Below are 114,576 nucleotides of genomic sequence, written 5' to 3'. Positions count from 1 at the left end.
TTACTGTCATGCTGTCTGCTCGTCTGCATTCAAGGGTCCTCCGCTACACAAACTGTGACACAAAGCATAATAATGTGGTAGGATGTCCTAGTCAAAGTGCAGACCTAGATTTAAATGAGGATCTTAGGCAAGACTTAAAAAAACCTGGTTGTTCAGAGACATCCTCCATCCAATCTGAGAATGCTTCAGCAATTTTGCAAAGAACAATGGGCAAACTTTCCATTCTCTGTTAAATATTATAGAAAACAAGTATCCTTTTTTTTTTTACAACATCACAATTATGTGCTACCTTGAGTTGGCCTATCACATACAATAAAATACATTGAAGTGTGTGGTTGTAACAAGAAAATCTGGAAGATTTTTACAGAATATGAGTCACTGTAATTCAGTTGGATAAGTGGCAGATTGCATTAATCATAGGACTGTCTTTCAGGAGTTAAAACCAGTGGCATTTCTTCACTGAAAGACTCAATGGACTATTGAGACCAAAAGTTTAAAATATGGTTCTCAAAATAAAATTCCTTAGTTTCTGAATTGTATCACCTAGAGTACAGAAAAAGCTATAATAAGAGAAATCTGGAAGAATGTCTATATATGAAGAACAGGACAGAAATGATGCAGAGACAGGCTGTGATTTTGTTTTATTTTAGCCCATAGGCAACATTGAAATAAGATCAGACATTATTCTGAAATGGAAATCACAGTCGATGCTCTGGGACACCCTCATAAAAAGTGACCTGTGAGCACAAACTTTCGCTTCATCCTCCAATGCAAGGTCCAAGTCTAACATGCAAAAGTAATCGAGTCATCATCTGTTTAGACATGTACCCATTCCCACTGGATGAAGCTTCCCCTCCCTGTGGTCAGTATTCGCCAACATCACCTACTAAGGTGAGTGTAAAGCTGAATTTTTAATTTTTTGGAGAACTTCTCCAGGAGCTAAATTAGAAATGAACATCTTGACTTTCAAAGTGACCACATCTCGTTTTAAAAACTCAATCTGCATTTATAACTACACTACTTTAATGCTTACTGTGTTAAAGGAGAGTCAAACATGTCCCTGTCCAAAAGGGTTCAGAGTGTGCAGATTACATAAAATGTAATTTAGCTCAGTCCACACAGTTTCAAAAAAATTAAACCAGTTTGAAACATCCAATGTTAAATATTTTACTGCTTTTAATCAAGCAGAAGTCAAAATCCTTTTTAATTAGTATCATTTGTGAGACATATCTGCATCAGTTGCTTATACAACTGTCTGCCTTCAAACAGTATTTGGGTTTTTATATTTTTCCATTCTTTGCCTTTATGGAGCTAAAAGCAGTGTTTAAAACAAGTGAATGATGCTTAATATCTTCAGAATAGCTTTTATTCCATATCTGCAAAAGCATTGAGAACTCTGCACAGTCTATGTTAAATCAAAACATGAATAAAAATCTAATTTGTTCTCACACCACAAAAACTGAGGGAAAAAAGTACTATTACGCTGTGTGAAAAAAAACAAAAAACTAGTAGTGTGAAGGTTTTTCTTTCCAAAGTCTAAACTAAAAATGCCTGAAGATTTAGCTTTCCTGTGAACTTCTGAACTAAAGTTTGGTTGTAACTTTCAAAACTGCTTCACTTCTGTGTTACATGGAGTCAACTAACTTCAGGAACCTGTAAACAGGTTTTCCAGTCCAGGACAATTAGTCTGCATTCCACACTTCCTCAGTATTTCTTGGTTTTACCTGAGAAACTGTGTTTGGTGTTTTCTGTTAGAGTAATGTCAAGGGACTGAGCCAGCTGCTCCGTAATGATGATCCCGTTAGTCTGGAACCAAGATGCAACTGACTTAATGGTGTGTCTGGGATCATTGTCTTATTAAAACCTATTTTCTTTACAGCATTAGTCAACCAAACCGCCTCAAGTGTTATTTTTATATTCAAACTGAGCCGCGATCATTGGCATGTGATAAATAGGAATAACACTATAGTATGATGATGTCTCAGCCACCGTGCTTCACTGTGAACATTTGGCTTGAATTCAGTGTTTAGGGTTTCATCTGACAAACTATGGCCCTAGACTGAAAAACGAACAATCTTGGTTTCATTCGCCAACTTAATGCTGCACTGTTTCTCTTTAGTCGAGTCAGTGTGTTCTTTGGCAAATTGTAACCTCTTCAGCCCATGTAATTTTTTTCCAACAAAAGTACTCCTGGCAACTAAGCATTTTTTACACTAATTTATGCTTTCCTCTGTCAAAGTAACTTTTTAATTAAAGTGCGCTTTCATTAATTGGAATGACCCATTTTAGAGAGAGGCAAGCACTATGACCATCATGTAAAATATCTGCTACCTTTGTCCTTAAACATGGTCCACCTGTTTGACATCTGCTAGTTCCTGAAATGAATGACTGAACTCCACACTGCTATTGTTTTGAACACACCCTTTTTGATTAATGATCCGATTACACAGAATCAGTACCATAAATATCATGACTGTTGGATCTGTTGATTTTCTATTACTCTGCTACGTCTTGAACTGCTGTTATTTGGATCACAGCTGTATATTTTTGTAGATTTGCACTTAAACACTAAATGGAAACTGAAGATAACTGAAATTAAAATCTACATCAGACAGGAACTGAGTGTGGCCGGTAATTGTGGGTTGGCTTTCTGAGCTATTTCAGAGTATTGTAGCAGATTTGCTGGGAGTCAAAAGCTTCTCCTTTGGTCATTTAAGGCAAAGAGGGTTAGAGGGAGTTGCAGAAAATAATCTGAGATATGTAAGTCAGCATTCAAGCTTTTGTTTTGCATTGATGCAGGAAGGGTTCTCAGGACAACAAGGCAGAGAAGTTGAGGAAAAAGGTTCACAAGTATTTTTTTACCATGCAGTTGGATATGAGTATCACTGCTTTATGATCCTGTTTTTTGGCCCATGCTGTCCTTTTTGTATGCATGCTTAACTACGTTTTAGTTAACGAGATAACATTTTCTGGAATGGCCATGAATAGTCAGAGGAAGAATAAAATAAGTATAGAAAATCCAGTTAATATTATGCTAAAACCTTCCAGATATATAACAAATAAACAGATCTATAAATTGATGCTTTTGGGTTGATGTACACAGAAGAATCCGGTCTTTAATTATTATCCAACACATTCTTGTGCTTCACTTTTGCATTGTTCTTATTTCATCCGCTCTTTGTGAGTCTTTCTGCAAAAGCATGCTTTGTTTAAAGAGCAGCATGCTGTCACTGCTGCTACTAAATATTACTTCTTTGATAAATATTTACACACATAAACATCAGTAATATAATGTGGATCATCGTATAGGTTATGTAGAAAACAAAGTCTGTTTTTTCTTCTGGTTCCACTCTTGGTTTGTCTCCTCCTCAGAGGGGAACAGTGTGAACGTGGAGCAGTCCCCTCTGCTTCTGCCTGTCTGAACTGTTCAGCAGCAGTAGACGGACCGGCAGCTGTCGGGATTAGCTACTGCATTTATACATTCGTCTCCAGGCCATTCATGTCAACAGAACAGTGGTCCTTGTCTCTGTGCTCTCTCTTATGATGAGGGCCGTGGCCGTGCTTCTTTTTCTCCACCGGCCGAATGCCTTCCTCCAGCTGGATCAGGCGAGCCACGTCTGGAGAGAGGTGATCCTGCCTGCTGCCCGGTGGGGGCTGGTAGCAGCCGTTTTTCTGGTTCTGGTACGTCATCATCTGCTGGATGCTTATCATGGGTTTGGTTTCACATATCAGGGGCACCTAAAGGAGACGAACAGGAAGAGAAAATGCCTCAGTGGATCATTTCTATAAAAGTCACTACTGTCTACAATAATTACTACAGTAACTGGAATAAATAAAATGTAATGGAAAATTCTTTTAAAGTGCTCTGATATTCCCTTCACCTCTCTCCTCTGACCTCTGTGTTTTATTAGTGTTCTGTTATTTAGAGCAGATGGACTCTAAATTCAAATGCTGGAGAGTTTTATGGTTAACACTTCCTGAAGTGTATATTTCAAGGGAAGGTAGATGGGTGCCCTCATAAATAACTTTGTTAACTCTGACCCGGGGAGGGTCTAGGGGCCATATTTCTAAAACTCTTTGCAGTTGAGATAACACTGTCATGTTCTGGTATAAATACTGTGTGTAAATATTGATCGGGGCTCTGTTTCACTGACTAACCTCAGTGTCAGGGTCTTCAAACGCTGAATGCCTTTGAATAAAACTTATAAAAGACAAAGTCCGGATTTTCTCTTGTTATGAGTCAACTTCTACCCACTTTGATAAGAAAATTCCACAACAATTTTAGCGTCACGAACAGGATCTAACGTGCCAGAGGAGACCGCAGGATGGGACACGGACGCCTGGCCAGCCTGGAGACGTTGTCCTCAGTCCACTTCCATTTTACGGAGGGGAGTCCTCATGTCCGCCTGCGGCTTCTGGCTGATTAGATCCGAACAATTTGTCTTCAAATATATCTGGGTGAGAAGTTGCTCTGTATGATATAATGTATATTATTATTTTTATTACACATTAACCATCATCTCCTAACTAATTAATTAGGTTCCAGAGTTGCGAGAGGGAGGACATCAGCTGAGGGCCCGGTTACCCTGCAAAAGGAATTGCAGGGAGGTTCTCATTGGTAACAATGGGATAAAGCAAAACACAGGGTTTTGCGGGTGGTTTTTAGCAATTTTCTACACCTCATAAAGGAGAAAAGCCAGTGGGCAGACGTGCCGCTGAACAGGTAAAAAAAAATGGTTCCGGAACCTTGAGGCATCAGGGGTGTCTCCTTCTTCATACTCTGATTTATAAAATAATGAAAGGAAAAAGTGGGGATGCTTGTGTTAAATGTGCTTTAATTTGGAAGATAAGTTTGGTTTTTCACAGCGTGGAAGTTTGAGTGTAAATAAGTTAAATAGTTTAAATAGTTTCAAGTAAAACAGTTGATGGAAAAATAAATAAAAAAAACATAAGAAGAATATTAAAAAGCACAGAGTGCATCAATTAAGGGGTTAAAGAGTTAAAACTTTCCTGAAGGAAGTTTTGTTTGTCTTAAATATTGCGATCAGTCGGAAAAGAAGGTAAAATTGAAAAGGGACATTAGAGATGCGAAAAGAAAGTTGTTTTAGAAAGGAGTATAGTTCATGTTGTGGAAGGAAGTGACAGGCAGGGGGACAACTGACTGACTGACTGATAATATGTATTTGTACAAAATCTGAACCTATACTAAACTTTTCTTTTGCCTCTCTCACACACAAATACACACATATATGGGATTTAAGTTCAACATCTGCGTTTTTGAGTCTGGACCTTAGGAACCTGCCCTTCTCCATGGCTACTCCACCAGAGACGCTTCTCCAGCAAGGCCTGAAAGAGAGAGATCTGCTTTCCTGCATGTTGAAAATCGCAATGTGACTTTCTACAAGGAAAAAAAAAAAAACGAAACTCAGAAGAAATCTGGACCCACTGAGATGGACAACGATCCATGCTGTTTGCAAGAGCCAGAAGAGTGATACACTGGATTTATATTGAAAGCACATCTTATGCGGGCAGAAGAGAAACCGGAGCAAAGTTTCTTCTTTCTCCCTCCTGGAGAAGTTAAAGTGGACAAAGAATGATTCAATGTCTCACCAACAGACCGGGGAAGGGCCTGGTTGTTTTTTGGACTGATAGAGGACTGTGTGCCATGACAGTCTGACTCTGGAGCGATTTAGAAACTGATGGGGGTAACGTACAAACACACACATTTGCATAAATCTTTTCCTATTTTCTGCAATGAAGAACGCTTATTAACCGCTGCTCATGTGATGCTTGCTTGACGTTGACAGATATAGCGGGTTAAAATATTATTTTAGGGTTAGAAAAGTATCTTTAAAAGGGTGATAACTTAACTCATTTGATACTTTCCAGTTAATTCTTTTAGAGAAACAAGTTATCTTTCATCGTGGAATATTCAGGGTCAATTATTCTAGTTATTAAAAGTTATGAAAATGCAGAGGAAGTTACAACATCTCCAAAACTCAGCAGTAACCAAGTGTTTCTATGTTATTCTCAGGACAGATCTCATGAAGGAGCATTTTTTAAAACCCAGCGCATGCGTAAAACCTGATGGGTTTCTCCATATGATCTGAGGTAAATTAGGAGCTGTGAACTAATAATTTTAAATCTGATTATTGTCCAAGCAGAAATAATATATTTAGCCAATCCTTCAATCTCTGCAGAAAGTTAACACCATTGTTCAATGCAGTAGTACTCAACTTGTGGTTCCTGGACTCCTGAAGCCTGTAAGCCATAGATTTTGGGTCCATGAAATTATAATACTTAATTAAAGGTAGACCGATTACCTATTAGAATAGATCTAAGTCAATGATGAGTTCCAGTCATTTGGTGGCTTTGAAATGCAATAATACTCAAAAATTCTACTCTGGGGAACACAGATTGGGGTTGAAGAGTTTAGTTTTGGAACCAAGGTTAGGATTTTTATAACAGAATCAAGACAAGTAAAATCCTTTATTTTAGGAAAAGAAAAGAAATAAATGCTCTCTTAACAGTAAGAGGATGGTCGGCTCAAACTCAAGTCTCCTTGTTTGATTTCTTAAGGTTTAAAGATTAAAAGAATACATATGAGTACAAAGATACACAAGGTAATTTCAGATTATTAAGAGATAAAATATTGAAACATTTATCAGCATTTGGATTATTAAAGAGGGGTTCTAGTAATAAGTTTTCCCCAACTCTCAAAATTTAAATAGGCCAAATTAAAGAAAATGATGTTTGTTCTTTTTTAAACACTATGTGGGAAAAAGTCCAGTTTGGAGACAAGCTTCTTATCTTAATTTCTGATTAAGTCAAACACTGCAGTTTTGTTTAGTTTGGGTATACCATAAAAATGTCAATGCCGACTTTTCTAATTTTCCCTCGGGGATCAATAAAGTATCTTTGAATTTGAATTGAATTAAATAAAAAATACTTCTTTGCATTTAACTTGAAATTCTGCAATGCAGCTGCGATCAAATTGAGTCAAACAAAAAGAGAACTATAACAATAACTCTCAGGATTGTAGTTATTATTACAGAGTTACAGTACAAAGAATTAGCAAAAGGTTTCAGCATCAGTAAATTTGGATTCATATAAGAGAAAACTGTTGCTGTGCTTCTAAATACTTTGAGATCTCTTTGGATTATGTGCACTCATTTTAAAAAAGGATCCTGACGATTGTCATAACAAAATTGATCAATTATAGCATTAAAAGATATGGCTGAGAAAACATATTCTGAAAAGCGATTGTTAAAAATTTCTTTGAATTCTTGAAGCTTCAAATTTGGCCATTTGTCTGTCTTTGATGTTTTGTCTTTGTTTTGTTGGAATGAATGTTTGTTTATATGTTGCATGACACAATAATCCATGTTTAGAATAATGTTTCTAAATCCCAGATTGATTAAAACTTTGAGTTTTCAGGAGAGTTAAGAAGCAGCTTGTTTCTCAGGTAGGTGCATGTTAATAGCTTTGCAGTTTAAGTTACACTAATATGGGATGGGATGAAGAAACTGTGGGTCCGCCCATAGGCTGTCAATCAGAGGTTAGTTCTGCTTGACTCCGCCCACCTACTAGGTTGGTTCATGCCTTTGTTGTCATGGTAACGCTCAGCACCTCCCTTCCTGAGTTTTAACACTGTTTAAGAGACAATAGAATCAAAATGCTTGTAGTGATTGTTGCCTTAAAAACATGTTTTTTTTGTATAATAATTAAGGATGTAGCATGACTTTTAGATTTATGTGTTTTATTACTAAAAGGTTAATGAAATAGTTTAAACTAGTTTGAAGAATTAGTTTTGCATGCAGAATCATTGGTGATTTATTAGATTGAAAGTTTCCCTGGTGCCATTAAGCTAGCTGACAGTTCAAGATATGCAAAAGTAAGGAATATATTTTTGATAAAGAATCAGAGTCATGCCTTTATACTTGGTGGGAATTATTTATTTGATTCAATTTGTAGGGTTTATTCATCCAAATTACATTGGATGTCCATTAATCTAATACTCATCTTTGTACAAGACAAATTAGGATGATGTGTGACTAATTTCTAAGTGAGACATTGATGACGTGAATAACTAAAGTTTGTGTTTAGTTGTTGATGGAACTGAATTGCAGTTAAAAACATCTGGATTTTCTTTATGTTGCTTTTCTTAAATTCATAGTGGCACATAGTTATGTCAGAATTCATTTCTTTGGTTCTAGGTTATGTGATCTTGGTTACTAGAACATTTTTGTACAAACTTTTTGCTGGATTGTCGCATGGGTTGGACCCTGCGCCAGAAGAGGGGAATGTCAGAATAAAGTAACATGGGGTTCCAAAAGTTTTAGCACTCATGGGAAAAAGGGTAGCTCAGACCACCAGTGAGGACTTAGTGACAATGCGAGAGAGACGTTGTACTTTGTTATATAAATGGTGCATAGCTCCCTAAGACCACATTATGAAAACCTCTCTGAAATTATGGTGTTGATTTTTTGTGAAATTTTATATCTCCACAGATTAGACCATTTTTGAAATTCTTTGTGGGTTTTCTGAAACTATGAAATGTTGACCTGTAATCAGACCTTCCTCAAACATCATGTCACATTTTTGATATTCAGAATATTTAGCTAATGGTCATTGCTAGTATATCAGGTGAAGTCAGAAGATCAATTCTTTTGATTTTGTTGGATGTTTTGATGAAGTTCATGTAGTTAAGCACTTAGGTTTGAGAATGGGACTTTGAATTGAAAATTAGCCAACCGTTGTGAAGGCCCTGTTCTCACTTATATGAGATTGAGACCAAGGACAGAGGCAAATCTCAGTCCTTTTGAAGTGCTGTGTGGCAGGTCTCCTATTTTGGACATGGGGATATTGCCAAGATAATTTTCTTCCACATCTTTGTGTGAAGATAGGAGGTTGTTTTACTGTCAAAACCTGTCCACTGTGTTTTCTCAAGTTTCACAGACGGTGAAGGCTGCATTACCAGAAACAGCCACTTCCACCCTCCAGTCCGTTATTCCTGGCGACTGGATTCTGGTCAGAGAATCTAGGAGAAAACACAGGAAGTCCAGGCGCTGGAATGGCCCATATCAGATCCTACTAGACACCCAGGAAAGCTGCAGGAAAGCTGCAGGAAAGCTCCAGCTCCTCCAGCTTCATCTGGCTTCCAGGACACAAGTCATCTTCCAACTGGATCATCCACGGCCTGAAAGGTGTGAGGACAGCGGACCACCACAAGACAAAGAACTGTAAGCTGATCACTGGCGAGTGATTGAAGAGGTGGTTGAAGAACACTGTTCTTACAAGGGCACAATAATCCCTTGGGCAGTGCAACGTTATTTCAGAATCTACTTAAGGCCATCGCATTGCCTGAAAGTTAGAAATCATAAGGTCATTTGCCTCACTGCACACACACCACAGTGAGAGATTCTTTCCTCCCACTTTGACAGCGAGACTGACTCTGAGGAGGAAATCTCGGATGCTTTTATCTAACTTTTATGTTTATTGCTTGATATTTATCATTATGGTATTATTACAAATTTGAATGTGTTCATTTCCACCGTTGTTTAGTTGGACTATGGAAGCCTAACTTCCAGCAGGTTAGAGTTCCTGTTTCTAAATATATTTCTAGAGGAGCTTCCTACGACCGCCCACCTGTACCAGACTGGTAACAGGGCAGCTTGAAGCCACTCAGGAGAGACAGCAGGATTCTTTGTTTTTTAAGTTGTGTTTATAATTTGTTTTCTTTAAAAAAAGAAACTGTTTGCTTTCAGTACCAGAAGAAAGGACATTCCACTTCAAGGTCACGATGCAGTTAAATGGAAGATAGTCTGTTCTGATGCTAATAATTGGTATTGCAAATATTTTTTATAACTCTTGTGTTCATTTTGGGAAAGGTACAGCAAAGACAATGACTTAATCTGACTAATAATATTCATCAGCAGATTCGAAGAGAGATTCATCACTTTTCTGACTACTATGAACATGCTGATAATGTCTGGTGGCAACTGATGCATCAAACCGTGAGGAAGATAAGAAATGATTGTTGTTATGTTTGTTGTTTGATTTCACGTGCTATTAATGATCAACCATTTTTGGTACCAGTTCCTATTGATACTACTTATGCTCTAGCTACTTTCTTTCCAGATAACAGGTTGGTGGAGGTCGTTTTTCCTTGGGTGATGGTTTTGTAGAATTTTCTTTTAGTTATGTGATTATCTTGTAATCAGAAGAAAGGAGTGTAATGGAAAATTCTTTTAAAGTGCTCTGATATTCCCTTCACCTCTCTCCTCTGACCTCTGTGTTTTATTAGTGTTCTGTTATTTAGAGCAGATGGACTCTAAATTCAAATGCTGGAGAGTTTTATGGTTAACACTTCCTGAAGTGTATATTTCAAGGGAAGGTAGATGGGTGCCCTCATAAATAACTTTGTTAACTCTGACCCGGGGAGGGTCTAGGGGCCATATTTCTAAAACTCTTTGCAGTTGAGATAACACTGTCATGTTCTGGTATAAATACTGTGTGTAAATGTTGATCGGGGCTCTGTTTCACTGACTAACCTCAGTGTCAGGGTCTTCAAACGCTGAATGCCTTTGAATAAAACTTATAAGACAAAGTCCGGATTTTCTCTTGTCATGAGTCAACTTCTACCCACTTTGATAAGAAAATTCCACAACAAAAACAATGTTATAAATGTTTTTAATGATTAAATATATTGTAGTTTCAAGATTTAGATTTCTGTTTCCAGTCTCTAATTGTTGTAAAGCTTTGACCGGCTAATACTACGTTTTAGATTTCTCTTGATGAATAAAAACTTTATTTTTTACACATTTGTTAAAACTGGCACAATTGTGTCATAATTGGTGTGGGTTTTGCTGGACCAAAATGGTTAATGGTCTGTATTTCTATAGCACTTTATCTAGTACAAGGACTCCAAAGCGCTTTACACTACAATCAGTCATCCACACATTCACACACTGACAGTGGTAGACTACATTGTAGCCACAGCTGCACCGAGCCCTCTTTCCACCATCGGCAGGAAAGGCAGGTGAAGTGTCTTGTCTAAGGACACAACGACTGAGACTGACGGAGTGGGGGTTCAAACTGGCAACCCATCGTTTACAGGACATACTCCTACCACCTAAGCCACAGTTGCACCAAAGTGCAGACAAGAGTTTGGGAACCGCATGGAGAGTTGAATATTTATTGATTAAGAAGATTAAGAGTAACTTACAGGTGCGGTCAAAGAACACAGGTAGGACATTAGACATGGAGCAGGTATAAGCCAGGTAGCAAACAGGGTAGTTAACACGAGGAATCAATAGCACACAATGAAAACCAGAGAATATAAGTACTGAAGAAGAGTGGAAAATAGACCAATGAACCAAGGGAGCTGATCAGAAGGAAATCAGAAGCAGCTGGTGGAAGGCAGACTGAAGGCAACAGAGGGAGAGTGACTAATTGTATTGGTTTATTTGTCATATGCAGGTTAACACACAGTCAACAATGCTATAAAATGCTTGGGATAATAAGAACCGTTCAACTCACTATGAAAACAAAATTACTAATGGCAGCAATAGCTAATAAAAATGTCAATTTATTAGCAATTTATACAGAAATCTTTAGAAATCTAAAACGTAGTATTAGCCGGTCAAAGCTTTACAACAATTAGAGACTGGAAACAGAAATCTAAATCTTGAAACTACAATATATTTAATCATTAAAAACATTTATAACATTGTTTTTGTTGTGGAATTTTCTTATCAAAGTGGGTAGAAGTTGACTCATGACAAGAGAAAATCCGGACATTGTCTTATAAGTTTTATTCAAAGGCATTCAGCGTTTGAAGACCCTGACACTGAGGTTAGTCAGTGAAACAGAGCCCCGATCAACATTTACACACAGCAATTTATTAGCAATAGCTAATAAAATGTCACAAACGTGGTTTGGTGCAGTATTATTGTCCAAAGTTTAGAAGTCTGACAGCTTGTGGATAATAACTGTCTGTAAGTCTTTTTGCGTGTGCTGGCAGGCACCTGTACTGATTGCCAGAAGGCAGCAGACGGAAAAGTCCTTTTGCTGGGTGAGTGTGATCCTTGATGATGCTGTGTGCTTTACGCAGACACTGGCTGTGCTAAATGTCCTGGATGGGGGGAAGACTGCCAGTGATAACCGCTGCCGTTTGCAACACCCTCTGTAGGGCTTTCCATTTCTGACGGGTGCAGTTCCCGCACCATACCAAACTTCCTCAGGCTTCTCAGGAAGTAGAGTCTCTGTCGGGCTTTCTTGACCACAGAGTCTGCATGCACTGTCCTGGATAAGTCCTCAGTGATGTGAATGCCGAGGTACTTGAAGCTGCTAACCTGCTCCACCTCAGGGTTATTAATAAAGATGGGGCCTCCACGCTGTCTCCTAAAGTCAACTATCATCTCCTTAGTTTTGCTGACGTTAAGAGAGAGGTTATTTTCCTGACACCAACTGGTCAGTGATTTTACCTCATTCTTGTAGGCACTCTCGTTGCTGTCTGTAATGAGTCCCAAAATGGTGGTGTCATCAGCAAACTTGAGGATAACATACTGCGTCTGAGAGTACAGTCATACGTGAAGAGTGAGAAGAGGAGAGGACTGAGAATACAGCCCTGAGGTGCATCGGTGCTGAGGACTAGTGTGGACGGGAGGTGTCTGCTGATTCTCACCGCTTGTGTTCTGTTGGTAAGAAAGTCCAATATCCAGCAGCAGATGGACTTTTCCAGTCCCAGGGCGGTGAGCTTGGTGACCAGCTTGGAGGGGATCATGGTACTGAATGCTGAGCTGTGGTCAATAAAGAGCATTCTCACATAGGTGTTTACCCTCTCCAGGTGGTTGAGGGAGGTGTGGACTGCTACAGCAATGGCGTTGTCTGTGGACCTGTTTGCTCTATATGCGAACTGTAGAGGGTCCAGAGTGTCAAAAAGGGAGGCACAGATGTGGTTCCTGATGATTCGTTCAAAGCACTTCATAATGACAGGTGTAAGCGCTGTGGGCCGAAACTCATCAGGTTGGGTAGCTGCAGGGATCTTAGGAATGGGGACAACATTGGAGGTCTTGAGGGTGGTGGACACAATAGACAGGCTCAAGACAGGTTAAAGATGTTATTAAACACTTCTCCGAGTTGGTCAGCTCACACTCTAAGCACCCGTTCTGGGATACCGTCAGGCCCTGGTGCCTCACGAGGGTAACCTTGAATGCCCGTCTCACTGTAGCCATGTCTATGTAGAGTTTAATTAACACAGATGAGCAAGGAGGTAAGAGAAAACATCTAAGTGAGCAGAAACAAGTAAACAATGACACTACCAGGATCCAGCAAGAAACAAACACCTAAACAAACCTGAATGAACTAAAATAAAGCAAATGAAGAAAATGGCAGTGTAGAGAAAGTAAGCAGAACTCAAACTCAAAACCTAACAGAGGCACATCCTGACACTATGTCCTGACAGTAGAATATGAGACTGATAATCTGTGAAAAAAATCAAGCTCTTCTGGCTCTTCCCAGTGGTCCTACTGCCATGTATAAATAAACACCACTCCCGGTCAGAAACAACCAATCAGAGCCAGAAGGAATGTCTTAGCAGTATCAATCACGCTCGTGTACGCACTGCTCACACCCCTCCTCCGCATGGCGCATACCGCCGTTCAAGCTAAAGATTGCTGGTGTGCTGCAGCTGTGATAATGATGGAGGAAAAACTTAACGTTACAGGAAAACTGCCAATTTCTCAAGTGACACCTGCTCAAAAAACAAAGACACATAAACAGAAGACTGGTTCACGCCAGGCTCCGCTGTGTGGGAGGAGCGGTAGAGGTAGGACTGTAGTAGGGGTAGGGACCTGAAAGGTGTCCTTAAGTCTACGGTTTTCTCAGAACTCCCTACTGCAACTTAACAGCGTTCAAAATGTCATTCATTTTCTACCACTTATTCCATAGCGGGTCACGGGGGAAGTTGGTGCCTATATCCAGCAGTCTACGGGCGAGAGGCGGGGTACACCCTGGACAAGTCGCCAGCATTCAAAATGTATATATATGTTTTTAAATGGGATAATTACATAATAATATATAATTTATTAATACAGAAAATAAATTTTAGGAACAGAGGTGACATCTCACTGTCCATCGCAGTCTTTTTAAAACAGGCTTTTGCTATTATTTTAAAACAGAAAAAAAATTATTGCCATTTGAAACAAACTGTAGCATCTTATAAAAGCAAACAGGATGGTCAGCATTACTAACTGTAAATGGTTAACGGCAAAAGCTGATAACTGAAAAGCTTAAAACAAAGCATCTTTGCTGGAAAGCCTTCAGCCTACCTGTTCTCTGCTGAAGTCTTGATCTTTCTTTTAGTAGCCCGAGGATTAGCAGGCATGTCTTTATAGAAGATACAATTTCCTTTTTAAAAAACTTATTTTACCTTTTGTGCTTTCTGTGATTTTATTTTTAGTTTGTGCCTTAAATTGAACAGAATTATCAATTTATTTGTATAAGCACGAGTGTTAAAAATTAACAAATACCATTCGCTTTAACATTAATAGCCTAAGCTAATTTGCAATGTCTGTCCCTTGCTGGGCTTTTGATTACATAAATTTTATTAATCCATACCCCCAATGTGTGCCTATGAGTTCATATATTATACTTGTAAACAATTATTTTCCAACCCTTGTACCTAAACCAATGCATATATTTGTATTTTTCCTTGTAGACAAGTATTGTCAAAATATTGAAGTTAAATAGTCATAAAAGTGCTCAAATCTAGTTTAATTTAATTGTATGTAATTTCCTTGGTTTTCATGCCTGCCAGTAGAGTCCTCTGAAATATAGCAGATCCAAACCCCTGATCAAACCAAAATCATATTAAACGACCTTCTGCTGCAGATATCAATTACTGGAGTCCCATTACACCAGTACCTTACAGAAAGAAAATTACTCAAAATCATCGGTTGTCAAAGCGGGTATGGACTGTCTTGTGGGAGATTGCTCCAACGACCAACACTACAAAGGTTCCCCTGAAGAGTGTTCAGTTCAATTCAACAAAAAAAAAACTTTATTCATCCAAAGGAAAATTAAATGTTGTAGCTGATATAATGCAGGTTTCTTCAAAGAGCCGTTGTAGATGCTGATGGCTCTGGGCAGGAAGGATCTATTGTAGTGGTCTGTCTTACAACAGATCTGAAGAAGCCTCTGAATGAAGACACTCTGTTGTTGTACAACAACAGAATGAAGACACTCTGTTGTTGTACAACAGTCTCATGAAGAGGATGCTCAGGGTTCTCCATAATGTTCTTCGTTTTGTGAAGAATCATTCTCTGCACAATGTTCAAGTCCCTGGCTCTGATGCTGCTACCCCAGCAGATGATGGCAGAAGAGATCACACTTTCCACAGCAGACTTATAGAAGATATGCTGCATCTTGCTGCAAACACCGAAAGACCTAAGCTTCCTCAAGAAGTACTGTCTACTCTGTCCCTTCTTGTAGACAGCTTCACAGTAGCATCTCCACTCCAGTCTGGTGTCCAGGTGAACACAGAGGTATTTATATTCCTCCACCACCTCCACCTTTTTCCCGTGATGGAAATGGTTTGACACATTTCTGTTTCTCTTAAAATCTACAATCATCTCCTTTGTTTTAGTCACGTTCGAGATGAGATGATTGTTTCTACACCATGCCACAAAGCGGTCCACCACCTTCCTGTACTCATCTTCTTGTCCATCTCTGATCCACCCCACAACGGCAGAATCATCAGAGTATTTCTGCAGATGACAGGAGTCTGTCTTATACTGGAAGTCCGAGGTGTACAGAGTGAAGCGAAGTGGTTCGAGTTCAGTCCCCTGTGGTGCTCCTGTGTTGCTGACTACCTGGTTAGATACACAACCCTTCAGTCTGACAAACTGTGGTCTGTTTGTCAGGTAGTCTTTGATCCAGGAGATTGTTGAGGCCTACACCTGAGTCTTCTGGAGTTTCTGACAAAGCAAATCAGGTTGGACTGTATTAAATGCACTGGAGAAATCAAAGAACATGATCCTCACAGTGCTGCTGGCTTTGTCCAGATTACAGTGGGTTTGTTGAAGCAGGTCTATGATGGCATCTTCAACTCCAACTCCACAGCGATAAGCAAACTGAAGGGGGTCCTGATGGTTTACTGTTTGCTTACGCAGTTGGGCCAACAGGAGTCTCTCTTGGACCTTCATGATGTGGGATGTCAGGGCAACAGGTCTTTATTCATTGAAGACTGATGGGTGAGTTTTCATTGGTACCGGAACAAGACAGGAGGTCTTCCACAACACTGGAACCTTCTTCTGGGCCAGGCTAAGATTGAAGAATCCCACAGAGCTGCAGAATCCCACATAGCTGCTTTGCACAGGCATTCAGGAATCTAGAACTGACACAATCTGGACCCGCAGCCTTATTTTGGTTTCAGTCTTTGCAGTTGTCAATTCACCTGACTTCTTGAGACACACAGGTGGAAGGGGGAGGCAAAGGGAGCATCAGCATCTTCTGATTTGGTTGAAGGCAAACATGTACAGTACAGACCAAACGTTTGGACACACCTTCTCATTCAAAGAGTTTTCTTTATTTTCATGACTATGAATATTGTAGCTTCACACTGAAGGCATCAAAACTATGAATTAACACGTGTGGAATTATATACTGAACAAAAAAGTGTCAAACAACTGAAAATATGTCTTATATTCTAGGTTCTTCAAAGTAGCCACCTTTTGCTTTGATTACTGCTCCACACACTCTTGGCATTCTGTTGATGAGCTTCAAGAGGTAGTCACCTGAAATGGTTTTCCAACAGTCTTGAAGGAGTTCCCAGAGATGCTTAGCACTTGTTGGCCATTTTGCCTTCACTCTGCGGTCCAGCTCACCCCAAACCATCTCGATTGGGTTCATGTCCGGTGACTGTGGAGGCCAGGTCATCTGGCGCAGCACCCCATCACTCTCCTTCTTGGTCAAATAGCCCTTACACAGCCTGGAGGTGTGTTTGGGGTCATTGTCCTGTTGAAAAATAAATGATGGTCCAACTAAACGCAAACCGGATGGAAAAGCATGCCGCTGCAAGATGTTGTGGTAGCCATGCTGGTTCAGTATGCCTTCAATTTGAATAAATCCCCAACAGTGTCACCAGCAAAGCACCCCCACACCATCACACCTCCTCCTCCATGCTTCACGGTGGGAACCAGGCATGTAGAGTCCATCCGTTCACCTCTTCTGCGCCGCACAAAGACACGGTGGTTGGAACCAAAGATTTCAAACTTGGACTCATCAGACCAAAGCACAGATTTCCACTGGTCTAATGTCCATTCCTTGTGTTCTTTAGCCCAAACAAGTCTCTTCTGCTTGTTACCTGTCCTCAGCAGTGGTTTCTTGCAGCTATTTTTCCATGAAGGCCTGATTCACACAGTCTCCTCTTAACAGTTGTTCTAGAGATGTGTCTGCTGCTAGAACTCTGTGTGGCATTGACCTGTTCTCTAATCTGAGCTGCTGTTAACCTGCGATTTCTGAGGCTGGTGACTCGGATGAACTTATCGTCCGCAGCAGAGGTGACTCTTGGTCTTCTGGGGCGGTCCTCATGTGAGCCAGTTTCTTTGTAGCGCTTGATGGTTTTTGCGACTGCACTTGAGGACACTTTCAAAGTTTTCCCAATTGTTCGGACTGACTGACAATCATTTCTTAAAGTAATGATGGCCACTCGTTTTTCTTTACTTAGCTGCATTTTTCTTGCCATAATACAAATTCTAACAGTCTATTCAATAGGACTATCAGCTGTGTACTGTATCCACCTCCTGCACAACACAACTGATGGTCCCAACCCCATTTATAAGGCTTGAAATCACACTTATTAAACCTGACAGGGCACACCTGTGAAGTGAAAACCATTTCAGGTGACTACCTCTTGAAGCTCATCAACAGAATGCCAAGAGTGTGTGGAGCAGTAATCAAAGCAAAAGATGGCTACTTTGAAGAACCTAGAATATAAGACATATTTTCAGCTGTTTGACACTTTTTTGTTCAGTATATAATTCCACATGTGTTAATTCATAGTTTTGATGCCTTCAGTGTGAAGCTACAATATTCATAGTCATGAAAATAAAGAAAACTCTTTGAATGAGGTGTGTCCAAACATTTGGTCTGTACTGTAGAAGCAGCAGGGCCCACGACGGAAGTGGAAGTAAACACTTTTGAAGTGTGACAGGAAGGCTGTGTGTCAAAGGGAGTGGGATGTCTGTTTGGCTGTGAGCAGGAGAGGAGGATGCTGAGCTTGTTTCTGAACTGAACCTATTAAAGAATGTGTTTAGTTCAATGACTCTGTCCAGACATCCATCGGTCTGATCATCCTTCTGCTTGAAGCCTGTGATTGTCTTCCTCTACCCTGACCACACATCTCTGATATTATTTATTTACCTATATTAATTGCTGTTACTCACCCCGCTAGAATGTTTTGGTATGTTCATTGATAAGCAAAATGTTTTTCTTTTTTTTTAGTTCACAGCCAACTGCTCACAGGTGAAGGCTGGTCAAGCTAAAAATCAGTCATTGTCTCTGTGCATCTCTATTAAGTACTATCAATAAGTGTAAATGTACAGTACACATCTACACCAAGATGACAGTTTGTACAAAGTAGTTTATGGTCATCATCCACAGGTAAGAGTGTTGCTTAACATTTAGTAAAACTATGTTCCAGTTTGAGTAAAAAACTAACTGTAAGCTCAGTAACAGGTTTTAAGAATCAGATTTTTTACTCATTTAGAAAATTTTATGGAACTAATGTTTTTCACATTAAAAATACCAAGAGACAAATTTCAGATTTTCCTGACTTTTCTACACTGACATAATTCATTGAAGAAAAACAGCCATTTTCTGGAACACACTTTCTTTTTCTGCTAATAGATGTGAAGTCTTCCACAGGGTTGTTCATGCAGAGCTACACAGATTCTTTTAGCCTTTTCTCAAGGCTGTATAGAGGCACTAACAGAAGAGCCAAAAGTAATTAAAGGGATGTTTCTCGCTCTTTATGGCCTCCCACTGCTTCTGCTCTTTCCATCAGCGAAACATACCTTCTGCATGACTGAACATTACTTTTTTCCATCCATGTACCACATTTCTCTCATCTTAGATAAAAAAAAAATAATAATGTGCATGGATTGTATCATCTGAGGCATACCTGCTCCGCCTCTTTGATGAAATCCTTCCTGCAGATATGAGCCATGATGCCTGTGGCCAGAGCGTCGCCCATCACATTGACCATTGTCCTGAATCGATCCCTGGATAACATAGTTAGAAACCATTGTTATAGCTAAGAAGGTATTGCTTATGAGTAATTGCAGCCATAATAGGAAAACATAAATGATTACACAATGCAGTATGTAAGATCTTATTAAGAAGCTGGTTGAAAATATACTAGGTGTTAATAAGTTGCAGTAATCATTCACATTCTCTCACAATGTGGTTGACGTTTGCTACAACGTTGCTCCGGTTTGTTGAACTTCATGACCATTCATTCATACAAAGTTCTTATATGGTTGATCTATGAAACTGTAATACTCTCCCGCTCTTTGATTAGGCCAAGGCAACACGTTGATTCACTTCATGTTCAGACATTCTATTACGATAGATGTGCTGCTTGTTAGCAGCTATTTTTCTACGGGATGACCCAATTTTGACCCAAACCTCTCAAACAGATTTGAAACCGGGTAAAAAGAAGTTAATGGTTGACTGTAAGATGCTATGATCCTGTGGCTGCGACAAAAGCCCAAAGCCCTCCTGCACCTCTATACTTACACCTGCCATGAGGTGTTTGTTTTTAATTATGTGATCCTAAAGGAAACTGTTAATTAAATCCAGTGATTTGCTCAGATGCAACTATATAGACCATGCTGCCATGTTTGTATAAGACACGGGTGTTTCCCCAACAGCACATACAAAGCAGCCATAATTGTTCCATAATTTCTGAAATTTGTAAAGATATACAAAGTGAATTCAAGCATGGATACCTCTTGAAAACATAGACTAATTCTGCAAATTATCTCAAGGTCAAAGAAACATCCAGATGTGATAGCAACACTGGTACAAGTTGTAGGATGTTTGGTAAAAGCAGCAGGAGGAAAAGAATGTATTTGACAAATGCTAAAAGCACAGCAGCATTGTGATTGCCATCACACAGGAGGTTTTCCATATTTGCCTCTATCAAGCCACGTTCGAATAATTGTGGAGGTTCTTAACTCTGTCGGCCGATCGCAATTCATTGTGAAGGTGGCCTAAAACCTTGTTGTAATTCGTTTTTACCAAGACTTGAGGTTCAAGAATATTTATGCTGTGACCTTATCAACTCATCAAGTTGGGTACATGGCCTACAGTAGCGTCTAAAAGTCAGAACTGTTTCTAACAGATTGCCTGAATCCTGACACCCATAATGCTTTTCTAAATTGAAAAGAAGAGCTTTACTTACAGGGCCCAATCAACAGCAATGATGAGGGTGATGTCATCGGTTGGTAAACCCACAGAGGTCAACACGATCACCATGGTAACAAGTCCAGCCTGTGGGATTCCAGCCGCACCGATGCTGGCGGCTGTGGCAGTGATGCTGATAAAGCAAAGAGAGCAACAGGTTGTAAAAAAAACAGTCATTATGAAAGGCGTGTGAGAGTTTGGTGCAAGTTTGTTGGTGAGAATAAGAAGTTGAATAGCAGGGGCAGCTCTGTCTAACACCTGAGATGTTCTTTTTATTGAAGGGTGCCTTTCCCTAATTTATTTTCTAGTGGGATAGTTTTTTCATTTAGATTTGTTTTCTATGACAGAAATACAGTTTAACATTAGTGCAAACCTAATGAAGTTCTAACTCATTCTGGCATTTCCCCCTGTTTTCTTCACCTTTAAATAGAGAATTACCATTCACTTCTGTGAGCATCACAAACCTTTGATCATCACAAAATGCCTCATGATTAAAGGTTCAATTTACAAATTGTGGGGGAGAAAACTCAGTATGTCTACTTTTCAATAATCTAATTATTAGATTTTTAACCTTTCAGTGAGAAGACAGAGGTTCTGAAGCCCTTTGAAGATTGCTCAGTACTACTTCAATAATCTGTTCTTTAATGATATTGTTAATAATTTAATAATAATCATTAAGTCATACAATGAATTAGAAATTTGTAGTGTGGATCGGGGCTTTGACTAGACCCTTCCAGGAGTTTTGAAAATGAATGTATGTTCTGAATTTATAACATCTTTTTTTTTCCAGTTGAAGCCCTGTATTTACATTCAGTGTATAAAAAGAGACATGACCATCGTTCCTTACAGTCTGACATTAAATCAGATCAAACTTTTCCTGTTTAAGGTTCAGTTAGGATTACCAAATGTATTTCAATTTGCTAAATGACAAATAAGAAGAGAGTTTTGTTTTTACTGAATTTTTTTTTACTTTCCAGGAATGTTGAAATGTACATAGAATTTCTTGGTATTTGGTAGAATTTTAAACTTTATGACTTGGTTCAAATATTTTGGGTATCCTCACAATGTTCTCACATTATTGTCTGGCATGTTGGCCCATTCTTCCACATAAAACAGGATTAATTATGTCAGGTTTGTAGTCTGGTTTGCTCGCAGACCCCTTTCTTGCCCTGATGTCCTTTCACATAGTAAGGATATCAGGGCCTTGTGGTAGCCATTTAAAACATTGACTTTGTGGTGCTTAAGCTACAACTAAGTTAGCTGTATGCTTAGGGTTAGTTAGGACAGTCCTTCAAGCATTAAGGTTTTTGTCCCTGATTTGTTAAGTGTAATCTGTTTTATGCTGTTTTTGGAATGGTTTGTGGTTTACCAGCACATGTTGGTACATGACTCATTCCATTGTGAATAATGAAACTCTTTTAGTCAATTCAGACAACATTTTTACAAGTCTAACTGGTTGTTTTTGTGGTTGAATCCCATATTTAGTAGAAAAACATGTTCATCTCTGGGACACAACAGTTATCTCCTTCCTTCCTGATGAACAGTATGATGGCTGGACATTTCCATGCATCTTCAGGCAATAAACCAGAGTTGTGGAGGTCCACAGTCATTTTCCTGATACCTTAACTGATTTCTTCTAATCTTCCTGCGATGTCACACAAGGAAGCAGTGAGTTTTATGTGTGACCTAAAATACCTCCACTGGTGTACCTCCAAATAACTACATTTTTTGAGTTAACATATGGGCTTTTACCAAATACTTTAAAGGCATAGTTCCTCTAAACCTCTGGCTTTGAAACACACAATAAAAAAATTCTCTCATTATTTTGGCATTTAGCAAACAGAATAATATTGGTAATCATGAAAACAGGATTACCAAAAACTGAAAATGTCTAGTCTGAGTTAATCTCATACAGTAAGAAAAAAACGGTCATGGATCTTTTTTTTTTCCAGATTACATAAACGTCTGGTTTTCAACTGCAGTTGCTGTTGTTGGTTGCAAAGCGGCTCTCTGCAAACTGAACTTGGGGTTGGGTTAGCATACAGATGGAGGAGCTTCATGGTCAGAAGCCAAATGGCACAGGGGCAGAGAGGAAAATGATTATAATTCTGTCGTGACATGTGAGATGAGTAATACAGGTCATGTGGGTTTTACTGGCGAGGGATTATATTATAAGGGACTGTGCACAGACTGCAGCACAAGAGGACAGGTTTGCTCTTAATGATATTACAGTCAAACATGTCACCAAATCAGGTGAGCATTAGGACGTTTTTCTTGACATGATGGCCTCTTTTACCTGTGGCCGATGGAGTATGAGTTGTTGATTTTCTGCGTTTGCACCAAGCTTTGAGTCTGATTCAGCTGAAATCAGATCAGACTAAGAGGCTCATATGAGCTATAATCTGTGTGAAATTTACATATACGAGAATCTAGTCGATCCCATAATAGTATTAATAATTCAGATTTTAATGTGTGACGTTAAAATGTTGCACTCAAAACAACCTCTTAATAAATTCTGATAAATTTTAAGAATGTTTAGATTTTTTTCAGATGTTATTTAAATTTCTCCTAGTCTCTCTTAGTCAGGAAATACTTTAGCACACATAACCTTATTCAACCTTAAGCAGTGAACAATTGTTCCGTTACCATTTAACAGGATAACCTTGAGCAAATATCTCCAGGCTTTTACCACGAATGAGAACAAAAAGTGTCCCCAGGCATTTCTGTTCAGGGACTTAGTACCCTACATCCATTAAGCCCCAGAGTTGTAGTTTAATGAAGCAATGCAACAGCCGGTGCAGCGGAAACATCCTAACCTTTAGTCTCTGTTGAAAGGAACACGCGGGATTCCACCTGGAGGTAAATATCAAGCACTTTTAAACTCCCTGTTCTCATTTACAAGCAGACGTTGAAGTAAAAGTACGAGCCTTTAAAGATCAAAGTCTTTAGAAAACGTTTTTAGATCCACAAAATCACGTAGCTTCATTAACATGCTGAATAAGAAATCCTGCATCCATTAACCTGAACTTGTGTAAAAGCCTACAGCAATTTCATTATGTTTTTCTGCCTATTTAAATTGAAAGAATTTGCTGCAACGAAACTTTCAAATATTTGTTAAAGAAGGGCAAAGGGATTCCACCCAACATTTTCAAACCTTACCTGCAAGCTAAAATTCTTCGCACAATATTTATTGAAAAGTCAGTCAGTTGTTTCATCAGCTTGCACTTTACCTGATGGTGATGATCTGCCCGAAGTCAAGCTCATAATTATTCACTTGGGCAATGAAGATGGCTGCCACCGCCTCGTAGAGAGCAGTGCCGTCCATGTTGATGGTGGCTCCCACCGGCAGCACGAAACGGATGATGCGCCTGTCGATGTGGTTGTTCTCTAGGAGGCACTTGAAGGTGATAGGCAGCGTGGCAGAGCTGCGGCATGAAAACAGAGAATGAAAAAGGTCACAAGTTTCCTAAACAATAGTTAGTGTGTTACTGTTAGTTTCTTTGGCCTGATAGCACGAATTTAGCATTTAAAACAGATTGTTTGATGTGTTTGATGCAGTCCTTTTTAAATATTGTACATTTAAATGTGATTACAAGGACCTGTATTTTAAAGTCTATATTAAACATAGGAGTAAGACTCCAACCTCCAGTCTCTGAGGAGCTAAACAGGAGAAATGGTGGATGTTGGCCAGCAACACAAAAAAAAAAATATGTGAGGGAAGAAGTTTAGAATGTGAAATCCTGTACAAATTAAACGGACGAGCTTGACGTGCTGAAAAAGATGCAACAGAACTTGACTGCTGGTTATTAATCAAACAGAGCAGCAGGTCTATACCGTTTTTTTCACTCCTGTTTAGTAACATATTTTTTTCTTGTGAACTCCCATTTTCTTCACACATTTAACTTGACTTGTTTTTGTATTTTTGTCAATAGTTTATCGGTTTTATGTTATTAACAGTATTATTCACCTTCTATATTCATTACCCTCCCCCAACTCAGATTCAATTCAATACTAAAACATCTACAGTTCCTTGCACAGCTGTTCATACTCCTTAAACCTTTTCACCTTTTGTTCCTTTACAACCTCAAACTTCAAGCTATTTTCCGCGAGAATAAAGTAAGATAAGAAGATAAGAAGTTAGATTGTCACATGAGATTTTATGTGACAATCTAACACAAAGTGGAAGGACGCACAAAGTTTTTAAAGATAAACCAAAAAGTGGGACGTATATTTGTATTCAGCACCTGCCCCGGAGAAAAATTTTCTGTAACTAAAATAAGTTTGATTGATGATTTTATTTATTTTTTTTTTTTCGATTTTTATTTTATTCTTGGCTAAAATAGCACAATAACATAAAAAAAGATATCCATAGATGTTCATTGTTTGGAGGACATATACAATATTAGGTAGATTTAAAAAGACAAAATCCTTCCAAAATTATAAATAAGTGCAAATCAAGCATATATATGACAAACATAAATCAAGTACAATATCTAGTCCTGCTAAAAAGCATATTTTCCTTATTACCTGGAGGAGGTGGCTAGGGAGATAAGCAGAGCCTGCAGAATGCCTCGGATGTACACTATGGGACTCTTCTTCGTGATGAAAAAGTACATGGCAGGGAGGATGAATAGGCCATGCAGCACTAAGCCCATTACCACGGTGATAGCGTAAAAGCCCAATTTCTTCCCCATGGCTGAAGGGTCATCCATTTCTAAGATCTTACCGGCAACGAGGAAGACAATACCAAAGGGAAAATACCTGTGGTTGAAGATGGGAAGAGACAAGGAAGGTGGGACACTTGTTAAGAACTTTGCATTTGAAAAGATTACTTTTCCAGAGCTGTATTTTTGTCTGCACATTGCCAGTAACTTGGAAAGATAAAGGAGAGCTGAAAACAACATGTTATCATGCTAAAAAAAACACAAACACATTAACCATGCTGAGTTAGCATTTAAGTACGCTAACATTTACCTAAATCTGTCAGAACAACCTGTGCTTTTTAAACAATTAAAGCCACTACTTGCAAACCTGCTACCGATTCAGACAGGTAGTTTTACTGGTAGTATCTGTGGCACTACTTGGGCAAAAAGGGCGCCATCTAGATAAGTAAAATGGAAAAGAGTACAGTATGTTTCCGCTGGCAACAAGATGTTTCACCTTTTACTTTCAGTTCCCCTCGTGTGATTATTGTTCAATGGCCAGATAACAATGACCAATTTCCTAAGGACTACACTGTCGAACAGTGGTTCAGGGAGCAGGAGACAATATTTTACTAAGACTAAACCTTAGTAAAAATCTTTAGGAAGCGCTGGTGCAGATTCATACAGTGGCTAAACTCTCCTATCATCAACATAAGATCACAGTGTAAAATATGGGCTTGGGTCTTTGCAAAAATAAATAATGCAACACTGCACAATGTAACCCAGCCCAGATGGAAAAGCTTTGAAATAAAATAATCTTTTACTGTGGTAGTTATATCTCTCACTGAAATCATTGGAGCAGTGGTAACCAAACTTTTTTGCCTCGAGGGCCAAAACAGCCAAGTTAGTACTCAGGGGCCATCATTTTCTTTTTCCATTTAAAAACACAACATAATTTTATTGTGAATTGCTTTTTTTTTAACTTGCTGAGCAATAAATTAAACATGCAATATTTTAATATAACAAAGTCGAACGGAATAAATTATTGTAGGTGTGTAAAAGGGTCCCAGTCGTTTGCCTTCATAAAAAAAAGGTGTACAGTTTCTTAACCTTTCAGGTCAGATGTTAACGGTTGTCTTGGTCGAGGAATGTTGCTAGTCAATTGCCAGGAACAAAAATGAGAATTTTCTTAATAAATCTGTGATGAATGGGTGAGCTCAAGTCTGTTTTTGAGTAAAACGTTTCTGGATATTTGTGGCCAAACTTACTACGATATGAATGAAAGCAAAAAATAGGCTAGTAAAAGAACAATACTTTGTGTTGTACCTAACAACCTAAGAAGGTGTACATTTGTCATTAAAAATCTCTTTCTAAAGATTTCAAAACATATCCGTGTGCTCCATTTGCTGGAGGGACAATTTCTTCCATTCTTGAACCATGGTCAGAGGCCACACAAAATTATTTACATGGCCGTACTTTAGAAGACTCTGACCTTTAATTTAAGAAAACGTACTCTTTGAGTAAAAATTCCCAGATTGAGAAATAATTCCCTGAAAATACAAAATCCCCAGTAATACCTGACAATACCTCTGAAAAACATGTGATTGAAGCATTTTCTAAATATACTGTATATGTTACTCATTTTAGGTTGATCAGATTCTTGGAAATGTAACCAAACAGTAATTCAGAACTTTCTATTTTCCGAGGCTATAAAATAAATATGATGCAACACCAACCTGGATGAGCAACCTCTGAATACAAATATAATTCATTCCAATAGGCAGTTTGTATCTTGAAAATTTCCCCAATGAAAACAACAGAAATTGAAATAATTGTTTTCAACACCCACAACCCTGCCAAAACATGTTTAGCATTACATATCACCAACATTTTAAGAATAATGGAGTAATTTATCCTATGTTGTAATATTGCAAGAAGTAATATAAAATTCATATTCTGATGTTTTCATTTCTAGAGGTTCCGTATATGTCTTGCCACCGAACACAAAGTGAGGGAATTAAAGCATTCTTGAAAGCCTGCTGTTAAAGAACTGCAGCAAAGAGTGGCGTCTTGGGGTCACCAAGTCTTGCCAACCGGTGATCTAAGGACATTTATTTTCTTTTTCTCACACATGAATATGCAGAGATTTAAAAATGTGCTTTGAATTCTACCTGGAACCATGTGCTTTGGTGAGATCAAACTAAAGGTACTTTCACTTGCTCTTTTTGGTTTGCTGGATACTCAGTTTGCTTTCCTTTTATAAGCTAAACACAGCACAGGTCACTTGCAAGCAACCCAAGACGCACGTCTTCAGTTTATCTGTTTAGTCCGCATCAGAGTCCCGGATTGGGTTTTATACCTGCTCAACTTAGATGGACTATCAGAGGAAATAACTCCGGTTTGTTAAAGTGGACAAAACTGCTCTGGCGTGTAAGCACCCTAAGACTTAGCTTTCCATCAACACTTCAGATGGATTTGGTGCAAAACAAAGATGAATTTGCAGAAATGCAACTCATGACCACTGTTAATTAGGGTGGAAGATCTGCAAAGATGTGCCCCTGTTTCTTCTCCAAAGGTCAGAGTAGCCTTTTCATGTGCATAGCATCATAAGCTCATTGAAATATCAGGAAATTTGAATAAAAATCTGTTGGATTCTACCAGTAAAGTGAAACTGGGTCATCATTAGGACTTTTAGCAGGATAATAATCTAAAACATATAATGAAATCAAGACAGAAATAGTTCACCAGACCCAGAACCAGCCTTCTTCTTCTCCAGAGGCCTATAGGAAACATGTGTGAACTGAAGAGGGGAGGGAATAGGAAGAATGAAGAATGCTGGATGGTCTAGAGAGACTGTGCAAAAATCCCGATCTCTGTATGATCCAACCTTCTGAAATGTTATAGGAGACCAAGAGTGATCCTACTTGCAACCAGAGGTTGTACAACGTATTGTCAGCAGGGGTACCAATATTTGTGCAAGTGATGATTTTGTTGAAAACAATTATTTCTTCCCGCCCATAGACTGCTGGAGATAGGCACCAGCTTCCCCATGACCCACTATGGAAGAAGCGATATAGAAAATGACTGACTGACAATTATTTCTTCACAAGGGAATTTTCCCTTGTGGAGGGAGGACAATCATTCTCCCGCAGTAAAGGGGGGTTTTATTTTTGATGCTGTAGAAAATTCAGAATTCCCAAAAATATTAGTGTGACTGTTGCATTGGGCTGACTATTGTTACTTTATGTGGAGTTTCTTTGTGGATGCGCTGTGATGCTTACCAAATGACGATGGCAACAATCTTCAAAACTGCCTCATTCAAACTCTGGCAAAAGTTGACCAAAGCACTTCCATTGGGTCCCATTCTTCCCAGCATTATTCCTGAAATCAGGGGTAAAAAGGGAACATAACTATGTTGCCTGTGGACAGGGATAAATATTATAATTGCCTAGGCACACCTAAAGGGATGCCTTCAAACTCTGAGAATTGCTCTCGTGGGAGAACCATATGTTTCCAACTGAATGACTCTGAGATGTGAGTATGCTAAGACCAGAATATGAACTGTTGCTTGGGTGCTGTGTATTTGGATGTTTGAAGGATGCGTGCAAAGCACTCACCCATAGTTGCAGAAAAAATAACAATCCCCAGCACGTTCATGCCTTCGCTGGTACCAGGCGATGTTTTCACAATGACGTCAGGAGGGGGCGTGAGATCCAAGGAGAAGTTCTGAATGTCTGTGCCGTTGTCGTCCTGGACGCCATAGATGTAGACCCGCCGTGTGGTGGTCTCATCCAGGAGCTGGGCCACTGTTGGTTTGGGAATCAGTTCTGCAACTCTCTGTGTTCGATACTTGAACCCAAAAATAGAGCAGAGGCCTCTACATCAGCCCCATGACCACAACAAACTCAGAGTGGAAACAGTAAAAGCATGGTAGGCAATATGTCCTCTTATCTCTGTAATGTTTCTAATTTATGGTAATCTACACAAAAACAATAACTGCCTGGTCAAATAGAAGTGTCTCTGTCTCAGCCGTAAATCTGGGATGTAGCCAGCTAAGTTTTTTTTTTTAACATCACCATTAACTTAAATCACATGGTTTATTACCTTATGGTTTTGAAGATAACTAGTTCTGACAAGATAATGTCTTTGTTTCTACATAACTAAACATTTAAATGATTTGCAATAAAAATAATCATGGGAAACAAGAATAGTTTCACAAATGAGCAAGATTTTTTAGATATAGGAGCAATAAAAACTGATCAACCAAACCTTGAGGTAGAAGTTGATTTTCTTTTCTGAATCTGCAGGATATGACAGACATAAGACCACGTCTCTGCAAACTGATGCTGTATTTTATTTGAACCTCTGACATAAAACCGGATTTGAGAACGACAAGTCAAAAACCAGATAGATTTGCTAATTGCTTTGTTCAGTGGCAAAGGCTAATTGCTGTGGGAAATACAAGCTGATAACAAAATACTGTGCTTTGCCAAAGTGTTCCTAGCACTTAAACGTTTTGCTACTTTGTGACCTCACAACCACAAATTTTGCTGTGTTTTACTGGGATTTTATGTGATAGACCGCCATCTAATAATATAAGGTTTTCAAAATATTTTAACAAACATGTATATGCAAGGTATGGTGTGTATTTGTATTCAGCTGCCCTGAGAAAATGCCTAGTTATACCCCGTTTTGTTGCAATTATTGCTGTAAGTCCTAACCCTAAAACCTACTGGTATTGCACATCTAGAGCCTGGAGGTTTTCCCTATTCTCCTTTGTAAAGTAACTCAGGCTCCTTCAGACGGGATGGAGAGCATTTGTGAATATAGATTCTGAACTTTTGCCAAAGAGTCTCAATAGGATTTATGATTGGGCTTTGACTGAGCCATTCTAACACTTGAAAAAGCTTTTATCTAAACCCTTCTACTGTAGTTCTGGCTGCATGTTTAGAGTTGCAGCCATGCAGGACCTCCCCTCTAACAGGTTTTATTCCAGTATTGCCCTGAATACCATCTTTCCATTAAGTCTGACCAGCTTCCCTGTCCCTGGTGACACAACAATTTACTGTGGGGATAGTGTGTTCAGGGTAATGTGTAGTATTGGTATTCCCCCACACATAGCATTGTGCATGTAGGCGAACAAGTAACATTTAGGTTTCATCCAACCAGAACACCTTCTACATTTGCTGTGTGTTAGTGCCACTCTCTAAAGCAGGAGTGCCAAAGTCCAGTCCTGGAGAGATATATCTTGCAACTTTTACATCCCTTCTCCAACAGACCCGAATCAAATGGCTGAATTCTCTTATCAGCGTGTCATTCAGCTCTGCAGAGGCCTGGTAACTAATCATTCCTTTGATTCAGGTGTGTTGGAGAAGGCATTTATTTAAATGTTGCAGGATAGTAGCTCTCCAGGACTGGACTGGGGCACCCCTGCTCTAAAGGCTTTATTTCTGGAGTGCAGTATTAATTGTCTTGTTGACATGTTCTCAGAGCAAGCTGTGGAGCTCTGCTGCTCTGCCAGAGTTACCATGGACCTGTTGGCTGCTTCTTTGATTAAGGTTCTCTTTGCTCGTCCTATCAGTTTAGGTGGATGGCCTTGTGTTGGGAGGTTTACAGTTGCACTATAGTCTCTCCATCTTCAGATGACTAAGGGAACAGTACTGTTAGATCTTTATAACTTGCATTTCACACAAAATCCCAATAAAATACATAGAAGTTTGTGATTGTAATGTGACAAATTGTGAAAAGGTCCAAGCAGCATGATTACGTTTGCAAGGCACTATACTTCTCTGTACTTTATAACAGTGGGACATTTTTAGACGAATATATGGTTCAGGATCATAGGGTGTACTTTAGTGAGAAACAAATCATCAAAAGTAGGTAACAATTTACCAGATTTTGAACTATGAGTTGACAGGGGATCTGCAACTTTCAAATTGGATTCTGGACTTCAGGAGGTGTTTCTACAGAATTAAGTACTTATTTATCTCTTCTGAAATGGAAGAGACCATGTTAAGCAACAGCCACCAGCAAAAAAAGAGTCTGTGATGGATGTATAACAACTCACAAGAAGGAAAACATAATAATCATGTTTCTCTGGCTGTTTGTTTGAAGTCCAAATCACAGCTGACTGGTGGGCTCTGTGTCTCAATCAGTCCCGACAAAGTTGTAGCATTTTACATTTCTCCTTGAAGGAATTCTCCATTTGACAAATAATGGCGGAAATATGTGATAGAAAGCTAATCTACTAGCTCATCTAAGAGGTCATACATGGCTAAAAAGCCTTAGTTGAGTTTATTTCAGGATAAAAAAAATAAGTCAAACTTGCCTTATTCTTTAAATGTTTAGACTTTAATGTAGCTTGTAAGGTATGACATGTTATCAGGGAGCTTTAGGGGTTGCATTTTTGTTTCATATTGTCAATTTAAGGCAGTTTCTCTTTTCTGGATATAAACTGCCTGCTCGCTTATTCCAGACATTGTAACATCTTATCTTCTGAAATTTGAACTAAGGTTATGCATATTCTCAATTCTAACATATTTTATTACCATGTCCTGTAGATATTTTCAGAGGCTCTTCAGAACTTTAGCTTACCTGTTGAAATGTTGCTTGAACCAAGTTGGCTGGAAACATGTTGCTGGGGAAAACATGGGAAAAATGAATCAGTGAGTGTCAGATGTCAAACAATTTAAATTCAATAATGCTGAATATGAATAACGATTCGATAATGTCACTAAGTATAGCCAGGGCCAAGGGGCGTAACAATGGCGACATGTATAGGAAAAAGCAGTAACTGAGTGAAGATGGGAAGGTTTATTAAAAAAAGCATCAAATGCACCAAAGGTCCAGAACAAAACCAGATGCCAAAGAGAGAATGTGAGAGTTTCTGCCACCAAACATTTCAAACCCCAAAGCGGAGAGCTATTTATTGCTGTCAGAGAAACACACATTCAGTTTACATCCACAGTTAAGCCCAAAATTATTCATAAAGTAACTGTGCAATTTTACCTCTATGTTTGTTCTCACTAGAGGCATTATTAACGTTTGAAAGTGGCCCATCCAGAGTCCAGACATGAGTCTTTTAGAGAAGACATTAATCTTTTAGGGATCTAGAAATTAGGGTGATGGCAAGGAGGCCTTCCAACCTCAAAAAATCAGAGCTACCCATGAAATATAAATCATGAAAATACCAGTGGAAACAGGCTAAAAGCTGCTCAGCAGTTGTAAGAAAGCTTTGGTTGCTGTGATGCCAATAAAGAGATTTCTAATGGTTATTAGGAAGGGTATAAATAATCAAATGTCAAAGTTTAAATAACACAGATAGCCTATTATTTTCATTTCTGACACTTTTCTTAACTGTTTTATCTTTTAAGAGATGCATGTCTCCTTTCCTATCACACACAAACCTTTTGGTGGGTTGAAATTGATTTCAAATCTAGTTGGGTAATAAACGTTTCAGTGGGCTACCTAAATGAGCTAATGAGTTAATACATTTTCAATGTTTTATTTACCTGTGAAGAGTTTTATTAAATTTAACTATCCAGAACCTCTCTTTAACAAACACCACATTGAACCCTAATTCAGAATGTTGCCAAACTCCCTAACAATTTGTTGCATGCCTTCATTTATCCGTAAATTTATGTGCTGAAACATTACTATCAACACCATTTAGATTTTGCAAAAAGACACCCACATCATGTCCAGAAAAGAGTTATTGGTAGGGTTAGACCTGTGGCTACCTCAGGCAGGGGTCCAAAAACATCATAATTGTTCCTCTGTAGGAACAATAATAGAAACAGAGAGTAAGCTGGTATTAAGGATGGATACCCATAGATATGGATATGCTATTTTGCACAACCGTAAACATCATCTCTATGTATATAGTGTATTTATTTAGTATAAAGTGATCTAATCCCTTTGTCACAGATTTTCACCGTTTAGAATAGCTCAGAAACTTAACTGTGGGTAAAAAAACACACGCTCTGTAGAGCGGCAGTCGTTCTGTTCTATACGTCCTGCAGAGTGGCGCAAAGGAAGTTGGCTGACATGCAATTGAAAACCCCTTGTAGCATGTCAGCCCAACGTTCTGTTGCCCAATTTGGAGGGTGTAGAGAGTTCAGTTGTAACCTGAAACTGGTGTTGGAGCAATGCCACACAAGTTGACACATAGGTTTCTGTAAACTGTGAAAAGCAGGAAGAAAGAAATTAGAAGAGTTTTTCTTTTTTTCCCCAAACATTTTCACAAAATAGACAAATTATCAGAAGGAACTTTATGTTAATGGCTTTTAGGCGATTTAGCCACATCTCTACCATGTCTCCTCAGATCAGTCCATATCAGGATTGTCTCTGTTACTGTTATTGTTACATACAATAACTGTTAATGTTATATTTCCTAGAGGAACAGCAATTTATTGTAATCAAGCAAAACCAGAGCAGTGCCTGGGCTAGACCCCAGTCCAAGTCTAACATATAAGTCTTCCATTCACAACTCCGGATGTGAGGAAGGTGTCTCTGGGTTTGGCGGAAAATGTCCTTGATGCCAAACTACTACTCCAGCCAACTTCTGCATATACATTTACAAAAGCTAAAATACTTCAAAATCTTATCAATCCTGTCTTGCCTCATGCACAGGAACTTGCAAGGAAATTAGGACTTTAACTTACAGATGTGATGTTTCAGGGACAGGTACATGTTAAAAATAACCTTACTGCAGTGCTGGCTGCAGACAAGCTGTAGATTTTCAACATTTTCACACCTTGTGACAGGTGGTACCTACCAATGGTTGAACAACACCAAAGTTTTTTTTTAACCTTGCCTATAATAAACCCCGGCCTTCCATGGGTAGGCCACTGTCACATTTCTACCTCAGTCAAAAAGAAACTAGTTGTGGGCTTAAAAACTGGCATTAGCTCATCTTCTTGAGCTTAGATTCACTGACAGCAACAAGTACTTCATCATATTCATATATTCAGTTGCCTAAGGATTTATAATACTTCATTATACTAAATGTGCCCTTTGGCATCTGGATCAAATCCATCCATAAATTTCAGTTTTTAAAAAAATCAAACACCCCATCTTCACCTTGTAACTGCTTTAAATAGTTATGCTTTTGTGTTCCACTATGTGTCCCAGATGGGCTGAGGTTACGTTCAGTGTCACAGAAACAGCACAGCATACTGTAGCTACTGTTAAATAAAAAGCTCTGATGAATATATAAGAAAAGCAGTTTTAGACCATAAAACATCTTTTAAAACATGAATCTAGAACATATTTCACTAAAACACACTCAGGAGCTATCCTTAGAAATACTGATTGTCCTTCTTGTGCAAAGACTTATTTCACCAATAAAATAGACAAAAGGGATTGTAGCTTTTATTTCACACTTTTATTAATTTCACTACTCACTGTGAAAAGAGCACCTACTAAAGAATAATCAATCATGATATTTTTTTGTATGATAAAAGAAAATCTTTGTCACATCTATTATGTGCAATAAAAAAATATTGAATATTACACTTCACTGCCAACTTTAACAAGCTCCTTCATGTCTCAGCTTATCAAAGACTTATTGAGTTCTCTGCCGGCTATATCTAAATGAAACTGAAGAGGCCCTGCTGGTTGGTGATGGATGACCAAAAAAGAATGATAGAGATTAGATTTGATTGTTCTATTTAAACTATTAACTGAAACATCATTCATTTCAGACTGTAGTCCAACTTTTCTTTACTTTCATTTATTAAGCTACTGCAATGTCTTTTCTTTTCTTATTTTTTTCTCAAAAGCAAAGCACTTTTAATTATCTTGCTGCTGACATGTGCTTACAAAGAAACTTGCCTTGCCTTGCCATTAACTTAAATTGTCCAAATATTATAAAACTTAAAGCCTGGAATGAAATTTCAAAATCTTACAATTACAAAGTTATCAATAATAAGTCATTTTCCTTAAGAGATTTTAATCTCTTGATGTTCTATTGTGACATATGTTTTTCTCTATAAAAATATACTGTTCAGTGTAATGTAAATAACACAAGAAGCCTCACATGTATAATGCAAAGCTCCACCTAAGGGGCGGTCTCTGAGTACAATAGTATATCACAGAAATTATTACTGTTAGAATAAAAGGTTTGCTGTGATTAAAAACTATACGCTGCACTATATAAATAAACAGCATACTGTGCATTTCAGATCCAATTGTCTTGGGAATACAAACTCGTGAGAATGTATTTCTACGTATTCAGAAAAAGAATTAGTGCAGTGCTTAGTATATTCATAGGAAGGTTATTTAACAACAGAGCTGACCTAGGGTTGTAAGAAGCCCCAGGCAGAATTTCATTTCTAGGTCCATTTACAGTGAAAAATAAATCTAAATTTATTCATTTGAAGGATTCATAACACACACAATGTTCTACATATACTGAACAGATTGTTTTCTGTCAGCTATGCTCTTGAGAACCAAAAAATGCAGAAAATAGTAATATTACATGAAAACAATTTAAAAACAGGATTTATAATTAAGAAATATTTCTCTTATGGCGTAAACGATCACGGGGAGTCTAGCAGAAAGTCACTGACACCTGACACAAGAAAGAATAATTAATAGTTGTATTGTCTAAGAAACTGAATTTTAGTATTTTCATTAGCTGTAAGTTGTGATCATTAAATTACCAACACATAAATATGTAAAATATATCTATATATATAATTATTCGATCTAAAAAAAGAATATATAATATATGGGCTTGACGTTTTTAACTGAATTACTAAAACAAAGTAACTATTTAGTAATTATATTTTTACATGAAACTTTCTGCATCTGTATTTAGGTACAACTGATCCATTTGTCAACATGTCCTTCAGACATTTATTCACTCTTGAAGCCCTCCAGACGAGCAGCGAGCCTGAAGCAGCTGCAAAGTTTGCTTACTCCTCACACTGGCCCCCAATGAAAATGGTCAGCTGTGATCAGCGGCAGATGACCGCTCACACTGAGCCAGGTCCTCCTGGAGGTTTCTTGCTGCTGAAAAGGAGTTCTCCTCTTCACTGTTGCTGCATGCATGCTCAGAATGAAAGATTGCAGCAAAATCATTGATTCGGTGCAATCAGCTGGGTTTCCTTAGCTAGAAAATATTTAACTACTTTGTAAGTTCAACTAAACTTGACTGAACTGAATTCAAAAGTATGTACGTGACATTGAATCTGTTGGTATAATTGACATAAATTACTTTACATGTTTGTACATTAATTTGATTTTTTTTTTTTTTTTTTTTGCAAAGTGAATCAGCGCTTTATAAATAAACACAATTAAATAGAATTATTACAACTGTTGCAAATCCCACACCAATAGAGAGGGCTTAGTAAACAGAGTAGGTGGAGACAACTAAATGGAACTGAGAGAGTCATCATAAAGTCCTCTGAACTGATTTAATCACTGAGCAAAACAGTCGCCTCTCCTGTGTTTGAGACAGAGTGACAGGGTAATAAGCCACTCTGAGCTCACGGCTTGGAATGAAGGCTGCATATTTTTATTCATTCTCATTTATAAAATGTTGCAGCTCACATTCATATGTACAAACGCTGCAGAGGGTCAGGCACTTTTGTGAGCATACACACATAGCAGACCATGCATGTTAGATGAAGGAAGTAAAGAAGCTTTGCACAATAAATCCAAAGCACAGCTGTGCTCTGTAAACACACACTCACATACACACACACACACACACACACAGCGCTTGCTGCCTGTTATGGACCATGCTTCACCACTGCACATGATCAGTACATAGGTGGATTTATGAGCTTGACCAGTTTATAACCTTCATTTTTTTGATTCCTGCTGAATGCCAGTCCAAATACAAACATAATTTATTTTGTTTTTTGTTGCCAAACATAATAAAACTAAATTCCTCAATAACCATTACTTTCTTTAAATTACGTAAACTTGTATTTGTGTTTAATTTTAAGATTTTCAACAGCTTTTATGAATCCCATTAATTCAAATCTTCAGATGATGAATGCAGTAGTTGTGTTTTGCAGGTTGTTGGCTTTGGTCCACTGTCTGACTGACACGGCTCATGTGTTTTGCAGCAGGCCTGACACAGGTTTACCTCCAACACAACCACCAGGCTTCAACAACACTAATTAGCTTAGCACAGTAACCCAGTAGCACATAAGGTTTCAAGCCCATGTCAGTCTTAACGGAGCAGGATGCTTCTCCTGAAAGCAAAACAATGTTTTCTTTTGTTTACATTTTTTTCTAATTACACAAGCTAACGTTTAAATTGATTTATTCTTAAATATGTATTTAGCATTTAAAATCTTTGCTTTTGAAAACAAGAAAATGTTTAAGACTTTGTAGAAGATCCGGTTTGGCGATTTACACTTTTTAAAGAATTGTATGTTTCTGTACAAAGGTTGTAAATCTGACATATTTCACACCGGTAATTAAAAATGAAAAAAAACATACACAGGTAATTTCCTCTTTTGTAGCTGAAAATGAACAAGATTGTGTGTCTGCATGAGGAAATGCAGTGCTGGCCACCCCGCTAATATGTGGGCTACAGTGCCTTGCAAAAGTATTCATACTCTATGTATTTGTATGTCTGCCCTTTATTAGTACTTTATAGAAGCACCTTTTTCAGCTACAGCTGCAAGCCTACATCTCTACCAGATTTGGTAATCTTAAGAGTGAAGTTTGGCCTATTTTTCTTTGCAAAATAGCTCAAGCTCAGTCTGGCTGGATGAAGAGCATCTGTGAACATCAATTTTCAGGCCTTGCCATAAATTGTCAATTGGATTTAGGTGTGGACTTTGGCTGGGTCATTGTAACACATTATTAAGCTTTCATCTCAGCCATATTGTACTTCTTGTATGTTCAGGGTTGTTGTCCTCCTGGAAATGTCATCTTCCACCTCAGTCTTTTGCTGCCTCCAACAGGTTTTCCTGTATTTAGTGCCATCTGTCTTTCCATCAACTATAACCAACTTCACTGTCCCTCTTGAAGAAAAGCACACCCACAGCATGGCACTGCCACCACCTTGTTTTACAATAGGGATAGTGTGTTCCTAGTATGGTGAACTGTTAGTTTTCCTCTTCCAGAAAGGCCAGATTTGCACAACTATCAGTAATAGGATCTCTGCAGCTCCAGAGTTTCCACTGGCCTCTTGGCTGATTTTTTTGATTAATGCTGTCCTTGCTAGGCCTGTCACTTTAAGCAATGGTTACATCAAGTATGAAACAAGTGAAAAAGTTCAGTCAGTACCGATACTTTTGCAAGGTGCGGTTTCATCTCCTGCCGAGATGATAAAGTTTCATTTCAACCAAATGACCAGACCACTTCACTTTAGAATGTGTGATAGCCTTTTACCGTATGAGGTCGAGCAGAGCATCAGCAGAACTGGTCATTGGTTTCTTGCTGTCCTCAGAGTCCTCCTTTTGGGCAGCGCCACCTGGGTGTATGATGTAAACCATGAGGATGCCCACTACAACGGCAACAAAGGTGGTCCACAAATAGTAGGAAATAGTCATGATGCCCAAGCGACTTGAGCACTTGGCGTCCAGGGCAGCTAGACCTGACATCAAACTGAAGTGCAGAGAGAAAGTGGGGGCACAAAAGGAAAGAAGTCAGGAAAGACAAAAGAAAGGAGAAAGTCAGTGCATTTGGCAAACTTTGAGAAACTGCTTCCCTAAGAGCTACTTTTTCTCCAATGTCTAAGAGAATAATTTCTTCCTGCAGAGAGAGATAAGCAAAAGCATAAATGCTCAGTTTTGTCAGAAATGTTCAACTAAATTATGTCCTGTTAGGAAATTATTCACACAGCAGTATTATCAATACCACATTTCCACCCAAATTATACTACGTACTACATGTGTTAGTCAAAGCAGGCCTTTTAAAACAGCTTTCAATGTCTGAATGTGCAGCTTAGAAATGATTGCAGCACTTAAAAAACTGAATGAATCTGTTGAAACCACAGAGAGCCTCCGTGTAGCCCACTGTCTCTGCTTTCTGAAGTATGGTAATCTAAATACATTTACTATTAAGCCTTTCACAGCTTTACAGCTTTTAATTTTAGCTCAAAGATTGGTAGGAAAGGAGAAAACAACTGGTTTTACATTATAAACAAAAGACAAATTTGCATGCAAATAGGCTTTAAATACTGTTCCTGCTTAAACCTTCTTCTACTGCAGCATTATGGTTATTTTAGAGGTGATTTCAGGAATACAAAAAAGCAAGAAAGAAGCATTTATGCTGAAAAACATCAGTTTTGAGAAGTGAAGGGAAATTAAGATATGAGTAGGAAGGATGGAGATTTGGAGACAGAAAAATGTGCATGTATCCGTACAGCTCATTGAAACAATGCCTAATTAATCCTAATAAGTAAATCAATTAAACGTTAAACGTGTGACATAGAAATAAAATAGTGAAACCAAATGCTTTTTTATGATTTCACAGAGATATACTAATATAGTAGAGACAGTTTTGATGTATCTTTAAAAATATTATCAATCCTTGCATTACAGTCATGACACAAAGTGTTTAACCTCAAAAGTACAGGTGCCTTTAAGCACTTATTCAGCCATTCAGCCAAATTTCAAAGAAAAGAAACACTCTACTGACATTGTTGTGTGTAAAACACTAAACATGAAACAGAGACACTCCAGATAAGAGCTCTAGAAGGAGCTCAAAAAGATGATAATGGGTATTCATGTTAAATGTAAAAGCAGCAGGAGCATCTTCCATGGAACTTTCTGTTCCTGTGATCAAAAATATGAATTATGAAAAAGTATAACGTCTATGAGACTAGTCAGCCTCCCAGTCAGGGACACAAGAGGAAATGCAACCATGGTTGATCAGCCTGATTTTGTGGATGCTATTAAAAGATCCAAGAAAATCATTCAACTGGAACACCACGGACACCACGGACATCACTTTCTGATTGCACCATCCGATACATTTTGAACTATAATAGGCTCCATGAAAGAAGACAAAGGAGGGCTCCTTTATTTACACAAAGACACAAAACCACGTTCGCAGAAAGACCGAAGTAGATCTGTAAACTGCAGTGTGGAGAGACCACCAATAATAGCTCACAGTTTGAGCAATTGCTCAGAGAGCATGGGCCAAACCACCTGATGGCAAATGCAGCCATCTCATTGAAAAGTACAGAGATCTCGTGTCAGATAGTGATTTCTGCTAAGGTTACTGCCACAAAATATTTAATTAAAGGTATCACCTTTATGTCCATGCCTTTTGTTTTAATTGCTTTAATTCTATGAAATATTCATATCAAAAGCAAAGTTCATTATTCATTATCAAAAGCAAAGTCTGATTTGTGTTAAATATGGAATTAACAGTAAAGTTTACCATAAAATGTATGTTAGTTTCAAGTTATTCCAGAGATACTTTGTTTGTTGTGGAAGGGTACCTACATATCTATCCACAGCTCTATCTGTGCTCAGTCTGTTGAGCTGGTATGACAAGATTATCTGTTCGTCAGAACTTAATCTGCTCGCACTTGGCAAGTGTTCCCATGGATGTGTTCACTGGGTCAGGACTTCATGGATTTTCACAGAGGAAGGAGGTTACACATGAATCAAAAGGCAAATATACAACCTGATTACAGGGTAACTAGCTGCTGAACTGAAGTCTTTCAAAGATCAAACATCATTATTGTTCCACTGGATGAAAACAATGTGAATCAGTTCTTAAATGCTTTGCAGAGTTTATTTATTCTGACATTCAAAGTCTACAGTAATCGTTTAACTTTCAAAAATCCTTCCATAATTTTAAAACTGCTTCTAAATTGTTTCAAGACTTGATGGGTATTGTTTACAAATCTAGGAACATAGATTTTAAAAGTATAGGTATCCTTTTAGTTGAGAGGATGTCAGATAGGTTCTATGTAAGTGATTTCTTGATACTACAGGTCAGGCAGTAATTATGCCTGGGTGTGGTTAGTGAAATCACAGTTAATCTATGACTTAAAAATGGTGGGAACCATCTTTTCACACAAAGCCAGATTGGTTTGGATAGCTTTCTTCCCTCACCAAGTCAAATCAGCGTTAGTTGCCTAATTACTGAGTAATTAAATACTTTTTGTTGTCTGACCTTACGCGTTTGATGATCTAAAACATTTAAGTGTTAAAAACAAAAGCAGAGGAAATTTGTTAGGGGGCAAATACGTTTTCACAGATAATATGCATTTTAGAAGTTTAAAAAACATATATTTTTCATTATTTGTTACATTTTACAATGTGGAGTAAAATAATTCATATTCTAAATTGAAACAATTCATTTAAAAAAATTTCAGACCTCTTGGTTTGGTTGTCATTTTGAATGCACTCAGCAGCAAAAACACTGTCATGCTGCTCGTAAATTGCTTGGACAGAATTGAACTTGATCAGAATCAGAATCAGAATCAGAATCAGAATCAGAATCAGAATCAGCTTCATTGCCAAGCTTGTACAGACAAACAAGTGATTTCACTCCAGTACCCTTTGCTATCAGTAAAGATTTCTTGTTTAGTATATATAACAGTGGAAATAAAGAATACCTTTTTAAATGTACATATATACACAATTGACTTTACAATAGAATATAATGTGAGATCAGTCCAAATATGCATGGTGGTGTTCTGGAACTCTGACGGACCAGTGTTCATCAGAGAAACAGCCTGGGGGAAGAGTCTCTGTGGCGGCTGGTTTTAGCAGACAGCGTTCTGTAGCGCCAACCTGAAGGTAGAAGTCTAAACAGTTTGTGTGCAGGGTGTGTGACATGTCCGACATGTCTGACATGTCCACGGTAATAAAATCATCTACTGTGTTTTTTCCCCTTATGTAAAAAAAAAAGAAATGCTCTATAAGTTGTTGTAATGTAAGGATCAGACAGGATTTACGTACAAATTGTGAGCATAACCTTTTCGCCCTCTGGTATTCTGGACAAGTGTGGCAACTGCAACAACCATAGCGCTCTCCCTTTAGCCTGGCAGAGTAAAATAAGCTCCAGCAGAAAAAAACTCAATCAACTGTGGTGACCCACACAGCAACACGGCAATGCATAAATGATCAGTATTGTAAGTCAAAATGTCTATGGAGCAGAGATATCTCCGGTGGTGGCAATATTATTAAACTGATAACTTTTTGAAGATTAACAACAGGGGACAAGAAAAGATAGAGCAACAGATCAACTAGTGAGAGGCAGGATAATCAATGGGTAGACTGAGTTAATAAACATTAAGAATTATAAACACTAATTAACTAAAGACTTGCAGCATAAATGTCCTTCTAATCATCGAACTAAGCCTAATACTGTTAGACAGGGTTAGATACTAACTATGTAGACTTTAAAGTCAAATATTTGTACATCCTTTCTCTGTTCTAAACTTTTATGTATGAGATCAAAATAAAAATGATCTGTTTTTCACTATGGCCTTATACTACTAAGCAGGTTCTACATATCTGGGTTTTCTTACAACATTTTGACTTAATTCAAGTCCCGCTGTTCCAAAGCACAACAAACATCATTACCTCAATACAAGAAACGTTAATCCAGTTAATTCACAGAAATGCTCAAACATCACAATCCAATCATAAAGACAGATTAATACAGACTTACATACATTCCAATCAAATCCTACTTATAACATTCTGCAGTCAAATGTAGATTTGAAAAGTCAGTCAGTCATTTTCTACCGCTTATTCCATAGTGGGTCGCGGGAGAGCTGGTGCCTATCTCCAGCAGTCTATGGGCGAGAGGCGGGGTACACCCCGGACAGGTCGCCAGTCCATCGCAGGGCAACACACAAACAACCATGCACACACTCATTCACACACACCTAAGGGCAATTTAGAGTGACCAATTAACCTAACTGGCATGTCTTTGGACTGTGGGAGGAAGCCGGAGTACCCGGTGAGAACCCACGCATGCACAGGGAGAACATGCAAACTCCATGCAGAAAAACCCCCAGCCAGGAATCGAACCCAGGACCTTCTTGCTGCAAGGCAACAGTGCTACCAACTGCGCCACCATGCAAATTTGAAAAGTCTGCTGTTAAAAATCGAATGTCCCTCTTTATGAGCTTTTTTTTTTTCCTCCACAGAGCTGTATGTTTTTCCCTTAAATTGGACGAGTGAAAAACAAAATATTGTGATTATGTCACATTATTTGTAGAAACAAGTTTTGAATGATTAATCAGAATCTTGTTTTTTCACAGAAACCTGCCATTTTACGAGGGGTGTGTTCACTTTTGAGAGCCACTGTTAAAGCCAAAGTTCATCTTCTGAACTCGATGATGTTACAGTTATGGTTGATTTGTGATTTTAAACAATGCTAACAATGTAAGCATTTATATATATATTTACACACAATATGAATCAGCCTGGAGAGTAGTGTGCTCTGTGCTCAGTAATTTGGTCTCTTTTCGGAGGGAGGCTTTCAATTAAGAAATTCACGATAGTTTCTCATTCTCAGCTTCTAAAAGAAACAAACTTTATATCAATGAGTCAAACTTTCTCCTAGAACTCCTGCCAGTTTGTAAGTCACTTTTCTTCTAAGAAGATCTTTGATATTTTTTTGCTTACCCTGTCTCCAGCTTACTCCTCATGTTTCTCGGTTCCTTCAGATTAAAGCTCAGTTTGGTTACTGCACCACTCCTGGATTCCTTAGACAAACCTCGTTCTCAACAGATCTTCCTGGAACCATTATCCATGATCAACCAGTCCAGCTCCCTGTCTCCAGCCACCACCTGTCTGCCCTATACAAAGCTCACCACCTGGATCCCAAATCACCTGTTAATGGAATCCTTAAGATCTCTGAAGTTTACTGCGGCAGCTCCCACTTGGACTCCCCAACATCTTCTGCCTCTCAACTTGCTCTTCAGACTCAGAACCAGTGAGCCTGTCCTTATTTCCCCACACACCTTTATTAATTCAGTCTGGATCCAGCTCTTCTCCTAACTGTTCGTCATTCCTTCCAGATGCCGCTGAACCTCAAGTACAGAAGCCTCCCTAGTTGTATAATGAACTCCCCAGTCCTTGTAAATAAATCCTTTATATCGGCATCCTCTGGACCCTGAGTGATTCAGCATGTGGGTCAGGAAACCTTTTAGGAACCTGACAAAAGGGTGAGAAGGATGTACTGTAACAACTTGGAGTCAATCCTACTACGGCGAACATTCACAATAAACAGAACATATTTGGAATGAACAGTAATACCATAATTTCTGTCTCTAGAGACCTCAATTAGCATCATGGTATGGTTCATCACAAAATTATAAAGAGGCTGGATAAATAAAGGTTGCATGAAAGGGCCAGAAAAAATTCTTTACCATAAAACACTATGGCAGCATGTTTTAAGTTAGAACAATGTCCTCTAGACAAAAGAGACCAAGATGGAGGTGTTTAGATATAATATATGTATATCATGGCAAATGTCTCATTTTAAATGCAGCATGGTGGTGGAGGGCTGATGATTTGGGATTGTCTTGTCGTCATAGGATCTGAGCACCCTGCAGTCATTGAGTAGACCAACATGTCCTCTGTAAACAGAAACATGTTCGGATGAAACCAACTATAAGGAGTTGATTTGATGTCTGAGCCCCGTTTCAGGTAGTGGGGTTAATGAAAACTCAGAATAAGTTCTGTGGTAAGTGTGTGCATTGCTGGCACAATGAAAGTGTCAGAAATGGCGTGATTTTTCTCTGGGGGAGCCTGGAGACCTTGGAGCACACATACTCCCGAGAAATCTCCTTCAGGAAAGGGTGATCTGACCACGATTAGATGTCGTATCATTTTCTGGATGAATATATTTTCGAGCGTTACTGTTTTTTACCATAGTCAATAATTTATCTCATTAATATTCTCAGTTCTTGTTTTTACGCCAACAGCAGCTTTTTGTATAACAAAGGTGTCACAGAAAATCCTTCAGAGGCAACTGTATGTCATGCTGTCGGGAATGTTACTGTTGCACTTAAACTGTTACTGTACAGCAGAGGTGGCCATGATATCGATCACAAACATTTGGTGATGTCAGATTGTTCTTAGTAGAGTGGTGTGTTGCGTGTGTCCCGTGCGTCTTCCTGTCATGCGGGACACCGGGGTTTGGTCCCCAACAGAGATTGCAGTGTAATTCCCTACCTTCTACCCCCACCTCACAGTCGATCGTTGTCCCTTAGACGTTTATAAATAACTTTGCACTGTGAAAAACTGGGGGGAAGGAATAAAAGATTTCCCAAAATTGCAGAAAAGCAATAATTGAGTCATTTTCACATTTTGGGACTTCAAGTATTATCTATTCATATATTTCTGGGTTTCCAGGCTTAAGTGGCTGCATACATGACAGTTACATTCACTGCTCTTTCATTAAAGGTGACATCCAGCTAATTAAAGTTTTGTACTGTGAAGATCTTAAGCATCTGTGTCTGTGCATGACTCATTTTTTATGAGTCCACACTAGGTGCTAGGCTTGCCTGTAATACTGTGTGTACTGTGTGTGTGTGTGTATATATATATATATATATATATATATATATATATATATACACACATATGTTGATACATATTGTATTGATATTTGTTGCAATAATTTCTGAATCACCAATCACTTCCCAAACTAAAGATACTAGCAGTTTCATTTATTTAAGAGTCCTTTATTGTCCGCAAGTGAAAATACAATAGTTCTTGATATTTTGTTTAAACAAATCCACCTCAATTTTATGTGGGCACCTCAACCACATACAACTGCTCCAGCAGTTGTATTTTACTTTGTGTTTTCTGCAGCTACATTTTTAGGTATTGATTTTTGATTATACATGTTTCTATGTTTTGCTGATGATTAACACAGCAACGCTTCTAAATAGGATGGGTCTGAAAAGGTTTGCTGGGGCTTCAGCAGAAAGGCTGAACATGAATGAATGATGTTTCACAACTAAAGTGTAGAATGCAACTGAAATGCTGTGTTTGGACCTTCACAAAGCTGGGCTTGAAATGTCTGCAAACTAACTGAAGCAAAGTAAAAAAAGGGGGAGAACGATTCCTCTGCAGTACTATGAGAAAATAAGGTCATAAAAGAAATAAATATTTCAAACAATTGCAACTAAAGTCTAGAGGCTATTTTATGATGGGTCAGGGATTAGTTTTTCCGTCTGCTTCTGCATTCTGGGTTAGTTTAAGGTAAGTAAATAATGATATGATGTAGTATGTGATGTAGTGTTATTCAGCTGAGGTCACACTATTGAATTCTGAAACCAGAAAATAACTATATTCTTTTTTTAACAATAGATAACACCTCATAATTGAAAGATATTAAACTTAGTTTCTTTCATATTTATTCGCGAAACAAAGTAACCGTAGCTGTTCATTACATTGTAAAGGAGATATCAACATACTTGAAAGTATAAAGAAAAACAAAAGATTTCAACGGAAGTTTACTGAGTGAGGGGGGGGAGGGGGTCGCATGGCCCTTGGTACATGTACATGTACATGCACCAAGGGCCAATGTCTTGAGAACGTTTAAGCTGACATGCATATTTTTAGACTCTGGGGGGGAAGCCTGTGTACCCATACAGAACCACGCATGCAGGGGGAAAACATGGAAACTTTATGCAGACGCCTGGGACCATTGTTGCAAGGCAACAGTGCTAACTTTTATACCGTGCAACTGGGTTCTTGACATTCTTTACAAACAAAACTCTGAAAAGTAGTGCTTTTGTATGTATTCTCCCTGAGTCAATACTTTGCTGAAGCACATTTTGCTGCAATTGCAGCTTCAGGTCTTAAAGTGTGTTAATACCAGTTTCACTCATCTAGAGACTGAAGGCACTTTTCCTTTTTTTGCCGAATAGCTCAGACTGTCAGATTGAATCGAGATCATTTATGCACAGTTTTTTTAAGTCTTGCCACATATTCCCAGTTAGATTGAGGTCTGGTCTTTGACTGCCCAGTTCTAGTCTTTTGTTGCCACTGAATGGTTTTCTTTGAGCATTACCCCGTATTTAGCTTTATTTATCCTCCCAACTCCGACCAGCTGCCTTGTTCTTGCTGAAAAAAAAAAGCATCTCCACAGCATAATTATCCCAACATCATGTATCAGGGTGAGGATGATGTGTTCAGGGTGATGAGATGTCACACATAGTGAAAATTTACCCAACCAGAGCACCTTCTTCCACGTGTTTCCTTTGTTTCAGCAGGGTTTGCCAGTTTCACACCGGCCAGTTTTACACATGGCCTGTGTGAAACTGCAAACATGATGGCTTTCTTTCAACAATGCTTTTCTTCTTGTCACTCTTCCATTAAGGCCAGATTTGTGGAGCAAACAACTAATAGTTTTCCTGTAGACATATTCTCCCACTTGAGCTGTGGATCTCTGCAGGTCTTCCAGAGTTACCTCTTGGCCTCATTAATGTTCTCTAACAAACCTTTGAGGCACTCACATAATAGCTGTATTTACATAGAGATCAAATTACCCACATTAGACTCTTTTAATAATTAGGTGACATCTGAAGGCAGTTGGTTGCCCTGCATTTTATTTAGGGGTGTCAAAGTAAAAGGGGCTGAAAACAAATGTTCACCACACTTATCAGATTTTTAATTGAACAACACTTGAAAACCATGTATAATTTCCATTTCACAATTATACACTGACTTGTGTTGCGCAGTCACATAAGATCCAAATAGCATAAGATGAAGTTTGTGGCTGACAAAAGGTGAAAAGGTTCAAAGGTTATAAATAACTTTGCAAGGCACTGTGACCAAGTTCTGAGACCAGACAGGATTACAATGTGTCACCTGCCATGTGCAGCCTCCTTGACCGTGGTGTTTGGGGCACATGCATGGCCGATCATGCCACAACAGTTCAGGGCCATATGGAGCTTACAGTCCTCCCTGCTCCACCTTTGCTGAGCAAGAGCATTAGAGTAATCTCACATCTAGATGAAAGAGAGACAGCAGCGGCTTCTTGGAACAGGGTTCTCCTTAACATCTAGGACTGACACCCTGGCCTTTGCTTTTGGAGCTCAGATAATTATAGGTCACATAAATGTTATACTTGGTGGCAGCTTCTAAATTTGATTCATGGTTTCTCGTTGGAACCACACAACATTTAACCAGATGGGAAATTTCCTACGACTGAAAGGGTCTCACAAACATACAACACATGTAAACATAAGCCTACGTCATAAAATTCTTATAAGATAATGAAAATTCTGAAAGTATTCAGAAGTTTTGGAGCCAGGTCTATGCCACACTGTGAGTCACAACAAACCTTGTACAAAGAAGTGTGATTGTGCACCAAATTATCCTGTTGAAACAGGCCATTATTTCAATACAGGATGTTTTCAGGTTGTGCTTGATATCAACATAAAAAGCCCCTTGACTTTATAGACTTCCATTTCCTTTGAATGAGCTGCTGTGATAGTGAGTAAAAGAACCACATTACACACTTCCCCTCTTGATGCAAAGCTGAGGTAAATTTCTGCTGCTGTTTTTCCTTGTTTTTCTGCCTTATTTGGGGTACCAGTAGGCTTATGAACAGAGGACTGAGTCAGAAAGAGAAATCCTCATGACACTGCTCGACGCTGCTGTTTTTATCTGGCTCTCTGTACGCTGAGATTAAGGAAACCAATTTTCCATAAACCTCTTGTTCATCCAACTCAGCTTCCTGACCTACCAAGCAAACCAATTGCAGTATGAATCATACAGCTAAGGTTTTAGCTGTAGATTTACTTTTCTCTGCTGATCAGGACCAAGGACTGGGGCTTGACTATGAAAAAAAACCATGCTGGTGACAAGTCTTTTGAACATAAAATGTGTATTCTTGAATGGGCTGCAGAAATAAGGTCTATTAAATGACCAACAGAACAAAAAATGTCATAAGAAATGGAATTTATCATTCAGTTTTCTATTAGGAAGCTGTGTTGAGATAGATTTTGTCTTTTGAAAGACAGAACATGTTATGATGGGGTTTTTTTCATTGTATGATTGTATAACCCTCAAAAAAAGGAATAATCCATAGCAGACTATCAACTGGTGAACAAAAAAATGGAGGATAAGCTTTAATCAAAGCCAATCTAGCAGATAGTAAGCAAAGCGGTGGAAGGTTTTCTAACTCTTGCAGGCCCCTGCATGCTGTTTGCCTGAATCAACTCCAATTTCTGTCCATTTACCATTTTACCATATTTAACTTCTTACCCAGTCATAAGAAAGCAACCCCACATGTTTCTTTCTAACCCTGAACCTAACCCTCAAAAGTGAAGATGGGTTTTGTTAGGAGGTTCTGAGATCTTACTTGAATTATATAGTAAGCTAAATACCTAAGTCTTACATAGGTCTTAGAACTTTGTAGAAAAAGTTTCGTTGGCAAACGCAGCATCAACATATTTCCGTTTGTAAAAACCTCAGTGAGATTATTGACACTCCTCTGCACAGAAACTCTCTGGATCCCTAAGGTTTCTTGTCTGATCGCATTACTTTCTCCCAAGCCTTCTCTCAACCTTTTAGCTGTTCACTGGCAAAATTAAGATGGACCTGTACGGTACATGTACATTAATTAGTAAAATACCTATTTCACTCAATAGTACATAAATGCATATATGACTTTTGTGATGAGTTTATTCAAGATTTCCGATTGTCTCTCTGCATTGAAATCAAACAGCATAATATCAATGACCAAATTCACAAAATCAGTAGGGATTCAACATATTTCGACCACTGTATAGCTTTCTTATCGTACGTTCAATTTGTCTCTGAATGGATTTTAATTGGACAACAGTGGTACTTGTTGTTTGTTTCGGTTTAAACTACTATTAGCAATAGAACAAGCTGAACGGTGGCTCAGCTGGTAGGGTTTGGCCTGTAACTGGTGGGTTGCCGGTTTAAACCCCTGCTTCCTCCAGCTCAGTCGTGTCCTTGGGCAAGACATTTCACTAGCTTGCCTGCTGATGGTGGTCAGCAGGCAAGCTGCCGTTTGTATGGCTGCCCCTCTAATAGCCTCTCACTGTCAGTGTGTTAATGGGTGGATAACTTATTGTATTGTGAAACGCTTCCGAGTCCTTTGACTTGATAAAGTGCTGCGCTTTTTCTCTTTTTTTAAGTGTTCAAACAGAAATGTTTTTTATACAAATTTATATTTTAGAGCACTGCTTGTGCCACTGTTTGGAAGAGATAAAAACCAATTGTAATCAGAAGCGTTAATAAACTGTTTTTATCGTAGCTTCAGACATGCATGGCAGCCATATTGGATATAAACTCTTTCCAGTCAGAATTCCAACTTCATGTCATTCATGTTGTATTTTTAACTCTACAAATCTGACTTCCCGAAACAGAGACTAGTTATATAACTAACAGCTTGTTAAAGCAGGGGTTAAAATAAAAGCATATACACCACATTGCCAAAGGTACTGGGTCACACCACCAAATCAGTGAATTCTGGGTGTTCCAATCACTTCCATGGCTGCAGGTGTATGAAGTTTGGTGTGGAGAAAGTTGACTGATCTGCACAGAGTCCTGACCTCAACCTTCTTGAACCCATTTGGAATGAATTAGAGCAGAAACGGCAATTCTGGTTTTCCCATCTAACTATGAACACACTCCCAAACCTTGAGGAAGATGTTTACAGAATAGCTAAAGTTGCTATTGCTGGTTATGGTGGCTCCATCAACAAACTAGACCTCATAGATTAAGAATAGGATGTCATTAAAGTTAATGTAAATGTAAAAGTAGACAGATAAATACTTTTGGCAATATAAGGTATCTGCTATGTTAAGACAACTCTAGTTTCAAAATGTCACAGAGGTTCATGTTAATCCTACCTTATTAACCCCTAATAAGGGGTCACGTTTGTCTTAGATGGTTATCAATATAAACATCTGTAGTTAAATACAAAGAAGACTTGCATGGTCCATAACAAGACCTACATGTGAAACTTGTATTGTTAAGCAAATATGGACGGAGTATCTGTTAAATTATTAAAGTCATTAACAAAATTAAGATATAGTAACTAACTTTGTCAACAAAGCCGGAAAACGATGCAAAGTAACCAGGCCGGTGTGCATCAGAGGCTGAGAAAACAACCTCTCTCTCACATCTTCTATCATTCCGTCAAATGCTCTCTTTGAAATAAGATGGGCGAGTTGCAAGCGAATGTGGTTTTCAGTCTACAGGTTCCCGGAAACAGTCTAGAGCCACCTTGGAGCAACTTTCTCCAACGTTTTGTCACATTTTCCGGCTTTCCTCACTCAGCAGAAAGTTCTTAGAATTTGGAAACAGTCTATAGTGGTTACAGTGTTCAAACACATCCACCCCAAGGTTCTAATGATTTTAGACCCACGCCTCTGACTTCTTTAGTTATGAAATATTTTGAGAAACTGCTAGAAAAAGTGCTTCTACAGAAAACTCTCGGCATCCTTTGCAGTTTGGTTACAGGCTAAACAAGGGGTAGAAGATGCCACTGCTACTCTGCGTAATCTGATATCTAAACATCTTGAGGGCAGCAAGGGTTTTATTTGATCTTTTTTAATATATATTTTGTTGCGGCACTAGAGGCCTTTATTTTTCATTTTTCAATAGCAAGTAGACAGGAAAGAGGGGCATAGAGAGGGCAAGACATTCGGCAAAGGTCGCTGAGTCCAGGACTCGGACCCGGGACAGTTGCACCAAGGACTATAGCCTTTGCACATGGTTGCATGCTTAACCCCTACACCACCAGCTCTTTTTTCTTGATATCTCATCTACTTTTAACACAGTCCAACCACATCATTGATGATAAATGTTTAGATCACTTAATCTGGATTTTATTCTGACAGGCTGGATTCTGGATTTTTTAACAACAGAACCCAGAGAATGATCTTAAATGGACAACTGTCTGAAGAGCTGTCATCTTCTACTGGCTCACCCCAGGGGTGTAACAACAGGTATATTTTAAAGTTTGCAGATGACTCAGCTATTGTCAGCCTCCTGCATGAAGATGAAAATGGTCCTTCAGTCGTTTTCACAACTCAATCTCTCCAAGACTAAGGAGACGATCTGGATTTTAGGCACAAGCCTCCTGCTCATTAGATATCAACCATCATGGGGCAGGGGCTTGAGATTATTCATACTTATAAATATCTGGACACTGTGATTGACAGTAGACTGAAGTTTGATTTATGTAATTTAATTTAATTTGCTGGTATGGGAACTTTAGTGTAAGAGACAAAACTGCATTGTCAATGTCAATGTTAGCAGGGACCCAGGACAGGGAAATAGTAGGTGCTAACATTATTAAGAATTGTCAATGTTTTGCAGGGAAATAGCAGGTACTCAGCAAAGCTGTCTGACTGACCTGTACAACCACCACACTTGGAACAAAGCTAGCTCCATTCATGTCCGTCAGTGCTCACCCCATCCAATCTGAGTTTCATACCCTTTGGATCCTGGTTCGGGTTCCCGTCGGTTTGGAGCAACAGCTTTTAACATTCTCAGTAATTCTCAGTGATGTTTGTTTTTACCTTAAGGCGATGAATTTAATATGCTAATTCCATCTAATCTGTTTATTAATTTATTTATTGTTTACTTTTTTAGTTCTATCAGCACTATATATGCTTTTTTAAAATTATTTTTCGTTTTTAACCCCCACTGGTTGCAGCTGCTGCATTGAGTGCCATGCCCTCTAGTTAAATGTTGCTTTGTTTTTATATATTTTTATTGTGACTTGCTGCGAAATTAATTGCCCACTGGGGCATGAACAAAGATCTGAATCTGAAATTGTAATTTTATCTGGATCTGCTGAACATGTCTGGTTTTGCTGCACATTTTCACATTGGAAGGTGATTGCCATGGATTGTGCCCTACCAAAAGCTTTATTATAAATAATAATAGAGCTTTTATTGTAAATATCAGGGCAAGTCAAAGGTTTAAACATTAACGTTACAATGAACTGCTATGGATTTGTTTAAAGTGGCAGAAATCTGCTTTAAACCTGGTTAAGGGATACCTATGGATTACATGGAAAACTAGTCTCATCAGGTTGAAGACTAAGAAAGAGCAGGTAAGATACTGACTCTTTAGAAGCTCTTTAAAGGAACTCAACTTCAAGCAATCTAAACTATATTTAAAAGTATAGTTGACTGACTCCAAAGGTTTGCCAAAGACTGCTATTCTCAGATTGCTTAGAAATCCTGTTGAAATAAAGGCTAAATAAAAGCACATAGTGAACCACAGATGAAAATTGATGGATGTTGGGCTTTAAAAATCCTGTGGAGTTTTTGTTGGTCAAAACTGCAGATTTTCATGGGACTGTTTACCCTTGCTAAGCTTTGAATTGCTATGCTGGTTCTCAAGAGAATGCGAGCTTGGTTTATTTGTCCACAGATCCAAACATGAAATAAATAAAAGCATACAAATAGTCAGGTGTCTAGGGGTTACCAGACCACAACTTGGAGATGAACCATCCTCATCAGACCTCAAGCAGCCTCAACACACATCTGCACAATTAATAATGATTTATTTACAATATGTTTTTACTTTAGATCTTAACACTGAAAATGAGCTGGGTGTAAATCAGAATGAACTTTATGCCAAAACTACAAAGAAATGGAAACTATCTGAAAATGAAACTGACCTCATTAGTATAAATAAATAATATAACAATAACTTACCTCCCTAACTAAAACAGAAAGGAGAAAACTATGATCAAAATAAAGGCCAGCCCACTCCTACAAACTCCTCAATGTAACATACAAATTCAAAGGTGTTTACAAAGGTGCTCCTTAAGCAAAGGTTAGCTGGTTGGGATGAGCAGAAGATGAATTGCGGGCTGTCCGCAGCAGTGTCATCTCCACCCAGATATACAATCCGTATTCATCCATCATCTGGGTCCACCAATCACAGTGAGGTGCCTGCACTTTTAGATTTACATTAACAGCACCTTACGACATTAGTTGTAACAGGCGGTAAGAATGTTTTTGCCACTTGTTTTTTTGAAAATGTGTTTCAAGCCACCTAAAACCACCCAATGATGCCTTTTTTAATAAATATATAAACCAAACTTTATGTTATATATTTTTTGTCCCTGGGTGAGAGGCAGGGTGCACCTCGGGTCATTGATCTATCACATGTAATTCTAACATTTTTAGTCACTTTTCTTTTGCTGTAGCCAGTTTTCATTTTCTAGGTATGCATGGAGGGGTTACAGCCTATCTCAGCAGTGAATAGAGATGACACTTTGAATATTTGCCCGGCAACATGGCCCATATGGAAACACATGAGATGCATTCTAATGAATGTAAACAGGTTAATTTACAAGCAGCTGAAATCAGTTATTTCTGAGACATGTTATATCCATTCTTTAAGTGTGGCTCTGTGGAGTCCCAAAGCCTTAGAAATGGTATCATAACCCTTTTCTGACTGATTAGTTTTTTATTCCATGAGCCACAGGTGTTCTTTACACCTCTCAATCAACTGAAAGGTCCCGCCACCCCTATGTTCTGTAAGGAGTGATAGGGGAATGCAGAAGCAGATGGAGTCAGAGTGTTCAATTTGATCTAACCTTGTTTCTAAATAAAATGGAGAAAAAAGGTCAGATACAACAAAAACGTGAAATACAGTCAAAACCAGCTTTTTCATCATGTATTGTTTAATCAAGTAAAGTGAAGTAAACTTAATTGAGGTCATCAGTAAGCTTCTGTTTTATTGGTCAGAAAGATTCAAAGATTCAGAAATTACACTATTAGAAAGTGCTTTGGAGTTTTAGACAATTTTTTGTGCCCTCCTCCCAGTAGTCTGTAGTTTAGGTTTATCCAGCTCAGCAGCAAAGATTTGACTATTGGCATGAAAGGATCCTTCTGAGACTTATGTACTTATCAGTCTTGTAGATATATGTACAAGTGGTGGTGGGGGCACATATTGCAACAATATAGCTGACCATGTGCATTTAGGACCCTCACTTAGACCTATGTGCAACATCCAGGTTTTGACCAAAGAAAACTGCCTGTTCTGAAGGGGTCTAAGTTTAAACTTAGACTAAAAAATTGACAAGGTACACAAATAGAACCTATATACTTAAACCTAAAGACCTGTATGAATGAATTTCATTCTTTTCAGTTGTGTTACTGCAGAAATGATAGCAATGTGTGGAAAAGTGGTGATTTCAGAGCAAAACAAATGGTGGTAAGCATGATGACATATTAACATATTTATACTGCACTGGCAGATGAAAAGAACACACATCTAAAATGCCAAGATGTAAAGGCTGACACGATTCTTTCCTGATGTCATTAGAAATCAAGTAAAGTTTGTTTTTATTAAAGACAAATGTCAGTTGTTCAGCATAAACCATAAATTGCACCCAGAACAACAGCCTTAAACAGTGGTTGCATCTCTGTGACTCAATTGCAGTGATGGCAGAATGTCTCCAAGGCAGATGAACAACGAGGTTTAACGTAAAGTTATAAAATAAATCTCATTATCATCTAGTGAAGAGGTATCTGTATGCTTGGGGTCCAGAGTTTCATCCTAGATTATTATAGACTTTTTATTTATAACTTGTCAATCTGGGCCAAAACAGTTTTACATGAAGACTTCAACTGAAATCTGAATTCAGATGCTGGAAAAAATTATTCAATTCTACACTATTGCCAGTACTGGGCCATTTCCCTTCACATGCATATGAACCTGAGGGACATTCCATTTCTAATCCAACGGTTTAATATGATGTTGGCTAACCCTTCGCAGCTTCGACAGCTTTAAATCGTATGAAAAGGATTTCCAAAAGGTTTAGCAATGTGCTTATGGGGAGTTACATTTTACCAAAGGCATACTCATAAGGCAAGACACTGATGTTGGATGAGAGGACGTGACTTGCAGTCTTCTTTCTAATTCAGATTAAATTTGTTGAGGTCAGGACTCTGTGTAGACCATTGAAGTTGTTGCACAGCAAATTCCCTAGACTACGTCTTTATGGACCTTGCTTTGCCTAATTGTGCCCAAATATGTTAAGACAGAAAGAGCCCATCCCCAAACATTTCCCACAGAACTTGGAGCATAAAATTGTCCAAACTGTCTTGGTTTGCTGGAGCATTAATAGTTTCTTATACTGCAGGTAACTTGATAACAAAGGTGCTTATGCTGTATGAGAGTGCAGTAGTTCTGGTTGGAAATTCTTGCTAAATAATTTTGCTTTCATTAAGACACACCGAACATTGTCTCAGGTGACACAGAGTCTGTGCATACCCTGTCAAGGTCCAGTATTCAATAACACTTTAGATAAAAATGCATGTTGTCCATTGACCAGTACAATACAAAAATGTAAATGTTTTTGTCAAATTAACTTTTGAAAAATATTCATACTAAAACAGATTAAGCTGTTTTCATGCTGCATGCTTTTTTTTCTTAATGATTTGCAGACTTTTTATGGATTTTGCGAATTTTAATTTTACGTCTAGGCCTAAATACTAGAGATCAGGCATTTTTGTTGGTCTAAATCTAAAGGAAATATGTATGTTGAAATCAGGCCAATATATGGATGATATAGGCACAATGTGTAACATGAACATTAAAACCAGGTCTATTAGTCAGTGGGCATTTTGGGACTCTTATATTGAAGAAGCCAAAGAAGTTATTGAGTACTATTGTATTGACAGAGTCAACACACGCAGGAAACACAGCATTCTGACTTACAAAAAAATTGAAGAAGCTTGCACCACTTTCATTGATTTTATTTCAGCGCTAAACATGCTGTTTCACACTTTATATAATCTGGACTGCATCTGAACCTCAAAGTCTTAAACAAGTCAAACCAGAAGTGAATAGTTCTACACTGAACAGATATCCATTAAAACACAGTTTTAGGTTTTTGAGTCTTTGAATATATTTGTGAAAACAAATATAAAAAAATAGCATTTTCAATGTTTTACTTTTTTTCTTGTTTTTTTTCATAAAATCCCCAATATGTTTACAATTTAAACCTAAACTGAAATATTCTTCATCACTACTGATTCTTTGAAACAAAGTTTGTGATTTATTTTATTCTCGTGAGCCCAATATGATGCACCATCTTGTCTCATGAGGACATGTGTTGCACTATTGCTGCTCAAGATGCACACATGGAAATTAAAGAAAAAAAATAGAACACAAATAATCCGAATGCCTTTACTTTGTTTAAATTGCTTGTCCTCCATGTTATATATAACATTTCAAGACCTTATCAGAACGACGCAAAAAAACATCATTATGGATTTCTTTTGTCAGTATTTGTCTCTGTTAAAACAAGATTTTTATATACAAGCATAAGGAGGCTCCAAATATGGTGGCCATTGATTTGGCCGACGCATTCATGGGATAATCTAGTTTCCGCTTTGGTTGGTGCACAGATGGCATTGGGAGTGAAAAAATGGGGACAGGCATGCCGTAGGGCAAGAGAGGATATTCACCCCTAGATAAGCCCTACTGTACTATGCATAATGTTAAGCAGCCGGTCTGTGGATCCCAGCAAGATGCTAGAAGAGAGAGCTGAAAGAAGGTGAATACCCTGCTGCTCTCTGGGACTGGCATCCATGTTGTCAGACAAAGCTAGATATCCACACATATTCTATAAATGATCTCAAAGTGGATAAGAGCGGGCTGGCGGTGATTAGTCGAAGCACACCAACTGTGACCTAACAGGAAACACCTTCCAGTCTGATTATGCCTCATTGACTTTATCAAGAAGCAGGCGGGCACAGGGAAGATTAGGAGCGCTGCAGACTCAAAGCATCAGCTTGCACTTGTTGAGTTAAATAAGCACTTTGATTGCTTTTACATTTTCATGTGCTGGACTGATTTGTAAAATTTGCTGCAGCTGCCTCCACCACTGTCTGCAGAGACAATTTTAATTGTAGTTAATGTCTCTTTCCATCACTTGATCCATGTTTATCAGGAAGTATGCACAATAGTAAAACCCAGATCTAAAATAATGATACTAGGCAGAATGGATAGTCATACATCCATGTGTAAAACACACATGCTCCAGCCAGGCTTTTCTAAGTGCTCAAAATAGTGAGAAAAAATATAAATATTTAAACAAAATGCTCATAAACATCAACAGACAGAGATAAGACAAAGAGGAATACGGACAGCGAGAGAGAGAGAGAGAGAAAGAGGGAGGGATTAACATCTCATTCAGTCTTTGCTGTTGCATAGATTGTAAGTAGCTTATTGCATAAAGCAGCCTGCATGTTACCCGTGCGTTTGGATGATTTGCTTTGAGTGTGTAGTATGTGATAGAAACCACTGATCTCATGCAGGCAACTAAGAGCTTTTGCCATCAAATAATCAGTCAGTAAAATCTCGCAGGCTGTGCTCTGCACGTAGTGCATCTGAAGCCCACACACGATATGCATTCAGAGAAACGTTACTCTTTAATCCTCAATTTATCAATAGTAATTGAGCAGAAAAACAATCTCATCAAGTTAGTGCTTCTCATCTACATTAACCATCATTCAGCCATGCAACAAGACCCTTGCATGTTCAACAAAACAAATAAATGAATCAGATTTAGAAAGAAAAATTAGATGCTGAATAATACATGGACTCACGTGTTGCCAACATGCCAACATGATTTTGCGAAGTTATTTGCTAACTTTACCTCTGACTGCTTTGGCTACTTTGAAGCCTGCTCCATCACAGGCTTAGAAAATGAGAGGACTGCTGTGCAAACGTAACATTACCTAAGTCATGTTAAAACCACAAACTTTAATGTGTTTTGTTGAGATTTAATGTGATAAATGGACACATCAGTGCATAATTGTGAAGTGGAAGGAAACAATGGTTTCCTAAAATTATTCTAAAACAATTTTATTTTTAGAATAAAATATGAAACGTGGGGCATGCATTTATATTCAGCCACCTTGAGCCAATAGATTACAGTAGATAAGGAGTGTCTGGGAGCACCAGTTTTCCCAATTTTGCCAAAGAATCCCAATTCGATTTAAGTGTGGACTTTGAGCCACACATGAACAAGCTTTGACCTAAAGCTTATTTATAGTAGCTCTGACTATAGGTTTAGTGTCGTTTTCTTGCTAGAATGTGAACCTTCAGCCCAGCCTCAAGTCTTTGGCAGCCTTTAATATTATTTTTATTTTCCAGGATTGCCTTGTACCTACTTACTGCTATTCACATTCCTATTAACTCTTACCAGTTTTCTCCTGCCGAAACGCCACAACAATGTGCTTCCACCCTTATGTGGATAGTGTGATCAGGGTGACATGCAGTCAAAGCTGTTTGCCACAAAGCATCTTGCAAATAGGCCAGAAAGTTACATTCTGTTCTCATCTGACCAGAGCACCTTCTCCACCTATTTGTTGTATGCCCAGGGTTGTGACAAATTACATCAGAAACTTCTTACAGTTTTCTTTCCACAATGGCTAACTTCCTGCCACTTTTCTATAAAGGTGAGATTTGTGGAGTACAGGACTAATAATGTCCTATAAACAGATTTTCTCATCTGTGGATCTCTGCATTTCCTCTAGAGCAGGAGTGCCAATGTCCAGTCCTTAAGGGACGGTGTCCTGCAACTTTTAGATGTGTCTTCTGCCTCATCACACCTGAATTAAATCATTAGTTCCTGGCAGAACTCAGAAGAATTTGACTGCATGCTAAGGAGATAATTTAGCCATTTTTCGGATCCAGAACAAATGTAAAAGTTGCACGATATTGGCCCTCGAGAACTGGACTTTGATACCCCTGCTCCAGAGCTACCATGGGTCTTTTAGACACTTCTTTCACTAATATGGTTTTCCCCAGTCTATAATTTTAGCTGGGTGGGCAGGTCCTGGTAGGTTTGCCGGACTCTTTGCCGGTGATGAATTCAATAGAGCTCTGTGAGATGTGTAAAGCTTGGGATATTGTTTTGGAACCTAACCCTGCTTTAAACTTCTCCACAACGTTCTCCTTGACCTGTCTGCTGTGTTCCTTGGTCTCATTATGCTCTTTGTTCACCAATTTTCTCTAGCAAACCTTCACAGAACAGCTGCATTTATAATGGAAATTAAGTCATCAGCTGAACTGTATTATATTTAGGGGTATCAGATCAAATGAGACTGAATACAAGGACACAACTGGTGCTGGCATTTCATATTAAGATCCTAATAAAATGCATTGAAATTTGTGGTTTTAAAGTGACGAAGTTCAAAGTTTGGGAATATGGGTGGATATTTGCACTGCAGTGTGGCTGCATTGTACCCTCTATAATCAAACTTGAGAAGCCAGCTCAAATTAAACACCTTTTCCTGATCCAGCACATGTGTTCGCATCAAAGTAGCCATATTTTTTTTTAGAATGCACAACTTTTAATATTTCATCAAGTTGGAGGAAGAAGGGAGACCTGCTGAGCTGATTTCTCCATTTGAACATATTTGAAGCAATAATGATCGCTGCTAGAGGCAATGAAGCAGAATCAGCATGATAAATAACTGAAACACTCTGTTTATCTGTGTGAGCGTAGATAACAATAAATGCAGCAGCCACAATGTTTGTCCGGAGATAGAAAGCATTGCTGATCAATTTACCATGTTTCCTTTTATTGATCTTTTACTACGTTAGGCAATTGTTTACACCTCTTTGATGTTCTGCATTTAATTTTCTACTGAATAGAAAGTCCTTTATTTTATAAGACCGATTCAATACTAAACAACTTAAACACATAAAGTTCCAGTCAAAAACTTACATCCGCTCATCAATGGTGTGAAAATCATTTAAAGCTGGGTTTTCAATTAAGCTTTTGAACTGTTCTTTTTATGATGTGGACTGATTAGAAAACACAGCTTTAATACGTTTTTTTAAAAGTCACAACTGGATACACAAGTCTGAATTTATTGTGGATTGTCTCTCTAATCCACACAGGGTCAAAATTATACAACTAGGCTCAAATATGTACTCATACATGGGAAGCAACTGCTCCTCCATTTTTAAAAGAGGGGGATCAAACTTGTTTTGTTACTCGTTTTTTTTATTTTTATAAAAAAGTCAGATCATTTGCTGCAATCTGACTAATTTATCAAGTCTTGGTTTACTAATATTATGCTTTTGTAAAGTAATTAACTAAAAATAGATGCTGAAAATGCTAAATGCTAAAGTCCCCTCCTCCTTCCTGTCTGAGTTTGTACGACCCAACTCAGCCCGCACTGCGTCGCAGTCTGGTTTGGAAACGAGAGTTGCTTCATCTCAACTTCATCTGTCCAGTCAGTCAGTTAGAAGGGTGCAAATTTATCAGAATCAGCTTATTAAGTTTTGCAACGGTGTTGCATTTCTGTCACTCACTGTAAATGCTAGTAAAATACATCAGAACTGTTTGTGTTGTAGTGGTCTATCCAAGTGGAGCTGAATGTTGTTGCTTGAGTCTGAAGCAGCGGTCAGAGGTCATACAGTCTGTCTGTGGCAGTGAAGCTCCCCACCATTCATACAAACAGCATTTTCAAACTAAACCGAACCCAAGGGGTTTTAGAGAAGTTTGTGCTCGAAATAACACGCCCAAATGTAATAGATTTTTTTCTCCAAAATTACAAACTGTATTTTAATAATAATCTATATATTAATAATTATGTTTCTCAAACAGGTGTGATAATTCTGTTGCTGCTGGTTGAGTAAATCCTGGGTGACTTGTGAATAAACTTAGATTTTTTGAATCTGAGAGATCTATGCTTTCAGCAGACCTGGTGGTTGTGTGTGTTGAAGCTGTGTGGTGAACAGACCGAGGTATACAGTGACACCATTTTGTGGAGTTTGTTTACTTTTTGATTCAACTGCTTGTAGTTTTAACTGGGTTTCATGTTCGAAATAGAAAAATAACCGTTAAATTCTTCCCTCAGTACCGAGGTTGGGGATTAAACCCAGTGCTTCTTAAACCACCATTTAACAGAGACAGCATAAACAGATGGTGGTTTCTTCCCCAAATCTGCTCTACCATTTTATAATATAATCAGATGTCCATATAAATACACCAGTAAAACTTTGTTAAATGTCATTTAGCAAAGCTTAAAGACACCACACAGTCCTGGCATAATTCTGGCTTCATATGTGACTCCTTTAATCAGAAAATGGGACCGTAGGACTGATTTTAATTGGTTGGTTTTCTGGCACTGATTTGACTTTTGTTTCAACCACAGCTCACAAATATTTGTCCGGTTAAGGTCAGGGCCACATAAGCAGCATAATGTTAGGTTGTTTTTCTAATACTAAACCAGTTTGGATGTGTGTTTGTGATAATGTTCTGTTAGAACACCAAACTGTCTAAACCCTTTACCTATTAATCTGAGGTAAAGTTGAAGTCTTTGGAGATGATCTTCATTATTCCATCTGCTTTGTTGAGTGAACTCAACAAAGCAGCACCAATTTCTTTCTTGTTTGGCACTCTGAGACCAAAGTATCGTCAGACTTGCTTCACTGTGAACAGTGACACTGGTGTTCCAGCAGTGTTAAGTTCTGATAGGTTTGAGACTTGGTTGCTATTGGTTGTGTCTGAACTTCGTAACCAATTTCCTTTTATCTGGACAGGGCTGGGTGGTCGGACAGGATAATATTCACAATAACACATCAAATGGGTTTTGAAAGGCTTAAATCCAGCTACCTGAATGCCTCCCTCAAAGCCCAGGGCCCTTGGGGGAAATCTATGTTTGAAAGCTTGGTCTGTGCAAGGAAACAAACCAATTTAGAATAACTCTAATATTTCTGACAAGTAAAGTAGTCAAATATCCAGCCAGAAATGTAGAAGAGACTGGTGATGGCTACAAGAAATGTGTAATTTCTCTGTAACTTGCACAGGGACCTGCATCTTCAATGATATGTAAAAAACTTAAATAATGAAATTTTCCAAAACATCTGCTGTCTCTTCAGGAATTATTTCCCCTCATAATTGTTTAACTGAATAGAATTGAATAATCTTTTCACCTTAATAAGAACATTTCAAATGCATCATTTATGGCCAAACACTAATATGACATTTATGTCCAGGAAAAGGTGAACCTCTGAACAAATCTGCAACTGAGTAGCTGTTCTTTCAGTTCAGTACCAGTCAATAAAGCATGGTGTGCATTTAAGTGCTACTGTCTCACAGAGCTGGTTCTCTTACCTTGAAACAACAAGAGGCAAGATTAACATTTTCAGCATCCTCATAAGCAGCTCTCCAGGAAACTGGAAGTACTTCACCTCCTGCAAAAGAGAGGATTTTTTTATTGTAGATATTCAATAACCAATCACAGGGCTGATGTTAAGATATGTAAAATATCACAGAATGTTTCTTCAGTGAATCTGACCCTGACAGGCACTTGTCTCACTGAATGGACTCAAAGGCAGCGCTGATATGTTCAATTCTTCTCTCAGAGCTCATTGTTCATGGCCTCTCAGTTTAAAATGGGATCTCTTTATTATTTGTTTGAGACTGAAAGACAACCAAACACATCCATCTTCTCTGAAAAGCTGCAACTACTCCTAATTTCAATGATCAGTACTCATGATTGTTTTTCAGTGAAACATTGTTTTACTGTTTGTTTTGAAATGGTTTGCTGTGTCCTGTTTTTAATCAGTGCCTTTTAATACGGTACCTGATGTGACCTTCTGTGGTGTTTTTATTTTCTCTATTCCTTTACCTTACTATTGAAAAGTTATGACCTTAACAAACCTTAAAATCCAACAAAACTATGTGGATGATACTTTTCTAAGTTTTGAGTACAATACTCTGCAAACTTTTTATTTAACCCTTACTTTCTGTTTTGCTTCCAATAAGCATACATTGTATTCTCATAATCCTGAGCAACAGTTTGTTTGAACAAAAGTGTAGTTCAGCTGCAGTAACATTTTCCAGAATCCAGGGTCTTTTTTCTGGAGTTGTTCCTCAACCCCATTAAACAGCACAGGTATAGGGAAACAGGAGTTTAAAAATCCCAGTAAAGTTTTGGGGTGGAACTTTGTGGAGGAGACCTGTAGGCATTTGTGATATTCCAGGTGTTCTTTATCAGTCAGTTGAGCTTATCCTCTGCAGCTTATATATCAACTAAAATTATCCAGATTGTACCATCTTGCTGAAATTACATATATATATATATATATATATATATATATATATATATATATATTAGACATTAATGTATTGAAATAATCCATCCATCCATCCATGCCTGCTTATCCATGCTGGGTTGCAGGGGGACTTGGCTCTTTCTGCGTGTTCTGCCTCTGCACGTGTGGTACTCCAGCTTCCTCCCACAGTCCAAAAACATGACTGTTAGGTTTATTGGTCTCTCTGAATTATCCTTAGCTATGTGTGTGAGAGGAATGTGTGTAGACCAGGGGTCTGCAACCTGCAGCTCAGGAGTCAGAACTGACTCTTTGGACATTCCGCAATGAGTACTTATAACTTTGGCTAATATTGATAGAGAACCAACTAATGTTGTTAAATATAGATATAATAATAAATCCAGGTTTTAGCAGTTCTTTTATGGAACAGTATTATTTGTCAACTATTTTCTTGTCATTAGATTGGAAATATAAAAATATCTCATGGCATAACATGTATCCATCACGTTTTGCAAACGTTTTATGTTTTTTTTATCCTAACAATAGAAAAAATATTGTGGTCCCTCTAAAAATGACAACAAATTACCTATAGTAGATATTAATCAAAAGTTGTCTTTTTTCAAAAGGTCAGGTAACATCTATGGCTCTAAATGATCTTTATTTAGCTGGACTGAGGGCAAAAAAGGCTCTTTGGATTGTAAAGGTTACAGAGACCTGGTGTAGACATTGGATGGATGGATGGAAGATGGGTGTGGAGCTTTTGATCTGTGGACAGAACTCTGTTAACTCATCCTTTCCTTGATCAGTGTATTTAGCCAAATTAAACTCCTTATTTTGTAATTGTGTAAAAGTTTTAGACACCCCTAATATCTTCACTCTTTGCTTTACAGGAGCCAAACCTCCTTGTTGTTGTGGTGCTCATTCTCGGTAAAGTCCTTGTACCTGAACATAACAGCGTGTGCATGAGCCAGGATATGACATCATCATGACATGATAACCTTCAATAAAAATAAGGTTTCTTTTAGAAATCTAACATTATCTGTTCATTTTGTTGGGCTCTCAGTTTGGCAAGAGCTGGAAAACTTCCAAACAGTCAACTTTGTGCAACTGAGAGAAAGTGTAGGAGTAACAAACTGTGTGCAGAAACAGGTGTGGGGAGGGGGAGCACTGCTTTTCTCTCTGCTATAAACAGTCAGCGAAAACTCCAGTCACTCTGGTGCTTTTCCTGACATCAGGGAACTTTGTTGGAGGGCATGATGACAGATTTTAGCAACTTTGAAACCATAACATTTTAAAACCTTGATACTGATAACCAATCCATGGTTGGAGCAGTGAATTTATCAACTCTGTGAAAGCACAAGTTTCTGAAAGTCATGTCTGTATGTAATATTAATCAGTACGTATTCCAACATGCCGTTGATACAGGATTTGCGAGACCTTACCCTTTGGTTTTTGGGGGTCCAGGCATGTCATCAATGGGTCATCAAAAAGATACAAAGGATTTGCAACTTTTGACAGCTGTTAAGAACCAGCACTTTCGGGCTATGGTGTGCTCTTCAGATGTAACATCTTATATCAAAGAGATTTCAGAGATCTCACTCTGTTATCACCAGTACAAGTGGCAGGATCCCACAAACCAGGCAGGGCAGTTCTGATATGTGATGCATCTACAGCCATTGCACTGAGTCTTATTTCACCAGAACGGCACATTTTCTGATGTGTGGCATCTAGTTGTTGTGTGCTCCAAATGAGAGCAGTGATGGAGGGCTTGGCAGGTGCAAATACAAGCAACCTGTAAAAGAATGTAGTCCTGACTTAGCTGTTGGACTTGCTGGTGCGCTTCTAAGGTCACAAACTGAAAACTGAGCATTTTCCCTCAGGATGTCCTGCTTGAGAGCTGAATTCTGTCATTATTCTCCTGTGTTAGGTGTTTGTGTTTTGAGGTTTGTGTCTGTTTCTCTGCACTTCTCTGTTCAGTTGCTGTTATTCCAGTTATTCTTATTAGATTAGGTTCATGGTTCTTTCTAGTGTTTCGATATTTCTCTCACTCCTCTGTGTTCGGTGAGGCCATGGAGAAGGACTACCGGTTGGCCTCGAAGCGATTCTGGCAAACCGTCCGGCGCCTTAGGAGGGGGAGCAGTGCTTCGCCAACACTGTTTATAGTGGGGGTGGGAGGCTGCTGACCTCGACTGAGGACATTATCGGGCGGTGGAAGGAGTACTTCAAGGATCTCCTCAATCCTGCCATCACGCATTCCCTGGTGGAAACAGAGGCTGGGGACTCGGGGCTGGACTCTTTCATCACCCAGGCTGAAGTCACCGAGGTGGTTAAAAAGTTCCGCGGTGGCAAGGCTTCGGGGGGTGGATGAGTTCCGCCCTGAGTACCTCAAGTCTCTGGATGTTGTTGGGCTGTCATGGTTGACACGCCTCTTCAACATTGCGTGGCGGTCGGGGACAGTGCCTCTGGACTGGCAGACTGGGATGGTGGCCCCCCTTCTTATGAAGGGGGACCAAAGGGTGTGTTCCAACTACAGGGGGATCACACTCCTCAGCCTCCCTGGTAAGGCCTACGCCAAGGTATTGGAGAGGAGAGTCCGGCCGATAGTCGAACCTCAGCTTCAGGAGGAGCAGTGTGGTTTTCGTCCCGGCCGTGGAACACTGGACCAGCTCTATACCCTCTACAGGGTGCTCGAGGGTTCATGGGAGTTTGCCCAACCGGTTCACATGTGTTTTGTGGACCTGGAGAAGGCATTCAACTGTGTCCCTCGTGATGCCCTATGGGGGGTGCTCCAGGAGTATGGAATCGGGGGCCCTTTATTAGGGGCCATCCGGTCCCTGTACGAGCAGAGCAGGAGTTTGGTCCGCATTGCTGGCACTAAGTCGGACCGGTTCCCGGTGCATGTTGGACTCCGGCAGGGCTGCCCTTTGTCATCGGTCCTGTTCATAACTTTTATGGACAGGATTTCTAGACGCAGCCAAGGGCCGGAGGGGGTCTGGTTTGGGGACCAGTGGATTTCGTCTCTACTTTTTGCAGATGACGTGGTCTTGCTGGCGCCCTCTAGCCAAGACCTACAGCATGCGCTGGGGCAGTTCGCAGCCGAGTGTGAAGCGGCTGGGATGAAGATCAGCTCCTCCAAGTCCGAGGCCATGGTACTTGACCGGAAAACGGTGGCTTGTCCTCTTCAGGTTGGAGTTCCTGCCTCAAGTGGAGGAGTTTTAAGTATCTCGGGGTCTTGTTCACGAGTGGGGGAAAAATGGAGCGGGAGATCGACAGACGGATCGGTGCGGCTGCCGCAGTAATGGGGGCACTGTGCCGGTCCGTTGTGGTGAAGAGAGAGCTGAGCCGAAAAGCAAAGCTCTCAATTTACCGGTCGGTCTATGTTCTTACCCTCACCTATGGCCATGAACTTTGGGTCATGACCGAAAGAACGAGATCCCGGATACAAGCGGCTGAAATGAGCTTCCTCCATAGGGTTGCCGGGCACTCCCTTAGAGATAGGGTGAGGAGCTCGGCCATCCGGGAGGGGCTCGGAATAGTGCCGCTGCTCCTCCACATCGAGAGGAGGTAGTTGAGGTGGCTCGGGCATCTATACCGGATGCCTCCTGGACGCCTTCCTCGGGAGGTGTTCCAGGCACGTCCCACCGGGAGGAGGCCCAGGGGACGGCCCAGGACACGCTGGAGGGACTATGTCTCTCGGCTGGCCTGGGAACGCCTTGGGCTCCCCCCGGAGGAGCTGGAGGAGGTGTCTGGGGAGAGGGATGTCTGGGCGTCTCTGCTGAGTCTGCTGCCCCCGCGACCCAGTCCCGGATAAGCGGAAGATGACGAGTACGAGTACGTGCATTTGTTAGAACCTTGGAGACTGGACAGCATGTGTCATCTCATCCAGGACTTTATCGGCCTACAAATGCGTCCTTCAACACAATGCAGTCCTGAATTTGGACACAGCAATAGTGAATGACATCCGTGAATCAGTAAATCTGTGTTTGATTAATCTGTGGCTTCAAGAACCCGGATGTCTTACACACAAAAAAAAAATTAATTTTGGAACTGAAATTGAAAGTAATCAAACTACGTTTCAATACAAAGCAAAGCAATTTTGAAAGCAAACCAATTCAGTTTTAAACCATTATATTCAGTTTCAGTTTAGTGAAACTCCTTTTCAAACCAATGCATTTAATTTCAAATTACACAAATACAGATTCAGTCTGAGAAATTCAAATGCAGTTTCTGATGGCACAAGTTTCTTCCCATATAAATGTCTTCTTGCATTCTGTTGCCAGGAGCTCCTTTTCATATAAAATAATAAAAGATATCTTTTTGAATTTTTCGAACGGTTTAAACATTGTGGCTCAGCAAAACAAATCTTTATTAATCTTTAATAGTTATAGTAAATAGTAGTATTAAAAATACACAATTTTATAAATGAATAAGTAGGTAATAATAACAGCCAACAGATAAACAACTTTAACTAGGACACTCTAACACATGAATATGTTTTGACCCAAATCATTCCATTCTGGTTCTGGCTGTACGTTGAGGGACATTGTTCAGCTCTAAGGCGAATATCCACCCTGATCTTAAATCTTTTGCAGCCCACGACAGATTTTCTTCCAAAATGACCCGGTATTTAGTTCCATTCACCATCCAATCAACTTCCCTGTCCCTTTTGAAAAAAAATCATCTCCACAGTATGATACTACCACCACCATGGATCACTTAGTTGAGAAAAAGCATTTTTTTTGTCTGCGCGGAATCCACAACATTTAATGATGATTTAATGTCCACAAAACAATTTCCCAAATGAGTTTTGCACAAATGCTTTTAGTTTTACAGAAACTTAAATAGGTTAAACAGGGTGCAATAGTTTATTTTTATTCTGACATAACTATAAAAGTTATCACATTTGTAGTGATTTTGTCTAAAAATAATTGTACAAATTTTATACAGTTTATATTTCAGTCAGTGCTTGTTTCGGCTCCGAATGTTCAGGTATTGAACTATGAATCTTACATTCATTTTAACCTAGACACAGTGCAGTTAGGCATACGTTTTACCACGAAAATCCAATTCATTTGTTTACCTTGAAAGTGATTCAAATGATGTGTGAGTCACTACATGCAACACTGCACTTTATGCCATTTCTATCTTTTAGATAATGGGTAACATAAACATTTTTGTTTAATGGATGTCAGGAAGACTAAAAGCATAAAGCTCGGGGCCACAACCAGAAATGTAAGTACATGACATCTGTGCAAAGAGATGATGGAGCAATGAAAGCTTTTCGCTTGTGTTTTTGAGTCACAGAGCTTTTAGGCCAAATGAGTGTGCTTATTTTAATTTGTATATGTGTGTATGTGTGTAGCAGGAAGGTGGTGTGTATGAGGACATACTAACAGCATATACTAGTGTGTAGGTTTGTGTGTGTGTGTGTGTGTGTGTTAAGGACAATCACAGCTGTCACTGTGTCCTGGCATCTGCTAAACAGTGGAACAAACATAGTCAGAGGTCCAGTACTGCCACACACTCACAAAACTGTACAGAGACAGACAGGAGGCCCATTAACTCAAATAGGAAAATGTCCTAGCAGACATAGAGATTGTTAAAGTCTCTCTTTGAAAATTTGCATTAAAGTTTTGGTGCAGACACTACCTGATGTTTACTGTGCGATGATTCTTTCATAAATTGCTTATTTCTCGACAAACACCTGTGCAGTAATTTACCAAAATAACGTTCTCTGATCTGATCTGACTCTTGTGTTGAAAGACCAGCAGGACGGCTGTTAAGCTACTAATCATTAAACTCTACTGCACTATCATGCCTGAGGTACGCAGCTGCTTGCGCAATTACTCTGTTGTTATTTTTTAAATTTCCATCAGCAGGGATAATTATAATAGTTTAAAAAGAATTGCTTTTTTGAACATTAAACCTGTACTTTTAACAGAAAGAGTTTCTTTTTTTAACTCGCATGCTTTTTTTCTGTTTTTTCCCTGCTGTGTACTCTGTTAATACTTCCTTTGAACTATGTGCACATAGTGTTGAAACTATTGTGCTACTAACTGATCTAACAAAACACTTGCATTCAGGGAATACGTGCTTACAAACAGGACATGTTTGCTTATTAAGGAATTTGGCAGGACTGCTAAAGCTTTAACACATTATAGCAAAATTTAAATAACTCTGGAAGAGCAACTGAACTTTGTTGTCATATCAGATTGTGATTTCAAGGACAGAATTGGCAGCAATTTAGCAAAACTGAATTTTATTGTTTAAAATAGATACCAATAAGTAGGGATACATGATATATTGACAATATTATCGGTATTGGCCGATGTTAGTCCTCTTTTCATTGATCCCAAAAGTAAAAATGGGTCAATTTTAAGTAGGTCATGTGGTATTTGTTTGGTCATGTGACAGGAATGCAGCGCAGGATTGTGGGGTTTTTAACTGAAACAGAGAAGTAATGTCAGCCATGGGGCTGTTTTTTTCAGGCTGTTGAAATGGTAGAAAATTATAATTATCGTGTTTTCAGCCATACTAATATTGCATACTGATATCAGCCCAGCGTTTCACATCAGCACATCCCTTCGAATAGGCATTGATTTTATTCTAACTGACTGAAATAAAGCAGTGGTTGCAAAAAGTATGGTATACTTGTGACCAGCAAGTTACACAGAGAATTAAATGCACAGCAGGGTCCTCGGGGTCAGCGTCTTTTCTGTTGACCAGATGCAAGCTGACGAGATTTTGTACAGTAGTCCCAAAAATGCTGTTTTCATTAACTGTTGGTTTAGAGTTGGGATTAAATGAGAACTAGGCAGAGAGATGATTGGATCAGACTGGTTCCACATCAGTTCTGTAGCATTTTATGATATATAAAAAACAAATGATGATCAAACTAGACCATAAACTAAGATTTTTTTGCTCATTCTAAACCTTTTCTAGACATTTACACAAAAAATAAGGACATTTGTGGTTAGTTGATTATTTCTTTGGTGTAAAATTGCTTTTTGGTAATAAATGTTATTCCTTTGGAAAGCCTTTTCATTTCTCTTTTAATTGTGCTACATTTATAAGGAATATGCATTTAAACAGTGGAGCAGCGGAGTTGAATGTGTCGGCTACAGCAACAAAAACTTCAATCACCTTGTTTTGCTATTGGTTCTTTTTTGTAGTTGTTTTATGGATTGGATGATAGCAGTCTGAAGAAACAAGACAGATTGCCTATTTACCAGAAACCACACACAACCGGAACCACCTGGAACCTCCTCCTCATGCCAGTCACAGGCTTGGTCACAAACTGCTGCGGGATGATGGTTCATTTAACCAAATTTGTCGCCAGACAGCCAATGTGGTTGTGTTGGTTACTCTGGAATGAGCAGCACAATCAAGCTCATCCAATTTGTGCTAAATGTAAATTGTTTTTAGGGGAACAATTATTAATCAACCCATTAGCTATGCTTGTGAAGAGACTGAAACCTTTACTGGTACTATTTAAACCACTGGTGTCCAAGGTCAGTCTGCAAGGTCAAGGGCTCCACATGTTTTAGATGTTTCCCCGCTTCAACACAGTTGAATCTGATGAAATGGTATTAATCAGGCTCCTGCAGATCTTGATGAGATGTTGTGGAGGTAATTTAGCCATTTAAATAAGCTATGTTGGACATATATAGAACAAGTCTTGTTTAACTCTTGCTAAGAATTGTAATTGCTTCATCATTTTGCTTTTCACCTTGTAAAGTGCAGTTACTCACAGTTAGACCAATACCTTCTCTCCATATTCTCTGTGCTTCAAAGCATAACCTCTTCAGCATCTTATTTTTTTTTCTAACATACTGTACTACTTTAAGCATTTTTTCTAACATACTGTACTACTTTAAGCATTCAGACTTTTCTTTAACTTTAAAATAATCTATGAGTAGTCGTTCTTCTGGATGCCTGAAGTCCCTTCAAAGGTTTTCTTTAAGTTTTATTTTTACTGTCATAATCCTATCTTTTCACTGACCGTTTGTTGTTAGTTAAAACATTTCACTCTGATCTATGAATCAATTATTGGTGTTTGCAGCCATCATTATTTGCAGTATTGATATGATTTTTTTTCTTTTGCATTTTGCCTGCATGTAGCGGCTGCTGAACCAAAACTGAAACATAAAGCATCATGACAGCTTATTGTGGTGACATCTGCAGAGGAACCCATGTGACCTAAGTTAATCAGCATTTAAAGAAATTACTTTTATGCACATATTCACTGCTGGAATTCCTCACCACTACACACTCCTGCAACAACATTAATAAAACATGGTGGGACGACTAAATGATTTTTGTTTACAACAGAGGCATTTTACAGGGCCATGCAAAAGTATTCACACCCTTCACCTTATATTCGGTGACATTACAACCACAAATTACACAGTATTTTATTTGGATTTTATGTGACAAACCAATGCTGAATACTGCATAATTATGAAATCTACAATACATTTATTTTCTGTCCCCTTTACTCTGATACTCCTAAATAAGTCGCATTGGAGCCTTTAAGTTCATCTCAATTGTACTGTAAATCCAGCTGTTCTTTGAACACCTAAGAAAGTTGTTGGAGGACACTGGTGAATAAACAGCAAGTACAAGAAACACAGCGGACAGGAATTAAGGTTGCGTTATACAACAATATCCCAAGTTTTGAACATTAATAGAAGACTGTTCAGTCTATTATACAAAACTGGAGGAGCAGCATTATGCTGTCAGAATAGTTTTTCATCAGAGGTATGGTAGTTGGCCAGACCTGCACTGGCTCCCCATTAATTTCAGAGCTCAGTTCACGATTCTGGTCCTGACTTATAGAGGTCTTCATGGTCAAGCCCCAACTTATATCAGTGAAGTCTTGTATCCGTACATTCCCCCCAGGTCTCTGAGGTCATGCGATAAAGTCCTACTGGCTATACATCACACAAGGCTGAAAACTAAGGGTGATTTTGCAACAGTAGCTCCCCGACTCTGGAACTCTATCCCATTGTGTATAAGGACTGCAGATTCGGTGGTGTCTTTTAAAAAACAGCTAAAAACTCATCTTTTTAGGCTTGCGTTTGGTTAGTTTATTTTTGATTTTATCTTATTTTATTTTATTTTACATATATAAATATATTATTCCAATTGTAATTTGTTTTAGTGTTGTGAAGCACTTTGTGATCTGTGTCTTGAGAGGTGCTATATAAATACAATTTTACTTACTTACTTACTTACTTACCTAATGGGAACACTGGAAAGATAAATGGAGCAAAATACAGGACAATCCCTGATCAAACAATAGTCATAGGGTAGATGGCCTAGTCAAAGTCCAGACCTGAATCCAACTGAGAATCAGAGGCAAGATAATTTATGCTGACAAAGCTTCTCCATCCAATTTTAGTGCAGTTGATTATGCGACAATGAGCAAAAGTTTCAGTCCCAGCAGAATTAAACAAAAAGCATGCCACACTTGTCAGAATTTTAAAAATCATTGATCACCTTCTGCTTTACAATTTGCATGATTTCCATGCTTGCAAGACACTGTCCGTCAGTGCATTTATGTCTGATTAGTAGTTGCAGCTCCCAGCATTCTGTGAACTCCTTTATTCTTTTTTTCAGTTGATGTTATGAGAATTTAATAAGAATAAAATGTTTAATGCTGACTCGTATCTGTTGGTATCATCTCCTTTTAAGCTACCCCTGTCCTCGGCAGGATTGGCAAGTTCACATTTCACAAAAACAAAAAACCTTCCTCTCACTGGTTACATTTGTTTTGTTGTTGCAAACCCCAGAATGGATTTTAAATTGGCCAGAATTTGAGTGATGTTCAAGGTGCCTGGTAATTACAATCATGGTACCACTATTCATAGAACCATTAAAACAAGCAACACCCTGGAACCTTTGGATAACGCACTGACTCAAAGTAATACATAAATGCATTCAAGTGCTTTTTTAATTACAAAAACACAGTGTCAGTCACTTAATCTAAACAGATCAACAATCACCTGAGCGCTGCCCTGATTTCTATCTTTCCAAAATAAACTCCGCAAATCATTGTATTGGACCTTTTGTTTTTTAATGTGTATCTGTCTGCACCGTGTTTCATCAATCTTGCTTAATGTGTGTGTGACACGACATGTTAGAGGGTAAATTTTGCTTTAAAGGTTAAATCTTTAGTTAACTTTGACTGGGGCAAAGATTAGGGTTAGGCTTGTAATCAGTGTGGTTAAGCCTCAGGGAACTTGTTGTGCACCTCAAACACACCCTCAGGGATTTTATGTTGTGTATTTGTGATTAGAAAAATTTGGAGCAGAAACAATGGGTTAAATTAGATGAGTGTGGAAGTTTAAATGTTTTGCTTGAATCCATAATTTTCTGGAGATGGGGGCATCACTGAATGACATCTGAAGGGGGAGATAAGCAGGACCGACTGGAAGAAAAATTGAGCCTGTGCATTGAGGAGGTGGGTGGTTGAGGGTCACAGTCGTCATTGAATGGGTATTGTCAACCAACTGACCTGCTCGGAGAGCTGCTTGCCTCTAAGGAAGAAGCCCAGCAGGCAGCCGATGACCACAGCCAGCACAGACAGGATGAGCAGTCCATTCTGCTTGCAGACATTCTTCACTCGGCCCCACACTTCTTCCAGAGCCATCGCCATCCTCCTCCACCACCTCCTCCCGCTATTCGTCTCGGTCCTGACTGCAACTTTGCAACCCCCAGAGAGAACCACCAAAGCAAGCCCCTGTCTTTGATCTGTTATTCAGCCAAATACATCCAGTCGACAACCAACAATTGTTTCTGCACTGGGGGATGCAACAGAGGGTGGATGTAGCGGGTGGAGAAAACTAGCACTCTGATTAAGGAGAAAGTGGCCTTAGGAGACAGGACAAAAAAATGAAAATCAATAATTAGAAAAAAATCTATAAAATCAGAAGAGATTTCAGCAATGCAAAAAAAAGGGTGAATAAATACGGTATAGATCCAAAAAAAAAAACAGTTCAGGAGTTTTTGTGCGTCCCCCTCCGGGCTTCGTCGTTTAATACTTTAAATCAAACTAGAAGCATCCCTCATACTCACTCCCTCTCTCAGCCCGAGTCTGCCTTCAACCTGTTCACCCTCTCCCCTCCCTCCCCCATAGGCCACATTTCTGCCAGCGACCAACAGAGGGCCCTGCGACAGCTGGCGGTATTGTCATTAGAGTTAATACTACGATCCTATTAGGCACCGTGCAATACAACTCAGATCTAAGGCTGGATTAGAGAGCTCTCTGAACAATTGGACAGCAGATTGGTCCAGGCCACCAAACATGAAGAGAAGGGCAGAGGGGATGCGGCGAGAATAGAAGGGAGGGGTGGAGGGCAAAGTCACAAAGGGTTTAAGGCAAAATTGTGATTTACAGAGTGAACATTTTTACGACACCTGAAGATACATGAACAAAATAAGAATCTTCTTAGATTTTATGGATTTCTGTCAGAACTGTGTAGGTAGCAGTCCATTAAGTCCACAGTCACACAGCTTGTACTGTGTGCAGTATACTTAGGTGATGTCAGCTATATAGCTATAGACCAATAATCACAGTCACCTTACATAGGGCAACAACAGCACATTCAGAATACTGATGTAGATTAATACACAAATATCAACAAAGGGGTAGTTTGTTTTTTACTTAATCTTCTTGTTTTTGTTTTTTAATAGTGTCAGAAGTAAGTAAATTGGTTAGATGGTTTAACCATGTCAGTAAAACCACATTAGTGAGTAATACCCTAAACAAAAATCCAGTACAGCCAACTGCCCTCAAGGGTCACCTAATTAATAAACCCATCAGGACCTGGCTGTCTTTCAAAACAAACTGACTGGGAAAGGAAGGCATTTATCAGAGAAGCAGCCAAGAGGCACATGATAACGCTGGAGAAACTGTAGAGATTCACAGATCAGGTGGGACAATCTGTTAACAGGACAATTATTGGTTGAGCACAATCTAATCCCAACAGCAGAGTGGCAAGAAATAAATCCATAAGAAGTTCATTTGGCACTTTGCCTGAAGCCATGTTGGAGACAACCAAAACATGTAGAAGGAAACGCTCTGATCAGATGAGACCAAAACTGATATTCGTTTGGATGGTAGGTAAATAAAAACAACAACAATGCACAACATCATGAATCACCCACTATCCTGAAGGGATGCTTTTGTTAAGCAGGGTCATAGAAACTGGTCAGAGTTGATGGGAAGATGGATGGAACAAAATACTGGGCAAGAGGCTGCAAAAGACTTGAGACTGATGTTCACCTTCCGGCATTACATTAACATACAACCAGATCTACAATAGAGATGTTTAGATCGAAGCACATTTATGTGTTAGACTGACCTAGTCCAAGTCCAAAACAAATCATATTGAGAATCTTTGGCAAGACTTAAAAATCATGGTTAAAAAGATGCTTTCCACTCAATTTTTTCTGAGCTTGAGCTATTTTTGCAAAGAAAAATAGAAAACAATTTCAGACTCCCAACATACCCTAAAATACTACACCTTTAATTGCAACACAAGGTGGTATATGAAGTACTACTCAAGAAAGGTGAATACCAATTGATGTCAGACTTTTGGATTTTTATTGTAAAAAATGTTAAACATCTTGTATTGTTTTCCTTCCACTTCACAATTTTGCACAACTTTGTGTAGGTCTAATGTGATATGTTTTAACCTGTTAAGCCCTAAGGTTTTTTAGAGCAATTTCTGCCTGAAATTACATACCTTAAAAAAAATCAAGTATAGCTTCACAATTATAAGGCCTACTTGCACACCTTTGGTACCTGTGTAAAGGTAAGACATAAAATAATATTTTTTCCAGTGGAACCACTATTGTAACTATGTCTGATTTATTTGTGATTAAACAAAGAAAAAAATTAAAATTTTTGAGACTCGCCAAAGGTTTTTTCTAAATGAGCATTGCAAAACATTATGGAAATCCTTTGGAATTCCTAGTAGAACCACCAGGTTGCATTCACACATCTTCATTATATCGGCAGCAAATTTGGACTGAATAAGTTGAAGCATATATGTTTTAGACAAACGTTTTAGAGGGCAGTGTGTCAGATGGAAATGACAGTTTGGCAAAGGGTGCCAAAACTTTCCCAAATGTGTTTTTTCACCTCATAAAAAGGAAATAAAAGGGAATCTGGTCAAATAAAAGTGCTGATTTCCATTGTCCTTCAGCATATTACATAGCCTTTGGCTATGACATTTACCCTGTGTGTCATCAAAATGAACAGTTGCAAACATAACTGGAAGCTAACAAAGTAGCGTGAAAGCTAGTAGACGACGGACACCAACCAGCAGACTGTAATGTGCAAGCAAATTACATCACCAGAGAAGGGGCCAGAAATACAAGTTATGCCTTGTTAGAAAGGGGAGAGTCTCTAGTTTGTTATGATATGAGACATGTGGATGTGCTGCAAAGAGAAAGGTGCTTTTTGTACCGTTTTGCTTACAGAGTCAGCAATGTCTGAGGGACCTTAAAATGTTATCGCCTGTGTTTAAGTTGCTGTAAAACTAAAAGGTATTTTTGCAAAACTCATTTGTGGAATTGTTTTGTGAAGATTAAAGCCTTCTGTTGCGATACGTTTAAGAAAAAAAAAATTGGTGGAATTTTACCTAGTTTTATAGACCGCCAAAAAGTGGCGTCGGGCTTAAGAGGTTGGGGTATGATTACTTTAGCAAGATACAGTATATAGTCCTTCCAAGCAGCCAGACTGACTTAAAATATTTTAAAGTGGCTTGAAGGAATATTTCTGTGGCTTCCTGAAGGTCTTACGTTTTTAAAAGTCTGTTTTAGCTGAGCAATAAATCATTTAGGAATATGAAAACCATTAAACTCTACAAATGAACTAATTAAGAGAGACATTTAAGCAAACTTTTAGTCACTTTGTTACCAACGGCTAGCCACAAATCCTATCTTTTTCTAAGCCTATGATAAATTCCAAATCCAACAAAGTTTAAATAGAAAATAGAATTTCTGTCTTTCATTCCAAATTTCCACATTTTACTGTGCATTGTTCAAGTGACTAACACCAAACCAGGAGTGCGTGTGAACTTGCTGCATGGCTAGTGTACCTGGTCCTTTGGAGGACAGAAGAGGGTTAAAGGAGGTCTGGTGAGATGAGAGGAAGTACAGCCAATAATTAAAGCAGCGAGGCTTTCTTCAAGGTTTGTGCTACTGTGCCTAGAGGAAGTCCAAGGGAGAGAGTGATCGGCAAAGGACAGTCAGACTTGTAATTAAAGGTGAGTAATTGTTTGGGGGGTGTTATAGTGCTACACCACAGGAATTCAAAATAACTGCAAAACCGAGTTGCTGCCTGAACCCTTAGAGAATAAGAAATTTATGATTGAATATTTCACTCTCTGAAGTAAATAATCTATAGGGATCATAAGAATTTTACCTGCATGTACCTGCATGTTGAAAAATGACATATTTGGACCTTATTTAATTAGAGATTCTGCAACTTTACTTTTATTCAAAAAGCCACAATATAAACAGAGAATCCCTTAATTATTTAGTCATGCAGCCACAGTTTAGGGAAAGGCAAAGATTATTTAATGCTGCAGACAAAGAGTGTAACCAATAAGAATATATAACCCTTTGCCTTCTATTACTATTGATAAGTCACATCAATCATAGCCATTATTTCTATAGTATTTTATTTAATTTCAGTTTCATTATTTAAGGCTTTTGTACCTTATTTCCATAGTACACGTCAATAATTGGTAAAAATAGCAGTGAGTTACCATCCCAGAATGTTTTCTTCCTAAGCAAAGTTTCTCTCATGAAACACAACTGGTTGTTCGCAAGGACAGAAAAGTTTATTTGTATAGCAAGATTTACACCAGGTATTCAGAGTGCTTTACAGAAAAAAAGCAAACAGAAATAAAGAGAATTATATACAAAACTGGAAATATACTAAAAACGATTCAAGCATTACATACAAAGAAACAAATATAAAGTTGCTTATTTAAAACAAATATATAGGCAAGACATTATAAACATAAACTGATAAAGTAATCTTTGGGTTGGTGCCAGACATGCACAGGCAGAACATGCCAACCCCATGCAGAAGGACTGCAGGCCTGGATACGAGCCTAGGACCTTATTGCTGCAAGGCAACAGTGCTACCAACCACAGCCATCTTACAGCCCATTGACAAGATTTAAAATTCTATCCTTTTACAATCAGGGAGCTAGTGCAGTGACTACAAGCATCAGTAGGCCTTGTTCAATGCTGATCTCTAACCTTGCATTTTTGGGACAGAAAAACAGTATCTTGTGCCTTTTCTGCATTGGGCTGAAGTAAATTCAAACCATTCCACTCATGGGCACTGACACAATGACTGCTATAGACTGTGGTCAAGAAGGTTGCACAGAAATTTACAATTGAATGTCATCAGTGTAGATTTGTTAGAAATACAATAGTTTATGAGCTAGGGGGATCATATAAATGTTGGTTACAGGTGGCCTGAGAATGAAGCCTTGAAGAACACCACATGTGATCTTTATTTGCTTAGATTTATGATTAACAAGTGCCACAAATTAGTTACGAATGAGGCCAGTTTAGCATAGTGCAAGACAGCCCCACCCATATATCAATCAGTCTGTCATGATCAGCTGTGTCAAACGCAGCACTGCGATCAACTAATACCAAGGGTGTATTCACACCTGCCACTTTTGGTCCGCTTTAAACGGACCAGAGTTCGTTCCCTTCTTGGTCCGGACCTTTTGTGCAGGTGTGAATACACTCAAGCGAACCCTGGTCCGGACCAAACAACCGGACCGAGACCCACTTTTTGAGGTGGTCTCGTTCCGCTTCCAATCGGACTCTGGTGCGGTTCGCTTATGGTCTGAATACAAACCGGCCCCGATCCGAACCAACTACAAAAAGCGTACGTCTCTTTGGATATAAAAAGCCACCGTAGCCGGTAGCAAAGGTGTGTGTTGTAAGGTAATCATACCTGATAAGCTGTGTGTTGCTTAGCAACGCTACTGGCTTGTTGTGGGACACGTAGAGAACGTCAGCGTTCAGCACGCATTCTCCTATGGGGTTCTGAAATTATAAATGGAACGTCTCAAAGTCTGTATTGAATGAGCTGCTCTTCTCACAATAATATTGCAGCTGTAATAACGGCACAAATATGCAGAACAGAGGTGCTGCACGCAGCACGTCTACAGATGTTTTCTTAAATGTCTGGGTCTGTGCTCTGTCCCGCCCCTGTGATTTCTGTCCAATGGGAACAAAGATCGTCACCCACGTGGCTTTGTTTACAAGTAATAGTTCACCTGCAAAAAGTACAATGTGAAAACAAACCGCACCAAATGAAAAAAATAAAGTTCGCTTTTGGTCCGGACCAAACAAGCGGACCAAAGGACTTTCCTGGTGTGAATACACCCCAAGACAGCAGTTATCTGTTTACTTTTTATAAAGGCATCCAGATTAGGTTCCTTCAGAAGAAGTTTAATCACTGCAGTGGTCAGGGCATGTTAATAAAAAGTATTTACTATCTGCAATTTTTCAGACATTTTTGAACTTGTGGGGACCGTAACAAGGAAGTGGGAAGAGTTCATTTCCCTCAACCTTTTGTGCAAGTGTGAATACACTCAAGCAAACCCTGGTCCGGACCAAACAACTGGCCGAGACCCACTTATTGAGGTGATCTTGGTCCACTTCCAATCGGACTCTGGTGCGCTTCGCTTATGGTCTGAATACGAACCGGCCCTGATCTGACCGAACTACAGATCACGCATGTCCCTTTGGACTAAACAAGCCACTGTAGCCAGTAGCAACGGCGTACGTGGTACTGAAATCATACCTGATAAGCTGTGAGTTGCTTAGTAACGGTATTGGAAGTTGTGGGACAGGTAACATGCATTCTCTGACGGGGTTCCGAAATTATAAATGGAACGTCTCAAAGTCTGTGTTGAAGCTGCTCTTGCCTCTCACAATAATTTTGCAGCTGGAATAACGGCACAACTATGCAGAACAGATTTTCTGCACGCAGCACGTCTACAGTTGTTTTCCTAAATTTCCAGGTCTGTGCTCTGTCCCGCCCCCATTATTTCTGTCCGATGGGAGCAATGATCGTCACTCACATGGCTTTGTGTACAAGTAACATTTCACTCGCAAAAAGTACAATGTGAAAGCAAACCGCACCTAATGAAAGAAATTAAGTCCGCTTTTGGTCCGGACCAAACAAGCAGACTAAAGGACTTTCCAGGTGTGAATACACCCAAAAATTCAAAATGCTTTCTTTGACATATTTATCGCTTTAAACAAGCATTGAAACCTTAATATATTGACCAGTCAAACCTGGAGAGGATTTTTCTACATTGATTATAGAATATTTTGAATAGTTTGTGATTTTTTTTACTATTAATCTATTTGTGAAAATAATAAATGAGAGATTCTTCGCATTTCCCAGAAATGCTGATAAAATTTTGCGCTGTTTCATTTTCATGAACATTTTATTAAATGTGATCTTGTCTCCTGAGCTCGATGTGTCATTACACCCTTAGTAAAACGTTTCATAAAAATATTCAGTATTTTAAAGGCTTTACAAAAGGAAAAAGGGGCCCTGTTCACAAGTGTAAAGGAAATTATGTGCCCTGGGTTAAATGAGAAAACAGAGACCATGACAGACAGAAAAGGAAATTTGAAGGAGCAGAGAAGCATCACAGGGAAGAAAGACATAGACCTACAAGCATGAGAAAAGTGCTGCCAGAAATAATGCACACTTCCCAGACACAATATAAAACTTTGGATAATGTTTCCTTTGTGTTTCAGATTAGGATGTTTTAGTTTAACAAATAATTGTGGAAACTATTAGAATATATTTTGTTTAAATTTCTTTACTGTGGCCTCTTTTTTTTTTTTTACTTTGAGCACTTTCTTCAATATGTCTGCATGGTCCATATGGGGGCATATTAAGTTTTCCATCAACAAATTGACACATCGGGTTATTACCTACAAATGTGACACAGAGGATTTGTCTCATCTATTAAGTTTATTTTCATTTCTAAACCATCAGAATTCCAGGCACTGTTTGTCTTCAGTAGATGGTTCCTTTATGTCCAATTTGTTCATATGTCCAAATAACCACCCGATGAAGGCCAATTTACAGAACTTGGTAAGTGTCAGCGGGTAAAAAAAAACAAAGCCGGTGGAAATCCATGCTCATGCTTTACTAAACTGTTCTCTTCGTTTTGTAATGCATCTGCATGGTTTGATAAACTGCTCATTCTGTGAGCGCAGATTACTCAATGACATCTGTCGAGAGTTTGGACGCATGCCCCACACCTGCGAGGTAAGGTCAAGGGATCTGTTGTCATACATAAACTTAAAGCACTGCCATGTTTTTATCAGCACACTTCACAGCATGTAATATGACTTTATTTTTTTAACATAAAGGCGTCCGAACATGTCCAAACTGTCAACAGATGTCACTGAGTAATCTGCATGCACGAATTGCAAAACGGAGCGCACAATTTATCAAACCTGCAGAAACTCAGAGCAGTTTAGTAATCTATGCGCACCGATTGCAAAATTGAGTGCACAGTTTTGTAAAGCATAAGCATGGATTTCCACCGGCTTTGTTTTTTGTTTTGTTTTTACACACTGACACTTGCCAGGTTCCGTTAAATGATTACAAGAAAGTTTGGCTGCTTTAGAAGCAAAATATAGAAGAAAAAGATGTTGTCGGCTGTGCTAAAATAAAGTCTTTTGTTCATCATTATGAACAAAACAGCACTGTAAAACAGACAAATACAAGTTTCACCTCCACTGAAATAAACTAAATTAAAGAAAAAGCACTCCAGGAAAATTAGGCTGTTTTACCACACTTTCTGTCTCCTACTTTACTGTGTATGCACAGCTAATGAGCTGTTGTTCCTGTGTTGAATCATGTTGGTTACGCATGGCCACACGGCACTGCTATGCTCTTGTATAGTCCAGGCTCTGTCTGACAGCGTTTATCAGGTGTATTGCTTGTTAAATTCAACAACAACCTCGGGTGAAAATACCTGACATCAACTCATCAAACAAGACAACGAGCAATCAGACATCCCAAGATGCTGCAGGAGAGCAGCACTGTCCTGAATAAATTTACAACTGCAGTCTCTTAGCAGCTCATTATGTCAAGGTTTATGTAGTGGAGGCCCCCGGAATGCAGACGAGCAGGCAGCGTGACGGTAAGTGAAATAATTTAATTAACAAAAACTTACTACAAAGGGTGACGGCAAAAACAGGCATGGGCAGGCTGGCAAAACAGGCTTGGCATGATCAAAAAGGGCAAGACACGAACAGAGACGGCAATCCAAAATGTTTCCGCAAGGAATGAACAGAACAGATGTGTATATATAGAACAAGAACAAGGTGAAACGAGGAAATTCATTTGCTTAGTGCAGGTGAACCGAATAAAATTAATTGATGGACAGGAGAGAACACAACGTGACTGGAGCAAAACAGAAATTCAAGGATACAAACTACAGAAACATAACTAGAAAAACATGAAACTAAAGCATTACCACATCCAAAAACCTAACTTGACAAAACATGAACCAGAAGACAAAAACTAAAGCATGACCAGGAAAATAATAAACAGAAGCATGATTCAAAACCCTAAGTGTGAGAAACATAACAGGAAAAACCCACAACCAAAAACCAAACAACCCCAAATCATAACACATTATGACCAAAACTGCAATGTTAATAAAATTATTAATAAGACAATTTGGTTCAGAACTAAAGAGAATTCAACCTGGAAAGACTCACATAATGGAGAAACAACAAGAAGACGGTTAAAGAGTTTATTATTGAAAGATTATTTTTTTGGCGCTCGGACCTCTGAGGGAGACATGAACGCTGAGGATGAAAATGAGTTTGAATAAACATCTTATGATTATGATTAGGTACGTCTTCCCCCCAAAGGGGCCGAGGCCAGGCGAGGCTGAACTGAAGGAAAACGGAGATTAGTTATGGATGATCTGAGATGAGCGGGGAGTAAAAACTCAGACCAAAAGTTTTTGATGGATTAGACTCGAACGGGCTTACCCTGAGTTATAACTGAAGATACGTGGATGGCCGATGCCAGGTCAGGTGAAGATGGGCTGCACCTGACAGGCGTCAAGGTGGCTAGATGAATGCCTGACAAGGCATAGGATTGAGATGGTTGCCAAGGCATATTTGTAAATGCCTGCCAATGGCGTGTGAGAGCCCGACAGCTGAATGAAACGCCTGCCAATGGCTGAGATTGTGAATGCCTAACTATTTGAATAGGAATGCCTGCCACGGCATGATTGAAAGCGCCCGAAGATGGCGGAGATAGAGAAGCCTAACCATCTAGATTGAGATGCCTGTCAAGGCATGACTGAAAGCGCCTGGAGATGGCAGAGATAGAAAAAGCCTAACCATCTAAATAAGATGCCTGTCAAGCCATGATAGAAAGTGCCTGGAGATGGCGGAGATAGAGAAGCCTAACCATCTAGATAGAGATGCCTATAAAGGCATAAATGAAACGCCTGCCAATGGCGTGAGTTAGCCCGACGGCTGATTGAAATGCCTGCCAACGCCGTGAGTTAGCCCGACGGCTGATTGAAACGCCTGCCAATGGCGTAGATAGTGATGAGCCTAAAGAAGCAGGATTGCTATGCCTGGCAAGGCATATTTCGATACGCTTGTCAATAATGTAGACTGATGGGCCTGAAAAGGCTGAAGGAGCATGACAAGGCTTGGTTGGATATGCCTGCCAGTGGCGAAGATCCAGGTGCATCTGAAAGAGAGAAAACTAAAATAAAACTGTCTAAAAACATGGTAAATGAATTGAAATAGGAGAAAAGGCAAATTTGAAAAGGTTAGATATGAGAGCCAGGAATAGAGAAGGAAGATTAATAATTGATCTAGCTCGAGGAAAGGATTGGATAAGGCTGACCACCACCAGTAATTGTGAGAGTTCTTACCTAAGAACTGATAAATCGTTGTGCGAATAAGACAGATAGGAGGTCAGGACGGACATACAAAGAGAACACTGATGAGGACCAGCGGCCGCGTTTTTGGAGCGAAGCTGTCGAAACTCCTAGTGAGGCGGCTATAGTGGCCACCCCGATTCGAAATGAGTGACGTGAAAACTGACTTGGGGGAAGATTGCATGAACTAAAATTAATCTCAGATGGTTGAAGAACCAAGAAGCAGTCATGGGAACTCCTCCAGAGTAAGGAAGAGGGGCAAGGAGGTTGGAAAGAGTTTGTGGCGTTTGATGGCGAATTTAAACATGGCATGAAAAGGGCAGAATGGACCGTTTAAACGAGCAATGAAGATGAAGCAAGGACCTTCCTTTGTAATGTTTAAGATGATTTTTAAAATGATTGGGATAGAACTTTAGATCAGCAATAGTTAGGTCTCTAGCAGGATCGAATGAGCTTGATGGGTAGTAAATTCCCCTATTCTAAGGAAGCCATAAAAAGCTAAAAGCCAGGCGCTGGAGAGAAGAACTTTAGGTAGGATGAAGAAGGGCCTGAACGGAGCTCTAGGAGGAGATCTTTTAAGATGGAAAGAGTGATAGGTCTCCTGGAATCTGGCTCAGGAATGCTATGATTTTTTTTTTTTTTTAGACCTTTGAGTAAAAGTTTGATAGATGGTTTGAGAAAGGCTTGGAGTGGGTTCAAAAAGTGGCCTTTAGAAAAGAAATTTATGCCGGTGTTGTGGAATTTTCTTATCAAAGTGGGTAGAAGTTGACTCATAACAAGAGAAAATCCGGACTTTGTCTTTATAAGTTTTATTCAAAGGCATTCAGCATTTGAAGACCCTGACACTGAGGTTAGTCAGTGAAACAGAGCCCCGAACAACATTTACACACAGTATTTATACCAGAACATGACAGTGTTATCTCAACTTCAAAGAGTCTGTGTTTTACGACCCTAGACCCTTCTCGGGTTCAGAGGTGAGAAGGTTACCTAGGAACAACCATCTACTCTCCCTGAGGCATCACCGTAACAAATGTCCTTTTACAGCTTCCTCCTCTAACACAGATGTTCACTGGAGTGACTGTGGAATGCCTACTGCAAGAATTTCCATCACACCGGCTAAGAAACTCTTAATATAAAGGAGTTTGAATTGCCGGACATCAAAGCAATAAGTAATAAGCTAAGATGGTAGGAATGAAAACGGGATAAAGAGGAGTATTATGAGCTACACAGATTTTGAAAAGTTGGGCAAGAAAGAAATAAGACCTGAGATTGGAGGGAGCCAAGCCTGAATTATATTAATAATTGGCTGATTGGAGTAAAGGAATGAAGGATGAGATTAGTCTATTATCAGGTCTTTGAGAGGTGGTAACTGTGTTGGATGACATTGGCTGAAGGGCAGAGACGATGGAAGACCTGGAATTTTGAACGAGAAAGAGCATCGTAAGTGAGTTAAGATGACCAGGAATATTGCGGGCAGTAATGATAAATTGTGAGTTACAGCTGCCAGGTGATGCGGCGCATGAAGGGCACGATTGACTAGAAGAGGAGTGGCCTTTATTTATTACTTCGACTACAGCTGCATTGCTGCAAAACGGCTATGCGTTTTCTTTTCCATTGGTTGCCCATACACAGCATGCAATAGTGATGGGAATTATTTCATAAGAGGCTGATAAATCGGATTGGGGAAAGAAAGGTGGCCCGATGCCAGCGAACCATGTATCCTGAAGAAATCCCCCAAAACCCACGGACGGAGCTGCGTCTATGAAAAAGGAGTGGAATCTGCTGACATGACGACGACATCATAGAAGAAAGATATTTTGCTGTGGCAGTAATGCAGTTAATGCTTAGAATGAAAACACTTAATTCGGGAAGGTGCTGTAAATCGATTGTCTCAAACTGAACAACGCAGCACCGACCCGATATGCAGAAAGAAAGTCTGCTCCACCATTAGACGGGATAAGATAGATAAGATGTATATTAAAACAGTAAATGGTTCCTTAGCTCCTGGTTACTAAAGGCAGAAGGTTGGTATAAATGTTCGAATGCGTAAATTAATATTTTGATATTCTACAGAGCAAACAGGTTGCTTTTAAAAGTACATCCCCCCAGTAGAGGGAGCTAATAGGAAGGTTTACTAGTTTTAATATAATAAACTAAGTAAAGTCAGACAGTAAAAATAATTAGCGTTGCATTTAATTTATTGTACGGAGGAAATATGAAAGCGATGGTTACAAATTAAATAAATATATGTGGTAATGCACTCAAGGAAAAGACTATCAAGGATAAACAGGGGTTGTAAATATTTAAGGTCAATAATTCAATTATGGTAAATAATGAGGCAAAAGATTTAAAGCAGCATATTGTTAGAGTTACTGAAGGTATTTATGTTCTGTATATTTTTTAGCTATAATGGTGTGTTCACATGCAAGGTTCTCACAACGAAAGGATTGGGAACCATCTGCTTGAGAGACCATCATTTTTAACTGAGATGGTACAGACCTTAAAGAACTGAAACAAGGCCAACTGAGCCACAGGAATCAGAGGTAGCTTACGTCATGACAAAATTCAGTGGCGAGAATAAACCAGTCTAGGCAAACTCCTGATTGAGCGAGTTTGGACACAGCTTTGGCAGAGAAGGATTTGTGATATGATAGAAAAATCTGGAAGCCATGTTTGAAAAGAAGGTCGATGATGAGAGAGGAATAGAGATCGCGCTTATTCTATGCTCAGATAACAGAGCAGAAGACGTCTCTGAAATGCTTAATGGTGGCTGAAAGCTCGCCGAAGGGGATTCTTAGAAAGGTGGGGAGTAGATAATATAAACACGGCATTAAAGCCATTAGGGAAAGTGATACAGTGGTCAACCTCGAGAGATAGTAAAATGAGAGAAACCAGATTAATGAGCTGCCCCTGCAGGATGTGGAGCAGAGCCTGAGTGAGACGTTAGAATGCATGGAAGTATATGATCTACCTGGATGTAAAAGAGGAGTGGGAAACACTTACTGCACACTTTCGGATGGATTTGTGTGAATGGGAGAAAAAAATTACAATTACGCATTCCCTGCAAAACAATTTATTGAACATTGAGAGAGAAACCTCAGCTCTAACCAAATTTCAGTTATCTGCCATTAACACAAGCCTCCTGCACCTGCTTGTGTTAGGGTGCTCTGTTGATACTCAAGTTCTAATCATTTTATTGGATTTTATCTTGTTAGAACATCAGCTAGGGAGGGCCTCAGGGATGTATCGTTAGCCCCTGAGTTCAATAGGTTCACTGATGATGTGACAGCAATGGGACTTATCCGTAACAATGTTGAAATATCACAGAGCTGATGTCTCTTTGCTGGCTAACAGACATAAACTCGTCAACTGGGTCCAAGGATGTCATACAAAACCCCGATCATATGCAAAGTACAAATGAAATACTGTTTGTGAATCCGGTATTTTCATTCATGAACGGGGAAATTAAGGTGTAAGAATTGCTTACTTTCTCTCTGAGGCCTGCAGAAGCAAACTGTCCCAGAGAAGTTCTCTACAGAGAAGCGGTCTCTACGATGCCGAGCAGAGCGGTCTCCCAGTCTGGAAGGAAGACAGCAGAGACTGCATCACCGTGGTAACGGTAACGTGCAGTGTGGTTGGCGGACAGAACTTTCATCCACAGCCATGGGGGTTAGCTAGAAACTAACCGTTTGTTCACAGACCGGCCGACAGAACAGCCGCCACTCCCCACAGCTAAGGAGGTTAGCTGCAGCTAACTGTTTAAAGACTGTGGACGTTTCTTCAAACTTCTCCGCCTTGGACAACGTTCCTCACCACAGTTCATGAGGTTAAGTGTTTGGGCAGAATAATATAGAAAGATTTAGATTGAAATGATCTAAACATTTTTCATTTTATGAAGTTTGATTTTGTTTGTGTTGAACTCAGCTATCTTGGTGCTAGCAGAATACCTGCAGCACACATGTTCAGTTTGTGTTCTGTGTTTGTGTGTTTTTAAAGTTGAGACACACTTTATTAAAGGGTGATTTTAAACAGAAGATTGATCATAATGCTTATGCTTTTTAACGCTTTTATCAATGGTAATTTTAAAGGTGTGTGTTTGATTCTGGTGCTAAGCTATTAGCCTCCTTTGTTAGCTTAACTGCTAACAGCTAAGGACATGTGCTTGCTGCTAAATAATATTTACCCAGAAAGGTTTAGTTTTCAATCCATTAAATAATGTGTCCCTAACATCATTTTACTAAATTTGATAACTACGTAAACACCATTAAGCCCCATTTCTCCAGAAAGATTTGGCTCTTTCCAAAATATTCCCTTAATAATATTTCTTCAAATATTATTTCAATAAATAAAGGCAGCTAATGAGACACTGTTGAGAATTCATCCAGAAGGTTGGTTTTATTCAGCAGATCATTCTTAAAACATTATTTTATTAAAGTAATATTTTACCTTCAGGTTGGAGGGGAGTTCCTGCCTCAAGTGGAAGAGTTTAAGTATCTTGGGGTCTTGTTCACGAGTGAGGGAAGAATGGAGCGGGAGATCGACAGACGGATCGGTGCGGCTGCCACAGTAATGGGGGTGCTGTGCCGGTCCGTTGTGGTGAAGAGAGAGCTGAGCCGAAAAGCGAAGCTCTCAATGTACCGGCCGGTCTACATTCCTACCCTCACCTATGGCCGTGAACTTTGGGTTTGACTTTGAGTTGACTTATTTTTGTTTATAAATTCTTGTATTTTAAGAAATTGTGTGAATTCATTCCATCTGTGTGCAGAGTTTATGCTGTTCAATAATGTCAAAGCTCGTCTCACACCTTTCCATTTTGTCCTAATACCATCTCCTTACTGGGCTGGTATTCACAGGACAACCCTTAACAGACCGAAATATTATTTGATAAAATATTAAAATTAAATAATACAGGTCCTTCTCAAAATATTAGCATATTGTGATAAAGTTCATTATTTTCCATAATGTCATGATGAAAATTTAACATTCATATATTTTAGATTCATTGCACACTAACTGAAATATTTCAGGTCTTTTATTGTCTTAATACGGATGATTTTAGCATACAGCTCATGAAAACCCAAAATTCCTATCTCACAAAATTAGCATATCATTAAAAGGGTCTCTAAACGAGCTATGAACCTAATCATCTGAATCAACGAGTTAACTCTAAACACCTGCAAAAGATTCCTGAGGCCTTTAAAACTCCCAGCCTGGTTCATCACTCAAAACCCCAATCATGGGTAAGACTGCCGACCTGACTGCTGTCCAGAAGGCCACTATTGACACCCTCAAGCAAGAGGGTAAGACACAGAAAGAAATTTCTGAACGAATAGGCTGTTCCCAGAGTGCTGTATCAAGGCACCTCAGTGGGAAGTCTGTGGGAAGGAAAAAGTGTGGCAGAAAACGCTGCACAACGAGAAGAGGTGACCGGACCCTGAGGAAGATTGTGGAGAAGGGCCGATTCCAGACCTTGGGGGACCTGTGGAAGCAGTGGACTGAGTCTGGAGTAGAAACATCCAGAGCCACCGTGCACAGGCGTGTGCAGGAAATGGGCTACAGGTGCCGCATTCCCCAGGTCAATCCACTTTTGAACCAGAAACAGCGGCAGAAGTGCCTGACCTGGGCTACAGAGAAGCAGCACTGGACTGTTGCTCAGTGGTCCAAAGTATTTTTTTCGGATGAAAGCAAATTCTGCATGTCATTCAGAAATCAAGGTGCCAGAGTCTGGAGGAAGACTGGGGAGAAGGAAATGCCAAAATGCCAGAAGTCCAGTGTCAAGTACCCACAGTCAGTGATGGTCTGGGGTGCCGTGTCAGCTGCTGGTGTTGATCCACTGTGTTTTATCAAGGGCAGGGTCAATGCAGCTAGCTATCAGGAGATTTTGGAGCACTTCATGCTTCCATCTGCTGAAAAGCTTTATGGAGATGAAGATTTCATTTTTCAGCACGACCTGGCACCTGCTCACAGTGCCAAAACCACTGGTAAATGGTTTACTGACCATAGTATCACTGTGCTCAATTGGCCTGCCAACTCTCCTGACCTGAACCCCATAGAGAATCTGTGGGATATTGTGAAGAGAACGTTGAGAGACTCAAGACCCAACACTTTGGATGAGCTAAAGGCCGCTATCGAAGCATCCTGGGCCTCCATAAGACCTCTGCAGTGCCACAGGCTGATTGCCTCCATGCCACGCCGCATTGAAGCAGTTATTTCTGCCAAAGGATTCCCGACCAAGTATTGAGTGCATAACTGTACATGATTATTTGAAGGTTGACGTTTTTTGTATTAAAAACACTTTTCTTTTTTTGGTTGGATGAAATATGCTAATTTTGTGAGATAGGAATTTTGGGTTTTCATGAGCTGTATGCCAAAATCATCCGTATTAAGACAATAAAAGACCTGAAATATTTCAGTTAGTGTGCAATGAATCTAAAATATATGAATGTTAAATTTTCATCATTACATTATGGAAAATAATGAACTTTATCACAATATGCTAATATTTTGAGAAGGACCTGTATTCTCAGATTCATAATCCCAACATGACCACAACAGCTTGGAGTGGACCAATAACTAGGGATCACTACTTTTACTACTTTTTCTATTGAAGAATGGAGCAAAATGCTGTGAAAATTGCTGGTGATTTTCAGAACACACATTGTAGTTAATATTAAGACCTTCATGCCTTTAAGCTTCGTGTGGCTAAAAAGGATTTTAGAAAAATCAGATTCCAACAATTTCATAAACACCCAGGAATTTCATTCCTTTGCTTCGTACAACCCAACATTAATGGTTCATTTAGCATGATGATATCAGCCCACCACCCACCTGAAGCTCACAGCGAAGCGATTTGGAAAACACACCAGCTGTAATTTACAGGATTTCAGCATAAATTCAGACAGACTGGCAGCAAGAACAAAATATATACACTGTCTTTAGAAACTGATAAAAAGTATTTTCGTCAAATGTGTCATAAAACCTTTTTGAATGTGGTGAGAGAAACACTAAAGAGTACTCATGAACTGCAATACAGTTTGACTGAATCTGACAAGGCCGATCATGTAAAACTAAACAAGCACAAAGATGGATATTAATCTGTCACTTCCAACAGAATGCTTGGCAAATGTCTTCTGGCAAGAAATTAATCAACATGTCCCTGTCAGAATTGTTTGTCCTTAATGGGTTGGAATAATTTTCGTATGTTTTTGTCTTTTGTTTGTTGCAATAAATCCTGCTCTGCACATTAAAGACTTCTCCCTCTGTAGTTTTTAACATTGTGTCCGTATGCACAAAGAACAAAGCACAAAAACCCAAGCAAGAATTCCTTACTTATATCAGGCCATAAATGTAATTTAAACCGATAAAGTGGTGCACAGGCTGCTCAAGAAACATGACACAAGGTTAGTGTTGTTAAAATAATAGCAATTTTGATATAATTGGTACAAAAAATGGATTGTTTAAATATACTCATTTGAATGAAAATCATTATAAACAGCCATTTTCATCGCCCCAAGTTGGCACACAGTTCTGCACATCAGCGCTGTACAGATGTTCAGCCCCTTTCCTCCCCTACCTGGGCTGACCTGGACAACCATGGTTGACAATCGAAACTACTAGTACTGGAAGTTAGAAACTCTATAACATGGCAAGTACATCCAGAGATGAGCCATTGCACCCCTCTTTACAGCAGCGTTAAGTATTGAACATGAGCATCACTAGCGGCTTAGAAGATTATTTGGTCCTGCGGCATCACACACATGTCCCATGTCATTTTATTTTAATATTTATTTATGTCTTTGAATGCATTTACTTGAACTCTTACCACAAATTTGAATGCCCCTATGGAGAACACCTACCTACCTACCTACCTGGTTACCTAGCTGTTGCCATATGTATGCTCATCAGGAGGGACTGCTTCAAATTTGATGTTTGATGCTATCAACTGTCCATGTACGGAATTTATTTTTATTCAAACAAATTTAAATCTATCTATCTGATTGGATTGATTTGACTTTCTGTATATAAATTGGATCAGACAATGTTTTATAGTGTGAATCATCTCTAAATAAACTGAATTGAACTGAATTCTCACAGCACTTGCAAATATTATCTTGTTCATCTCACTGCTGCATCCCTGCAGTATGATTATTCCCTTTTTCTGTAACAAATATGCTGCAACACAAACAAGTTAAAAGCGGTGGAGGCTTCTTCAGTGCTTTCCAGTCAAGTGTTGTATGTGTATGTTTGGCAACTCACTGGGAATGTTTTGAAAACTTCACGTTGAAATTAATACAAATGCCTTGCTCCAAAATAACCTTTTGGATATTTCTTGCATGCACAAAAATGAAAAAGAAAAAAGCACCAGTTTTGGATAAGAACAACAAAAAATTGTGATAAAGGGAGACAAATGGCCAAGTTTACATATACTCTTTACAAAGTCCACTCTGAACTCTAGAGAAAAAATTTACAATAAATAAAATGCATAATAAAGAACCATTTGTAATGGCAGCTTTGGTACAAACCCACAGAGAAGCTTATGACAAGTCAGTATTTTTTTCTATTAAGAAAATCACATTCTGAAAATTTATGAAAAATCGAGCCTTTAAATTAAATAGATTTATTTAGGGGGTTCGTGCATCAAGAAAAAAATCAACTTTGATAAAATCATCGGTGCCACAATTATTGGAACTTTTAACAATAATATATAGTTTCTATATTAAATAAATCTATAGCAATTTTACGAATGCAGCAAAACTGAGTTTAGTAACTCATGACTTCCTGTTTCTCTGGGGTTTGACATAGAGGTCTGAAAACCTACTTATATTGGGGGAACCTAAAACCTCTGCTGTACTCTGTTCTCCCTCAAATTTTTGTTTCCTTTCTCAGATTTAATGCTTCCTGCACAGATATTTTCTTCTTCTGCTTGCCAGCTTCTCCATGCCCTCAAACCTTTCTGCACGGATCAAAACTGCACTAACAAGTCTGTTTCCCTGCTTAGATTCTTTTTGCTCTATCGCAGATCGAAGTGGTATCATTGCCTAGGAACAGTTCAAGACAATATAATGACAATGTGCAACTGCGAGGTCACAGCCTTCTTTGGGGTGCACTTGTTTCCTTCCAGTGGGTGTACAATGAAACAATAGTTCACTACATCTCTTTGACTGACCATGTAAAAATAATAATACAAATTTACAATGTAAAAATAAATAATATAACTGTGCAGTTGACCGTTATTATTCATTATTTTCAGAAACGTTTGTAAAAGATTTCTAAAATACTAAAATGTGACTGTCAAAAGAAGAGACTGCAGCAATATGAACATTATTGGTGAGCGATTTTACTCCACTATGAAGCTTTCAAGCATACAGGGTGCTCATAGTGATGTCACAAAAAGTACCCCTGAGCCATTTTGGAGCCAAGCGTAATTATAGTCACACATGCAGGAATAAGTACTTCCTCCTGGCAGAACTGCACCCCCTCCTCGAGCGTGTGTTCAATGGATCTCTATTGGATGACTCACCTTCATCAGAGTCCAGAAGAGCTTACCTCTGGTCTCCCTCAGACGGTCCCCTTCGCTCCTTCCTCTCCGTCGCACAGAGATCCACCTTTGAGAACTCTCCACGCTTGCTCCACGCCTGCCTGGCCACCCTTCAAAGTCGGTTGTCAGAAGAAACCATCATCATACACTGAGCACTCCTTTAACTGCCAACCTCAGCCATCATGGATACACTCGCCCTCCTCGCCTACAGATCCAATCACGGCCCCATGTAAGAGTCTCCTACTTTCTACACCTCCATCCTTAACCATTGTCTAATACCTTCACTAACACGCCTGTCTTCCTCCAGAGAATTCCCTGAAGCCTCCGTTACCTGAAATGACTCACCGCTCTACACTTTTGTGGCTTTTAATAAATCTCTTGAAAACTGGTTCTGGTGTCTGTATTTGTTGCTTGCTCCATGATCTGGCTAACGGCAATATGACTCAAGATCAAAAAAAAAAAAAAAAGGAACAAAGGGAATACAAAATGTGGCACAGACATCACATACAAAAGTAAGTAGATTCAACATTAAGCAAATCAAATTAAGGGTCTCCGGGTAGGTCAGTCAAAATCCCATATGTCCTTGACATATAAGTGATATTGATATATTGCAAGTTTGTCACATTGTGGTTTTGGGGTGGACCAAAGCGCAGACAAGAACTTGGCAGCACCATTGTGAATTGTCTTCAGTTTTATTCGCAGGTTTCAAGGCGAAGCAAAACGTAAACAAAAGTCAATGCATGCACAAGCATGAAAATAATCCAAAACTTACTCGAGTATCACTGCAGGAATGTAGCAAAGGCTGAACTTAGTCAGGGGTTGTGATCGGGTGTGAAATGAGGAACCAGCAAAGGACAATGAAACAAAACCAACTAATATACAGAGCAAGAACAAAGGCAGGTAATCAAGGAACTAAGAACAGGTGAGACAAGGAGGCAGGAAGGCAGAGGGAACAGGTGAAAACAATACATAGATTAAAACATGACAAGGGACTAATAAACAATACCGAAACGAAGCTATAAACAAATAACCAAATGAAGCATGAGAGTAAAGAATAATCATGAACCGAGAAACTAGAGGGAACATAACAATCAGAATCAGAATCAGAAAAGCTTTATTGCCAAGTATGTTTTTGGACATACAAGGAATTTGTTTTGGCGTAGTCGGTGCAATACAAATAACAAACACCATAACCTAAGAACGAACAAGGAACCCATAAAGCAAACCAGATTACAGAGTAATGAAACCTAACACCACACAGACTGAACTGACAGGAAGGGAAGCAGAGAACATGAGGACTAGGATGTAAACAAACAAAATGTAAACAATAAGTAAACACAACCTAACCAGAAGGGCTGGAGAAATAAGATAAACAGAGCACAATAATAATAAACATAATAATAATAGCAATAATGACAACAAAGAGAAAACTATACTAAGTCATAACTAAGAAAGATAACACTAACTAAAGGAGGTATGAACAAGGATGGAGAGAAACTTAACACTCAAAATAACTGAAGAGAAAACAAAACACAAAGCCAAGACAGAGTCCAAAAGGTGACACACCCTGACACAGTTATCGATTCCAAGTTATTTTTCCTCTCCCCTTTTTGAAAAAAGGGAGCTCCTTGTAAGGTATCAACAGGTTTTAGCAGATGTGCTAAGTCCTTCATGTGGAGAGATCGATGCCACTGAAAGGGTCTGACAACAAGAACATACACACCCACTTCAATTCTTCTGTCAAAATACACCATTCCACCCTAACATCAAGTTTCGGATATTAACTGTTACCTGTTATGATGCCCCCATATTCAATATAGTTTTCCCATCCTTCAGAACTTTCTTTTGCCATCTTTCTATGGTTTCAGCCAGTACAGACCCCAAATTAGAATTTCTCCACTTATCCACAGTGTTGTGATATTTCAATAGTTATTACATGTTGTCTAAAGTGGGTGAATGGCACAGTGCCTGAGTGAGGATCCAATCAAGAAGCTTCTACACAGAACCCAGTGCTCTGTGCGCTTGACCATTGAGGCTAACCCAGCCTGATCACTCGTTTTAATTCACAAACTGAAATAACACCCGAGCTAAAATAATGCCCTTTTAATTATTCCATGCCTGCCAAGGCAGGACTACCTGATATTAGTGAGAGGATAGGAATTCTCAGACATTCTCAACTGTCTGATAACAGTACAAAGGTGTGTAACTGTTGTTCCCAGATGTGTATCTAATTGCAACAGACCTACTGATAGAAGAGAGAAGACCCTGATAATACATTTGTGCTCTGTTTTTTCAGTTTTATACATACAAGACTGTATGAATAAAAAGAGAAGTTACAACAAATATCATAAAACTTACAAAGTACTGATGTACAAACTAACCAGTATATGTCTAGTATTAGTTTAAACACATAACAAGTATATGACTAATATAAGTGTAAACACAAGTTAAAGTCAATTCTAATAACATGATAAAATAATCTACTCTGGAGTGTACTTTGTGTGGATGTGAGAAGAAGGTAAACAGTCTCTCCTTGGGGTGTAGCTCCCTCCAAATGTCCATTATATTTTCTTCCCGCAGAAGCAAATATGATGCACACTAACTCCAGATTCATTCTTTTAGTTGTATTAGTAGAGTCAAGAAAAGGCTGCAATTGTATATTTCAGCCTCTGCCACAAATAACACCTAACCCTACCTCTGGTCTCTTCAATAATCTTGTTGAATATTCTCTTACTAAGCATTTGTTCATTAGTCAGTGATCTGTAGACAATCAGCAATGTTACGGGTTTATGGTCAACGATTCCAGTTACTACAGTATATCGCTCTTACTTGTCTATTTGTCTAATTAGCTGAAAGGTCATCTTATTAGAAATTAATATTGCAGCACCTCTTAACACATCATTTTTTGTATGAAGAATAATATGTATATCTAATACCCAGATGTTTCAGCTTTTCATGTGCCTCATTATTTAAATGCGTGTTTTTAGAATAGAATATTATGTCTTGAGTTTCTCTTTTCATCTAGGTTATAATCTTTTTCCTTATGACTGGGTTTGGCGGATTATCAACATTTAATGTTATTATATTCCTGGTATGCTGTAATTTCCCCTAAATAACCGTATATAGTATATATCACCACTCATCTAAACATACAAACTAAAAATTCATGTGCCTGAAAATAAACGCACTAATAGAACAAATAGAACTTGATCTCCAAATATGAAGTTAGAACATAACTTCTGAACAGGGAGGGGAATCCTCTAAATGAAGGGCCCATCCTTGGAGCATTGAGATTCTTCCGGGTTCTGTCACAGATTCTGATAGGTGGCATGAGTGTGCTACTCTGCTCTCAGTGGTATGGTCCATATTAGACTTAGATTAAACCATGTTAAATGTATTTATTAATGAAATATTATACTAAAGGTAACTGAGTTGGAGAGAGCCATTATCTGACCTTTAATTGTTTTACGAAACAGTCTCTTTGTTGTATCTTTTCAATAAGTTCTCACCAATGTCTCATGAATGTCCCTTAGTTAGCATAATAAGTTGATGATGGTGAACGATGAAATCTCTGAAGTTTCTCCTGGGCCCACTCAGCATTCACCGTCTACCCCTGTCGATTTGTGGGATTATTGGTTTCCTAGGAGTTATCTCTAAATTCCACCAGTGCTGCTGCAGCTATCCCAGTGATCTGCATGCTGTTAGATGTTCATGTGTTTCCCAGTTTTCAGGATACCTTTTCTCTGTTGTCACGGTGTTATATATAACGGGGCCGTCAGTGTAAAAGATCCAAAACCTTGCTGGAGCTGGCATTTGGAATTTGATTCCCTTATCTTTTAGCAGTTTATGCAATGGAGTATATTCCTTTCTCCTTTTGGTAACTTCTCCTGAGCTTATAAAGGCGTATGTCTTACTTTCATGCAGTTCTCAACACCAGCTCCTTGGTACTGTAGGCAAGGAAATATGTGGAGGGGTCTGTGGACAGGGTTTTGGACCGAGAGATATGTGGTAGCATTGTATCTCCAGCTTGATATCTGAGTGCAAAAGCTCAGTCTTAATAAAGTTCAGGAACTCAGTTGGGTTTCCACCCTCTTGCCCTTCTGGTACTTCGAACTTCCCTAAATCAGATAACCTGGTCAACATACGGGTGTTGTTTCTCCATAATTTGGAGAAGCACATTGTTAGGTATTATTTAGTCAACTCAGAGGCAAGAACGATACAGTCAATTTTACTTGCAAGGGTAGGTCACACTCTGCAGTGCAGACTACAAAGTGTTGGCAACCCTCCCTCTTTATTTATACATGCTGGTTCACACACAGTTCAACAAACATTCAGGGTGTGTGCGTGTGTGTGTGTGTGTGGGGTCAGAAAGGTTAGGGTTCATGTGTCTTGATTTTAAACAGAGAGGGAGTGAGGACTTGGTAATCATAACTCACTCGCCTCTCACATATCCCTTTCTATGGCATGTAGGAGGGAAAAGCACTTAGAGCAGACATGAATGATAAACAATACAAAAGTTTTCGAACCCTAACACACGTCCCCGGCGTTGGTGCTCCATTCCTCAATTTCGCCCATTCTTTTCTCCACTTCTTCAATTTGGTTCTTATCTCATTCAAATTCTTTTTACCTTGTCTCTGAAGTTTCCAAACTCTTTCTTCTTATTCCGCATAATTGTTTCACAGACCCTGTTAAGGTCCTTCTTCATATCCATGTAACATGCAGCGATTTCCAGTGCTAGCTTGCAGGGCATTTACTGTGGCATGCGAACTCTTTACCCCCTTCACCGCTCATCATTTTTTACCCTCCACGTTGTTTTGCTTTTCTATGAAAGTAAAATAGTCTCATTATAATTAGACATTTTTTAGACATTGAATTTATAACAATGAAGTTTTAGGGGGATTTTTTTTGGTACTTAAAATTTGCCGGCAAAAATTTTACCTGCAAGAATTCGCCTGAAAAAATTGAAATGCAGATATTCACCTGCAACAATTCACCTCCAAATGTATTGACCTCGTGGTGACTCATGCCAAAGCAATCAGCACTAGATCGAGTCAAGTGGCTAATAATGCAGTTTAACAGTGGATGCCACCTTCCAAAAAAAATCCAAGAAGAAGAAGAATTGAGCAGCTTTTACGTTCATTTGATCACGTGACTCACCAATTCATTTCTGTACAGGCTCTTCTTTTGACCCAGAAGGAAGCGAAAAAGCTGAAGTTGGCTTCCAGTTGTAGCGTCCAATTCGGGAAACAGTTAAAGGGCAATTTCACCTCATTTTTCATTACCATGAGCATCTATAATCTGCTCCAACTCAAAAACTACAGTACTGAGACACTTCAAACCTGGACTAGATTATTCTACACTAATAGCAGGATCTTATAAACACAATTTGGGAAAGCTTAGTTTGATTTGTGAAAAGGGCCATATAGGTGCATTTTTTCCATTTGGACTATCCTAGAACTGGTCCTGCTCCAAAACTTTCTCCAAAACCTGCCCTTCTGTCATGGAGTGACATTTTGGACTTGTTGGTTTATTTTGTAATTTTGATTCTCCTTATGGCTCTTTGTTTATTTCTTAAGTTATTGTTTCTATGTTCCCCTCTAGTTTCTCTGTTTACTTTAGTTCATAGTTATTCTAGTTCTTTATTTCCTCCTCTGATTTATTCTCTTGCTTAGGTTGTGTTTTCTGTTTTAGTCCTTTCACCCATCCTCAGCCTTTGTATTTGTTTCACCTGTTCCTTGTAACACCTGTTCCCTGTTTCTTTGATTACCTGCCTTTTGTTCCCCTCTCTGTGCTCTGTGTATATTAGTTGTTCTGTTTGTTTAGTTCCTCGCTGGTTCCTTGTTTCTATGTCGGTGATGTCTATGCTTCGTTTATGCTACGCTACGTTTCTATGTCTATGCTTTGTCTATGCTTCGTTTAAGCTACGTGTACCATGACTATGTTTTGTTCATGCTTCGTTTTGCCATACTACCTGGAGTGTGGAATAAGTTATGATGCGGCTACCGAGCTCTGTTCTGCGTTTTGGTCCGACCCACAGTCCTTCCCCAACATTAGGAACCAGCCAACAAGAGGACCAAGCAGAACCAGAGATGATTACCTTGTTTGAGTATTTCCGACGTGCCGCGGAGAAGAGCGCACGTCAGGATCAGGAGGAGAGAGAGCAGCGGTCACCGTTTTGGGGCACAAGACTGGATAGGCCTCTTCCGGGTACCGGTCCGCTGCGTCACAGACCCTCTCCTCATCCCCGGAGTAAGTCAATAGCTCCAGTCTACTTTTCCTCCTCGTTTTTGGAGCCAGAGTTGCCTGCAGCGCACTCTCCCAGTTCGGAGCCTGCCCCATCTCGTCGGAGATGTCGCCGGCGCCGCAAGCAGTCCGCAGCAGCAGCAACGCCTGAGCTCGTCACGTCCACAGCTGCAGCAGCGCCTGAGCTCGTCACGTCCACAGCTGCAGCAACAGCAGCGCCTGAGCTTGCCACGTCCGCAGCAGTAGCAGCAGCAGTAGCAGCACCTGAGCTCGTCATGCCCTCTGCTGGTCTCCGGTCGTCGGTGCGACCTCCTGCTCCGCCATGGGTTCAGGCCGGGTTGCAGGAGATCAAGAAGGAACTTATGAAGTCACGTTGCCTAGAGTGTGTTCCTCACTTGATTAGCAATCCTCAGGATCTGGTTGACGTGCACACTATCTTACTAGGCGAGTTTCTTGCAGAGGGATGGCTAGACGCTCCAGCTCCACTCTCCGTTAAGGCAGCCATGCCTCTGGACTCACAGCATGCAGCTAAGCTTACAGAGCCTCAGCCGGCCGCCGCCGGATCTACGGAGCCTCGTCATGACACGGAGGAGCCCGTTGGCGGGCTGCCTCCATTCCCACACCATGCTTCGGTGGAGCCCATGGATGGGCTGTCTCCAAGACCTGGTCCTGAGCACCTGCTCAGTTTCCTCTGGGGGGTGTTACTGGAGATACGGACTGACTTTTTGACTTTGCCCGACTCTTTGCCCGACTCTTTGCCTGACTCGTTGCAGCCTGGGTCCGAACCGGACGCCAGGGCCAAGTCTTCAGGGTTTCTGCCTGGGTCCAAGTTGGACGCCAGGGCCAAGTCTTCAGGGTTTCTGCCTCGGTCCAAGTTGGACGCCAGGGCCAAGTCTTCAGGGTTTCTGCCTGGGTCCAAGTTGGACGCCAGGGCCAAGTCTTCAGGGTTTCTGCCTGGGTCCAAGTTGGACGCCAGGGCCAAGTCTTCAGGGTTTCTGCCTGGGTCCAAGTTGGACGCCAGGGCCAAGTCTTCAGGGTTTCTGCCTGGGTCCAAGTTGGACGCCAGGGCCAAGTCTTCAGGGTTTCTGCCTGGGTCCAAGTTGGACGCCAGGGCCAAGTCTTCAGGGTTTCTGCCTGGGTCCAAGTTGGACGCCAGGGCCAAGTCTTCAGGGTTTCTGCCTGGGTCCAAGTTGGACGCCAGGGCCAAGTCTTCAGGGTTTCTGCCTGGGTCCAAGTTGGACGCCAGGGCCAAGTCTTCAGGGTTTCTGCCTGGGTCCAAGTTGGACGCCAGGGCCAAGTCTTCAGGGTTTCTGCCTGGGTCCAAGTTGGACGCCAGGGCCAAGTCTTCAGGGTTTCTGCCTGGGTCCAAGTTGGACGCCAGGGCCAAGTCTTCAGGGTTTCTGCCTGGGTCCAAGTTGGACGCCAGGGCCAAGTCTCTGAGGATCTCGCCACGTCATACACTGCCTGATTCCTCGTTTCGTGGGTTGCCTGTCGGACTCCAGGCAGCCTGCATCCTCGCCGCAGACCTCCGAGGCGCCTGCATCCTCGCCGCAGACCTCCGAGGCGCCTGCATCCTCGCCGCAGACCTCCGAGGCGCCTGCATCCTCGCCGCAGACCTCCGAGGCGCCTGCATCCTCGCCGCAGACCTCCGAGGCGCCTGCATCCTCGCCGCAGACCTCCGAGGCGCCTGCATCCTCGCCGCAGACCTCCGAGGCGCCTGCATCCGAGGCGCAGACCTCCGAGGCGCCTGCATCGATGGCTACTTCGTCGCAAGTCTCCGGATCATCGGCCTCCTGGATTTTGTTATGCGCCCTGGAGATTATGGACTTTGGTTTTGTTGTTTTGTTTATTGGGAGTTATTTTTGTTTTGGACTTTGCATTCTGGATCAACTGCAGCTGTCTGATCAACTTTTTAGGCAGGCGTGAAGCTATCGTTCTAGTAATTCTACTAGAGAGGAACGCTTGAATTAGTTTTTTACATTAGACATTAATCCTTTAATCCTGGAAATGTTCATTAGGTGATAGAAGGCCAATCTTGTTACTGTCTTTATGTGCTTCTGAAGGTTCAGGTCTGAGCCTATAACTACACCCAGATTTCAAGCCTGATTGGTGGTTTCTAGCTGTATTAACTGAAGCTGGATGCTAACTTTTAAACGCTCCTTTGGTCCAAAAATGATTACTTCAGTTTTGTTTTGATGCAGTTGAAGAAAATTGTGGCACATCACTTTCTCTTTTCTCTTTTCTCTTTACACAAACACTTTCTCTTTATCTATGTGAAATTTATTAAATCAATATCCCTGATACAACTCGCTCTTTTGATTTAATAATCTTCACCTAATAAAACATGCGAAGTTCTACACAAAAGGGTAAAATATCTAACTAAACAAAATAAAACAACAGCATTACGTGTGTATGAAATCAAACCAGCAGTTATGGCAGTTATGGCAAAAATACAAGAGGAATATGGTGTTGAAAGAAGCTTTGGAAGCACCACTCCCAAAGTGGAGCTTAGTTACACTGTAAGTCATAAAAACATCCCCCACCGCTGTGGATGTAAGAGCACACAAAGGGTTGTAAAACGTTTGGCGGCAACTAATAAAACATGAAGTTGAAGACAAAGAAAATGGTTGATTTTCACCATAAGGTTATTATAGCAGTTCAGTGCAACAGCGCACCTGCACTCAGGTGTCCAGACAGTAAAAACACAACTTGCGAGACTCGGCGGCCTCCGAAATTCAACAGCAATCAAGTTTCAAAAAATACATTGGCATGCACATACAATTCAGAACACATTAGACTATAAGTGGTATTGGACCACTTGTTTGCTGAATATTGGACCATTTGCATGTTGCTGGACACCACTATGCCTTTCCAACGTCATCGGCCATTTTGTACCGCAGGATAGTCTGTCCTACAAAACCCAGCAGCCAGTTCGGCTGATATGACGGGGCCGTCCCAGGTCTAACGTCACAGGAGGCAATATAGGAAGGTGGACATTTGAAAGAAGTTGCTTTTCAGCTGGAGACCGGACCAGCAACTGAAGCGCATCACTTCTGGAGAAGAGTCCCAAGTGGATTTCATTTATTCTCCTTCGTTGGCCAACAAAAAATTCATGAACGAGGTTTCTGGAATGAGAAGGCCAAAAATTTCACTTTGCCGATCGAAGACGTGAGTTTAACACGTGACCAAAACCACGGAGTTTCAAGGAGACTGCTGACGGTCAGATCATATTTTTCCTTTTTGCCAAGGAGGACAAAGGACGAAGAAGTTAACTGGACGCACATTAACTTCCAACTTTCCCCATCCTCCTCTCTCCCTGTGCTCAGAAGGAAGACTCCAACAAAGTAAAACCTATCTTTTTTATTTTTCCTTTATTTCGTTATTAAAGATAGTGTGGGCAGGATAGAGCAGGAAATTTTAATGCGATTAGAGTCGCCATTTAGAGTCTAATGTGTTCTGAATTGTATGTGCATGCCATTGTTTTGAAACTTGCTGGTACTTTCGGAGACCGCCATGTCTCGCAAGTGTGTCTTTACCGTGCAAACACCAGCGCGCAGGTGCACTGTGAAACTGAACTGTTATAATAACCTCATGGGAAAATTCACCATTTTCTTTGCCTTCAACTTTACTGCTTACTAGCTTGCCACCAAAAGTTTAATAACTCTTTGTGTGCTCACCCCCGCTCAGAGCTGGGGGATGTTTTATGACTGTACATTTCACTGAGCTACACTTTCTGGCGGGCTGCGCTCCCAAAGCTTCAACACCATATTCCCTTGTCATATTATCACTTTGGCCATAACTGCTGGTTGATTCCAAACACTGCTGTTGATTCCAAACACTGCTGTTTTGCTTTATTTTGTTTAGTTAGGTATTTTTCCCCCTTTTGTGTAGAACTTTGCATGTTTGAGTAGGTGAAGATTATTAAATCGGAAGAGTGGATTGTATCAGGCTGTGATTTAATAAATATTCACATAGATAAAGAGAAGGCATTTTGTGTTTATTTTGTGCAAGAGTTATTCGTCAGTCAAAATAAGGTTAAAAGTTCCCCACGTTTCGGTAGAAATGGTTGATTAAACAGTGACATCTCCGGTAATAGTTATCAATTATTACCGAGTATTTAACGATTGTAATTGTCAAAGGCGTTGAGCCACAATTACAACACCAGAAGACATCCCTGGTCTTCGATTCATAAATGAGGATTTTGGTTAAGAAATTAATTTTGTCAAAGTATGATAGTTAATTATAATTCTTCATAAATATTAATTAATCGATAATCATAATTCCAACAGTGGCGATTCTAAATTGCATTAAAACCCTACTCTACCCTGCCCAAGCTATTTCTAATAAAGAAATAAAAATAAAAGAATGGATTTTACTTGATGCTGTCTCCTCTGAGCAGAGGGAGAGAGAGAAGGAGGTGAAGAGTTTCCACGTGTCCGTGGATAACTCAGAGAAGAATGGTCAGTTTTCCTTCTTTGTGGCCTCCTTGGCAAAAATGTGAAGAATATGATGGACCGTCACTAGTCGACTGGAACAGAAAAAAACAAGGTTGGAAAAATTGCCTCTCCTTGAAAACTCCGTGGTTTTTTGGTTGTGTGTTAAATCCACGCCTTCGATCGGTAAACTTGAAAACTTACAAGCCTTCTTATTCCTGTAAGCCTAATTCGCTTAGTTTTCTCGTTGGCCAACGGGGAGAATGAATTAAAGTCCACATGGGGTTTTCTTCTCCAGAATGATGCTCTAGTTGCGTGGTAACCGCATCTCGGTTTCCAGCGTGAAAAGCCAGGATTAAAGGGCTCACCTTACTATATAGTCCACTGTGACGTCAGAACTGGGACGGCCCCGTCCTATCAGCCCGCTGGGATTTGTAGTAGCGGACTATCCTGGGATACAAAATGGCCGATGATGCCGGAAGGCCTGGTAGTGTCCACCAATGTGCAAAATGGTCCAATATTCAGCAAAGTGGTCCAACATGGTCTCTGATGTAAAGTTACCTACTGACACAACAAAGTACCTGTCCTTCAAGTAAACCAATCAATTGCTGTACCAGAAAGGCCAACCCAGTTTTCCAGGTGCTCTAATAAAATGTAGTGATCAACTGTGTCAAATGCTGCACTACAGTCCAATAATACCAGCACTGTGGTTCTTCCATAGTCTGCATTTATGCGGATGTCATTGAAGGCCTTGACAAGAGCAGTCTCTGTACTATGGTGAGCACAGATCGAAACGGCTGGTCATTGTTAGGAAGTTGTTTATCTGCTGAAACACAGCTTTAACTAATCTTGCTGATGAAAGGGAGGTTCGAGATATGCCTGTAGTTCTGGAGTAGCAGCTTGTCGAAGTTGCTCTTTTTCAATATTGGTTTGATAATTGCTGTTTTTAGGGCCTGGGGGAAAACACCTGACAAAGAGGACATGCTTATTATTTGTGTTAAATCAGATGTTATTACAGGCAAAGCTTTCCTAAGGAAAGCTGTTGGTAAAACATTGAGACAGCAGGAAGAAGAGCTTAGTTGCTGTAGGATTTCTTCTAAGTTTTTGTAGTTTATTTGGAGAAATTGGGAAATTTTGTCGGCATAAATATAAGAATGCGAGATCAGACAGCAAAGCATAAGTCTTTCGTTGGTTCCACCACCAAGCAGCAGGGTCCTCAGACATAATGGAGTACCACATCAAGGAGTCTGGTGAACTGCCTGGATAACGCTGGCAATTTCAGGTTGTTTGTCAATGAAAAGGTGCATGGGCTAATGTTAGCTGGGTATTTGCATTTGAGATGACCCAACATTTAGGTTGAGTATAACTTCTTAGCTGCCTCAATGTTGACCCAATATGTGCTTCATTGTTTTACTGATCTGGTTCTGACTGGATTGTGGTGCTAGGCTTAGTGTTGGAGGCGGAGGATTGCCAGAGGAAGGCCAGTGTAACAACAGCGTAGTGTGTCAAAGACGGGCACTCTGTTACTTCTACACCATGAATCTGGAGGTGTTTAATGCAGTTGGTGGTGCACCCTCTTTTTCATGATGTAATGTTACTGCAAGTGTTGCATTGAGCCGACTGATCATTTCTTTTATCAAAGTTTAACCAAACCTTCGATTGCCACCACACCCCATCCATGGATGCGGTGAGGTTTCTGCAGATTCTTTTTCATGGCAGACTCAAAACTAGAAATCGAAATGAAAAACATTTTAACGATTCTGGGAGAATTGGAATGTTAGTCCCAGGTCCAGTTGATTCTCTGGACTCGATGCATAACCCTTGAAACAATGGAACTTTGCTGAGAGTTTAAAAACTATGCTGCTGCCTGTTTCGCTGCAAAACCATGAAGTCACACAACCAGTTCTTGTTTAGTTGGGTAGGAGATGTGTCAGTGGCCTACCTCAAGAAAAACACAGCTATTATTAGTGGTACAAAAATTATTTTCCTTATTTTATTTGACTATTGGCAAATACTACAAGACATGGGTTTTTAATTTAAAATCTATAACTATCCTGTAAGCTATGCTGCAGTAAACCTAAAATTCAATATGTCCTCAGCCTACCTAAATAATGAAACTGAAAGTCACTAGTGTTTTTCTTTTAAGATTTATGAGCGTGGGCTAAGACAATGTTTTAAAGCTGTTTAAGTTTCAAAATTAGACACCCATCACATGTTTTAGATCTTGTTTAGATCTTGATCTAGCCCAGTCATCGGCCTGATTATGTCCAACAAACAATTAACCACCATTCCATTAGGAAATAAGAGTAACCTTATTTAAAATGATACAAGCAGACTTAGAGATGGTGCACAGATCGTGCTAATTGGTCTGGTCCTCTGTTTCCCGCAGCCGGTCCCACACCTTTTTCCAATTTCCCTGATTGTTTGGTCTTGTTGTAGATTGGTTCTCCCTGTATTTCTGTTTGTATATATGTTCTTTTGTTGCCTTACTTCCCTGCTGATTTGTTATGTTATGCCATGTTTTATCTGGTCTCTGTATCCTGTGTCCTGGCATGATTCTGGTTTCCCTTGCTCCTGATTTCCTGCCTTTTTTATAAAGAAGAATAAGTAAAGCTAACTTACTTGCATTTGTCTGGCTCCTGGCATCCTTCCTCTGCACTTTGGTCGTACCCAAACCCTCATTATGACAACAATAACAAGTGGCACTCTCCAGGTAAGCCTGGCATTGAGTCACAAGCTCCTACATTTACCTGGAGGCATCCTCAAGGACCTAGACTTGATACCACAAAATCATTGTAACCGCTGACTCTGTTGAAGCTGTTTTTTAGAGCAAGCACCACCAGGGACATAATCAATAATAACAATTCGAATGTGCAAAAGACAATTTCAGCTGGCAAGAAATTCCTGTAGTTACCAAGTTTGTTTATTTAGTCTTTATTGCTAATTATTCGTGCACATTTGTGTATATAATTTTTATTGCTGGTTGTTTTTTGCTAATTTGTTTACATTGTTTTTCAGTGCTATTTGTTTAAGAAAATTGCTATAGTTGGAGATACGAGGATTATTATTTATTATTTAAATTTTATGTTGTGCAAAATTGTACATTTTGACAATATAAAGGGTAAATGTCATGACCAAATGCTATGTCATTTGCAGGAGGAGTCCTACAATGGAAATCAACACTTTTATTTCACCAAATCCCCTTTTATGAGATGAAAAACACTTTCGGCACAGTTTTGGCACATGTGGCTAAATTGTGCCAAAATCCCAACTTCGCCTGGCACATTGCCCATTAAAACCTTAGTGGAATAAATATGCTTCAACTGATTCAATCCAAATTTGATGCAGTAATAGTCATGATGTTGATTAATACAACCTGGGGCTTCTCCTAGGAATTCCAAAGGATATTTTTGGTGTTTTGTTCATTTAGAAAAAAACCTTTGGCGAGGCTCAAAAAACTGGATTTTTAAATCAGACATAGTAACACTTACAATAGTGGTCCACTTAAAAAAAATTATTTTATCTCTTAGCTTTACACAGGTACCAAAGGTCTGAATGTAGATCTTATAACTGTGGAGCCATACTTGATTTATTTCAGGTATGTAATTTCAAGCAGAAATTGCTCTAAAACGGCTTAGGGCTTAACTGGTTAAAATTAATTGATTCATGTACATAGTTAAACACCTAAACATTATGAACTAAGTTCACAGCTCCAACATGAACTACTTATTATTCATTTATCATGTGTTTTGTGAAATGAAGTTGAAACATGCATGTGAATTATGCCAATTACTAGCATCCTATTTGTTTTCTCCTGTTGTCTTTGTTTACATAAAATGCATTTTATAAAATATTTTCCGAAACAGTTGTTCTCATTAACTTATTTTTGTCATGATATGACATCTGTGACTTTGTTGTGGCCTTGTGTTTTCAACTTTTAATTTAGTTTGGGTTTTTGCAGTCTGTTTATTTATTTTTGCCCGTCAGTTTTGTTCCCTCTACCGCCTCCTAGTGTGTGTTGTGTTTCTCTCCTCTCGTTTTCAGCTTCTTAGTAGTTGCTTTGTGATATTATTATTATTGTTGTCATAATTGTCTTCCTTGGATTCTTTAGTTTAGTTCTTCTTTTATTTATTCATGGTTAGGTACGGTGGCCGGGGGGTGCAAAACACTTTTGTTCTCCTTCCAGCTCTTCCTTATAGGTTAGTTTTAGTTATTGTTTATTTTTGGTTTGTACATATTCTGGTTGTCTGTTTCCTTTCCAGTTTTGTTCTATCAATGTTGGTTTAGGTTTGTTTACTTTTGTAGTCAGGTTTACCTTATGGTTTATATTTTACTAAGTGCTTAGGTTGTTGTGTCCCCCCCAGTTTCTCAGTTTCCTTCAGTTCATGTTTATTCTTGATTCTTATGTTTTATTTTATCTTGGTTTATACTTTCTTTTAGTTCTGCTCACTGTCTAGTCATTTAGTTTTTTTCCTCATGCTTTAGTTTTATTAGGTTCACCTGTACCCTCTGCCTCCCTGTCTCCTTGTCACACCTGTTCTTAGTTCCTTGATTACCTGCCTTTGTTCTCACTCTGTGTATTAGTTGGTTTTGTTTCATTGTCCTTTGCTGGTTCCTTCGCTCACACTTGCTCCCCTCGTTCATGCCATGTTCCTGCAGTGTCGCAGCTTCGTAAGTTTTCGCATTCCGGTTCTGTGTTGTACCTGCAGTGATTTTGTTACGTTTTTTGATCCTTCAAATAAAATAAGGATTTATTTAAGATGCTGCTTCCAAGCTCTTGTCTGTACTTTGGTCCACCCCAAAACCCCAACATGACAATTTTAATGCTTTAATTTTCGGAATACCAAATAAGTCTGAAAAGTTCCAAATTTGGGGAATGATTGTAGAAGGTCATTTAAAAACAACACAATGTACCTAACAAAAACTTCAATAAAACAAATTAATCATAACTTTTATTTCAGCAATTCACCACTGTGATGGTTCAATGGAATTGTTGCTTTGTTGTGTATCTCCAGGTCAAAAACAGTACAAACAAGACAGTCAGAGACTGTATAGCTCTGCCACCCAACATAGGGTCACTGTCGAAATAGATTCCTACTTGGCAAGTGAGCTACTGCAATTCAATGAAAAATCAAAAAAGATTGAATTCTACACTTTCCGGTGTTTTTATTTTGAAATTTGATTTCTTTGACCATGAGAATATGCCACTAGCAATTGAATTCACATTTAAATCACTATTAGTTCAAAAGTAACAAATCTGGTAAAACCTTACAAAACTAGGAGAGCTTGAACTATAATTTGGTGTTTGTTGTACATCTGTAGTTTTTTGTTACCTTACACTAACATTTTCTATTGGCCCCAGAGTTTTCCACATTCTTGATCACCAGATCTGGAATTCTGCTGCAATCATCAAGAAACTTTGCCACACAATAAAACATTTCATTATGTTTTACCTTAATATTTGTGCTTTTCTGGAGTTAGATGCGAAAATGTCAAAAATTTCCCTATCCTGTAATGGTGAAGAATCCTTTAAAAATATCCTGCATCTGGATCCTGCTCCAGATAAACACTAAAATTTAATGGATTCTTCCTTTGGGCTAAGACACACCTCTTGTAAAAGACTCATAAGAATTTGTAACATTTCCATAATGTTGTTAACACAGATACAGATAAAAACAACAAACCCAACTGAAAGCATACCCTCCTTGGTGGATGTGATAACAAACTAACTCAGTTTAACCTTTTGGTCTGGGGGCCTGATGACTGAGCCCTTAGTTAATATTTATCTGGAACAAAATAAATCCTGATCAGGACATCCCTGGTAAAAACATTACATTTGATGTTATGCTTGTGAGAAGATGTTTTCACGGGTCGCCTATTACTTATACTTTTTCTCTCATACCCTATGACCTATGTGCATTACATTGCTTTCTGTGCAGCACAGAGGATGTTGTTGTTTATTCTATTTTCACATCGTCAGTAAAATGTTCATATGTATATCTACCCTATATCAATGAAGACTGTGAGTTTTTATGTTTTGGTTAAAGCTATTATAAATTGATTATGTCATGTGTTCAATCAGGAAACATTTGCTATTTAGATTAATAAAGTGCTTATTCTATTTTGTTTTGATTTCCGATAAGATTAAGAAATTGTCAATTTATCATGAGTTCTGTAGTTTATGAATAGGATTTTAATGCACAACCCATATACAATATATTGCTAGAAGTATTTGTCTATCTACTTTTACATGCACACAAACTTTGATGACATCCTGGTCTTAATCTATAAGGTCCAGTTTGTTGATGGACCCACCAGTAATTGCAACTTTAGGAGTGTGTTCATAGTTAGATGAGGAAACCAAATTGCAGCCTCTGTTCTAATTCATCCCAAAATGTGTTCAGGTGTCTCTATGCAATGGCAGCAATGAACTGTGACTGGAACACCAGAATTCATTTATTTGGTGGTGTGACCCAATGTAGTGTTGATCCTGTGTGGATTTTCCCAGATCCAATGTTCACCTAATCCTTGTTTCAAAACTGAATTAACATCCAACTTGAAAAAAGAACAGCTTGAATGCATCATTAAAAACCCAGAATTAAAATAACAATCCTAACCATGATGGGCTCTGATTTAGGTTTGATTTGCACTGTAGAGCACAAGTGCTCCGTGCAGCACTTGTGGCATCTATGGTTCCTTGTAACAGCAGTTAGGTACTTGTCTTTACTAGGTTGCTACTAATATTGGAGGGCTATGTAATCTTGTCAGAAAAAATGACTGTATGAAGGGTCCAAACTCAAGGTTTAGAAGAAACCACAAAGTTAAAGGGAATATATATCTGATCAAGTTTTAAAAAAAAAAACAATAAAACAGCTATGACTATATTTGACTAATGTCACCTATCAAGTTGGAAATCACCCTCACATCTCTAAGAAAAATAAATATTTCCATCACTGAAATTACAGTGTAGTCCTTCACATTAAACCTGCCTCATTTCATTTCATTTTATTAGTAATAATTCCCCACATGAGAAGAACCAGGAGCCATTCTGTCATGTTAATATAACAGGCTTTAACATGATGGGAGATATTACTCTAATTATAGTCCCAGCTGCCACATATGCTGTGAGGCTGCTGTGGTGTTCTGAATCTACCGCTGTCTGTGTATACACATGTGGGCTCGGGTGTCAGCAGACTGCTGCACGCAAAACCTGATGTCATCCTTGAAGTACAAATCACAGGTTATTATTACCTGGAAAAGTTGAAATAAAAAATAAAAAAACACCTTGTGGCTTATTCACCAGCCATCTGCTCTGAGGAAAATAAAGTCTTACCAGCAGACACTCAGATTTCAGGGATATTAGCTAAGGGACATGGGGACTCAGTCTGGAGCAACACGATGCAGGGGAACAGGGGTTTAAGGTGGGTGTAGTAATGTTTGTATCGGATGCATGAACGGAGGAGGGGCTCCAGTTTCTTAACAAATGTAGGAGAAAATTATAAGAGAAAGATTAAAAGAGATTTTCAGCTTTCTCCGAGTGGAGTGCTGACATTCATCAAATGATTCAAGAAATATGAAGGAATTTGTCTGAGTAAAGGGCAAAGGAGCAAACCCAAGCTGGGGAGATACGATCTCCAATCTTTCACATAGCACTGAATCACACACAGTTCTTTATCAATAGCGGACATGTCCCTGTAGGCAATAAATTGCTTTGGGAAACCGTTGTCAAGTGTTGCAATGCACACATTTAGTGCCCTGAAACAGTTTTCATAGGCATTCAATTTTTACTTCAGTGCATATTATTGGGAATTTATGTGATTCTGCAACACAAAGTGGTGCGTAATAGGAAAGTGAAAGAAAATGATACATAGCTTTGAAAAATATCTTTACTCATAAAAAGCATCTGATAATTGTGGTGCACTAGTAAAGTTTTTGGGAATTTGACTTTGGTTTCCATCTCTTACATATATTAACAACAATCCAAATAACAGCCACAATGTGTAAAAACACTTTCATAAACAAGAACAAGGAGCAGTGTGTAGGTGTGTGTTTATACAGAAATGGAAGCCAGGTTGTAATTGAGCAGTATGCTTATTTGTTTCCAGCACACTAGCTGACTACTCAGGCTGTAAGGTGTTCGTTGAGTTCATCAGAGAGACAGCCTGGGGAAAGGAGCTGTCTCTGTGGTGGCTCATTTTTACCATTAACGCTCTCTAGCGCTGACCTGAAGTTGAAAGTTAAGTTTGTGTCAAGGATGTGAGAGGTCAACAGAGATGTTAGCTGCTCGTTGCAGTTTGGACCTGTCCTGATTTGTAGAAAAACCAAACCACACAGAGATGAATGATCACAAAACAGACTGAATGATGGCAGTGTAGAAGATGAACAGCATCTCCTGTGGAAGGTTGTACTTCCTGGGTTGCTGCAGCCAACTTTACACCAAATACAGTACAATCCAGCACATCCAATTGCTCTGAGAAGTCACCTAATTAGAGTGCATCTGTTTGTAATTTAATCTCAGTATAAATCTATCTGTTCTATGAAGGACTCAGAGGTTTGTTGATGAACAAACAGCAGACAAGTCATGGAGAAAGTTGTGGAGAAGTTTAAAGCAGGGTCAGGTTATAACACAATATCCTAAGGTTTGGATATCTCACAGAGCTCTATTCAATACATCATCTTAAAACGGAGCGAGTATGGCACAACTGCAGACCTACCACAACATCCATTTAAACACACACTCCTGGCAACGAGAGCATTAGTCAGAGAAGAGCCCCCCAAAAAGTTTGAAGGAGATGCAAAGATCCCCAGGTCAGGTGGGAGAATCTTTTGACAGGATAGTTATTAGTCCTGCACTCCACAAATGTGATCTTTATGGAAAAGTTGGAAGAAGAAAACTATTGTTGAAAGAATCCCAGACGAAGCTATGTAGGGCAAAAACGTGGAAGAAGGACTGGTCTCAGTTTGCAAATGCACTCTATTTCAGAAGTCACATACATATGGTCTTTGTCCCTGAGTGCAAATGCACTCCCAGAAGGATTGGTACACTTTGCAAAATAGATGGCATCACGAGGAAAGAACATTATATACAGGGGTTGGACAATGAAACTGAAACACCTGTTATTTTAGTGTGGGAGGTTTCATGGCTAAATTGGACCAGCCTGGTAGCCAGTCTTCATTGATTGCACATTGCACCAGTAAGAGCAGAGTGTGAAGGTTCAATTAGCAGGGTAAGAGCACAGT

The 114,576-nt window shown here is 39.3% G+C and overlaps 1 protein-coding gene across 5 annotated transcripts; it reads right to left on the bottom strand.

Moving 5' to 3' along the window:
• Window positions 1–629: 629 nt before the first annotated feature.
• slc1a7a (solute carrier family 1 member 7a) lies at window positions 630–88,668 on the bottom strand. 5 transcript variants are annotated; one of them, XM_047367301.1, is made up of 12 exons: window positions 88,610–88,668; window positions 74,640–74,995; window positions 63,180–63,259; window positions 38,475–38,690; window positions 31,710–31,752; window positions 28,733–28,964; window positions 28,397–28,496; window positions 25,000–25,233; window positions 23,703–23,897; window positions 20,471–20,605; window positions 19,187–19,286; window positions 630–3,738 (listed from the first exon to the last, which is right to left on the bottom strand). In XM_047367301.1, exons 2-12 carry the CDS (start codon window positions 74,778–74,780, stop codon window positions 3,475–3,477), a joined length of 1,740 nt encoding a protein of 579 aa, XP_047223257.1. In that variant the 5' UTR covers window positions 74,781–74,995; window positions 88,610–88,668; the 3' UTR covers window positions 630–3,474. The 5 variants fall into 5 exon arrangements, with proteins under 5 accessions (XP_047223257.1, XP_047223258.1, XP_047223259.1 ...); XM_047367302.1 differs by lacking the exon at window positions 88,610–88,668 and adding an exon at window positions 80,121–80,167; XM_047367303.1 differs by lacking the exon at window positions 74,640–74,995 and having other exon boundaries at window positions 88,610–88,661.
• Window positions 88,669–114,576: the final 25,908 nt, after the last annotated feature.

This window comes from Girardinichthys multiradiatus, chromosome 6 (assembly GCF_021462225.1).
Source record: "Girardinichthys multiradiatus isolate DD_20200921_A chromosome 6, DD_fGirMul_XY1, whole genome shotgun sequence".
NCBI classification, from domain to species: domain Eukaryota; kingdom Metazoa; phylum Chordata; class Actinopteri; order Cyprinodontiformes; family Goodeidae; genus Girardinichthys; species Girardinichthys multiradiatus.
Note: the sequence above shows the minus strand (reverse complement) of the source record. Positions and strands in the feature narration are given on the sequence as shown.

What these genes read in the sequence shown, in the direction of transcription:
- slc1a7a (XM_047367301.1), bottom strand. Translation starts at nt 74,780, where the DNA reads ATGGCGATGGCTCTGGAAGAAGTGTGGGGCCGAGTGAAGAATGTCTGC. An exon ending in ATTGTTGCCATCGTCATTTG is followed by an intron (nt 25,234 to 28,396) that starts GTAAGCATCACA and finishes CTTCAACCACAG; the next exon opens with GTATTTTCCCTTTGGTATTG. An exon ending in ATTGCTGTTGATTGGGCCCT is followed by an intron (nt 19,287 to 20,470) that starts GTAAGTAAAGCT and finishes TATGTTATCCAG; the next exon opens with GGATCGATTCAGGACAATGG.